Source organism: Lygodium microphyllum, chromosome 3, assembly GCF_053477565.2.
Source record: "Lygodium microphyllum isolate KBCC chromosome 3, Lygodium_microphyllum_v1.1.10, whole genome shotgun sequence".
In the NCBI taxonomy this organism is placed as follows: domain Eukaryota; kingdom Viridiplantae; phylum Streptophyta; class Polypodiopsida; order Schizaeales; family Lygodiaceae; genus Lygodium; species Lygodium microphyllum.
This window is the reverse complement of record NC_141137.1, coordinates 31,852,681-31,996,859: the sequence shown is the minus strand read 5'-3', so window position 1 is coordinate 31,996,859 and position 144,179 is coordinate 31,852,681. Positions and strand designations below refer to the sequence as shown.

Genomic DNA, 144,179 nt, shown 5'->3' with positions numbered 1-144,179 from the left:
AAGAAGAAAAAGAAGAGAGCCACTTTTGGCCACACACAAGAATGAGCTTCCATTCACTTTTTGAACTTTATATATACAAACCCTAAAAACCCCATGGGCACCCATCCGTTTTTACATGACCAGCCATTGTGGCAAGGTCCCTTTTTCTAATTCCATCTTCTTGCTTCATGCCCTAAGCCTATACCCATCTATTCTTTTACAACTGGCATAGGAGGGAGCCTGGTGCTCTTTTACAAGAGTTTTTAGAGTTTTTGAGGCGCCTTTCATTTAAAATTACGCTTTTGGCCCCAACTTAGCTTTAGAGGCCGCCTGCATGTCTTTGCTCTTTTTCCATCTTCTTCCCGCTTTTTCATTCATTCTTCCGACTTCTTGGCTTGAGGTTAACAACATCTAGTCATGATATCTTTCCAAATAACGTATGCATGCTTATGATGACTTATGCATGATGTGGCTTAGCATTTTCCATGTGCAATGCAAGCTAATCTTGTAAGAAGTAAGATAGCATAGAACTTGGGTTTTAGTGTTTTTTTAATATTTTAGTTTTTTTCATTTTTCTAAGGTTTAGCTATTTAAGGTTTTAACCTTAGCTCTTGTTCTCATGCAATGATGGTTAAGAGAAGATAAAAGGATTAGGGAAGTATTTTACCCACATGTTTGGGGGGAATGTCTAATGCACATAATGATACATATTTTAAGATTGTAGGGTGTCCTCATCAATCCAAGTAGCATCTTCTTTAGGATAATCCTTCCTCTAGATAAGATGTTCACCAAGAGTTCTATTTCTTAGAGTCTTTTCTGTTACATCAAGTACCGTATCAAGATGGAGCTCAATGACTCCTTGGCTTGGCATTGTTGATCATCAAGGATATGATCAAGGTTTGCTACATATGTTTTAAGAAAGGATATGTTCAGGGTTTGCTACATATGGCATTGTTGATCATCAAGGATATGATCAGGGTTTGCTACATATGTTTTAAGAAAGCTAACATGGAATACATTATGAACTCTCAAGTATTTAGGGAGTTATAACTTGTATATGCTTGGCCTTAGGCACTTGAGAATCTTGCGTAGTTCACATCCATTTCTTGGAGCATCTTCTTAGAATCTTCTACCTTAAGGTGGCATTTGACAATTGTGCCCATACAATGCTTGGAATGGGGTCATTTGGATACTCTAATGATAGGATCAAGGGTAAGGGCTATTATATCCACCTCTTGGGTTCTCTACAACAATAAGCTCTAAGTATGTCCTCAATGACTTGGTTAACCTTCTCTCTTCAACCATTAGTTTGGAAATGGTAAGCTGTGTTGATGGGTTCCAATAGCCTCAAATAGGCTCCTCCAAAAATGTGATGTGAAAAGAGAATCACAATTGCTGATGATCCTTTTACGCAATCCATGAAGCCTAAAGATATCTTTAGTAAAGAGCCTTGCAATATTTTAAGTCTTGTAATTGGTCTTGATTGGGATAAGATGAGCAACCTTGTTAGCATATCCACTATTACCATGATCGAGTTGTAGCCTTCTTAGAATGTAGGCAACCCAACTATAAAATCCATGCTAATGAATTCCCATTTCATTTGAGGGGGATGTGAGGTGACTAAATCTTGCCTCGCATCTTGACATGCTCAGCTTTCACTCAATGGTAGCTTAAGCATTCAGTGAGATACGTTTGTATATCACCTTTGAGTCTTTCCTAGGGATAACTTTTTCTAATAGCATTGAGAGTTTTGGCATAGCCAAGGTGTCTTGCAAAAGGAAAATCAAGAGCTTCCCAAAGTATATTTCTCTTGAGATCTTGACTTGAAGGAATGCATAGCCTTATCTTGAAGTAGACAAGACCTTCTTCTACTGAGAAATTCACATACTTGATCTTGAACCTAGGTTTAGTCTCCTTGGCTAGGATTTTCCCTTTTATCTTTCCTCAAGTGGTAGTTGGTTCTAAGATACCCTAGTCTTTACACCGCTCCTTCCACCACAAATAGGCTTCTCCTGTTAGTTTCAACCTAATGATCATTGCCTGGTTTGAGAAAGCAATTTAGGGGCAAATCCCCATACCAAGAGGGGATTTTTTTAAATTGTCACGGAAGCATGGACCGCCGGCTCTGATGGCGAGAGGTCTCTCAGTAGGGATCGTATTAAGTAGGAGGTGGATAGGGTGCCAGGGGGGCTCTGGCTAGTAAATCTCTTTTTGCATCTAGGAACTACTTAGTCCCCTGTATGGCCCGAGTTCTACTTGGGACACCTATAAATGCTAGCTATAGGTGGATTTGATCTTGGTGACGTGCAGATGCACCAGATGAGGCAACACGTGAAATTGTAAATTTTCTCATGTATATGGACGAGAGAACACACATTATGGAATATAATCAATGAAATTATTTTATTCTAATTGTATGTCCATGAGTAAATTACATATAAGAACAATTGTGCATAAAAGGATTTTAATTAATGAAGTTGTTTTTATATGTTTCACGCAATGTGGTAGGTAATTAGATAACTAAGAACTTCCATAGAGGGAAGCAGGTGGATGGATTCCCAACAAATCCAATCATGTGGCAAGGTGATCTCGGTTAGCCGAGAGGTTTCCCCAAAAACAAACGCTAGGAAAAAACTCTAGGAAGGGCCGATTAGTTGACTTACCTAGGGTTTGGTCTCAGAACCCGAATTGTAAATTATCTTAGAGGAAGCAAAGTGAATTCAACTTTATTCACTAGAGGCCGGGAGGTTAAACTAAATCGATATATTTACGAGTAAGCAACAAAGGCCATCCCAGCAGACCGAATTATAGTTGTTGGTCACTCTAATCATCACAATTATGTCAAAGATGGACTTCCTAATCTTCCTTTAAAGTACTAATTTTTAGATGTCTGTTCTTCAAAGCTCGATTATTACCCAATGGATGTATCCACATGCCATGCCTAGATTATATTAGGAAAATCTTCTCTCCCAAATAACCAGCCATCCCAAAAATAAACCATGTATTTATCCCCTAGAGCAAAAGAAATTATTTTGTCTATCCATTGAATATGAAATTGGTTACCATTCTAGCAATTAAGAGTTACAAGTTAGTAGATATATCAAAAATCCATGGTTAGATTCCTTAAGTTCATTCAAAAAAACTCTATCATGATGTAACCTTCTTTGAAAAGTTAATATAAAGCATTTCTATCCTTTTGAAATGATTTCTCTTTTTGAAAAGATACGAGCAAATTGTATGTTAACATTCGTAGAGCTAACTAGAGAAAATCTTACGATACCACAGGAAGTTGTTCCTACCCTTAATGCTACTAAGATCCAAGAAAAAAAGTTCTTTCTTAAGCAAATCAAACCACCTGAGTTTGATGGCCAAGGCAAAAACATTGAGGTTGAAGCAGAAATATGGGTTGAGTCCATGGAAGATTATTTCATTGCTACTAGAATTACCCCAGCTAATCAAGCAATGATTGGTAAGTTAAAGCTAGCACGAGGAGCCTGAATTCGATGGAAACAATGGTATAAAGACCAAGGAATCTCCAAAGCGTCTCTTAGTTGGGATGTATTAAAGGATATAGTGCAAGGTTGGTATCTTCCGCCAATATACCACACACAAAAGATGAATGAATTCTTTGGTCTATAGCAACTTGGAATGACACTTGAAGCCTATTACTTAAATTTTGTAACACTTCTCAAGTATGCACCATCTATGGATATTGCACAGCAAGCATCCAAGTTTTTCCACGGATTGGATGATCCCCTAAACACACAACTTGAAGCACTGCGTCCATCCGACCTCCAAGATGCATTGATAAGAGCAAGACCGATTGTACAGGAACTCCAATCCAAACCAAGAAATGATCAGCCTTGGAATAATAAGTTCTAAAATAGAAATATAACCAGGGGCTATGCAAAAAGAGCCCAAGGTCAATTCCAATCTGTTAATAGCAAGAAGGCTAAGATGTGGGCGGTGGAGAACTTTACTAGTGGTAATTAGGACACTTTCAAGTGTTATTATTGTAACAAACTTGGCCACATCCAAAGGCGATGCCCAAAACTCGAATAGAATGAACGCCAAAGCAAGTTCCGTAACAACCAGAGCTATGTGACAACCACAGCTAGAGGAAGAGTTGTCGGCATAACCCTCAAGGAAGTAGAAGATGATGAAGGTTCCACCTTGGAAATCGACATGGAGAGAGTGAGAATTCACACCTCTCTCAACAAGAAGGGATCAAATCGACAATTCTCAGTGATTCAAACACCATCAACCTATAACGGTAAACCCTTTAAAATTTTGATTGATTGTGGAAGTACACATTCATTCATATCACTAAGATGTGCTAGAAAACTAGGCATAGACACAATGCATGCACCTGGGCTGATAGTTGAGTTAGGTGATGGAAAAGAAGTTTCCTCAGCACAACAGACAAGTAAGGTGGAGTTTAATCTGGGTGGTGGCAATCAGACCAACATGAAATTCAAAATGATGAACCTAGGAACCTATGAGTGCATGTTAGGAATAGACTGGTTAATTCCCAATGACTCTCATATTCATTGTGAAAAGGGTCAAGTCACATTCTTGAACCTTGTAGGACAACAAGTGACCACACAAGGAGAAGTAGGAAAACCGAAGATTCAATTAGTGAAAGCTTCTCGAATCGCTAAAGGTTTAAGAAAAGGTTTACTTGTATATCTAATCAAATTAAATAAGACTAAACAAGATAAAGAAGCCAAAGATAAACTATCGTGGCTTAAGGAATATGCTAATGTATTTCCTAAAGAATTAACTAAACTTCCACCACCTACAAAGAGAGGTTGACCACGAAATCAAGCTAGTACCAGGAGCTACACTAGTTGCAAAACGACCATATTGAATGTCCATTTCGAAAGTCATAGAGCTAAAGGAACAACTCAAATGCTCTTAGATCAGGGGTACATTAGACCCAATAACTCACCCTAGGGAGCTTCGGTGTTATTTTAGAAAAAGAAGGATGGGACTCTCTATCTCTACATTGATTATCGAGGGCTAAATCAGGTAACAATAAAAATTAAGTATCTGATTCCGAGGATCAACGAAATACTTGATCAATTACAAGGAGCAAAAATTTTCTCCAAGATTGATCTCAGATCAGGGTATTACCAGATCAGAATCAAGCAAGAAGATATCCCAAAAACCACTTTTAGCACAAGGTACGGTCATTACGAGTTTATTGTAATGTCATTTGGATTAACCAACACCCTTGCTATCTTCAATAGATTAATGCAAGATATATCTAGACCTTATCTTGATGATTTCGTCCTTGTATTCTTTGACAACATCTTAACATATTCCAAGGATGAAGGAAGTCACAAGTCATAATTGCAGACAGTTCTTGAGACAATGGGGACTCATAAGATGTATGCTAAGAAGAAGAAATGTGTGTTCTTCAAGAAGCAAATCGAGTATTTAGGATTCATAGTTTCAACAGAGGGAATTTCAGTAGATGCGGCCAAGGTCAAGGATGTACAAGAATAGCCGCCTCCAACCATTGTAAGTGAAGTTCGCAGCTTTTTGGGTTTAACAGGATGGTATCGGGTCTTTATCAAGAATTATGCCTTGATTGTTGCACCCCCTCACCGACCTACTCAAGAAGCATGTTGCCATTAAATGGACCGAAGTTTAATAGTCTTTCTTTGACAAGCGCAAGCTAAGTTTAGTCACAGCCCTGATCCTCAAACTACCCGATCTTAGCAAAGAATTCAAAGTGATGATCGATGCAAGCTCTCTTGCTTTGGGATGCATACTCATGCAGGAAGGACATCCAATAGAATATTCCTCAAGAAAATTGAAGACTCACGAGAGAAATTATGCTACTCATGACTTGGAATGACTTGCAATTATCCACGCTCTTAAGTTATGGCGACATTATCTACTGGGGAAGAAATTCTCACTAAATAACCGACCACAAAAGTCTTAAATGGATCTTCACTCAACTAGATCTAAATATGAGGCAATGTCGGTGGATCGAAGTCTTCCAAGTGTATTATTTTGAGATCAAATATAGACCGGGCAAAGAGAATGTAATTGCAGATACTTTAAGCCGCAAATCATTTCTCAATGCGCTTATCTCAGAAGAACCTCTTAGAGCTCAAACGCTAACTACAATGATATTAATGCCTAGCAATCCTATCATCAAGCTAGCCAAGGAGAAGGTGAATAATGATTCCAAATATCAACAAATGCTGAAGGAAATTCAAAATAAAGAACAAAATTCTAAGCTTATGATAAAGTATCTTAACTTCTTTGTTGATTTGAAGAAGGGCTTGTCTACTTCAGGACAATATTATGTATTCCTTCAAGTCAAGATCTTTAGAAGAAGATACTATGGTAAGCTTATGATTTCCCATTTTCAGGACACCTTGGCTATGCCAAAACTCTCAATGTAGTCAAGAAAAGCTATCATTAGGAAAAACTCAAAAGTGATGTACTTAAATACGTAATCGAATGCTTGAGTTGCCACAACGAACAAAAGCCGAACGAGTTAAGCTGCCAGGAAAGCTACAACCACTTGATATTCCTCAGTTGAAATGGGAATTCATTAGTATGGGTTTTGTAGTTGGATTACCCTTAGTTCAAGGAGGATACAACTCAATCATGGTAATTGTGGACATGTTGACTAAGGTTACCCACCTTATTCCGGTCAAAACCAGCTACAAAACCTCAGATATTGCCAGGTTATTTGTCAAAGAGATCTTTAGACTTCATGGACTACCAAAGAGTATTATTAGTGATTGTGATTCTCTATTCACTTCACATTTTTGGAAGGGGTTATTTGAAGCTCTCAATACACAACTTTGTTTTGGTACAACTTATCACCCTCAAATTGATGGGCAAACAAAGCGTGTAAATCAAGTCATTGAAGACATACTTAGGGCATATTGTTGCAAAGAACCTAGATAGCGGATACAATATCTACCTTTGGTTGAATTTTCTTACAATGTGTCCTATCATCAGAGCATTCAAATGACCCCATTTCAGGCTCTATATGGGCGAGAATGCCTAATCTCTCTAAACTTCTCCGGCCCTACCTTCTTGAAGGTTGAAGGTTCTAAGAAAATTCTTGAAGAGATGGACAAACAAGTCAAAACCATCAAGCAAGATATACAAGCTGCCAAAGATTGGTAGAAATTATATGCTAACCTAGGGAGAAAAGAGTGAATCTTCCAAGAAGGGGACAAGGCTTTTATCCGTGTACACCCAAAGAGGATTTCTTTATCCTTGGGAAAATTCAAGAAGTTAAGCCCAAGATATCATGGACCTTACAAAGTCATAAAGGCTCTTGGACATAATGCTTATAAGCTGCAACTTCCTGAAACCCTAAAAGTTCATTATGTATTCCATGTCAGTCTCTTGAAGCCCTATGTACCTAATCTTGATCATATTCTGGATGATCAACAAGTTGTAATGTCAAGCCAAGGTTTACCTGAACTTCAACCTGATAGAATCTTGGATGTAAAAGAAAGAATCCTTAGGAATAGGACCTTTAGAGAATATATCATCCAATGGAAGGATTATCCTAAAGAGGATGCCACTTGGATCGATGAAGTAACCCTTATGAAAGAATACCCCTTGTTTCTCTCGAGATGAGGACATCTCGATTTCTCTAAGGATGGAAGAATGTAATGTCCCCATTACTTAGTTTATTTTAAGGTCCATATACATGGCGTTGCACGTTCACACATGGAAAAATTGCAGAATCGCTACAAGATTTATAGGAAGCAGGTCTGGTTCACTAAAATAGTCTAAAATCTCTAATATCATGTTTAGGTAACTTAATTCCGACTTTAGATGGATCCAAATATATACAGTGACTTATTTTGAAGGGAATAAGACATCCAAGACAAAAGAGGGATAACAATAATGTGATTTATGAAAATTATTATTTTCGCTAATTTTTTATTGATTTTTGGAATTCTACCTGCCTTGTCGACCAGATGTGTTCCAATCATTTTGAGTACCCAGATGACTATATTTGGAGTTCATATGACAAAGTTATGATCCAAATGAGTTGCAAGGAAGAAAAAATGAAAAAAAAAAGCATAAGATTTAAAGCTAAGTGCTAAAAGAAAGTATTCTCTCTTTTTCATCGATAATGTCATCAAATTTTGCTAAAAAAGCAAGCTCCTCTCTTCTACCCCCCCCCCCCCCTCCCCTTGCAAAACTATAAATTGAGGGCTTGGGGATGACTAGTAAGAGCGACATGAGCAATCTTGATGAGGACGAGACGCTAATCGAGAAGGAGGAGACTCTATTCCATGAGATGAAGAGACATCATTCCATTCAACCCAAGGAAGGAGATACGCTGAAGGACTCTCATCCTCTTCTACTCTAATCCGAGAAGAGAAGACACTGAAGAAATCTATCCTATTCTATCCTACCTCTACTCTCGTCTCTATTCCATCATGGCACCGAAGAAAAAGAATTCAGAAGTGGAAATCGCAAATGACCCTATTAACGTGGAAGTAACATTTGGAGTTGCAAGCATGGGATTCACTAATGAAATCACGGGCACGGATGACAACCCTTTACCAACCGCGATACCAAAGGTTTTTCAAAAAAAAGTTCTATCCAAATTCAATAGAAATAAGATAAGTTCTTGAGAAATATTGACTTAAGGCCAAGGAACTTGGTTAAAGAACTGGGAAGTTAGAGATCCCAAAATTTAGATACCCCTAGTTAAATTCCAAGGGGAAGATTTCATTATATGAAACTCAAGTATCGATTGCTACTAGAATTAAGTATCACTTGAAAGTTGCATGATTGATTGAAGTCATAACTACTTGCAGACATCAATCTTGTTTGTGATCTTCTAGATTAGATCCTTATTGAATTAAGTATTGGAACAGATAAAAATTGAGGAGCCCTATACCTCCCCCAAGGATAGGTGCCAAATCCCCATACCAAGAGGGGATGTTTTTTTACCGCCGCGGAAGTATGGACCAGCTCTAATAGCGAGAGGTCTCCCAGCAAGGATCATATTAAGTAGGAGGTGGATAGGGTGCCAGGGGGGCTTTGGCTAGTAAATCCCTTTTTGCACCTAGGAACTACTTGGTCCCTTGTATGGCCCGAGTTCTACTTGGGACACCTATAAACACTAGCTATAGGTGGATTTGATCTTGGTGACGTGCAAATGCGCCAAATGAAGCAACACATGAAATTGTAATTTTTCTCTTATATGGGCAGGAGAACACACATTATGGAATATAATCAATGAAATTGTTTTATTCTGATTGTATGTCCGTGACTAAATTACGTAAAAAAATAATTGTGCATAAAAGGATTTTAATTAATGAAGCTATTTTTATATGTTTTATGTAATGTGGTAGGTAATTAGATAACTAAGAACTTCCATAGAGGGAAGCGGGTGGATGGATTCCCAACAAATCTAATCCTATGGCAGGGTGGTCTCGGTTATCTGACAAATGCCAGGAAGAAACTCTAGGAAGGTCTGATTCACTGACTTACCTAGGGTTTGGTGTCAGAACCCGAATTGTAAATTATCTTAAGGGAAAGGTACGACAGCTGTGCCAGAGCACTGCAAGGGATTTTATGAATCCTTAGTCTGCTACGGGAAAAAAGCATTGTACTCCATGGACCAAGGGTAATGTCAGTCGCTCCTTCCGAACAAGAAGCCTCTCGAAGGACACCTCTCCAGATGTGAGCTAGTTGTTGATAAGTGACTGTTAGATCAATTAGAAACCTTCAAGTCAATCCTCCGTGGGTAACGGTAGGACGCTTCCCTTGTGGGGTAGACCTAGGGTTAACCATCTGAATCATTCTGGTTAGAGAGTACAGATAACAACTGTTGGAAGGTAAACTCTGGGCGACTACTAAAATGTTACTCATCACATAATCAAAGGCGGATATATTACACAATCCCATGAGTGGTGAAGTACTCTTCCATGGATTCTATCCATATCTCTACCTCAACCTCAATATCTTTTTCTTTGCCACTATCAAACTTGGGTGGTTTGGCTTACTTGAGAAGGACTTTCTTCTCCTAAGCTTCAATAGGATATTATAACTATAGGGTAAAATCTTAGGGATGATAATCGGCTAGATCCATAGGATAATAGTATGGTGGTCTGTGGTGAATATCGAAAAGCTTTTATTGTGAAGGAGGGTCAGGAAGACCTTCCATATGAAACCAACAGTTACACAAATGAGCTTATATTATTGGCCAAGATTACTCTTGTCACTTTATCATAGATGTAATGGTCCAAGCAAATTGCTCTAGAGAATATAAAAGCAATTATAACCTTCAACTTCTCATCCATTGAATACTCTTTACATTGGTCTAGATGTAGTGGAAACAATCAAAATCTATGTCATAGTAACTCCCATCCCAAACCCATCTTCTTTCTCGATACAACAACAGGGACACATCATACAATCAGTCCAATATGCACATCACTTCTCTTCTCCATTGTCATTAGAGGAATGCACCATCGACACATATATGGCTCAAAATACTAGAAAATGGTCCCAATCTTCCATACTCTACCAAGGTTGCCTCACATTAGTATGAGAAATCCTCTAGAATTCTTAACTTAGGTTAATAAATTTTCCATAAGTCTCTTTATACAACCATAACTAAATTTGTGCTCTAATACGCTGTGCAATTTTTCATCTAGAACTAGCTTTCAAGGGCACAATGTTGTGGCACATTAGGAGAGGATTCTAAGTGACACCACCTAGCACTGCTTGGAATGTCATGGGTTTTGTCATTCAAATTCACCTAAGTTCACATCACAATGCAAGTAATATATTCGAACCCACAAGGATCATCGAAGTTTAAACATATATTTGGCATCACCTAAAGTTTACTAGCATCGGTCTTTAGATGTCCCACTTTGTGCAGGAGCATCTAAGTCGAAGTGAACTTGTGTTGCACTTGGTTCAAAGAGAGTGAGAAATGAGGGGAGTGCATCACATCGACCCTTCTACCTACCATTAAGCATAGTCTCACTCTAGTCCCCTAAAATGACATGGAGTCAAGGTTTCTATCAATTCCTAGGCTTATTCAACATAATTTCCTAACTAAGAACACTATATTATGGAGTTTGGGAATCATGACATAGTTTAGAAATTCCTAATATAGTTAATATTTTGGCCACATGTTAACCTCAACACAAAAAAAAAGCAAAAAAATGAAAAAGTGCAAGTTAAGTCAAAGGTAGAAACGCATTCTTAAACACAAGGCGTCCCTAAAACTTTTTTAAAAGAGCACTAGGCTCCCTCCTATGCAAATTGTAAAGGTAGATGGGCGGTAGAAAGGAAGGCAAATAGAAGACACATAGGAGGAAATTGAAAAAGGACCTTGCCACAACAGCCGGTCATGTAAAAAAGGGGAGAAGGGGATGCCACCCAAAAGGGATTTAGGGTTTTGTATATAAAGTTGAAAAGTGAATAAAGAGCTCATTCTTTGGTGTGTGGCAAAGTGGAATCTTCTTCTTCTCTCCTTCTCTTCTCTTACTTGCTTGCTTGTGAGTGCTTGAGGGAGGGAGTGTAAGTGAGTGAGGGAGTGAGTATGTGAGGGTGAGGGATCTTGGAGGTGAAGCCCTCCACCATCTCCTCTCTTCTTCTTCTTCTTCTCTTCTCTCATCTCACACATGGCTATGGAGGATGGAGCTTAGAGGAAGAGGCTTGAGGATGCTTGATCCTGCATCATGAATCATGGAGCTATCGGAGTGCTCAAGAGAGGAAGCAACTCAATCGGGCATCAAAGTAAGCTCATTACACTCATAGAAAGGGATAGCGTGTCGGCTATGTGAGAGGCAGCCATTAGTGCTCACTTGAAATACTTGAACAATAAGTGGTCCGTGGGTCTTGGCGGTTTTGCCTCTACATTTTGGTTCCATTTCCTGGACCAATGGATTCAATCTTGAGCACTTGCGGCATCAAATCGAGCATCGAAGTAAGGGTTTCACCCCCAAACCAGCGCTTGAGATAGATAGGAGTTTTTGGGTTTTTAATCCGTGCTATAAGTAAGTATTTTCAGTTTTTGATAATCAGTTGAGAAGGAGAAATAATTTCAATACTTTACTTTTGATGTTTGTTGCATTTAGAGTAGGTTAGGATTGAGAAATCGAAGCAAAAATCTTAGGGTTTGCTGTTGTAAAGCAGGCCTGAACAGGGCATAAACAAGAAAAAAATGAAAAAAATGAGTGATTAGATGTGTTGGAATAGCAAGGGGAGTGATCTTGAGATTAAGGTTGTGCCTAGCAAGGGTTTAAGACCCCGGGAGGCAAGGGAAAGCCTCATTTGTGACCTAACATTGAGAGAGAGAGAGAGAGAGAGAGAGAGAGAGAGAGAGAGAGAGAGAGAGAGAGAGAGAGAGAGAGAGAGAGAGAGAGAGAGAGAGAGAGAGAGAGAGAGAGAGAGAGAGAGAGAGAGCTTGGAGGCCCCTACTTGGCAATGGATCCATTGAGGTGGACCGGAGGTTTTCATGACATCCATGTATATGAGACCGTTCCTCTACTTCTCTAGTTGTGTTGTGGAAAATCTAGAGGGTTAGCATTGTTTGCACCAGTGGTATTTGATCGAATTGTGCTAGAGTTGTCGTCTCAGCCACCGAAATTGGACAGTGGTAACAGCGTTCGATTCTCAGAATTGGATGCTCAGACCACCTTTTTCGATTTCCAAAATTGGACACTTAGGATCGAACCTGCCACATCACCATTCGAGCAACTCACCCTTGTTCAATTTTGAGAATCGGACAAGGGTCGAACACACCAGCTCATCCAATTGGATGCTCATCGACCCATCCCATTGTGACAATTGGACTGGACACCCGTCAAATCAGACATCTGATTCCCAAAATCATAAATCCCAAAATTGGACACCCCAAAATTGAATGCTCAAAAATTGAACCAACTGAAATTGAACCATCAACTAGCCCATGCTGTCCAATCGGACATACCCTATCCGATTGTCGTGACAATTGGACCTGACCTTGTTTGATTCCAAGAATCAGACACACCTTAAATTGGACATCGGTAAATCGAATGTTTGATTCTCAGAATTGGACTCTAGTAAATCGGACATAGCTTGAGAGAGAAAATCTAGAAATTTGACAACCCCGACCAATGAAGAGCGTGACCCACACTAGGAGAACTCACCGAACACCTTACAGACAGTTACAGACTTAGGAATCGTAACCAAACAGCCTAGAATCATGTTGACACACATTTCAGCAAACTTGACATTCTTAGTGCTATAGCCTAGTTGTAAGACCCCAAATTGACACTAAACAAGCTGAATGACATAGTGTAGACCCTAACTAGTGGCGAGGAAGGCTAGGAACTGAGCTTAGCATCCCATCAGGCCACAAGCATAAGTGGGAGTGCAGAAGCTAATAAATAGTCATCTTGTCTTCGCACTCGTACTATTTTCAACACTTGAAGTCCACTCTGTGAGAGCTGAAAGCTGATTGTGCACAATGCACGGAAAAGAGCACACCCACATACACTGAGTGACTGTAAGTTGCGAGGTGCTTGTAAATAACAAGGAACTCACCCAGACATAACCCAACAACGAATCCACCAGTAGGAAGAGATATGGAGACATAGTCGAGTGATCGAAACCCCATGCATAGAATCGAGCAGAAGATGCAGCCGGGAATCCAAGAGGAATAGTCACCATTGGAGGAGTGGATCTAGCCAATCTAATCAGCCTCATCGATCGACAACTTGGTGGAGAGAGAGACCATGGATATGGCAAAGACAAGCACTAACCAAAAATAGGATGAGGAGCTCGATCTAGAAGGTCTCCCAATCAAAATCCAGCAATGGTCGCCAATTACGACCTATAGACCAAGACGCACCACCATGATAGGATGTCCGAGGATGTCATGGTGGTGAACCTAGGAGAGGAGAGGAGACTAGCGTGCAAAGCTTTGCAAAGCCTAGTGACCTACAATTGGGAACAACAAGCTAGGAGCTTGCGACAGAACATGAAAGTGCATGAAATTCAGCAGGTGCTAGCACTAGCAAGCAAAAATAGGACGGGTCCGGATGCCAAGAGGGAAAGAGAATGCAGATGTTACTTGTCACCATTATGGAAAAAAGGGCCATATTAGGCCACCATGCCATGAACTGCGCAATGAAAGGCACAAAGATAAGGGGAAAGACAAAGTACAAGATAAGTCTTCTGATCGCATCATAGTGCCTGCAAATTCCAGTGTTAAAATTGAAGAGATCAATGTTATGCAGCCTGAGGATGTTGATGATGATTATATCCTTGCAACTTCTTCTAATGCTTCGCAGATGACAGAGATACACTCTATGTATGCATAGTGTGGCTCTTGGACTCAGATGCGTCCTTTCATGTGACACCTTGTCAAGAGTGGTTTCATTCATACCGTACTGTTTTGGGTTCTTTGCGCTTGGGTAATGACAGCTCTCTTGATATTGTGGGCATTGGTGATGTTATGTTTCCTTCTGGCAGCAGTTTTGTTATGCAGGATGTACGTCATGTACTTGCTTTGACACGCAGTCTCCTATCAGCTGGACAACTTGATGACGTAGGTTATCATGTATCTTTTGGAGACTCTGCATGGAAGATTACTTGTGGCAGACTTGTGATTGCGAGAGATGCCAAGGATGGCAGCCTCTATCCCTTGATTGTATCTGCTTCTTCCCTTGATCATATTTTGTCTGTGGGTTCTATCCCACATGTATCTCTTTGGCATGCCCGTTTGGGCCATATGTCTTTGAAGGGAATGAAAATTCTTTCTGGTTTGCAGTACTTACCGCCCCTTGATTATGCATGTTTTGATTCATGTGAGCATTGCCTTTATGGTAGGCAAACTAGGTCTATGCATGAGAAGTCTGGTAGGCCACACATGAGTGAGCCCTTGGCATTGGTACATTTGGATGTCTGTGGGCCCGTGCCTTGTTAGTCTATGGGTGGTGCAAAGTATTTTGTTACGTTCATAGATGATTTTTCACGAAAAGTTTGGGCTTATCCCATTAAGCTGAAATCTGATGTCTTGGTTGTGTTTCAGAGATGGCTTGTATTGGTTGAGAACCAGTCTGGGTATAGGCTAAAATACCTAAGAACAGATAATGGGGATGAGTATGTCTCATGTGCTTTTGAGCAATTATGTGATGAGAGGGGTATTAAGCGTTAATTGACCGCCCCCTACACCCCCCCAGAATGGTTTGGCTAAGCAGATGAATAGAACCATCCAGAAGCGTATACGCAGTATGCTTACCATGCAGGCCTACCACAGAGCTTTTGGGCTGAGGCAGTTAGTACAACTATGCATGTCATAAATAGATCACCTTCTAGTGGTTTGGATTTCCAGGTTGCAGAGGAGGTATGGACTAGAAAACCTCCCTCTTATGCGCATCTCCGTGTCTTTGGATGTGAGGCATTTTGCCATGTGCCCAGGGACAAGAGAAGTAAGCTAGATCCTAAGAGTGTCAAATGCATTTTCCTTGGTTATGGGGATGCAAGCACGCGAGATGGGTTACCATCTCTAGGATCCGCAGGCGCGAAAAGTCATCTGCAGTCATGATGTAGTTTTCCATGACGACAAAATGTATAGGCAGCCTGAGAGAGTTGTTGACATCCGCAGGGTCATATTTCAGGAGAAGCCGAGAGCTCCCGCATAGCCAGTTGGATAGCCTACAACTGCAGCAGATGCTCATGGTCAGGGTGTTAGACAAGAGCCGGTCTACTAGAGACAGACGTCCACCTGATAGATTTCAGCCCTCGATGCATTATATCTTGGTTACCGATGCAGGAGAGCCTTTCACTTATGATGAGGCTATGCACAAGGGTGACAATCACTCCTGGGAGAGGGCTATGCAGTCTGAGATAGACTCCTTGCATAAGAATGAGACTTGGGATTTAGTTTCCTTGCCTAAGGGCAAAAAGACTTTGCCATGCAAGTGGGTGTACAAGCTGAAAAGTACCCCTGGACACCCCAAGCTGGCATACAAGGCTAGATTGGTAGCAAAGGGTTTTAAGCATGAGCATGATGTGGACTTTGATGAGGTCTTTTCTCTTGTGGTTAAGATGACCACCCTGCGCTTAGTCTTGGCTTTGGTTTCTCAGCTTGACTTGGATTTATACCAGATGGATGTCAAGATAGCTTTCTTACATGGGGACTTGTATGATGAGATTTATATGGAGCAGCCTAAGGGCTTTGCAGAACCTGGCAGGGAGCACCTAGTGTGCAAATTAAAGAAAAGTCTTTATGGCTTGAAGCAGGCACCTAGGGAGTGGTATCATAAGTTTGATGCCTTTATGCAGTCAGAGGGCTACAGCATGAGTGCTATGGATCCGTGTCTTTACACAAAGAAAGCCCATGATGGTTCTTTATTGATTTTGGCACTCTATGTGGATGATATGTTGATAGTAGGGAAGTCTCATGATGAGCTAGATGCTCTTAAGGCTTAGCTCAAGAAGAGCTTTGAGATGAAAGATCTAGGATAGGATGCTCATATACTTGGTATGCGTATTAGACGTGACAGAAATTAGGGACTCCTCTACTTGTCACAGAGGGAGTACATTCATAAAGTCCTTGAGCGCTTTCGCATGCAGGATGTAAAGCCTAATAGGCTGTCCATTGCCTTCTTATGTGAAGGTATCACAAGCTGATTGTCCACAGACATATGAGCAGAGGGCCGAGATGGCCAAGATTCCCTATGCATCTGTAGTGGGCAGTCTTATGTATGCCATAATTGCCACTCATCCAGATATTTCCTTTGCAGTTGGTGTTGTGGCACACTATTATATGGGTACACCTGGCAAGAAGCATTGGGATGCCGTGAAGGGTATCATGAGGTACCTGAAGGGCACTGTAGATATATGCATATGCTATGGTAGCCAGGATACAAGAGTCGTGGAGTACACTGACTCTAATTATGCAAGACATGCAGATAGTAGGAAGTCCACTTCCGGCTATGTATTCACCTATGCTAGAGGTGCTGTTTCTTGGATGTCCAGGGTGCAGAAATGCACAGCCCTTTCTACTATAGAGGCTGAGTATGCTCCACTGAGACTTGCAAAGGAGGCCATTTGGTTGGGTCGTTTGGTTGCTGACCTTGGTATTGATGCTACCCCTACACTGCATTCGGATTCTATGAGTGTTATTCAGTTAGCCAAAAATCCGGTCTTCCATGCGAAGACAAAACACTTTGAGGTGAGGTATCACTTCATACGTAGGATCATTGAGGACAAGTCTGTTGATCTTGTCAAGATCTCGACTGACCAGAATCCTGCAAATCTGCTCAAGAAAAGCCTCTCTACAAAGCGATTTGCCTTCCTCAAGAGGTTGATAGGCGTGGGATGAGATGACATATTTTCTCATCTTGTTGCATGTTGTACTGCCTTTTTTTTCTTTTTCTTTTCACTCCTCACTAGGGCAGATTCGCATTTAAGTGGGAGGTTGTTGGGGGTAAAGGCGCCTCCGCTTAGCCACCCATGTATTACTACACTGACAGTCACCGCCACTACACACTGTAGGTGGCGGGCGCCCATCACCGTCACTTTATTCTTTATTAATTTAGTGACAGTTTGAATAAAGGAAGGCCCGGTCACACATTGTGACTGTTTGAGTTCCCATTTTCTATCTCTCTCTTTCTTGCTCTTGCTCTCCCGCCATAGCTCTCGAGTGCAAGCTTCGATCCTTCTCACCTTTCAGGAATGGCACATGAGCGCTGACTTAAAAACTATCAAATGTATGCTTGGAATATGTAATGGGGCAAATGCAAAATATCCTTGTATTTATTGCATGGAAAGTGTTGGGTCTAAAAATTGGAGCAAGTTGCACCCTGTAAGAAGAGCCCCAACTAGAGACTCTATAGATCTAAGTTTTAAAAAAAACAAGGAAGATATATGGGATCCAATTCTTTCAATTCCTCTTACTAATGTTCATATATGTACTTTGCATGCAGAGATTAGAATTATTGATAAACTTCTCAGGTTGCATCTTGACTATGCATACTCAATTAAGCCTTTGTGTTTATCGAATGAGTGTATTGACAAATGTGAGGCATTACTCTCCAAAATGGGTTTTCATGGAGGTCAAGTTCATTTAAGAAAAGATCCAACACTTGGCTGATGTCTCAATGGGAGGCTCAAAAGCTAGACGTTTTTTAGGTAACCATACAGGAAAACAGGTGAGCATTACTTGGGAGCATTGGAGAGACTATGTGGGATGACAACAAATGTTGCAACCACACCACGACTTGCATTTCTAAGGATGGAGGTTTGGAGACACATTGATGTCTTCCTAAAGCTCCTCAAGCAACAACAAAAACATACACGTAACCAGAAGAGTTCAAATGTTCGATTACAAATCTTATTTAGGCAATAAAGGAGGCATGGGGAGAAAAACATATCACTTTTTATTTGGTAAGAGAAAATATTTAATCCAAGTTTTCTTCGATAAAATTTCCATTGGCAGAAAATGATTGTTACTCTTATGAATTTGCAGCATATCCTTCATATCCATGGGCCTTACTTTTTGTGGAGGAGCAAGGCCCCCTCACAACTTATAGCGGCCAAGGCATGGAAAAATCTCACTATCAAGCACGTACAAGTTTTTTTTTAAGCACAAGACATGGAGGTGGAGTTACAAACAGCAATGCTCTTGAGGAGCTATTCAATTGGTTTTTTCGACGACAGCTTCAAAGAATGAATACTTCAACTTAAGAATTCATAGTATTTTTCGATGACAACTTCAAAGAATGAATACTTCAACTTGAGAATTCAAGAAAGGCAAGTACAAAGCTAGCTCTCATGAGCCTTTACATCATCCTCCCTTTCTGGGATATTTCCTCTATAACGTAGAAATTTTCTTCTCTTGTAGCCAACTATTGATTTTATATTAGTTCGGTTTGCTGCCAAAGCATAAGAGGAGAGGGCCAGAAAGTATCCTGCTCTAGAAGTAGAGAAACCAAGACCATAACCAAAAATCCTAATTGCCGTTGTCTTCTCCAAAAACATCACCTTGTGTGCATTGTATTATAACCTAGAGAAACCAAGTAGCCTTGTAAGTGCCTTGATACATAGTATAGGCCATGTTGCTTCCTCTGAGAAGATGTTATTAAATACTAAGAAAACATGCGGATCAATCCTTGCTAAGTAATGGCCAAGTGCAACATCTTTCAGTAAACTAATACCAACTCTTGTCCCTTTACCCCGTTCCAAGAAGTTATCAAAATCTTCAATCTCCAACTATAAAAAAAAGATAAATGTCAAATGAATGTTGAAATCAAACATATTAATGTATATACATCTTACAAAATTTAAGATAATAGTACCAATTGATTTTCATCATTTTCTAGCTTAGTTGGATTCCATATGTTAATTGATGATTGTGCCTCATTAGTATCTTCCAATTCTTTAACATATTGCGACTCTTCTCTTCCAAAACGGGAAATTCCAAGTCGGCCTTGAAGGCCGTGGAACTCCTCTTCAGTAATCCCATACTCTTCCTCGACATTCTTTGCCTTACGAAAACAAAGAGAAAGGGCACCCCCTGCTTCAATAAACTTGTCGTCCGTAATTTCGATGTCAAGTTTAAGTAACTCTTCTTTCGATTCATTTTCGACGTCAACAATGCCATTTGCAGCATCAGAAGCCTCTGCAATGATGGCTAAACAATAATCCTTCCTAAGATTGAAGAGCCTTTGAATGTCTGCTAGCAGTATGCATTCCTTGTCCTTGATAGGGAAAGTTGGAAGTGAAGCAACAGTATAAAAAGAAGAGTCACATACAATATCTGCATTTGTATGGTTTTCTTCAATAATGGTCTCAGCTTTGAATTGGGCAACATCTAGTTTGCCAGCAATATTTCCTTCTTGCTCATGGTTCAAACATTCCTCTGCATCCTTGTCATTTGCTACCTCGTCCAAAAGGCAAAAGCTGAAACATTTTGGACCTTCTAATTGTTTTTCATCAAATTTCACATGATATTTAACAAGAGAAAACGTAATGAATACAATTGTTTTGGACATAAGCCTGCATTTCCTAGAATGAGCAGAACAAAACAAATCTGAGGTACAAAACTGGTCAATAGAATGAGATGTACACTTTCTTAAAAACAAAGCCTTCTCTGAAGGTGAGCTCCCAATAGGTATGTGAACATATTCCTTTGCATCCTTTTCAACTACCAAAAATGCAAGACTTTCAAACTCAGCAAAATCCTCCAGGAAAAACTTCTTACATGAGTTCAATACATGGTCAATATCCCAGTCAGGGTTGAAAATATCCTTTGCAGTTCCGGCATAAGATAACTCCATGCCATTCTGAAGAAGAAAGTCTAGGAGCCTTTCAAATGGAGAAACCTCTGTGATATGAGACAATCCAGAAACCCTCAATGGTGACTTGCCTTTGATTGGAGACTTCTTAGGCATTCCCACACTTGTTGCTGAACAAGGGGAGAAAGCTGTGGGAATTTCAAGGGAGAAGGCAGCACAACTAGAAGCTCTTGTTGACCCTGATGACAATCTTCTTCTTTTTTTAGAAGGGGTTACCTACTCTTGGGAGCCTGCAACATCCTTAGGTTCAGACATGAGTGAAAGTACGATACAACGTGAAAGTGTGCACCCACTTCACGAGCGATGCCTTTTTGCTTCGTATTTGCTAATCTACAATATGACGCAAAACTGGCCAAGCGGCCTCAAGAACAATATCTCCTCGCTTCGTATCAAGGGGTACACAAAATTGTGCAAATTCACATAAGAAACACTGAAAGTGGACCTCAACTCTAAACAAGCTTGTAAATTTGCAAAAAAAATCATAAATGCCTGACCACAGTGTTTATATAGACCGAAAAATATTTGCCACGTGTGAAGCCACGTGGATGGCCTGCACAAAACCTAGCCAATTAAACACTGCCACGTGTCGCGTACCCCGTAGGTATAAAAGATTGACGGTAGCTTACGTGGCTTACTTTTCAAATCTAGAGCGTGAATACACAGCCACGTCAAGATCAACTTCACCCTATATCGGTCATCGCAATTACGGTGCAAGCAGGTGTCTTTTTAACCTGCACTTCAACAGATTCGTGCCGTATCAGTCACCGCAAATACGGCGCAAGCACATGCTTTTTAAACATGCACTTTATTGTATCCGCGCCATATCGGTCACTGCAAATATAGTGCAGACAAGTGCTTTTTAAATCTACACTTCATTGTTTTACACCGTATCGGTCACCACAAATACGGCGCGAGAAGTTGCTTTTTAAAATTGCGCTTCACTGTATTCGTGTCGTATCAGTCTATGGCTCGAGAAGTTAAACCGTGCTTTAGTCCTATTGCAAATACGACGTGAGGAGTAACATTTTAGACCCATGGTTTTCTCCTATAACACCGTATCGGTCATCCGCAATATGGCACTTTTTTCTCCTATCCCGTCGCATTTGCGGATGACCAATACAGTTTTTAAATATTCTAACTAGTCTCATTTTTTACTCATGGTTTTTAAATGTTCTAACAAGTCTCATTTTTCTGCAAGTTCATGGCTATAGGACAAAGCAGACTACGAGGAAGGTGTTTATAGACAGCAAAGAGAGTTAGGAGGAGACAAGGCTTTCAGCTTCTCAATCTTTCCATCCTGAGATCCCACCTACCCCTGGTTGCCCTCAATCTCCTACCATGGAATCTAAGCAATCTAGTGCAGAGACAGTGTCTTCTCCTGCCCAAAATAAGCTTCATCATGTACAGTCAGTCCCCTACAACAACTGCTAAGTTTCCAACCTCCCTTAGAGCCCCTATTCAATAGACAGAGCAACCTGGACCCTCTTATGCCCATGGACAAAAAGACCCATCCAAGTCGAAGAGAAAGAAAAAGTCTAGATTTTTTTTATGTTTAGAAATGTTTTAGTGAGATAAGGAAGACACAAAGAGCTACACAGCATGTGATTCCAAAGACAACATTTATCAGAGTTGTCAAATATATTTATTTTAGATTATCAAGGGTGTCTACTGAAGTTGGCATGCAAAAAAAATGGCAGCTTGTAGCCATTCTTTGCCTTCAGGAGGGTGCTGAACACTTCATTATTGATTTTATGAACGATGCTTACATTGCTGCTGCCCACGCTCATAGAATGACTTTGATGAACAAAGACTTTAGTATGGTCAGTAGAATCAAGTATAGGTTCGACAAGGTATTGAGGCCCTTGCCCACTACTGATAAAAAAGCATTTGAGATCCTTAATGTTTCTCCAAAATTGTCTAGGAGAGCGAAACGGCCAACGATTGAGGACGTGACACATTTACACCCTACAAAGACCACCTCCGAACAAGTGTCTGCCTATCAAGGACCTGAAGAAGACGCCCATCAACAACAACCACAAGAGACTATAGAGTCAGAGGATGAAGTTTGCAAGAGAAAATTTGATGTCCTTGGTCCTGTCAATCTGAAGATAATGGGGGAGGTATACATGCAAATGGTTGTGAATGTCTCTTGCACTTCTTCAGAAGACTATCTTAGTATTTCCCCTGAGGATGAAGGAATGTTTGTTAAGAAATATATTCAATTGTTAGATTCAGTAGTCTTTCGTTGCATAAGATAAGGCTTTTTTGCTCAATTTTTTTTAATGGACTGATAGTGTTGTTTTGTTCATTGCAATTGACATTCATTTGATTTTACTATCGGTTTTAGGACATTGATTGCTTCTCTTAGCCAAGAAATCTCTAAAACTATATTTATCGTTGATCCACTATTATCAGTGGAATTGTTTTCAAAATCTCGTTCAAACATACAATTATTTTTCAGATCGTTCGATCCAATTACAAACTACCATATTTTTTTTCCTTACCTTGAAAGGTATGCAATTTTGCAAAGGGTTTAATGTATACTTCTTTATAGTATGCTGCATTTCTTACTAACATTTTACTTTGTAGAGGACATTGGAGCTTAATATATATTGATATTCTCACTCGAGAAATTATCCTTATGCACTCTCTTAGGGGTATCCATGGTCAAGCAAAAATGTGTGTTGAATACAAATCCTCGCTTTTTGGTTTATTGTTTATTTTATTTATTGTCCTTTTTTTATAACATGTTTCCATTTACAGTGCTGGGAGGTTGGTGGTAACCTTTTTGGACACTACATATGAGGATATTGCTGATCCTTAAAAACCATATAGCTTTCTCTTACAAGAAGTGCCCTTACAAAATGATGCATATTCTTGTGGATGGAGAGTAATTTCAAATGTTTGTAGGACAATAAATTCAAAGATTCTCAAGATAGATGGGGTTAATGTAAGTATCTTTCACATTCTGTTTTGAGCAACAACATTATTATCAAATTTTATAATCATTCCATTTCTTTGTTTTTACTCCCTACAAGTACGAACTATCACTACCCTAACAACTTATTACAATTTTCCTTACAGTGCCAAGATTACCCCGATTCATACACATGGTGGATAAGAGAGAGATGTATTGAGTTAATTTTGGACAGGGCAATCACGCGAGTCAATCCCGACTCTCCTCCACTTAAATCCTTAACTAAGAGTAAGGCAAAAGGCAAGTCATCTGGAAAGACAAGTAAGGCAAGCTCCAAAAAGACAAAAACACCAACACTTTCTCATCCATCTTCTCATCTACCCCAGAGAAGAGGGCCCCTATCCAAGTTAAATTCTTCAACCAACCAAAAAAAAAGCCACTGCAACTGCAAGATCTATAACTTTAAAAAGTGACAAAGAAGTTACAATTATAGAAGAAGACAAATAGATACAAATGGCAAGATCTTTGTATACCTACACTTCAATTTTGTAACTCTTCAATCAATGAAAAGCTTTTTGTCCAATGTAATGTTTTCAATTTTATGGCTCGAAGCTTACAATTGAAGGAGGCAAGCAACTCATACAAGAGAAAGAGTGTTCAGCTCTTTTCCCTACTATTTTACCGTTTACTTTGAACTTATATTCTAGGGATGTACAGTTTAGCATCTCCAAGGTATCCCTTACATCTTTAAGATTCCAATTGAAAGTGATGTTTACCTCCTTTTCTATAACTTGCACCTTAAGATTGAAGGGTGTGAAATCTGTATCTGAATCCAAGGGAATCCACATTCCTAATTTAAGTTTGTATCTCCTATAATCAAAACCCAAAGCAAGAGTTTGTCGTGCTATATTATAACACAGAGACAAGGATTGGGGGCATACAATACACCTGATGGTGTTGCCCTTATGGTCAACCTCTCTAGATTTCCAAAGCTTCCCTATAATGTTATCTCGTTCTACGCTTGAAAATTTTCTACTTAGCCAAGATACTTTTATTCTCTGTAAGTTTGCTATTTTGAAGCAACCCACAAAGATATGTAAGGGGATAAACCATGACAGGCGTATTCTTCTTGAGATCCTTCCAGTTGTCATGGACTTTTGAATATCTTGACATATTTTGAATTTAAAACTATGCATGGTTGCCTTATCAGGAACCTCCCAAAGAGGAGAGACTTGGCAATGGCAAATCCTCGATATGTCCATATGTACCTTCTTTAGATGGAACCACATATTGTGCGTAATATATAAAAATTCTTCTCTCACTGAAAAAACCAACAGTCTCACCAGCATATATAATGTCTGCAAACGCCTTATGAATCGCATTCAAAGTTCCACTCAAACTCTCCACAGGTTGCCATTCAGTACTTGTTGATGAAAATATATCTACAACAAAAAATTCAATATTAATACTTGCTTAAATTTTTAAAAAATCATATATGTTATCAACTTAAGACTTACAATGTGTTTGTTGGCAAACACGTTCATTAGGAGATAAGTGCATATCCTTGGCCATGTAAACATGTTGCACTTTGACTAACCACCCTTCATGCGTAATTTTGAAAGCAATGATATGCCATTTCCAGTGATGTTTTATATCCTCTCTTTTTCTTCTTTTGACCTTGTGAGAGCCTTTGCAAGAGGGCAACATGGTCACCCAATCGTTTATGGAAAAGGTTTTGGGCTCCCAATTTTTTTCTACTCCTTGGCCATAGACAATGCAGGAGTTTATTAAACAAGACGGGCGCCTTTTGGATGCCATACTTAGATTGAAATCGCAGAGAAAAGCGCTTACTGAGAAAGGAAAATGAGCAAAGAAAGAAGCTCACCGAGGAAGACAAATGAACAAAGAAGAAATATTGAAAAGACTAATGAAAATATAGTGGGGGTGCCAAAAGCTCCCGGCTTTCAAAAACATTATTATTAACTTCACAACATCGTTATCATAACCGATTTTGTCAGATTTTATAAGTAAATAAAGACTGTGGGACCATCAAAACATGTCAGAGTTTGGAGATTTTGGCTAAAAGAGAGAAGAGAACCACAGATTTGACTCTACTATCTCCAAAAAGGAGGAGACAAGAATACCGTATTCTTGCACACGTGGCAAACTCTCTTTGGCCCTTTCCTTAATCTCGTGATTAACAAAAGTGCATTTTTTGAAGTGTTTTTGGCCCTAATGCATGTTGTCATAGTAAATGACAATTGGACCATCTCCTTGCACATCCAAATCATCCAATAGTTTTTATAGCTATACTACCTCACATACTACCATACCAATAGCACCTCTATACTCAATCTCTGTACTTGATAAAGCAACTATTGATTGCTTTTTGCTACTCTGAGTAATTGTTGCACTACCAAGAAAAACATGAATCTACGACTAGATCTTCTATCTGAATTGCTACTAGTCCAATATGCATCTACGTATCCAAAAACTTATATATCCTTACTTGCCTCATAAAGAAGTCCATAATTCAAGGTGGGCTTCACATACCTCAATATATATCTAATTGTATCCAAATGAGGATTCCTAAGTATACACATAAACTAACTCACAAGTCCAATAGCATAGCTAGCCTTGTGATATATAGGTCAAACTCCCTACTATCTTCCTAAATATAGTAGGGTCATCTATCTCATTCCCAATATTAGCACTCAACTTTACATTATGACCAACAGAGGCTTAAATTTTTTCATACCATCCTTGGATAGCATATCCAAGCCATACTACCTTTAGGATAGCCATATATCATCGGCATATCTAATCACCTCAATATCAAGAAAGTACCTTAGGTCACCTAAATCCTTCATCTCAAACTTTTGCTTCAAAAGCCCCTTAACATTCAGAATCCCACTATCATTGTCACTTGTAATAATCAATTCATCCACATAAATAACTATGACAACCAAACCTACATCACCCTTACTCACATAAAGTGAGTGATCTACATTTAAAACATAAAAGCCAATGTTGACAAGATACTCTCCAATCTTGTTAGACCATGCTCTAGGCACTTATTTCAACCTATAAAATGCATTTTTTAACCTACACACATATGTGAGATGCTCTAAATCCTCATAACCTACTGATTCATCCATATACACCTCTTTTTACAAATCATCATGCAAGAAGACGTTCTTCACATCCATTTGTTGTAAAGTCCAACCTTTGGTTGCTACCAAAGAAATTAGACATTTGACAGTTTCCATTCTAGCAATTGGACTGAACCACTTACAACCAATAGCTTTCTTGTCCTTAGGCAATGGTACTATATCCCAAGTTATGTTGGCCTCTAATGCAACCATCTCTCATCCATTGTTGCATCCCAATGAACATGACCAATAGCCTCCTCAAAATAAGTGTGCTCAACATCCTCATCTACCTTTATCATATAAGAATGATGGTAAGCTACATAATCCTCAAAATTGAATCTTTTAGCGGGGTATCTCACCTTGCCAGAGCTCCGTACCACTAGATCACTCAATGGAGTCTTTATATTATTGTGTATACATTTAGTTTCCTGACTAAAAGAATGCCACTATCATCATCCAAACTCTCTGAGCCACTAAAATCACCATCAAGAAGTGCATGGCTTGTAGATACATTATTACAGTCTGACACTTTCTTCTTTTCTTTGTCATTACTTGCAACACTAGATGCACTTCAGGATGTGGGACTACTCCTCAATCTCCCAGACCAAGGATTGGTTGTAGATCTACTACCAAATGATGTCTCTCGTCTAGTAAGAGTCCTAATTTCTACTTTTATATCTACACATGACTATCATGATCCTCAACATCATCCAATGCATCTCTAGTAGATGCATACCAACTGCTCATCTCATCAAAGATACCATCATTACTTAATCAAAACTCACCACTAATAGGGTTGTAACAACAATACTCTTTTTGCTCAATAGAGTATCCAATGAAGATGAATTTTTCAACCTTTGGGTCTAACTTCTTTCTTAACTCATCAAGTACATAAGCATATGCAATAGAACCAAACACTTTCAAGTGTGATAAATCTAGCTTCTTTCTTGTAAAATATTCTTTAAGAGTCATACCATGAATTGCAATAGTAGGAAAACTGGTCATAATGTAGACTGTATGAAAAGCCTCGGACCAAAAATGCTTGGGCATATTCTTTTCAACCACACCATCAATGCCCATGCAACTTCTGTAAAATGTTTTTTTTTTCCTTTCTACAATCCCATTTTATTGTGGAGTATACTTGCATGTAAATTGTTGCTTTATCCCATGAGACCTCAAAAAGTTACTTACTGATTAGAAAGATATTCTCCCCCTCCATCTAACCTCAAGCACTTAACTTTCAAGCTTGTTTCTGTTTCAACAACAACCTTAAAAGTTTTAAAATACTCAAACACTTCATTCTTTTCTTTCATGAAATATACCTAGAGTTTCCTAGAGCAATCATAAATGAAAGGGAAGTGTTAATCTTCTTGTGCATACAACATATGCTATTGGATTAGGAGATGGGTCTAATTCTATGGCAAGCAAGAATTTGCACAAGCAAGCACAGGGTAAGAAACTCTCCTATTCTTCCACTCTTTCTCTTGGATAGTACCTATGGAGGCACTGGAGGCAAGATAGCGCAAAAATCTAAGATTTCTATGATATTTGGTATGAGAATAGAGTACTATATATTTTACAGATAAGCCATTTAAATCTTACATGTTGCTTTTTTTTCCATGTGAGGCCATTTCATGCCCTATTTTAGAGCCATAAGGTTGTTGCCAATTGTTTCAAGGTATACTGCAATTCTGATTATGTTCACTGAAAGTGGGTGCACGGGTTACAAATTTTGAATATGTAAGTCTTGAGGTGTTTTTGCAAGAAGCCAATACAAGTTTTATATGCAAAAAGATTGCAAATTACATGTATTGTTAATCACAATGAAAAAGGCTACTTGGTGTATTGCTATGCACTTATTGTGAAAGGTTGCAAAAGACTTGCTATTTTATACCAAATTTATGATAATGACAGAGAATATTGGAAACCCCATTATTAAAAATTTGGACAAAAAGAATTATCCATCACAAAAGTTTCATGTAACGAACTTCCTTATTGGAAACAGCCTTTACAATTTTGTTTCAGGTGAAGAAAATGACCCAGAGCTGAGTAACCATGCAACTCCAAATGAATTAAAGGTATGGAAAGAATGGAATGCAAACGACAAAAAGTTGATGTATTGGCTATTTGTAGTCATTGATAATACTATGTTGGGGCATATCAAAAATGCATAAACTTTATATGTAACTTGGGCAATTTTTGAGAACATGTTTTCAAGTTACACAAAGGCATGGAAGATTGAACTCAAGCAAGAGTTGAATATCTTGAAGAAAGGAAAAATATATGTCAATGAGTATATTTTGAAGGTGAGGAGTATTGTAGATGCTTTGGCAACTATTGATATAATCCCTAGTGATGATGATTTGGTTTCATCTACTTTGGATGGCCTTAATAATAAGAAGTCTTGAAAATCATTTGTCACTTCTGCATATGTACGGAAGTCATTTCAAGATTTTGATGAGTTGGTCTCTCTCATAATCACTGAAGAGATCAATATGCACATTGAAACATCTGAAAGAAGTGGTGAACACGTCGTCCAAGTACTTTACTCAAGTTCAAAAATGGGATGTGGCAGATCCTCTTTAAGAGGTCATAGTATGGGGCATGCTAGTGATAACCAGCAAAACAAGCTGAATAAAAATTTTGATGAAATGCAAGTTTCGAGACCGTGGAAACTTTAGAAGTAGTAGGGAGCCCAAGAGGAAGAGGTGGATAGCATAATAGAGGTTATTGTAATTCTTGTATTGTTTGTCATTATTGTGGTAAAATAGGTCATATTGCAACTTATTGTTGTGTTAAGAAGGATGATATCCACACTGATAAATTACAACAAGGAAACTATACATCGTCTTCACAACAAAATGAGGACAAAACTGAGCGTATGTTTATTATGCAACATATGATGAATGCTATTACAAGAAAGAGGACACATAATGATGTATATTATGTCAATTCAAGTGCATCTAATCATATGATCAGTCATGCTGAATGATTTGAAAATATGTGAATTTACAAAATTCAAGTTATGTACAGATGGGTGATGACTCGTGTCACCCAATTTTACACATTGGAAAGGTTCCATTGTCTTTGTATGATGTCCAAACAAAGAGTTTCTCAAATGTATTAAATATGCCATCAATCACAAAGAATTCAGTGTCTATTGGCCAAATGGTAGAGCAAGGGTTGTAGGTTTAATTTAATGCAAAAGGTTGTCTTTTAGAAGACTTTAATTATAAGTGTAAGTTGGTCACAAAAGAAAGTAGAGTTGATTACATGTTCACTTTAGATGGTTAAATTCTTGCTCTGAATGCTGTTGTGTATGCTAAGGAAAAATGAGTGGTTGCATATATTAAAATATGGCATAAACTATTGGATGTGCAAATGTGCAAAGACTAAAATTAATGTAGTCCAAAGGCTTGGTTACAAGGTTGCCTACTTTTAGAGTTGCAGAATTTCAAATTGTGTGAAGCATGTCACTTTAGTAAGCAAACAAGACAACCTTTTTTGCATGATAGAGATATAAGCAAAAATATACTTGATGTTATGCATACAGATATTTGGGGGCCTACATAGAACATATCTCTTGGTGGCAACAAATAGTTTGTCACATTTATTGATGATTATTCAAGACAATTATGGATATATTTCATGAAGAAAAAGAGTGATGAATTTGAGCTCTTCAAAACTTTCAAGGCTACTATTGAAACAAAAACATGCTTGAAAGTTAACTGCTTGAGATCAGATGGAGGGGGAAAGTACCTCTCCAATGAGTTAAGTGACTTGTTGAGGTCTCATGGGACAAAGAGACTGTTTACTTGCAAGTATATCCCATAGCAAAATGGGGTTGCAGAAAGGGAAAATAGACATATTGCAAAAGTTGCATGAGCATTGATGGATGAAAAGAATACACCAAAATACTTTTGGTCTAAAGATATTCAAACTACTGTCTATATTATGAATAGAACTCCCACAGCTGCAGTTCATGGGATGACCCCCAAAGAATGATTTACATGCAAAATGCCTGATGTGTCACACTTGAAAGTGTTTGGCTGTAAAGATATTCAAACTACTGTCTATATTATGAACAGAACTCCCACAGCTGCAGTTCATGGGATGATCCCCAAAGAATGATTTACATGCAAAATGCCTTATGTGTCACACTTGAAAGTGTTTGGCTGTATATGTTCATATACTAGATGAGCTATGAAAGAAGCTTGATCCAAAGGTTGAAAAATGTATTTTTATTGGATACTCTTTAGAGCAAAAAGGGTATCATTGTTATGACCTTGGATGATGATCATGATGATTATGTTAGCAACTCTACCTGCCATTAGGGAAAATATGGACTAAGAAAGGGCCCTTTATCTTAGGAGTTAATGACTATCATAATGGCAAGTGATTTGAGGTGGAACAATGGGAGAGGGGGTGGTGTGCACATTTTATCCACCTTCTTTATCACCCTTGGATCACCATGTGTGGTTTCTCTCAAAAATATAGCGGTTTTGAAATTTTAAAATCCAAAAATGTACCTCATGATTTGACACGTTTTGGAGGGACTTGACAATTTGAATTTGAGTTTGAAATAAAGGAACCTTTTTACATTAAAAATATGTGTTTTGGTAGGGACCAAAAAGTGGGATTCAAGGAGCGCCCGCTACACACGGCATGCATCCACTAAAGGGCCCCAACAATCATTTGAAAAGTCACCTTTAGTCAAGCCACACATCTGGGGAATTGAACCACTAAGGCATATACCAATGGTGTTATGCCACTTCAAAAGTAGCCTGATAACCACATTTTAGTGATGCATTTTTTTAACTTTTTAAATAGGACACACTGGTGATTTTATTGAAAACCTCTATTTCCCTCATCATCATATTTTGGCCCACCTTTCTATCTATATTAGAACAAGTAATCCACCACTAATCCATTTCTTACAAGGCCCTTTTTGAGTCCATATTTCCCCTAATGTACTTAACATCTGCCTGTTTGTATGCTAATTATAGCAATTGGACTATAGTTGTGCACATGATTGTTAATAGTTGTCCATGGGTTGTGTGCTAGTTAGCACGTCTCTAGGATGTGTGGTAGTCAGCCCAATTGTATGTTAATATAGCAACTATCTACCTACTAGTTAGCATCTTATTGTGTGTTATCAAAGGTTTATCATATTCCAAAAAGCACAATGTCTCATAGAAGGGTGGTCTAGCTTTATGCCTCGCATCCAAAAGATGTAGATTTATCATAGACTTTAAGCTAGTTTAAGATGGCAAAACACTAATACAAAAGTTTTTGCAAGATACTATGTGTAACAAAAATTAATTGTGCATGTAATAACATCTAGCTTTGCTAAAGATAGTGTATGCTTAAATTGGCTTCTGATAATAGCAACGTTATTAATGTACTTTGCTAAAAAATAAGCTTCATTAGTAATGCTTACTATTCAAAAATAAACACACAATCAATATGCAAGCTAAAAATTTTGATTATGGACTCATTTTAATATTCTTTTTAATTTTATGCATACCTTTTTTATTATAGACTTATATTAATATTATCAACACTCACATGGAGAAAACATGCATGAATAAGATTGATTAATGCAAAAGCACTCCTTATTGCAAAGACATTGAAGGTCATAGTACTTACAATCACAATTACAATAACTTTAGAACCTATGCATAGTGTACACATATTTTGAAATAAACATTGTATATTCTACATCTACAATGTGGTGCACAAGCACTAGCCAAAACACACATAAGGTTAATTTTCCATATAAAAAATTGGATGCACAAGGACCAACCTAAATATATATAAACTACCTCAAGCATACATATAAGTTGGTGCACACACCCCAACAAGAACATGTATAGAGTCATATTGGTGTACAAATATGTACAAGCACCAACCAGAAAATGTATAAAAATATCTTGATGAAAAATATTTTGGTTTGAATATTCACTATTGTACCACCATTTGAAACATGCTTAGACTCTCATCACCTACTAGTAGTATTCCCATCTGGTACTACTGACCATATTCCAAATATTTTTTGCTTCTAACCAATTTGTGAGGCATTGTAGCACATTGTCACAAACATGCCCTTCTAGCTGGACCACAACCAAGTCCTTTCCTTTTGCCGCAATAAAATAGCAACAATGTAGATTTTTGAAGCACTTGTATGCAAAATCATCTATGATTACTTTGTTTGCATGGTTGAATATAGGAAACTGTCCATAAACATGTCAGGTAGTTGAACAAGATGGGCTTGTCTGTAATAGGAACTCTCAACATTTTTCAATATGTCTAATAGTGACTCTAATCAAGCATGATGGTCATGAACCTCAGATCCTGATCCAAGAATGTTGCTATTAATATTTTGTGAACTTTATCTCAACAGTTTGCAACTCCATATGAAGGCTAAATATCATATATATCATATATGGTAGCTATTAAATAGCCAAGATACATACTACAAGCATGTGTGCTAACTATCAATAAGCTAATGTATATGTTAACTATCATAGCTAGCATTTATGCTATCTATTAACAAGCTAACCAATATGTTAAGTAGCATGTATACTAACTTAACTAGCTAACATATATGCTAGCTAGCATATACATTAACAATGTGTGACCTATCTTCCCTTATTTTATTTTTCCACTAAAAGAATAAAGAATAAAGTGATAGTGATGGGTGCCCGCTACCTATAGTGTACAGGTATGTGAGTACTATATACAAGTCAATGTAGGCAACTAGGCATATGTAGCCTTTAACCACCAACAACCTCCCAATTAAAGGCAAAAGTGCCTTAGTGAGGAGTAAAAGAAAAAAAAAAGAGAAAAGTAAAACATGTATATAGAGTACAACAAGATGAGGAAAGATGTCATCTCATTCTACTCCCATCATCTTCCTAAGGAAGGCATATTGTTCCACTAGGAGACGTTTACCAAGCAGATCTGCAAGATTTGTATCCATGGGGATCTTGACAAGCTCAATCGACTTGTCCTCTCCCACCTCGCTAATGAAGTGATAATGCACCTCAATGTGCTTTGTCTTTGCATGGAAGACCATATTAGAAACCAATTGAATGGCACTCATTGAATCTGAATGTAGTATAGGAGTCATGGTCATACTAAGATCTACAACCAGACAATCTAACCATAGACCCTCCTTGAAAGCCTCAGTGGTTGCAATATACTTAGCCTCATTAGTACATAAGGCCATGCATTTTCACACCCTAGACATCCAAGAGATAGCACACCCAAGATAGGTAAAGATACCCAGAGGTGGACTTTCTACTGTCTATATGTCCTACGTAATTTGAGTTTGTGTAATCTACAATTCCTAGATCCTAACTACCATAGCAAACACATATATATACATTACCTTTAAGGTATCTCATAATACCCTTCATGATGTCCTAATGTCGCCTACCATGTGTAGTCATATAATGTACCACGACTTTCAGTACAAATGCTATGTCCGATCAAGTGGCTATCCTTGCATGTATCAAATTGCCCACTAGGGATATATACGAAACCTTGACCATCTCGGCCCTCTCATCATTTGACTTAGGACAATCATCCTAACTAACCTTCATATGAGAAGGTAAAGAGCAGTCAATAGGCTTATCATCTTACATATGGAATCTCTTAAGTACTTTGTGAATGTACTCCTTCTGGGACAAGTAGAGAAGCCCCTTAGAGCAGTTGCGTGCAATGCACATACCAAGTATGTGTGAGGCCTACTCCATATCCTTCATCTCAAAGCTCTTCTTGAGTTGAGTATTTAAGGCATCCAGCTTAGCATAAGAACTCCCAACAATAAGCATATCATCCACATAAATCACAAGATAATAAGGCTACCATCACAAGCCTTTTGCATGTATGGACACAGATCCATATCACTACAGGAATACCTCTATAAATGCATGAAAGCATCAAACTTATGGTAACATTCTCTAAGTGACTGCTTAAGCCCATAAATACTCTTCTTTGATTTGCACACTAGGTGTTCACTACCTTTTTCCACAAAGCCCTTAGGCTACTATTTATAAATGTCCTCATGCAAGTCCCCATGTCTGCTTAAGCCCATAAAGACTCTTCTTCAATTTGCACACTAGGTGTTCCCTATCTTTTTTCAGAAAGCTCTTACACGTAGGTCCTCATGAAGAAAAACCATCTTAACATCCATCTTATAATGAACCAAATGCACTTGAGAAACCAAAAACCTTAGTAGCCAATCTGACCTTATATATTGGCTTAGGGTGACCAAGGATACTCCACTTGTATACCCACTTGTATAGCAATGCACACTTTCAATCAAGAAAGAAAACTAGGTCCCCTATATGATTATTTTGTAGTGAATTCAACAAACTCAGACTGCATAGCCCTCTCCCAAGAATGAGAATCACCTTTGTGAATAGAATCCTCATAGGTAAGCGGGTCAGCAAAGTCTATCACCATGAGATAGTCCATAGAGGGATCGTAGCGATCAGGAGAACGTGAAGCTCTAGCAAAGTGTCTCAAAACTGGTTGTCGAGACTATACGTCCAATCGTCTCTATCCAACATCATGATCCTACACAACATGAAAATCCTAGGCAACTATATCATCAACAATTGCAACAGGCTATCTCATCGGGGCTAGCTATACTATAACAAAAGGCTCCTCTTGAAACATCACCATGCATAACTTAGTCGCCTTTTCAAGTCTCATATGCATCTTCTCCTCATAGAAAATAGCATCGTGATTATGGATGACCTTTCAAGCCTCCAAATCCCAAAGACCATAGCGCATCTCACCTACATCACCATAACCGAAAAAGATGCATTTGATGGACTTCAGATCCAACTTATTGTGCTTGTCTTTGGGAATATGGCAAAAAGCCTCAAATCCAAAGATTTGCAAGTGTTCATCCAAGGGTGGTTTACCAAACCATCCCTTCTCCACAACTCTACCACCAACAAGAGCATTGCATTGAGATATATTAATGAGATGCATGTTAGTAGTAACTCCCTCAGCCCAAAAGTGTTGCAATAAGAATACTTGAATAAGCATACTATGGACTCTTTCCTAAATAGTCATGTTCATGCACTCTACAATACCATTCTAGGGTGGGATGTACGAGGCGGTCAATCCATGCTTAATACTCCTCTCATCAGCCTTATATACATATTTACTCCCATTGTCAAACCATGGGCATTTTAGCCTATATCCAAACTAATTCTCAACCATGGCAAGAAAGCAAATGTAGGTAAAACATTCAAGTTCTACTTAAAAAGATAGGCCCAAATCCTATGCGGATAATCATCTATGAATGTAACAAAATACTTTGCACCAACCAAGACTGATAGGGCATGGGGCCACAAACATCAAAATATGAAAGATCCAAAGGCTCACCCACACACATAGAACTAGGCTTCTTCTTATGCAAATTACAAGTTTGCATGCCATACAAACAATGATCACATGAATCAAAACAAGAATAATCCAAGGGCGGAAGATACTACAAATGGGTCAGTACTTTCATTTATTTCAAAGAGAGGTAGCTAAGGTAACGATACCGTAAAGATACATGTGGAAGATAGGTCATAGCCAAAACATGGTCAATAGACCCAAAAACAAGCTGTGGGTAGAGATTGCCAACCTTGGCACCTCTAGCAAAAACAAGACTGCTACGTGTGATTTTCCATGAAGAAACACCAAAAGATACATAGTACTTGTCATCATCCAGCTATCCATTTAAAATAAGGCTTTTCATCAAAGCCAAGACATGATGTACATCATGAAGCACAAAAGGAACACCAATACTAAACAGCATTGTAACATCACCTATTCCAATTATATCCAATGTAGTGTCATCCCCTAGTCTGACAGAACTCCTACCGATATGGTAGCTATGAAACCAATGGTGATGTGGGGTAACATGGAAGGAAGCCCCTAAATCAAGAAGCCAACACTGAGGGTAAGTAGCAATTGAGTAGCATCGAGTGATGAAGCAGCATGAATGTAATCATCGAAATTATACTCCAAGGCATTTATCTCCTCTATATTCACATTGGACTTAAGTATAATATCAATGGGCTTCGCATTTTCCTACACTCTCTATTGCCTTTCTCGTTGTGCATTTTATGGCACTGTGGCCTAATGTGACCCTATTGTCCACAATAACAATATGTCAAAGAGGACATACAACCACCAAACTTACTACAGGACATGAGATTCAAACTTGCCCCTATTGTGTTGTGAGTTTCATCAATATTCTTCGTGTTTACTTCTTCTATAAGTAAAGCACTCTCTACATCATTACATTTAAAACCATCCTCAAAAGGATTAGTACTCATAGCAGTATGAAATGTATCACATGACTCTAGTAGTGTGACAAGCAAGAACAAAGATTTTACATTATTACATTTAAAATTCTTCGTGTTTACTTCTTCTATAAGTAAAGCACTCTCTACATCATTACATTTAAAACCATCCTCAAAAGGATTAGTACTCATAGCAGTATGAAATGTATCACATGACTCTAGTAGTGTGACAAGCAAGAACAATGATTTTACCTATGCTTAAACTTGATGCCTTGCAAGATAAGCTAGCTGAAAATAGAGTGAAACTCATTCAAATGAATAGACATAGGAGTGACCTCCTTCATATTACAAAGGTCCACAAGCTTCTTCAACTAATACAATTGAGATGTATGACTTTTTATCATTAAGATCACATATATTCTTCAATAAATCATATAGACCACCAACAATAGAGATAGCATTGAAATATACCTGCTTAGACAAAGAGTATAATTGTAGACTTGAATAACTCATCCAATTCATCTCAATTCTCTCTATCCCAATTTTTTGGCTTTATGTCTCTTATTTTCAATGGCTTGATCTACTTCTTCTGCACCAATACCTACCATATTTATGCTTTCCAATATTTGAAGTTATTACCATCGAGCTTTTCAATGTTGAAAATAGGATTATTGGCAGCTGACGCATTGGAAGTACCTACCATAATGATTGTAAATTTCTCCAAACTACAAGAGTAAACAAAAAAGCCCCAAGACTAAGCCAAAAATGCACTCAAAGAAACTACTCATAACAATATTCAGCATTGTTGTCTACAAAACTGCAGTAAATGAAGATACATTAGTAGGCAAATGACCACAAAGTAAGCTCCCGCTATTAGGAATATCTGCGTTGCAATTCGGGATATATAGAATGCAACTAACAGTGTAGCAACCGAGTGCCAAGAATTGTCAAAGCATACAGTGTTAGATACATAGATACATACAACCAATGTGTATCAAGCATCCCCCACCAACAACCCACTAACAATGATACATACAAGGTATCCAAATGCTCAAAAGCAAATCATCCCACTATCTACACTAAAAGTACAGTGTATGCATAGATCAACTAAGCATGTACATGAGCAAGAGACTCTCACTATCTCTAAAGAACCGAGCTCTACAAAGTAAATACAAGTGTATCCCACGAGAAGTGAATCCAAAATGTAAAGTTAGCAAGAAAAGCTCAAGACATAAGTATGATAGCATCCGGGAAGCCCAAGTACATCATCAATACATTTGAGAGTATATACATCCACTATGTCTACAACTCGCAAGTGAAGAATGACTATGCATATAAGCATGTAGGATACCCGAAGTACTTTTAGGCATATAATACGTAGACCTTCAAAGTGTACACTTGTTGTCTAGACATTGCTACAGCAAGAAACCCTTTAGTAACTGGGCTAACCAAGCTCAAATTAGTCCAAGAGGGTTTCCCAAGCATCAAACCATATCTTAGAGTATTAAACTTGTCCTATAAGCACTACATTGACATAGACATTCAAATACATGCTATCCATAGTGTATTGCAGTAAACCTATCTTGAAACATAGTTAATGGTTGAAGGTATTTAGATTCAATGTGTGTCCAAATGCAAGTTCTTAACGTCGAGGAGGTTACCCAAGCAACTAATCACTATTGAAGCAAGCCAAGAGCTATAGATGAATGTTGGAAGCTAAATGGGGTTCAACCCTAGCACATCTGGCATAAATCATGCTAGTTGGGCTTCTACTGATGGTGGATGGAGGCAAAATAGAGCTCTTACCAAAGCTCAAAAACTGCCTTAGAAGAGCTCAAACAAGTCTCAAACAAGATGGAGTAAGTGAAAGATCAATGGGACTGATGCATACCTCATGGTGTGGCTACTATGAAAGCTTAAAGTGAAGCTCTTTTCCCCATGCTAAAGCAAGTGATGAAGAAGCTCATCAAATGCCTACTCTCATACTAGCTGAAAGGTGAAGCAAGAATGGAAGCAAGATCTGTGGAGATTCACGCAAAAGAGAACAAGACCATATGTGGAAACTTCAACTATCGCAATGTGTGACATGCCTTCCCTTATTCTATTGCCACTAGAAGAATAAAGAATAAAGTGATAGTGATGGGCACCCGCCACCTACAGTGTGCACATGTGCGGGTATTGTATACAAGTAAATGTAGATGGCTAGGCACAAGTAGCCTTTAACCTCGGACATAACATATGTGCTAACTATCAAACTATCATAGTTAGCATATATGCTATCTTTTAACTAGCTAACTTACATGCTATCTGGCACATATGATGACTATCAACTAGCTAATGCATATGCTAACTAGCATACTTAACATACTTGCTAGTTAGTAACTACCTGGTATACATACTAGCTTGCATGTGTGCTACCTCCTAACTAGCTGACAAATATGCTAAGCAGCATATACACTATTTGTTAACAAGTTAATGTATATGCTAACTAGCATAGTTAGCACAATCCTAATTGTTAACTACCTAATAGATATGCTAGCTAGCATGTATGCTAACTATTATCAAGCTAATATTATGCTTTCTAACATACAAGCTATATGTTAACTGGCTAAACTATATCCTAAGTAGCATGTACATGCCAAGTGTTAACAAGCTAAGATCTCAATTGTTAACAATGGTTAGCACACGTGCTAGCTAGCACATATGCTAACTATTATCAAGCTAATATCATACTTCTTAACATATAGGCTACTTGTTAACTAGCTAACATATATGCTAAGTAGCATGTACATGTCAAGTGTTAATAATCTAACATGTCAACTCTTAACAAGCCAACATATAAGATAAGCATGCATGCTATTTGTTAGCACACATATTACCAATAATATGATGAAAATTAGTCTTGTTACATACTAAACATACAAATACTTGTAACTATCATATAATATTTTATTATCAAATATCATTAATAATAGTACTAGTAACTAAGTTATCGACATCCAAACCACACTTGTGCACTTGCTAGAATTTGCATTGAACAATAGAGAGACACATAGTGCATCCTGTAATGCAAAGGTGTGCGAGGCACATGGCATGGTATCTGCTCTTGCATGGCATAACTACTAACATTGGGGCTTTGGTAACACAAAATGGCACCCCACATGCACAACATCTTCTTGGTAGAGTTACGATGTCTTTGTTAGTTAGCACGAGAAAAGGTTTTAAAGGGAAGAAGCAAGGTGATTGCCCTCCCTCAACTCTATACAGCATCTCTATCAGGACTATGTGCTACATTTGCAACTCCTAAAGTGCATTCTTTTGCATCTCAATCTCAATCTGCAACACATAAAAGGCATTTAGGCAACCGGTCAACTAGACTACACAAACATGAAATAATAGAAGAAGTAATTCAAAGAAATCATGCAATTCACCTCAATTGAGCAAGGGTCTTCACCTCTATCTATAGACCCTACTCCAAGCATGTCCAGCATTGATCACTATGAAGCTAACTATCCTATCAATGTCTCTCATGTCCAAAATCATTGGGTGGCAGGGATTCCAATCAAGCTTGAGTAGCCTCCATATGGTTCCTCAACAGATCTATGGCTATACAGAAAATCCTTGCTCACTCAAATGAACCACTTTTGTATCCTTCAATTTCTGTTAGCAATTTTCTAAAGCTTACTTTGCCACCTATACTCTCATGCCAACATCGTCTACTATCAACAGCTTTATTTTTGCTACCTCTGCCTGATCTGGCACATTATTCACATGTACTAATTCCATTCTATCAGTACTAGACATAGGACCCCTTTTCATGAGGGGTGGCCACATGCTCATCATGGCTCTATCTTCCGTGGAATCATTGACATTTTCATCATTAATCTTCCACTTAAGAGATGGATATCAAAATCACCAACCTTCCTCATATCATTGATATGGTCCTTCACAGATGTCAACCATGTAAATGTTATGGACTGCCAACCTGAATGGACAATTCGAGCTGAATTACAAGACATAAATCTTTTGCAAAGGAGACATTGAACTCCATGTTAGTGGACCATTTCTAATAAACAGATTTGTAGAACAAATCACATTTCAAAACACCTCCAATAGATTACTGCTACATTTAATCCAGTATACCCCGAGCTCCCTCATGTGCTTGAAGACTGATAATTAATCCACTTCAAGCACACCAGAGTCTTTCAAGGCTCTCGAGTCTACGCCTTTAGGTTGTAAACTCGATTGAATTCCTCTTTGGTGTAGCACTATGTATTCTGTTGTGGGTAGTGCACCTTAGGAGCTCTCCATCTAGTTATCGAGGGGAGGGGGAAGATTTGTTAAATGAGCTGAGCTAGCTTAGCATGCATGAGCATAGGTGCTAGCTAGCAAGAAGTCCAATTTATGAACAGATGAGTCACTCAACCTCTCCTTGTTTTGCATGTTGGCTATTGTAGCACAAGTAGATGATCTCATCGACTCCCTATCCTTGGTCGATGATTGTGGCTCAAGTTTTGGCCTCTTCAAGTGTAGCTCAATTCCACAAGAGGTTGTTGTTACAGGCCTTTTCTCTGCACATGGTGGTGTTCGCCCACCATGCTACACAAAAACGCCTTTTCCTATCAAATGATGGCACCCACAAAGGTCCCCACTCAACTTGAGGATCCCATGCAATCATGTTCTGTACCTATTGAAGACGTCAATCCACTGTTGATGTCTCACTTTGCATGCTTCCGAGTTATCATATATTAGATTCCCATTTTGTAACTGTAACATCAAAAATGGTTTTTTTTCCTAGCAAAATTTAAGTCCAATCTTCCAAAAGATCTGCTAACTTATGTTATTTAAACCATGCTTTTCAAATATGCGAATAAGCAAAAAAAGCATACTAGGTTAACCTGCTCACACATTGAAGCAGTTCTATCTTTCCCATGATTGAGACAAGACGATTCCAATCTTATTTCCTACATATCAAGAGGATCTAGGGAATAGTGCATGGAGTACATGTAAAGTGAAAGGCTGGTTACACACTACCCCTCGAACAGCCAGGTTAGTGTGCAATCCATTTGAAGAGACACTTAGCCACATAGTTGCACCCAAGGTTGACAAAAAGTGCAAGGTGGCCAAGTGCTTTAAAGGATTAGATAAACGATGGTTGCCGAGGGTTTGATACTCATCAAATAAGAAGACTTTTGTTAATATGCAAGCATTGCCATTTAGCATGCTTCTGGGTGCGAACAAATTTTAGGATAAGGGAGATCCCCCGCCACATGTCCACAAAATATGCAACCTATGACATTGTTACGCATGGCTAACCAAAACTTTTTTGCCTACAATTGGTCCATTCACACTAACACTAGTATGTAATCAACCTAAGAGGTGTGGAATCCTGATGATAAACACAACACACAAACATAGTCACTAACAATCAAGAACGTTAGGTTAAAGTAGTTAAGCTATCCAACATTGAACATTTGAGACATAAAAGACTTAACGTATCAATACATTTTATTGATGTTTGGACCAAGTACATCAATACATAGCACTTGGAGCAAGCCTCCCTCCTCTTTGGCTTCTGGGGTTCCTCGCCTCTTTATCATAAACATTGTCTTCACATACATCCTGAGCTTTGCATACATTGTATACAAGGGCATCACATTTTTTCTTAATGTTCCCTACACATGCACATGCGCACATACATGAACCCATCCACCCACATGCACACACATACTCTGCACACATGCACATATATCCACACCATGCATACACTAGCATGTGCATGTGCATATGCACATGCACACAACTAGAGCCTAAGCTATTGATGACAGAATCTACATCTTTTGATGGAATGCATTGTAGACTCACAAGGATGGATTGTACAAACAAAACATCACCACATGTGCATTCCATCTCAACGTTTAACAAAGAGCTATGACTACAAATTAGGAAGGCCCTAAGAATACTTATAGAAATAGAAGGGTTCCTAGAAGACATGGGTGTACCTACAGCAAAGTACGATAGGTGCACCTCTTATTAGTACATGAGCAATCATAACCATTACTGCATTAAACATTCTGTACTAATTTTTACAGTACTATGATTTTCTTGTTAGACGTTTTGCAAACTCACTTATGGCAATAGTAAAGCAATCATAGTCCCTTTAGAAACAAGGTGTTTCTATGCAAACAAAGTTAAAGATGATGTGGGGGCATATTGATTCTCTTGAGCTCTTAAGGCAAGTATGCTACTTCCCCTCCTTGTACCATACTAAGAGGCTTGCCCCAGTATTCTTTTTAGAGACCTTGATTGCCCATCATATATTCAACAACACACCAAATACACGGATGATTGAGACCATGCATTTCACCCTATTTTTCTTAGTTGAATTAGATAAGGTTGCCCATTATTAGCATTGTACATTAAGTGCTTATCCTTGAGGGATTTGTAATCCTTAAAGAGACATACTTTTTTAGGAGAGTGCTATAATACCCCAAGTAGTAATTGTCTCGTTTTGTTACATTTAACAAAGACTTGACAATATCCAAGTTATGTCTCACCTCTAATTTGCTTTATGCAATATTGCACTTTTAAGTTCATATTTTGGAATTTTGTGATAACAATTCAAATATTCTACTGAAGGATTACATCTATATGTTCCGTCTCTTTTGGATCAAGCTTGGTTAATCTACATGATAATGGTATGGTTAATGGAAGTTCACATCTCTATCTCTATCTTATTAACGAAAGATTTCGAGGGGCTACCACATGGTGCCCCTCGAAACCTCTGCGTGTCCTCTACGAGCATGTGCGCTCTCTCTTTGCCTCTGCGCTCCTAATAAGCATACAATTTGACTTGTACTCCCTAAACATACTTCATATTTTGCACCTACAAATGAGTATTTCAAAAGATATGAAGGAATAAGTACTACTAAGTTAATGAATGCACCTATGACAGGGCATAATCTCTAAACTGAAGTCAAAGAGCACGTGATTTATTGCATTCAAGGGGGGAGAAGAGAGAGAGAGAGAGAGGTTTTTTTCCTTCTTTTTTGGAACACTTGAATAACATGATTCGTGAGGTATGGGGAAACAATTAGGGGTGAGATGGAAATAAATAGGCAGCCGTCCCCTCAGAATTTGCCACCCTGCCTGTGGTGGCTTATAGTTGTGTACAAATCATAGCGCAAGAACATGCGCCCTTAATTGGCCTTCTAACGTTTGAACTAGCACGCAGATTCTGACACAGACCAATTTTCTATCTTTTTTCAGGAACCACTTTGCCGCAATGAAGGGAAAACTTTAAAATTCTGAAAACATCAGTTCTAGAAGTATGCAAGGACCTCCCTGCTAGCCAAACGCACCAGAATTGTCTCTAAGAACATCATCCATGCTAGGAATAAGAATTACCCTTTGCCGCACATCACCTAGAAAACAACATTCTTTGGAGGTTGCGTTAATAGCAGTCAACTCTTGAGCAAAGCCACATTGTGAGCCACCAACACCCTGTACGTCTCACAAAAACAGAAAATGAGTTTGCTAAACAGCAGAGCTAACATGTGACCAAGATTTGAAAATTGGGAAGCATCAAGCAGACACCGAGTTATTTTTCCACATCGTCTTAATGTCGTAATGGCATATATATTTAAATTAAACCAGATGTAACGCTATAAGATTGGCAAAGGCAGGCCCTCAAACAAAGATTCATACGAATTGAAGTGTGGCAACGATCAACAGGAGATGGTGCAGCTTGCTCGAGTTGCACCAATTGAAGTGGACTACAAATTATAATTTACTTCTGAGCCCACTTCCCTAGCTAATTTGGCAGAGCTAGGAGGTTTAAAGGTTGATGATGAGATTACACACTTCAAGGTCCAGACACTGCAAGAGGACAACAGTCCCACAAAGCCAGCCAAAAAGAGTCGGAGGAACTAGTGTGAGAGCACATGCATGAAAATGTGCACGTGTATGTGCACCCAAGTGGGACGGGTGCATTTGTGATTGTCAGCAGTCTTAAGACTTGGTTCTGGACTGAAGGTGCAAGAGGGTGTCTACATCAAAAATGATCTGAAATGATTTACCAACATCTGCAGAAGACCAAAATAGATCATGACCTGCAGCCATCTGTAAATGATACAACTGTGTAGGAAAGATACAGTAGTAAAAGCTAGATACTAATGGGAGGGCAGGGGTTGTCAGAGTGCAGTGAATGCAGAAGCATATGGACAAGATTGAAAGACAATGAACACGAGAGAAGAGGGAGAGAGAAAAGAGCCCGAACGCAGAAATTTGCAGTGAATGAATGCTGAAATGAAGAGGGTAGATGCACAAGGCCTGTCGATGTATCTCCTCGAGCTGGATCTCTCTCGCCAACACCTGAGACACAAGTGATGTAGGGCAGGCTGCCAGGTGCCTATAAATAGCACAAAAGAAAGCAACAAAATAGGGAGGTTGGCCTGCAAAACTGGCCAACCAACTGGCAGCCTCATAAATGCGGCTGATTGGCTGCACGCAGCCCGATAAATCAACAATCTGCTGTCAGGCTGCCATGTGGCACTGCCCTTGCCCATAATCAAGTGCCCATACACTGTGATTGCTAAAAATGCCCAAATAACTGACAAGAAATGCCCAAATAATCAACAATCTGCTGTCAGGCTGCCACATGGCTCTGCCCTTGCCCATAATCAAGTGCCCATACACTGTGACTGCTAAAAATGCCCAAATAACTGACAAGAAAGGAGGCATAAGTCCAATTGTATCCTAAGAATGCTAGTCCAAGGGATGACTAATCTCTAAAACCCCCTCTGAAATCTTGGACGCAGCATAAGGCTCAAGGATCTAGAGTGTTGTCGGAGAACAACCTAAGGAAGCGCCTTTGTAAACAAATCTACCATATTACCATTTGTTATCAATAGTCTCATCCAAGATCTTCTCTCGAATGAAATGGTACTCTATCTCAATGTGCTTCGACCTAGCATGAAACACACGGTTCCATGCCGAAGCAATGCAACTCTCATTGTCACAATGAAGGGTCATAGGTCGTGTCTAAGGTTAGTCAAGCTCTTCTAGTGACCTCCAAAGCCACATTAACTCACATGTGGTAGAAGATGCTGCTCTGTACTCTGCCTCTGTGGAAGAAAGAGCAACCATGGGATGCTTCTTGCTACTCCACAAGATAACACCTACACCCAAACGAAAGCAATATCCTATTACTGACCTTCATTGGTCAACATATTTGGCCCAATTTGAATCTGTCCAGCCTATAATAACCAAAGCCGAATCTTCAAAACCTACTGAATAATGAATACCAAGATTGGGGGTCCCCTCAAGAACTGCAAAATCCTCATAGCCGCCTTCCAATGTACCACCTTGGGTTCGCTCGTGAACCCGGCCAACAAACCTACAAGAAAGCACAAATCAACCCGCGTGTTAAGAAGCCAAATCAAGGACCCAATTAACTGCCTATAGCGGGGAGCATCTGCCACTAGGGAATTTGCATGGGCCATAGCCTTCCAATTCGAATCCATAGAAGTAGAAATGACCTTACATCCCTCCATCTCAAATGTGGCCAAAAGCTCATGCACATACTATTGCAAGGAGATGAAAATCCCCCTTGGAGTTTGGTATATCTCATGACCTAAAGAGAAATGGAGAAGGCCCATATCCATCATCTCAAACACCTCATGTAGTGCCTTCGTTGTCTACTTGACCTTCTAGACGTGGTCACCTATCAAGATAAGATCATCCACATAAATCACAAACAACATAAGCCCTCCAACTAATGTGTGGACATACAACTAGGAATTGGAAGAGGAATAACGACATCCCAACTTGCCCTTGGAGAAATGAGTTAAGCTTTTCTTTTCAAGCACATGGAGCCTCTTTGAGGCCATAAAGGGCCTTCTTCGACCTGCATACCTCTCCCATCTACTGAGGAAAAGCTAGGAGGTTGCTCAATATAGATCTACTCCTTCAAACCACCATAAAGGAAGGCAAACTTCACATCAAGCGTTGATAAACCAACCATCTCCTATGGCTAGCTAAGAAAAGAACAGCTCTAATGGTAGCCATCCGAGCAATAGGTACAAAGGTGTCATGGAAATCCACCCCTGGCCACTATGCAAAGCCCTTTGCAGTGAGTCATACCTTGTGCTTATCCAGAGTGCCATCACTCTAGTATTTGGTCTTGAAGACCCATTTCACACCAATCACCTTCCTATGAACATGTCTAGGCACAAGATCCCAAGTGCCATTCCGCCCAATAGCATCCAACTCTTGCTCCATAGCCTTCTTCCAATGCTCAGGACTGTAAAGCCTCCTTCACTCAAGTGGGCTCCATATCCTACATGGCATAGGTCATCAAACAGCAGATAGTACAAACTAGCTCGGTGGAATGCGCCTGGTTCCTCCAAGAACAATGTAGGCCATCCCATGGCATGTCACAGTGCAACAAATGTGGAAGCATATGGACAAGACTGAAAGACAATGAACACAAGAGAAAGGGAGAGAGAAAAGAGACAGAAGAACACTAAAATCTGCAATCAATGAATGCTGAAATGAAGAGGGCAGATGTACAAGGGTTGTCCGTATATCTCCTCAAGCCAGATCTCTCCCAACAACCTAAAATGAACAATTGAGGAAGGGCATGGTACAATGGGCTATAAATATCCAACAAAAGAGGGGAGAAATATGGCAGGTCGGTCAGCCAAATTTGGCCAACTGCTGCCAGATTTGGGCGGCCGACTGAGTAGCTGCAATAAATGCGAAAAATACACCTAATCTATGTGGCACTATCTTGCCCATAAAATGTTGAGAATAGCAAATGATGTATGCCCATAGAGGCTGAATATGTGCCCAAAAGAGGCTTGCCCATAAGTGGCTTTGTATGAGAGAGAGACAATGATGTATGCTCTAGGAAGAGATGTCTGAAATCCCATAAGCACAGAGAGGAAAAGTGGTACTATCCAAAAAGCTATACAGGCATGTACTTGACACTCATTTGAATGAATGGTACTTTCAGTTGAGTCACTCAAGTTTGTGTTTATGAGTCCAAGCTAATCTATCTTGGAACCTAATTCACTTGAGTTACAATCTCTCATTTTGATAATGGATCGTGTATTTGATTTGCGTCCACCATAGCTAACTAGCTCTAGATCCGTGTTTGTTAACATAAAACCTGCCCGAATGCTAGCGACTGCTAGAAATAATGCCCAAACGGACAGGAAAATGCCGAACACCCTCCAAGAGAACTAACTATACCAATCGTAGCTAAGAAATGCTAATCTAGGGGGTGACTAATCTCTAACACCCCCTCACAGATCCCAAACGTGGCATAAGGCTCAAGGATGTGGAGTGCTATCAAAGAACAACCTGAGGAAGCACCTTCGTAAACAAATCCGAGAGATTATCCTCTATCTTGTAGTAAACCACATCAATGGTCTCATCCAATATCTTCTCGCGAATGAAATGATACCGAATCTCAATGTGCTTTGGCCTAGCATGAAACATTGGTTCTGTGTCAAAGCAATGCAACTCTCATTGTCACAATGAAGTGTTGTAAGACTTGTCTTAAGGACAACCAAGCTCTCCTAGCAACCTCCGAAGCCACACTCACTCACATGTGGTAAAGGCGTCGCTCTATACTCCACCTCTGTGGAAGAAAGAGCAACAATGGGCTGCTTCTTGCTACTCCACAAGATAACATCTATACCCAAAGTAAAGCAACATCTTGTCATTGACCTCCAGTGGTCAACATGTCCTGCCCACCAATCTAAATCCATCCAGCCTATGAGAACCAAAGGTGAATCTCCAACCTATTGGATAATGAATACCAAGATTGGAAATCTCCCTCAGGAACCACAAAATCCTCGTAGCAACCTTCCATTGTACCAATTTGGGTTTGCTCATAAACCCGGCCGACAAATCTATAGGAAACAAATCAACACAAGTGTTAAAAAGCCAAATCAAGGACTCAATTAACTACCTATAGTGGATAGCATCTAAAACCAATCTTCCTCCTCAGATAGGGTGGTAAATAACCTGATTTACCACTAATTATAGCAAGCATAAAATTCACATAAAACTGAAAATGCACACTTTACCACTTTAATCTTGGACATTGGACACCCTGTTGGCCTCAAAATTCGCACCCCTTGCAATATTTATTTATCTTATATTGCAAATGGAAGGAGTACAACTGAGATCCTCTAACCTCCTCCGCTAATCCAAGCCCTCAATTCTGAGCACGCATCTCAAGACAACTATCAAAACCTTAATTTCTATTGTAAATTAAGGTCTATAGCACAAATTGACTAAAATCTCTTCCTCTGATGGCTCAAACTACTAGAAAATACTGAGAACTTAAGAGATGGCTGGTTGATGAGAGAGAATTTTCAAAGTTCCATCACAAGAAACACTGAAAAACTATTGCTGCCCTACTCAAACAATCATGGAAGCTGTCATCTACAACTTAGAACCACCAAAAAGACTGTTGCCTCCTCTTGTATGCTGTCCTCTACACCAAAAGGACCTTGGGCTACTACCACCTACTCCTAGAGGACTCCAAATTGCAATCGCATGCTATAGGACTAATCCCTGGTGGCTGAAAATCACAAGAGCAACCTCTCTTTGCTCTCTAACAGCCTTCTCCTCTCTCACAATGGCTGGAATAGACTCCACCAGTCTCTAAAAACGTTTTTCCCACTTGCATGAGCAAGTTTTGTCAATGGCAACCTTCTAATCCCATTTGCCAACATTATCCTTATTAAATTAATTTTCAAAATATTAATTCTAAAAATTAATTTAATAATTATTCTAGTGCTCAAAAATGTAATATCACAAGTCAATAATTAAATTGGCTATGCCAATTTGTCTTTCAAGTATCCTTGAGCAATTATTGACCCTTAGATTGGCATTAATTACTTAATTAATGCCTAGTCTCTAATGTCACCACTGACATTTGTGGCCAATAAATTGGTCTAGGCCAAAATTTAACACCAAGTTGTTGGGTATTTGACTCACGCCTTACTTACGCCTACGCTCATATGGGAGTGTTGGTGATCAATAAGACACTGGGGCACTTTTTACTCTCGGTAGGAGAGGTGTTTTTCCCCAGACTTATGGTCTTATTGTCGTATGTACTTATGTGCTTATGTTACACACATTTGGACACTTGGTGTGTATCGGGTGTGAACACCCCCTACAACCCTAAGGTTTAAGGGTTGTACTTTGTACTTTCAGGTTACACTTATTCAGTCTATTCTCTTGGGTGTCGTGCTTCAACTCTGTCTCTCACTCTCACACTGTCTACTGAATCCCAGTTGTACCTCGATCCTCCCATCTCACATTTGGTATCAGAGCAGTCTGCAGTCTGCAGACTGAAGCTCCCACTGTCTGCAGCCCCCGTCAGTTTCGCCCTGTACTTGCGTGCTTCCACTGCACTTGCAGCAGCCGCCATCTCAACCAAGAGTGTCCTCAGCCCTGCATCTGCTCAACGTGCACAGGGCGCTCGTCAGTCGCCAGCAGGCCTACTCGTCGTTAGCCTCCTGCTTGTCGTCAGTCTCCTGCTCGTCGTCAGCCTCCAACTCGTCGTTTGCCTCCAGTCGCCAGCGTGCAGCTCGTCGTTTGCCTCCAGTCACCAGCTCGTCAGGTCTGGGCGCCGCCTACCACCAGAGCGACCTATCTCCAGGGCCACCCGTTACCTGCGCCACCTGCCTGAAGCCCATTCGTTTGACTCTGGCGCGACGGCAGCTCAAGCGCCGCTTGCAATCTGACCAACGACCAGCGACCTGACATTCGATCGTTAGCCTGCAGTCCACGTCAGGTATTTTTTAACAAAAATTTTATTTTTAGTCCAGAATAAAGTTCTAGAAGAGGAGGTTCATACGCAGCAGGCACAGCATACAGGATACAGGTGTGCAATAAATTTGATGCAAATTTTTGAACTGGTTCATCAGAAATTTTGGGGCTTTTGCGTATTTTGAGGACAGTTGCATATGAACTGCTGTTACAGTCACAGAAAGACTGTTTTGACAGACATTTTGGCAAAAATTTTGGGGATTTTGATATAACAATGTTGCTGAGCACTGTTTGCACCTTGGGAAGAGTGCATTAAAAGACAGTTTTTGACAGAGTACACCCTTGCACATTAATTGCAGAAGTGAGTTTGCTGCAATTTCTGGAAATTTGCAGATTTCCAGTCCATACTGATTTGACATTGCTCATTTGTCTTTGGAAATTTGTCATCATGGCAAATCAGGGAGGTGATGTCTTTACGTATATATCCAAGGAAGACAGATTGGACGGAAACAATTATTCGCTATGGTCATTCATGATGAAGAATGTATTAGTGGCCAAGAATTTATGGGATTATGTCAGTGGAGAGGAAACTCGACCGGGAGTTGTAGCTCCCGTTACTCCTCCTCCCCATGGCGCACGTGGACAACGGGGACCTCAGCCCGCTCCATCTCAGCCACTTCCTCCAAGAACTGCAGCTCAAAAAGCTTGGGATACACGTGATGCACAGGCCTTGTCGCTGATTGCTCTGGCAGTTCAGCGGTCCATCATCCCTCACTTTCGTTCGGCATCTTCTTCACGAGATGCATGGTTGACTTTGGAGCATATATTTGCAGGAAAGAATGAGACTCGAATCTCTTTCTTGAAGAAAGAGTTGGAAACTTTGAAGATGCATGACGGTGATTCTATGCAGGATCACTTAAATAAGATTCAGGACTTGAGGGAGCAGCTCATGAATGTAGATGAGTATTTTTCGGATGCACAGTTGATATCCACCACCTTGAATTCCTTACCTCCTTCGTACTTGTCTTTTCATACTGCATTAAACCTCACCATGAGGATTGCTGAGCACCCACTCACTTTCATTCAGCTGGTTAGTTTGCTTCTAGAGGAGGAGCAAACACGGAAAAATAGTGGTGTGGATGCTATAGTCTCTGAGCAGGCTTTTGTGGCAAGACAGAAAGGCAAGAACAGCAAGGTGAAAAATGCTCCACAGAGTTCTGGCACTTCGGGCACATCGCAGAATCAGTCACAAGGGGGGACGCAAGCAAAGAAAGGAAAATGTCATTATTGTAAGAAGCCCGGCCACTATATCACTGAGTGCAGAAAACGCATTGCCAAAGAGAAGAAGAAGCAATCAGGAATGTCTGTTTCTACTACTCCTTCCACTGCTAGTGAGTCCGCGTCCTTTGTTGTGGACAGGGACTATTGTTTTTACACTTGCAGTTATGACATCTCTTGGGCCGATAGAGCACTTAGCTCTACAGAGGATGCTGACACTTGGTTCTTTGACAGTGGTGCTTCTAGACATATTACATCTCGCAGAGATTTGTTTGCTTCAGTTAGTGCACCTCCCGTTGGGAAATCGGTACAGTGTGCCAATAATGCATCATACCCTGTTCGTGGTATTGGGGAGATTCAGCTCACAGCCATTGATGGCTCTATTCTCCGCCTGCAGGATGCTTTGTTTGTGCCTGGAATAAAGAAGAATTTGCTTTCTATTTCTTCTTTGGCACATTGTGGTATGCAGGTCACCTTTGATGATGACCGTTGCATGGTTCGAGAAAAAGTATGCATGACTTTGGTCTTCACAGGATCTTTGTGTCATGGTTTATATGAGTTGGATGCTCTTTCAGTAGATCAGTCAGCATACTTGACATCCACTCTTACTCCTGCTATGATACAGGCGGAGTTATGGCATGCTCATTTAGGGCATGTAAACTTTGGCAGCTTGGTGCTTTTGCAGCGTACTTAGATGCTGGATGGCTTACCTCTCTTGGAGAGACCTCCTGAGCACTTATGCGAGGGATGCATTTTGGGGAAAATGCATCGGTTCTCATTTCCTCGTGATGTTGCTTTCAGAGCAACAACCACATTGCAGTTGGTGCATTCAGATGTTTGCGGGCCTATGCAGACCATGTCATTGGGTGGTTGTTATTATTTTGTGACATTCATTGATGACTTCACACGTTTTTGCTGGGTCTACTGTTTGAAAAAGAAGTCAGAAGTGTATGATGCATTTTTGGCTTTCAGTGCACTTGTTGAAAACTAATCTGGATGCAAAATTAAGACTCCGTTCAGACCGAGGCGGGAATACATGTCCTCTATGCTGAATTCTTTTTTGCAGCAGAAGGGCATAGTCCATCAGTATACTACAGCCTATACTCCACAGCAGAATGGGGTAGCAGAGAGGAAAAATCGGTCACTCATGGAGATGGCCAGATGTATGCTGAAGGCAAAGAGCTTGCCTCATAGTTTTTGGATGGAAGCAGTCATGTGTGCTTGCCATATTTTGAACAGATGCCCTACCAAAGCCTTGAAGACCATCACACCATTTGAGGCTTGGAACAGCCGTAAACCTTTTGTTGGTCACTTTCGTAACTTTGGGTGTCTTGCCTATGCCCATATTCCACACGTACTTAGAAGAAAATTGGACAACAAGGCTGTTAAGTGCATTTTTATGGGATATAGCAATGAGAGCAAAGGCTACAGACTCTATGATCCCGTTACGAAGAAGGTTTTTGTCAGCAGGGATGTTGTTTTTGATGAAAAATCAGAATTATCCTTGGCTGGTTTGGACACATATCAGGCTGCCCGTGATGTTTTTGAAGGGCTGCTGCCCATTACTTTTGGTGATTCAGCTGGAAGTTCACAAAATGAACCTAATGTTCAGCCAGCTGCTCCTATGGAAAGTGCAGAAATTCAGCCACTGGCTGATCGGAATATTCAGCATCATGCTGAAACTGAAATCCAGCAAGAGCTTGCACACAACCAGGATGCTAGACAACTACCTAGATGGTATTTGCAGACTATGCAAGATAGTCCTTTGGATGCACCCATGGCTGGTCGTACTAGAAGGCAAACTCGTTTGCATGATTCAGCACATACCATGGAGTTTATTATGGCAACAAGTACTTTTGATAATGAAGAGCCTGAATGTTATGAGGATGCACAACACAGTGTGCATTGGATGGCAGCTATGCAAGCTGAATTAGATTCTATTAATAAGAATCAAACTTGGGATTTGGTGTCCTTGCCATTTGGGAAGAAAGCCATTGGAACGAAATGGGTCTACAAATTGAAAAGAAAAGCAGATGGATCCATTGATAAATACAAGGCACGGCTGGTAGCTAAAGGCTACGCACAGAAAAAGGGCATTGATTATGAGGAGACATTTGCTCCTACTTCCCGTATGACGACCATCAGGTCTATGATTGCTTTGGTTGCACATTATGGTTGGACAGTACATCAGCTAGATATCAAGACTGCATTTTTACATGGGGAACTTCAGGAGGAAGTTTATGTACAGCAGCCCATTGGTTTTGCAATTGAAGGCTCAAAACATTTGGTATACAAGCTTAAAAAGGCACTATATGGTTTGTAACAAGCTCCTAGAGCTTGGTATGAAAAAATAGATGCTTTCTTGCTTGGTCAGGGGTTTCTAAACAGCTCATCTGAGTCTACCCTTTACATATGTAAAGAAGGGGAATCTATGCTGATTTTATGTCTTTATGTTGATGACCTTTTGCTCACTGGAACACATGCTGATCAGATTTCAGCATTCAAACAAAATTTGCAGCAAACTTTTGACATGTCTGACTTGGGAGTTTTGCATTACTACTTGGGCATCCAGTTCATACATAATGCTCGAGGTATTGGGTTATCACAGTCAAGGTATATTGGACAACTTCTTGAGAAGTTTGGCTTACAGGATTGCAAGCCAGTTTGTACTCCCATGGAACCTGGACTGAAACTGTCATTACATGATGACAGTGATTTGTTTGATATACATACATATGCTCCTGCAGTTGGATGTCTTATCTATCTATGCAATACTAGGCCGGACATACAATTTGCAATTTCAGCTTTGAGCAGGTATATGCATCAGCCACGTATGTCACATTGGCAAGCTGTCAAGCGTGTTTTTCGCTACTTGCAGGGTACTCGTTCTCTTGGGTTGCTTTATGCCAAAGGGGGACCACTGCAGTTACATGCTTACAGTGATTCTGATTGGGCTGGTGATTATGATACACGTCACTCCACTAGTGGCAATTGTTTCTTTCTTGGCTCTTCTTGCATTTCTTGGCTTAGCAAGAAACAATCCACTGTTGCCACATCGTCATGTGAAGCTGAATACAAGGCAGCTTTCACTACCACAGTTGAATGCGTATGGCTTAGACGCTTGCTAGCTGATTTGGATGTATCTGTTACTGAGCCTACTCCATTGTTCACTGACAGTCAGAGTGCCATTGCAGTGGCACGGAACCCAGTGTTTCATGCTCGCACGAAACACATTGAGATTCACTATCACTTTGTCAGAGAGAGGCTACATGCAGGTGATATCAGCCTTGTCTATTGTCCTACCACCAGTAATGTGGCAGACATCTTCACCAAAGCTCTTCCTCGCCACAAATTTGAAGCATTTCGAGATGCTTTAAATTTGATATCCTTTGGTGGCGGATGATCCTTGTACTCTTGATCACTCTTCACTCCAAGGGGGTTTGTTGGGTATTTGACTCACGCCTTACGCCTACGCTCATATGGGAGTGTCGGTGATCAGTAGGACACTGAGGCACTTTTTACTCTCGGTAGGAGAGGTTTTTTCCCCTAGACTTATGGTCTTATTGTCGTATGTACTTATGTGCTTATGTTACACACATTTGGACACTTAGTGTGTCGGGTGTGAACACCCCCTACAACCCTAAGGTTTAAGGGTTGTACTTTGTACTTTCAGGTTACACTTATTCAGTCTATTCTCTTGGGTGTCGTGCTTCAACTCTATCTCTCACTCTCACAGTCTACTGAATCCCAGCTGTACCTCGATCCTCCCATCTCACACAAGTACCACCTAATATCTATCAAGCATAACTTATTACAACATTTGTCTTTGACACCAGCTACATCCTTGAGGTCCTTAGCTTCATACCATGAGATAACTGTCATATGCATCACATAAAAACAACCTTGCACATTTGATTAATAATTTAGTCAAATGTTATCAGCAAGATTAAAGCATCTTAAAATTTCACGTCCCTATGACACCATTCCCTGCTAAATAATTTACATGGGCCGTAGCCTTCCAATTCGGATCCACAAAAGTAGAAATGGCCTTACATCCCTCCATCTCAAACATGGCTAAAAGCTCCTACACATACAGCTGCTAAGAGATGAAAATCCCCCTCAAAATCTTGTAAATCTCATGGCCTTAAAAAAATGAAGAAGACCCATATCCGTCATCTTGAACACCTCGTGTAGTGCCACCTTAGTCTCCTTGACCTTCTGGGCATGGTCCCCTATCAAAATAAGATCATCCACATAAAGCGCAAACAACACGTTCCCTCTAGCTGAGGCATAGATATACAATTGGCCCAATAGGAATCGATGATATCCCAACTTCCCTTGGAGGAACATGTCTATCTTCTCATTCCAAGCACTAGAGCCACTTTAAGGCCGTCAAGGGCTTTCTTCAACCCGTACACCTATCCATCTGATGAGGAAAAGCTAGGAGACTACTCAAAATAGATCTCCTCCTTCAAACCACCATTGAGGAAGGCAAATTTCACATGAAGCTAATAAACCGGCCATTTCCTATAGCTGGCCAAGGCAAGAACGGGCCTAATAGTAGCCATCCAAGTTGTAGGTGCAAAGGTATCATGGAAATCCACCAATGGCCACTATGGGAAGCCCTTTGCAACGAGCCACACCTTGTGCTTATCCAAAGTACCATCACTATGATATTTGGTCTTGAAGATCCATTTTACTCCAATCATCTTTCTACGAACGTGTTGAGTCACAAGATCCCAAATGTCATTCCGCTCAATAGCATCCAACTCCTCCATAGCCATACCCTTCTTCCAATGCTGTGAACTACAAAACCTCCTTCACAAAGGTGGGCCCCCTATTCTGTATGGCACAAGTCATCGAACAATAGTTAGTATAAACAAGCGTGATGCTATGTGTTTGGTTCCTTGAGATCACCGTGAACCACAATGGTGCTATCACTCCTCAAGGGCTTCCTCAATCCTTGAATCACGAAGTATATCTCAAGCCCAAAGAGGTGGAAGCTGATACTCCCCCCGCTACTTGCCATCTGTCGAAGTCTCTTGAATATCCACCGGGCATAGAAACAAGAAACGGCCGAAATAGCCCCCGACACACCAAATCCCCGTCCCCCGCACAAAGCCATCATGCCACGCGTTCCAAAACTCTAGAATGTTCCTTGTCCGAAACGGGACAAGGAACGCAGTCCCCCCGTTGCTACAACGCCCAGTCCCCGCGTCTCCTCCCGCCTCCAACCTCTCTTCTTCCTTCTCTTCCTTCTCCCTTCACCCTTCTCTTCTTCCTTCTTCCTTCTCTTCCTTCTCCCTTCACCCTTCTCTTCTTCCTTCTTCCTTCTCTTCCTTCTTCTCCTCTTCTCGAATCTTCTTCTTCTCCAAGTTCCAATTTCTCCATTCTTCTCCTCTTCTCTTCTTCCTTCTTCCTTCTCTCCTTATCCCTTCTCTCTTGACTCTTAAGCCTTCTCCCTTCTCTCGAGACTCGAGTTCTCACTTCTGTCGAGCCATTTTTATTTCAATTTTCAGCCTGAAATGGCTTCATCTTCCTGCCCCTCTCGTCAAGCTAGTGGTCGAGGAAGAAGGTCTGATGATTGGTCATGGTGGGAAGAAGTAAATTCTAACCGCCCATTGAGTGGTAGAGGATCTCGACGATGAGCTTGCAAGCTTTTGCCCATACAAGCGAACTAGTGGAGTAAACAATGTAACCCATTGAGCCGAGCATTTCTATTTCGAATTTTTATTGATTTTAATTATTCAAAGTTACTTAAATATTAGAATATGGAATACCAATTGCCACTTGTTTCATTTTATGCATAATCAGGTCCAAGCTCATCTCCTACATGAGCCAAATTCAAAGGTATAGTTTAGTCTGAATGTGATCTTCGAGAAGCAAAGGGCGCTTCGTGACCATATAGCAGGTCAACAAGCTTATCTTGCATCTAGACCACGACGTATTGCAGTTAACCCTGCAACTTTTGTGACACCATCTCCATCAGATGTGTCTAGAGCAAGGTCAATATCAGGAAGTGCTACCTCCACACCTACTGTAGCATTGCATCAACCATGGCATTAACAACGCCACATGTTGCACATAGACGGAGTATACTTGATGCTAGTTGGGATCCCAAGAAGAAGGAAGAGGTGGATACATCAATGGCACGTTTTTTTTATCATTATCACATTCAATTTCGTGCAACCAGGTCAGAGTATTTTAAATATATATGCAAGAAGATTGATGAGTATGGCCCTTCATATGTACCTCCATCATTAGAGACCTTATGCACCACTTTTCTCGATAAGGAAAAGCGCCTTGTTGAGCAAGCAACAGTGACTAGAAAGAGCCTATAGGCTAAAAATGGAGTTTCCTTGATTGCTGATGGTTGAAGTGATACATGCAAGCAATCCATTCATAGTATGGTTGCTTATTCTCGTGGGGAAATATATTTCATATCTTCACATGATGCATCGGGGATAGGAAAGTCAGCATATGTACTTGCAGCAGAGTGGGTTACAGGTATTGAGCTTATTGGCCCAGAGCATGTTATGGGATTTATTGCAGATGGAGAGCCCGTAGATAGGGCAGCACGTGCTATTATCCAAGGATATTATCCGCATATCGCAGTTTCATATTGTATGGCTCATTGCTTGAACAACCTACTAAAGGATATTGGTAACTTGTCATGGATTGCACCTATCATAGAGCAAGGAGCTCAAATGGTTAGCTTTGTTTTGAATCACCAGTTTCTTCGCCATCAGTTCTCTTTGCGGTCCGAGAAGACACTTTTAAAATACTCTAATACCAAATTTGCCTTTACCTTCTTGATGCTAGGTATATTAAGAGAATGCAGTGGTGCCTTGAGGCAGTTATTTCTTAGTGATGAGTTCACCGCATCAACATTGGCAGATACTCCTACAGGTATCTTATGCTTGGAGAAAGAAAATAACTCCACTTTTTGGGATGATGTAAAGCAAATAGATGCTATGGTATCACCTATTGTGCATTTATTGAGGGTTATGGATGCTATGCAACCTTGCATTGGCAAGGTATATGAGCCTATGGATAGGCCGAATGAAAAGCTGTAAGAGTTGGCACCAAATGATGAGACATATGAGGAGACACGCCATTTAGTTGTGACGAGGTGAAACTCTTATAGCTCACCCATGTATGCAACTGCATTTGTTGTGGATCCTGAGTTCCAGGGCAAGGGTCAGGAGAATGACACTGAGGTTATGGATGCATGCAGACTTATATTGTCTCGTCTAGTGCATGATCATGGCACTAGATGAAAGATCAGAGACCAGCTTTCATGTTATAGGACCTTTCGGGGTTCTTTTGGTTGTGGGGATGCACAGGACCCATGTATGCAACTGCATTTGTTGTGGATCTTGAGTTCCAAGGCAAGGGTCAAGAAAATGACACTGAGGTTATGGATGCATGGAGACTTATATTGTCTCGTCTAGTGCATGATCATGGCACTAGATGAAAGATCAGAGACCAGCTTTCATGTTTTAGGACCTTTTGGGGTTCTTTTGGTTGTGGGGATGCACAGGAGGATCGCTGTAAGATTGGGGCAGCTTTGTAGTGGGAGAACTATGGTTCAGATGGTCCTGAGTTGCAGCAACTAGCCATCCATATTTTGAGTCAATCAATTAGCTCCTCTTGTTTGGAGCAATTGTGGAGTACATACACTCACATTGCTTCAAAGAAAAGGAAACATCTTAGTGTGGAGAGGGTAAACGATCTAGTATTCATTAGTGCTAATTTGAGGATGTTATGTAACAGTATGACAACAAAGCCTGATCCATTCACAGAGTGGGAGATGCAGTAAGAAGAGCAGATACATGCTGATGTTGAGGGAGATGTAGCAGTTCATGGTACACATGATGATGAGGCTGGCACTTCAGGAGTAGCTAGAGCCGCCTCAGATCATGATGATGATCTTTGATTTAGTTTACTTATCATGAGTCTCATGATACATGACACATGTACATTGTATGTGATATTATGATCATTGATGACAGTGTGACACTTGGGTTGTTGTGCCATATCAACATTATATTTGTACTTGCCCTTTGGGCTATTTTGGTATGCCGCATTTTACTTCAGTCTAGAGATTAGACTTTATATTTGTAGTCTTTTTCGAAGCAATGAGCATGTTCTTTCAAAGATTAGACTTCATATTTGCAATCTTTTAAGCTTTTTGGCAATGGGACCATGGGCATCTTCTTTCAACTTAGACTTTAAAGTTTAGTTCATTGTTCATTGTTCATTGTTTTATCATCTATGGCATATGTATTATGCATTTTATAATTGAATAGCTTACCTCTTGAGCCTTGTAAGTTGTAATTCAATTTCTAATTAGTTTTAGATTGATGCATGATATCTTAAAGTTATAACTTAAAATGATTTGTCCTTGTGGATTATATACCTTGGTTTTAATACTCCAGAGTTTGCATGGATTATGAGTGAAATATTAAATTTTTTTCATGAATTTTAATTGTTTAAATGCCGTTCCCATTCGCACATCCCCATTACCTAGGTTTGGCATCTGCGTCACCGTCTCCATTCCCCATTCCCATTTCCTGTTTCATGTTTCTATACCACTGGGGCCGATTCAACGGGTGAATCTGGTGGTGAAGCAATCTCCTCCTCCACTGAGGGTGGAGCCTCAATAGGCAAAGGCTCCAAAAGCAATGGAGCAAGTGCCCAACTATCACTTGAATCTCCAAGAACAGGATGCTCAATATCCCCCTCTCCAGCTAGAAACTCCACAAACCAAACATCTCAACTTGTGTACACCTCCCAAGAAACGGGAACATAAAGCCTATATCCTTGGGATTGCAAGCTATATCCCAGGAACATCTATCTCTTGAAAGTCGGGTTACATCTGTCTCTCTTCTTCTTCAAGATGTAAACATACGCATCACACCTGAACATCCTGAAATAAGAGACATATAGCTTTTGCCCAAAATAAGCCTCAAAAGGGGTCATACAAACCACAGCCGAAATAGGGGATCGATTAAGAATGTGGACAGCAATGGCCACCGATTCTCAGCCCAAAGACACTGAGGTATCTGCCAATGCTCCATCATACTCCATCCCATCTTGATCACACTACGATTCTTCTGCTCCAATATGCCTTTTCTCCTAAAAGGTATTCGTGTTAGCAAACTCCTCATGAATGCCACGATCTACACAAAAATAAGTTAGCTCATGGGAGATAAACTCCCCTCCCTTGTTGGAACACAAGGACTTGAGTTTCCTACCAAACCTGTTTTCTTCAAAGATCAGCCAATCCTTAAAATGTGAGAATGCTTCAAAGTTCAAAGCCAAGAAATACGTCCATGTCCTCCTACTAGATTATCAACAATTAGCATGAAATACAAGCTCCCCTTATGGGACTCCATCCTCATGGTCCACATAAGTCCATCGAAACAAGCTCCAAGGGTTCCTTAGCCCATCACGAAGCCTTGCTAGGAATAGCATCCTTATGCTACTTGCCGCAAATACAAGATACACACGGCGGATGGCTCACCCCAATCTCTAGCAATCCACATACCAACTAACCACGAGTTGCCTTCTAAAGGTACTCGTAGTTGAGGTGGCCAAACCAAGTGTGCCAAAGCTAGTATGAGTCTATGAAGAAAGAAGGAGAAGAAAGGGAGAAGAAGACCCCACCTTATAGACTCTATTCTTCTCATGCCCTAAACAAAGAACTTGTCGAGAAACACCATTAAGAACTCAAAAGAAGACCTTATCAAATTCAATTGTCAAACCAAGAGCACAAATCTTGTGCAATGAAAGTAGATGATATCCTAGACCCAGCACATAGAGCACCTCTATTCTGTGGGCACTGCCTTGCCCATTCGAAATCAACTGTCTGTCACCCTTGCCAATGATGGAAACAGAAGAACTATCACCGATAAGGACTTACCCATGCATCAAATGCATACGAGCAATCCCTTCTGAAGGAATAGTCATGTAGCAAGAAGTGCCACTCTTCACAATCCACTCACAAGACTATGAGACCATCATTTCTGCACAAGTGGTGGCCATCGCAGGAACGTCCAGAATGCATTGAATCAGGGCGGTAACTAAGAAAGAAGAGTTATCGCCATGTCCTCCGAGATAATCGTCTTCCCTACGTTCTAAACCCGCATCTACAATTTCCGAAGCTTATTGACAAGATCCCACATAGAAGAAGACTTGTTAGAACTCTAAGTCCTCATTTGAACCTCCAAAGACACTCGCTTCATCACGGTCATCCAATTGTACATTTGATCAAGCTCCAACCATATCTCTCGAGCCACGGTCAAGTGCTCAATATAAGCAATGACACCTAAAGTGCAAGCGAGAAAAAGGAAAGAAACAAATGCGGACATTCAATTTGTCCCGATGTGCTTGTACCTTCATTGACTCCACTTTCTCATCGAAAGAAAGCTTAGAGACATCATGAGTTGTAGAACGGTCTATAGCCTTGGTCACGAGCTCCACCAAATCATAAGACTCCAAGATGGCAAGCATCAATACGCACCATATGTAGTAATTCTCCCCATCGAGCTTTTGATCTAAAAGAAGAGCTAGCAACACAAGGACCTTACTATCCATAATACCATGAAACTATGCATCAATTTGAGTTTACATTGCAAATGGAATGACTTGCACAAAAACAAGGACAGTCCCCCGTCTGACTCTATGCATGGTATTGTGCTTGCTAGGGCTTCCTCTGCTCGTTCTCAAAGAGTTTCACTTGCCAAAGGCGATGAAAACTCAAAATCTGTAATAAAAAGCTGAAAACGCAGCCTTTTCTTCTTCATGAACAACAAGCACCTGCAAAAAACAGCAACTTCGCTCGTTTGCGCACAACCTCTTCACAACAGCCTCCAAAGGCTGAAAACTCAAACTTTTGCTGCGAAGAATCCTCCCAATGAGGTCTTCCCACAATCAATCAGCCCTTCTACTCTACTCTGATAGCGTGTCAGAGTGCAACGAATGCAGAAGCATATGGACAAGACTAAAAGACAATGAACATGAGAAAGGGAGAGAGAAAAGATGTAACGTGTCCGCTTGTCCACTTGTGGGTGTTAGCAGTCATGTTTGTCATGCCTTGTCATCTCCTGCCTGTGAGCCTCAGTCTGAGTCAGATGAGGACTTTAGGAGCTCTGACTTGTCTATCACTTGTTTTGACGGAGGAGGTAGCTCATTCTAGAGCACTCAGTTTATTGCATTTTAGTGCATTTTCTCCTTCAGTCGGGATTTTATGTACATTTCCCGGGGCAGTTTCTGCATTCTTCAGCCTGCCTCACCTGCCGGACATTGTCCACCCTTTCCGGGATTTTTCTGAGCATTCCTGGCATTTTTACCAGCATTAAATGCTGGTCGGATCAGCATTAAATGCTGGTCGCGGACATATTTATGGCCTCAAATTTCAGGTCGGCCAGTTTTTGGGTTTTTTTGGCTATTTATAGCCATTTCCCACTTGGCAGTCAGTTGTATTATCATCTTCCCTCCTTCTTTGGCAGGTGCACACTCCGACTCTGTCATCTTCCTCCGTCTTCGGTGCTGCCGTCATCATCAGCCTGATCTGGTGCCCTCACTAACGCTTTGGGCTGCGTGCAGGGACTGATCAGTCCACAGTTTTGTATTCAGCATTCATTACAGTCAGTGCAGATTTTCTTCCTCATTTTCTGCTGTCTCTCTCTCCTCCTCTGTGTTCGTGTTCTTCTTCCGTTGCGCACTCTCACAGTGGGACATGTCTTAGCAGCCCATCGGGAAGAGAGTCTAGAAAGCGCCGCCTGGCACTCGCAAGGAATGTCACAGGGTTTGCGATCTAGGTCCTCCCGAGTCTGCCTCGAGCGGAAGTGTCTGGCCGTTCCCGCTTAGGATCAACCTGAAGTCACGATTCCTTTCCTATCAGCAAAGTCTCTAGGAAGTATTTAGCGTCGAGCTCCAGATGGACCACTTTGCATAGGAACAACAGAGTCGAAGCGAATTCATGCTACACTTGGTCATGGAGAATGGGAAACGAGAGGGATGCGAAGCTCAACCTCTCTGCCATAAGGCATAGTCCCATTCCTTTCCCCTAAAACAGCATAAATCGAGATTCTAACTCTACTGATGCTAGGTCTTCATAGTCTCGTTATCTCGTCTTTTGAGAAAAGTTCCCAACTAACCAGGACCACCCTTCCGTAGGACGGACCCAAGTCACGTCCACCGCACTTTCCTCGGTTTGCTTAGTTATCTAATTACCTACCACATTATGTTTGACATGCAAAAGCAACTTCCTTAATTAATCAATTTAATCACAAGTTCCTTCACATAACTTAGACACTGACACAAAAACAATGTCAAGCAAGTTCCTTTTTCAAATATCTGATCTTTATTTATCATAGTCCCGGAATACATCAAGTATCATGCACGAAGGCTATCCCAGCAATCTACAGGATTGCTGCTCCAAGTTCCGCCTGTAGACTAGTACACGGGCCTCGAGATCCCATCTCGAGTCACGTCAGCCTCTTGTGCGGGATTCGGAGGCAAGGAATTTACAGCCAGAGCCTCCCCTAGCACCCAAGCATCCTCCCGCTCCAAGCAGCACCCATGGAGAGACCTCTCGCGGCGGGTTTGGTCCACATACCCGACGCGGCTAACAACCCCCTTGGATAGGGCCAGGCAGACAATCGGAGGTAACTGTTCCTGCCTCTCCCTCCAGGCTTTTAACCTAAAGCATTGAGTGTTTTGCATTGAATTAGTTCCTTGAGCAAAGAAGTTCAAACAATGTACCTAAGTGTACAATCACGATCATTTCGGAGGCCGTTTGTACGACCAACTGCTAAGGTGTGATTCCTTTCTCCCGAATGCTCCCAGCATTCGATCCTGAATCGTTCGCGACTTGGCGAGATCCCAAGGGCTTGGCAAGCTAGGTTGCTTATTTCCCCTTTATCTTTGGTTTAGAGTTTGTACCCTACCGACCCTAATTATCCTTACCTTAGGTCTCTTGGAAAAAAATAGGTCAAGACAACCCCGTTGTCCTTGGTTGGTCAACTTGCTGGTTATCTCCTAGATCCCTTGAAGTATTTATGTGATCTTTCCTTCGATCCCTAATTGACCAAGGATACTTTTGGTGATACAAGAATACCTGATCTTAACCCCCTCTTTCAATAGTACTCACATGCACTAATGTTTGCCCCTTTCTAACCCTTTCTTTGAGCTTGTCTAACTACGTTGATTAAGACAAGTATTGACTTTACTCAACAATTTCAAGGCCAATGTACGAAGCATGAATTCAAGCATTCTAATGCACATTAATTTCATGAGTATGGATGCGACAATCATATCACTTGATTTCACTAATCAATTCAAAAGAAAGACCCTTAAGATATGTCTAGCCTTCCATGCACTTATCTTTTCATGATCATGCAATTAAGGTATGAAAGAAACCCATGATAAATACTAGTCACAAGCAATAGTTTTGTACGACACATGCGAAGTTCCTTTCAATGCATGCGACTTAACTTGTTGCTTGTTTATGCAAGAATCTTTCCCCATGCATGTAGAAGTTTTCCTTGCATGTATCTAATATGACTATGATACTTTATGCATTTCACTCTCTCTCAAGAGAGACCCTAGGATATGCCATTTCCAATTCAATACACGATGGAGCATAATTAATATATTTGAGACACGAAGGTAATACTAAGTCGTTTCATTAGTGCAACTCACTTCCATGAAATCACCCCGTGTTTGCAAATATTCATGTAACTCATGCGCTAGACTTTTTTATTAAATTCAAGAGAACCTTCTTAAACAATGCAATGAAACAATTTTTATGAGAGTGTCTAATGCAAAAATTCCCTATGAATTTATTCGATACGTATTTCATGAACTTTGTATATACGAGATTACGTAATCATTCAACATATTGAGTTCATCGACAAGGGGTGCGGGATCATGGACTTGATTCTTAACAACCGAAACCCCGTTAGCAGCCACTCCTCCGCCTTGGGTAGAAACACCTGTAGAGTTGCTAGTTGTGTGCCTCTTGGGTGCCATCTTTTGCAGAAATCTAGTGGCCTTCGTGTGCGGGGATAGCTATTAGATGCGCAGGAATTTCCTGCAAATTGTCCAACAGCTTCCCACCAATCCTCACGGCCTTTGCACTTGAATCAATGTGGTCACGGACTAAGGAAAACTTAAGCCGGGTCTTGCGGGTGAAACATCTCCTAAAGGAGATGCTTTGGAAGCTTCTCGGAAGCTTCCAAACTCCTTTCTCTTCTCTGACAGAAAAATCAGACAACGTCTTCTCTCCTTCTCCTTCTCTCTCTCCCTCTTCTTCTTCTTCTTCTTCTTCTTCTTCTTCTTCTTCTCCTTCTCTCTCTCCCTTCTTCCTCTTCTTCTTCTTCTTCTCTTCTTCTTCTCTCTTCTTCTTCTCTTCTCCTTCTCTCTCTCCCTCTTCTTCTTCTTCTTTTTCTCCCTCTCTTCTTCTCCTTCTCTCTCTCCCCCTCTTCTTCTTCTTCTTCTTCTTCTCTCTCTCTCTCTCACTCTCTCTCACACATAACGGAAAGGGGGGGGGGGGGGGGAGGGGAGCTTGCTGCCGTAGCAGACGAGGAAGGGAAGAGCGGTGTGCTCACCGTCAAGACCACAGGGAGGGGGGACGCTGTGCCTTAGCCCCACAAGGGGCTTTTATAGAGGGGGAGGGAGGAGGTGGCTTATGGGGGTGGGGTGGGGGGGGGGGGGGGGGGGGGGGGGGGGGGGACGGCCGTCTGGTGGCCACCATCCCTCCCACCTGGGGGGCTGCATACCCCCCTCTCCTTCATTACTCACACTCTCTCTCTCTCTCCCCGCCATGCAGTCAGCAAGGGGAGAGAGAGGGAGTAAAAAATAAATAAATAAATATCACAAGCCCAATGAGGAGGAGGCCAATACTCCCCTTAGCGCTCTCCTTCTACTAAACTCTTTGGAAGATATACCGAGCCCGGCTCAACGAGTGAATCCGATGGTGAAGCGATCTCCTCCTCCACTGAGGGTGTAGCCTCAATAGGTAGAAGCTCCGAAGGCACTGGAGCAAGTGCCCAACTTTTCACTGCAGACGACGAGGGGGGGGGGGGGGGAGACGGTCATCTGGCGGTCGCCACCCCTCCCACCTGGGGGGCTGCATGCCCCCCTCTCCTTCATTACTCACACTCTCTCTCTCCCCCCGCCATGCAGTCGGCAGGGGGAGAGAGAGGGAGTTTTTTTTTTTTGGGGCAAGGGGGGGGGGGGGGGGGGGGGGGGGGAGGATATTACAAAAGAGATAGAAGAACGCAGAAATCTGCAGTCAATGAATGCTGAAATGAAGAGGGAAAATGTACAAGGGTTGTCGGTGTATCTCCTCAAGCAGGATCTCCCACAAACCTGAAATGAACAATCGAGGAAGGGCAGGCTGGAATGGGCTATAAATAGCCAGCAAAAGAGGGGAGCAATATGGCGGGTTCGCCAGCCAGCCAAATCTGGCTGACTGCTGCCAGATTTGGCCGACCTGCCAAATCTGGCCAAATGCCACTATAACTGGCCAACTAAGCAGCTGCAATAAATGTGAAAAATACAGCCTGCTTGCATGGGACTGTCCTCCCCATGAAACCTGCCCAAATACTGGCAACTACTAGAAATAATGCCCAAACTGATAGGAACGATGCTTGATGCCCTCCGAGAGTACCTCCGAGAGAATCCCTGAAACAAGGAGAATATCAACAGCCCAATGAGGAGGAGGCCAATACTCCCCTTAGCGCTCTCCTTCTACTAAACTCTCTGGAAGATCTACCGAGCCCGGCTCAATGAGTGAATCCGATGGTGAAGCAATCTCCTCCTCCACTGAGGGTGTAGCCTCAATAGGTAGAGGCTCCGAAGGCACTGGAGCAAGTGCCCAACTTAGTATCCCGAAACACCGCCAACCGTTTTAGACCGGGACGGAAACGAGAGACCGCCGTTTCGCAATCCTGCGGCCCGTTTCGGAGCTAGTTATCCAGTGCCGAATCACGATTCCAATCGTTCTCCTTCCCAACTCGCATACGCGGCACACTTCAGCAGCTCTCGCCTCCTCCTCCTCGGAATTCCAACTCCCGCCTCCTCTTCCTCTTCCTCTTCCTCTTCCTCTTCCTCTTCTTCTAAGCTCTTCTTCTTCCTCCTCTTCTTCTAAGCTCTTCTTCTCCTTCTCCTTCTCCTTCTCCTTCTCCTTCTCCTTCTTCTTTCTTCTTCTCCTTCTTCTTCTTCTTCTTCTCCTCCTCCTTTAATCCATTACCTAGGTCTTAAAGGCTAATCATATCATGGCGCCGAACCCATATTGGAGGCACATCACTCCAATCAAGGGATACGAGGGCTCCGGCGGATCAAAGAAGTGGCAGTGCAAGTATTGTGGATTGGAGAAATCGAGGAGGGTAACGCGCATGAAAGACCACTTGGCATGCGTTCCCAACAAAGACATCGGCCCTTGCGCGAATGTGCCGGCAAAAGTAACAGTAAGTCTCCATTTTTTGGCGCCAAAAGTGTATGGGTATTGAGCTAGAAGAGGATGAATCAACACCACATCAGGCAATTGAAGCACAAGTGAGGCAAAGAGAGGCTAGTGGGCCTAGTGGCACTAGCCAAATTGGAGGTGCCAGTGGCCCATCAAAAAGAAGTGCATCCATATCCGTATCGGGTCTAAGTGCAAAAAGGACCCCGTTGCCATCTTCTAGTGGTGGTGGGCAAAAGGGCTCCTTGCATGGTGCAAGTGTCCATGCAGGACTTCAAAGGCAGGCAATTGTGGAGGCAACTAGGGAACTCGCACGCTTATTTATTCAATGTGCTATCCCTTTCAATGTAGCCACTACACATCAATGGAAGAAGACAATCAGGGCAATAAGCAGCATAGGGTGTGAGTGGGAAGGCCCATCCGCAGATGCATTACACACATGGGAGCTTTGAAAGGAGAAAGCATCCATAGAGGCTCAATTGGAGCCCTTGAAGGAGACATGGGTGAAATATGGATGGACGATATTATGCGATGGATGGTCAGATATGCGTCGAAGAAATGTTTACAATGTTTTGGTGTCTTCATGTAAAGGCACCATGTTCATTAAGGCCATCGATGCCTCTGCCTCAGGTCTTACCATCACAAGAGCTTTCATTTGGAAGTACATGTGACAAGTCATCATGGATGTAGGAGCCCAAAATGTGGTGCAGGTGGTGACAGATAGTGGAAGCAATTGTGTGTCTATGGGACATGTGCTTGAGAAGGAGTTTCCTAGCATAGTATGGACTCCATGTGCATCCCATTGCCTTGACTTGCTTATTGAAGATGTTGGGCAAATATCTTGGATGGATGACATTTTCAAGACGGCAACAAGCATGGTAAGATTTGTGAAGAAGAGGCCATCCGTCACAAGCATGTTTCGAGCCAATAGCACACTTGAGCTATTGAAGCCCTCCACCACTAGATTTTCTTATATGTTTATTGTATTGGAGAGGTTGATATAGACCATTGCATGCCAAGAATGGCTCACATGGAGTGAGAGAGTCTCCAAAGGCTCTTGCTTTTAGACGCAATATTTTAAATGAGAGTTGGTGGGTTGAGGCAAAGGCATTGGTGAAAAGTCTCACTCCTATTTACATTGTATTGCGTATCACTGATATGGAGGGGAGTACTTTGGGGCTTCTATATGAGTATATGGATAAAATTAGCGAGGCCTTGCTTCGTAACAGCTTTTTGCCCCAAGACAAGTAAGTTCTTGTTTAACTTTTACACATGTAATTATTTGGTATTAACGACTCATTGATGATTGATCATTATTCTAACTTCTAAGTTTTTAACTTATTTTATCTATAGGGTTGATAAGATTCGTGCAGTGTGAAATGCACGATGAGATTGGTTCCATAAACCAATCCATGCTGTCGCACATATCTTGCATCCCCTTAGGCGTAGCGAGAAACAGTACACTAGCGAGGAGTCGGAGAAGGGCTTCATGGAGTACATGAGGCGCCTCACAGGGGATGATATAGATATGATAAGAAGAGTAGAGGATGATTTGCTGGCATTCCGCAATCATTCTCTTCATTTTGGCCGACCCACAACTAGGCTTCGAGAGACACAGCTTCAACCTGCTGTCTCTTGGTGGAAGAAATATGGCAATTGTGCTCCTACTTTGGTATGTGACTGGTGACTTTTATATTTTGAATCTTGATTATCTAATGTATTATGCAACCTAGGTAACAAGTTCTATAATCTATTGCCCACTCAAATATTGATTTTGCAGCATGCATATTAGCAATTGCCAATTACTTAACCTCAATCTCTTAAATTTGAATAGAAACGCATTGCCATTTGGATCCTCTCGCAAGATTGTAGTTCAGGGCTTGCTGAGAGGAACTGGAGCATATGGGCTCTCTTCCACACCAAAAAGAGAAACAAGCTCACAACTGCCCAGCTGGAGCGTTTAATGTTTTGCCATTGCAATCTCTAGCTTCTTGGAAGGACCGCTTTGTCCCCTGAGCCTTCACAGGTAAATTAGTAATGATCAGTATTATGTATAATTAACTTTTTAACCTTGAGTCCTTGACACTTGACATTGCTAATTTGCTTGCAAGTTGGATTGTAAATTGTGATATGTATGAACATTGAATATATTGAATCTCCTCTCATATGATATATCTTTGTCTCGTTCACCTTTACAGGTGAATGTTGATAAGATTGATATAGAGAAGGTGTGTGACATTCCGCAGATACCACAGGAGGAGCGGGATATCTACTCCATGCTCTATGAGGAGCTATTGGCACCAGTGCATGAAACTCGTGCACATACGAGGGTTAGAGTGAGAGCCATACGTGGTCGTGCATCACAGGCAGAGTCAGAGCCAAAGTCTAAGAATGAGCCTAAGGCTGCTTCATCAACTTCTCGATCAAGGTCCTCGACGTCGGACGAGGAGATGGTGTACAAATTCTCAGAGTCCGGATGAGTCATGAGTTATGACTCGTGATATATAGGAGTCAATTTAGCAGTGCAGAGTCCAAACTAGAGTTGCCAGTTATTCATTGATGTTGATACTTATAGCCTCACTAGACTTTGGAGTTTTAACAGATTATTCATATGACATAGTTACTATCATTGTATCTTGATCCCACTTATTATGCATCTTAATTCTTGTTCCATTGTTCTTGATGTCAGTCTTCACTGCTCTTTAGATCATAGATTATTCATGAGTCATAAATTCTAATTCATTTTGTTGCCTTAAGTTTTGAAAATTGGGTCTTAATTGTATTAAGTTGTCTGAAGTTTCAACCATTGAGTCTTCAGTCTTGACTCCTTAGTCTTCACTCGTGACTCGTGAAATGTGTAATGAATCATGATTTCAATCATATGACATAAAGACTCAAAGTTTTGAATGAAATTTGAGTACATGTTGTTGTAGGCATTGATATATTTACATACCTACATAATACTGTATTTTTTTTAGTGTACAATCCGAAACGTTGTTTTTCCATTTCCAAAATTTGGCCAAAACTCTGAAACTCCCATTTTTCCCATTTCCGTTTCTCCCGTGTCCGAAACTCCCCCGTACTATGGTGCCCAACTATCACCTGGATCTCCAAAACCAGGATGCTCAACACCCTCTTTTGCAACTAGAAACTCCACAAACCGAACATCTCGACTTGTGAACACCTCTCGGGGATCATAAAGCCTGTAACCTTGGGACTACAAGCTATATCCCATGAACACCTATTTCTAGAAGCTGGTTCAAACTTATCCCTCTTCTTCTTCGAGATGAGAACATAGGCATTACACCCGAACACCCTAAAATGAGAGACATCCGGCTTCTATCCAAAGTCGGCCTCAAAAGGGGTCATACCAACCACAACCGAGGTACGGGATCAATTAAAGATATAGACAGCGGCAGCCACTACTTTGGCCCAATGACACTGAGATGTCTGGGGATGCTCCATCATAGTCTGCACCATCTCAATCACTACGATTCTTCCGCTCCAATATGCCAGTTTCCTGAGGGGTATTCATGTTGGTAAACTCCTAATGAATGCCACGATTTGTACAAAAACGAGTTAGCTCATGGGAGGCAAACTCCCCTTCCTTGTTCAAATGCAAGGTCTTGAGTTTCTTGCCATACCTACTCTTCAAAGATCAACCAATCCTTAAAATGTGAAAATGCTTCGGACTTCAAGGCCAAGAAATACAACCGTTTCATCCTGCTAAAATCATCAATAATTAGCATAAAATACAAACTCCCTTAAGGAACTTCGTTCTCATGGGTCCACATAAGTCCATGTTGAAACAAGCTCCAAGGGCTCCTTAGCCCATCGTGAAGCCTTGCTAAGAATAGCATCCCTATGCCGTTTGCCACGAATGCAAGATACTCGCTCCAATCTCTGGTAGCCCACTTACCAACTAACCACGAGCTACCTTCCAAAGGTACTTGTAGTTGAGGTGGCCAAACTAAGTATACCAAAGCTTAGTCTGAGTCTATGAAGAAAGAAGAAGATAAGAAAAGGCAAAAGAAAACCACATCTGGTAGACTCCATTCTCCTCATCTCCTGCACAAAGAACCTATCGAGATACACCATCAAGAACTTAGAAGGAGTCCTTATCAAACTCAACTATCAAACCAAGAGCACAAATCTTGCTCACTGAAAGGAGATGATACCCTAGACCTAGTACATAGAGCATCTTTGATATGTGGGCACCACCTTGCCCATTCAGAATCAGATGCATATCACCCTTGCCTTTGATGGGGACCCAAGAATTGTCACCTATAGGAATTTGCACATGCATCAAACGCATACAAGCAATCCCATCTAAAAAAGGAGTCATGTGGTAGGAAGCGCCACTGTCCACAATCCACTCACGAGACGATAGGACCATCATCGTTGCATCAATGGCCGTCGGAGGAACATTCTCTATCACCTCCAAATCGAGAAAGGCGGTCGATAAAGGAATAGCCACCGCTCCAGGGTCCTTTGTAGTCTTCTCCTTCTTTGTGTCCTTCTTGTCCTTATCGAGGCAATCTTTCTTCTAATGACATGTCTTGCCTAGATGTGGCAATTAGACTCCTCGGCTTTGTCCTATTTGGACTTCACCTCCTTCTTCTTATTATTATTGTTCTTTCCCTTTTGTTGAAAAGACTAACCAATCGAAGCCTCTCACTTAGAAGCGTTCCGACCTTTGAGTTGTTCCTCTTGGTCCAAGACCATAGCAACCAACTCCTTCCACTTAAGGGTTTCTGTCTATCCTAAAGTAATCAAGGTGGAGTAGAATGCACTAAATCAAGGTAGTAATTGAGAAAGAAGAGTTATCGCCATGTCCTCCGAGGTAATCGCCTTCCATGTGTTCTCGAGCTACATTTGCAATTGTCGAAGCTTGTTGGCATGCTCCCGCATAGAAGAAGACTTGTTAGGAGTCAAAGTCCTCATCTCAACATCCAAAGACACCTACTTCATCACGATCATCCAATTGTACAATTGATCTAGTTCCAACCATCTCTTCCAAGCCACGATCAAGTGCTCAATCTAAGCAGACAGCTAGAGTGCGAGAGAGAGAGAGAGAGAGAGGAGAGAGAGAGAGAGAAGAACAAATGCAAGCATTCAATTTGTCCCAATGTGCATGTATCTTCATGAACTCGGCTTTCTCATCTACATAAAGCTTGGGGGCATTACAAGCTGTAGGACGCTCTATAGCCTCGATCACTAGCTCCGCCAAATCATAAGACTCCAAGATGGCAAGCATCATTATACGCCAAATGCGGCAGTTTTCCAGCAACACAGGGACTGTACGGTCCATAATAGCCTGAAACTCTACGTCAATTTCAGTCGACATTGTAAATGGAATGACTTGCACAAAAACAAGGCCATTCCCCTCTAACTCCACACATGATGCCGATGCTTGCTAGGGCTTCCTTAGCTCATCCCCCCCTAACTCCACACATGATGCCGATGCTTGCTAGGGCTTCCTTAGCTCATCCTCAAGAAATTTCACCTGCCGAAGGCAATGAAAACTCAAAATCTGCTTCAAAAGGCTGAACACGCAGCCTTTTCTCCTTCACCAAAAACAAGAACCTGCAAAAAACAACTTCGCTCCTCCGCGCTTCACCTATTCACCTCATGCTCAATAGGCTAAAAACACCAACTTTTGTCATGAAGAATCCTCCCGATCAGGCCTGCCCACAATCAATTAGCCCTTCCACACTGCTCCGATACCATGTTAGACAAAGTGCAGTGAGTGCAGAAACCTATAGGCAAGACTGAAAGACAATGAACACCGAGAGAAGAGGTAGAGAGAAAAGAGATAGAAGAACGCAGAAATCTGCAGTCAATGAATGCTGAAAAGAAGAGGGCAGAGAGGTGCCTATAAATAGCACAAAAGAAAGCAACAAAATAGGCCGGTCGGCCTGCAAAACTGGCCAAGCAGCTGGCAGCCTCATAAATGCAGCCAACTAGCTGCACACAGCCCAACAAATCAACAATCTGCTGTCAAGCTGCCACGTGGCACTGCCCCTGCCCACAATCAAGTGCCTGTACACTATGACTACTAATGCCCAAATAACTGACATGAAATGCGTAAACCCACCCAAGCAAACTGACAGCACCAACTGTATCCTAAGAATGCTAGTCCAGGGGCTGACTAATCTCTAACAGGGATTTACGGGGTCGTCTTTTTTTTTTTTTTCCAGGGTCAGGAATGGGCTTCATGCTGACAGTGACAGTAACGGCTAGCACGAGGGTGCAGGAAGGATAGTACAAGTTCTGTGCTGGAAGGGTGGGCACAGCAGAACAGTAAGAGCCCACAGGTTCGAGGCACAGCCTTCGTACTACAAGTCAAGCACGTGACTCATTGGGTGAGTAATCCTAAACCCAGAAGCAAACCCTCCACAATCTTCCACAAGAGGTCAGGAATGTGGTTTGTAGGTGCATGGTCCTTGGTACAGCATAAGCCCCATGCAAGTTTCTGCAGGGTACACATGCATTCAGGGCAACATCCAGGGCAGGTCACAGGCACAGAGCAGGTCACACTCGAGTTGTAGACCTGCATCAAGAGAGAGAATAGTTCTGTTCTTTATGCAGCCATAACAGCCTTTATGATCAGCTGCTTCTCATCATGACCAAGCTGCACATAGATTTCATTGATCAGGCAGTGGAGGCCTTGGGGCCCAATTTGGAAGAGGAAGACATTATTCTGAACATCCTGAGCTGCAACTAAGACGTAGGAAGCATGTCATTGATGCTCGGGTTGTGGAGCAACTACACCATCAGCTAAACAGCCTCAGTCAATGTCTTATGCCCAAGCTATTAGCCAATCAGATGCCTCTCAAGACTTGGATTGGAAGCATTTGTTGGATGTCACGAATATGTATAGCACAACTAGAATAATCTTCTAGACTTTGATGAAAATGATGTTTTGGATACTTCAGTGGATACAAAGATGGTGCTGCAATCTTTCTCCTCTTTCCATGAAAGAACTGTGATTTTGTCTTTCATTGCTGAAATCCCCATAATATCCTTGATAAAGCCATGGCTTCTGATATTTTGCAAGAGGATGTGTTGAGGAGATTTTTGCAGGTCCCAAAGGGTTCTATGAGGTTATGCTTAAATCACCTCAACAATGTGATGTGCTTTAGGCGAGCTTCCCATCCTCTTTGATCTAAAGTTAGTGCATGTTGTCCGTTAGCGGCCAATGATCACTTTTGTCTGATGCCATGACTAAGATTGGCAATGTTTTGGTCCCTCCAAGCATACATACAGTAAATAGAAACAGATTGTGCATGCTTTGGGATATCACTCCGAAGTGCCCTGACTGGTTGCTCATTGATTGTCCAGGCATGCATCCTCTTAGGTTTCATTTGAAATGGGGAGCTTTTGTGGGACATTTCCTCTTGTGGAAAATTGGGTCACTTTCCTATTATAGTACAGTACCCCAAAAAGCAGGGAGAAGCTCCTCATTCGAACGATGTATCTACTATGCAACAGGATAGTCCTGTTTTGGACTTAAATATGGATGCTCAGCTCAACACCAATAAAGGGAAAGGTAAACAACCTGCTTTGTCCTTGTATGATGCAGATCATACCTGGCATGATGTAAATAATAAAAAGGACAAAAGGACTGATAATGTTTTGCAGACTGGCTCATTGATTGAAGCGCAAAATGCTTTGCTTACTTATGTGGGGCACAAGGAAGAACTTCCTACTTAGACCCTTGATGATAGAGGGACATCTGGTTGTAAGTCCACCTACAATTTGAGGTCCCCTAGGGAGTCACCCCAAAATCCTCCTAAACTCTTACCTTTAACAAATAGAACAAAGTGGTTACCCCTTGGGATCACAATTATCCCCATCACACCAATGTGCGTGTAGATCAGCCATCAACCTCCAATATGCACAGCAATGGGAGAAATGCTTTTGTTGTTCTAGCAAGACTTTTTGGATGATGATATTCTTGATGCTTTTGGCAAAGGAGGCGAAAGGGAAGCAGCTTGAGCCTTGAGCTTGATCTTGGTACTGATCTTCATGAAGTTAGCTACATGGAATGTTCATGGTGTTTGTTCTCATAGAAAACAGAACACTATGTGGTGAATCTTGCATTCTAATGATTCACATACATCAGCCCAACAAAGCTCAATGTTTGTAAAGTTTCAGAATATATAACCCCAAATACCTATGGTCAAGAAACACCATGATCCAGTACAAGGACCAAAATACCATTAAAAACATGGTGCTAAAGTATATTTAGAGGCAAGTGGAGCAAAGTAGGATATTGCAATGTAGACATCCTTGAGTCTCTTAATCTCAACTTTGGTCTCCACATATTGAGTATCCCCATATAATTTGAGTCCCTATACCACTCCTTGAAGCTGCTCTTTCTATAAAATGGCTACCTCAGTCTTCCCTTGAGGCAAATGTCGTTGCAGCTGTTTGGGTCTATGGGCAATATGAAGGTTCTCATCAATACTCTGATATTGTTGGGCACACATATTTGTCAAGATTTCTGGAAAGAGGTTTCAAATTTACAAAACAAAGTTTTGGCCTGGAGCCAGAACAGCAAATAGAGAGGCCGAAATGTATGTCCACTTAATCCTTACACAAAAGATGCCTGAATTCATCTACACAACACATTTATACAAAGTCAAGTCCAGCACAGAATCTAATACAGGAGTTTAAACTCAAAAGAGTAAGTATATCCAACTATTCAACACAATTTACAAATTAGACCTTTACAAAAAAGATGCTCGAATTCCAAAATAATGCATTAAACAGCGTCTGTACTACCACAAACTAAAGCATAAGAGTTACAACTCCCAACAGTAAGCAATGTTCAACTCCACGCACTATCTTTCACCATGCTTGCAGCTTGCTATAATGGAGAAAACTAGCTTCAGACAATGGAAAAATAGTTAAGAGACACTTGTGGAGCACAAGGGCTGAAGGAGGCTGAAAATTGTGGAACGAGGATCGCAACTATAATTAGGAGGCTGCTCTCCTAGCAAGCCTCTGGCATGGAAACTTCCCTATCTCCTCCCTCGCTATGACTCTATTTTGGATTAGTAACTGCCCAGGCTGCTCAAGTTGCCTCCCTCCTCTAGGCCTCGAACATCTCTCTAGTGAAGAATCACAATGAGAAAGTGGTAGACAGTTGACCACACCAAATGGTCCACTTCACACTTGTCAATACAGTTGAGGGTCAATTGAATAGCTCTTTCTGTCACTTGCAGACACAAATTATTACACCTGATTGATGTCACAGCTGCTGATTTCTCTGAGGTCAATGCTTTTGAAGAAGATCGGTCCAAGTTTGTGGAAAAACTCTCTCTGCAGTGAGCAAGTCCTTGCTCAGTTCAAATAGGGAGCATTGAGCAAGTTAATGAACTTCTTTATGCAAAGCTGAATCTTATATAGTCATTGTGTTCTTCCTTGTTCTAAAAGGACAATTGCAACCTTCAGGAGAAACTTTCTTCCCTGAACCTGCTCACTAGACAAGATGGATCTTGCACATTTCATCATATTCTTGCTTGGTCTGAAAAGATGATCTCAAAAGGATGCATAACTCCATCCCATTGAAAGGGGCGGAGTACTTAGTTGTAAGAGTAGAAAAAAGCCATGAGAACAATTATTGGTCACATAGCTTTCCTGCACACAATTAGGAAGATAACATCAAGAAAACAGCAAGTAGAATACTATGGCTCGGAAAAACTAAGCCAGAGAAGAGGTCAAAGCCAGAAAGTGGAAGGTTGCTAAGGCAGGAAGAAGGAAAACAAGGGTAAAACAAACTAAATACCAGCACAGGTGCACATGAAGTTAACAGCACAAACAGGTTGAAGCACTGGTATAAGTGAGAAATGGATGACAAGTTACTTCATTTTTGTATAAATGTTTCTCAAATTCCAGGCAGTGTATTAATAACAACCTGCTTGTACCTCATTAATACAAAATCACTCATATTTACCTCTAAAACAGTATCTCCTAGCTGCAGTTTTACTGCACCACTGCTGTAAATACGTAATTTTCCCATGTGACCAGCAGGAAGCTTGTCCAAACTTGTAGAAGCCCCACTGCTATCGGTCCTATTTGAGCTGCTGGCTCCAGAACCACGACCTAAACCTTCTAAGGCTTCCTTGGACATGGGCAAGAATGAAGGAAGCTGAAAGAATAGCAGCCTATCTTCATCACTTTCCTTCTGCAAATACCACATGCAAGGCCAAAATCTTTATTACTTCTCAATAATAATCAATCTTTCAGTAACATCGTTTTAGAAAAATCCTCACCATTAATTCAAGCTCATCTGCAGCAGGAATAGCATTCTCATCAAGTTCTTGAGCATTAGCTTCTCTGAACTCCTCTTCTGGCATGAACAAGATAACTTACTGTTTAGTGCATGAACCAGACGCTGCAGAAGCATAACAATAACGTATTGAAAAAGCACAATATCACCACAGACCAATGGTGCCAGGTCTTTGTAGTGGTAAGGTTATTGGATAATACTTGGAAAGGTCCTGTGAAAGGAAAACAGAAAAAAGGTTTGTTTCATGAACCCAAACAGGACCACTCAGAAAAAAATTCACACTAAGTTGAAAATGTACCCAGGTTTCACTCAAATCTTTCTTAAAAGTTTCATTCTTTTCATCCATTCCCATGCCATCATCTGTTTGACCTGTATGGAAAGAGAGAACAATTAAGACTCAACTAGAGAAGTATAAATTGCAAAACTTCATCTGCTTGGAGAAAAGTTCAAAGTTGAAATCTCCTCAAAATATCCGGGTAAAATCAACATTCATATTGGACCTTACAGAGTAAGGGTTTTTGTGTGTAGCATGTGTGTGTCGGGTTTCTAGTTTGAGTTTAAAAAGTTACCCTTGAGCCACTTTCTAAATTGAGGTTATGTTGTGGTCAAAATTTGGGATCCTTGGTCTTCTTTGAGGTTCTAGGTCACCTGTCTAGCTCACTTTGATCAGCTCCTTATGTGTCAAGGTGCTCTATAGTCAAGATATTTCCAATTTTTTATTTTAAGTACAACTTTAGGTTCTCAAGGATTGTGAGGTGGTTTCACCCTTGTTTTAGCTTGCATTCACATCTTGTGAGTTCTTGCCACTATTGGTTTTTCCTCCCGAGAGGCAACCAACCCTCGCCCCTTTGAATGGATGTGTGTGAAGGACTTCTTGTGGACTTGATCATGAAGCCTTGCGTAACGCAAGAACTGACACTCCAACTTGTAGAAGATTGGTAATCTAGGTAGTGAGATAATGTGCTGGATAAAATGGAAGTATTTGTCAAGCACCTTATTCAAGAAGAACATGACCTAATCGTCATCTAACTTTGGGGAGCCAATGGTGGCAAACCTAGTGAGTAACCGCTGATATTCGGCCAATTTGACTTTCAGATCATCCCCTTCCTTAATGGAAAACTCCTGAAGCTCAAAATCAAGATTGGTACATCGAGTACAATCTCGTGCTGCATAGCGGTCAATGAGATGACTCCAACGCTCAAATGAGAGGGGGAAATGCTGTAAATAAGAGTGAAATTTAGGAAGCAACCCGTGCATTAACTCAACATTGGTTATAGCATTGTGGGCTTAGCACTTGTTGCATGAAGTTCGACCAAGTGGTGAAATTCAACCCATTAAAACAAGTCTTATCCATGAAGGCATTCTTGGCCTTGGCCATTGCAACAAGAGCGGTGGTGCTAAGAGATGGAGAAGGTGTGTAATGTGGATAGGGTGAATAGGGAGAATAGGAAGATGGAGTGGAGTACACTTGGGAAGTAATTCCAGAGTGCCACCATGCATACGAGAAGTGTGCATAGCAGATCTAAATGTGGGCAAAGGCGGATTGGATATGGGCATAGTAAAAGGTGGAGGGCTAGAGACACAAGGAGCAGTGGATAGGAATCCCTACGTAGGAGTGACCCAAGGAATGTGTCATGACAATCCATAAGTAGAGGATGGATATCCTTGCATTTGAAAGGTCATGTGGGGGGTTGTGAGTCTCCGAGGGTAGTGAGGGGGATGCCCATCACAGCCATCCAAAAGTGAAAGGATGTGGTAAAGTGGCGATAGGTGTAAGGTGGAAGGTACAATGTTAAAGGGTGCCATTCATCCCACCAAGAGGTGGAGGGAATTGAGGGTAAGCAGATGATGGAATGGAGAAAGAGAAACTGCAAGGAGCGGAGATGGAAGATCCAACCCCTAGTATGTTTTGAGAGGAAGTAGAGTGTAATCCAAGATTTTGAAATAAAGATGTGAGGAGATCTACTTCAAGAGGCTCCTCTATTAAAGCTAACATACTGGAAACCATCCAAATCTTGCATACCAAAAGGAGAAATAGAAGAGGGTTTTGGCTCATACAACTCGAAAGGATTATATGAACCTGACAAAAGGCCTGGTTGAGATAAAGGAGATGGATTGCGAGACGCGCCGAATATCGTAGTCTCTCCAAGATCATAGAGATTGTCAATCCCATCAATCGGTCCAGACGGAGTAATAGCACTCGTTGGAGAAGTGTAAACCGAACCATACGTAATACGCAAGTACTCCTTAAACTCTTCATCTATAAGATGACCAAAACGAGAAGAAGGAGATGGAAAAGGTGAAGGTTTGTCTACCTCCTCCTCGAGACCATAATGCCGGCGTCATAGGATCCAAAGAAGAATATTCCTAAGACATTATGAGTCAAAATTGAGTCACATGTGAGTCTCACATAAAGACTAACCTCCACAATCACCGTACGATACTCTTTAAAATAGCACCAGCTCTGATACCATATGAAGATATGCTAGGGTTTGCACTAAGAAAACACAACATGTACGACCAAGACTGAAATACAAAAACTCACACAGAGACAAGAGAAACTCAAACCCTAAACGCAAAACACAAAATACAAAAACTCAAAACTCAAACACAAAGAGAAAAAACTCTTAAGTGAATGAATGTTGTAAATGAATGTAAGAGTATATAGAATGCCCAAGGACAAAGCAATGCAGTATCAAAGAGTGACATCCATCGGAGATAGATCCCAAGCGTTGTGACCACCAGTCAAAGTGCTAAAGTGCGGGGAACACCAAGCGTTGATCACCAGAGTGTCAGGGAACTGAGGCGACAATAGGAGAGGTATTTGTTGATATAGACGGTCTGTTGAACGGCAAAAACACAATTACTGCAACAATCCCCTAGTGGAACAGATGACATCAGCCTATTGCCTAGCACCAAATGCTGAAAACGCAAGCTGATCAAGTGCTATGATGACACAACAAATGGAGACCTCCAAACAGCAAGGGGCTGAAAACATGCCACCTAGGATTGGATAGTGATGGGCTGCAGTCGGTGATGGTTGGACAGCAAATGGTAGGTGGCTGATGGCTGAAATCTGCACGGTAGAGTGAGAAACCTGCACAAAAGCTGATCAAGTGCTATGATGACACAATAGACAAAGACCTCCAAACAGCAAGGCAATGGCGGAAAACATGCCGCCTAAGGTTGGATAGTGATGGGCTGCAGTCGGTGATGGCTGGACAGCCAATGGTAGGTGCCTGATGGCTGAAATCTGCACAATAGAGAGAGAAACCTGCACAAAAGGATAAGGTTGAATGGTGGGCAGCCTGTCTATTTACAGATGTTGAAGGGTGCCCCAAAAAATTAGGGTTTTGGGGTGAAACTCTCTCAAGCCGTGCACCCAATTTGCGTCTTTCATTAATTAAGCATGTTTTGGGGCTGTCTAAAAATGCTAATCAGCTGTAAAGCATGTTTTAGCTCAACATATCCATGGTGTATCTGATGGCAAGGTTTGTGTACTATGGTGATTAGGATTTTCACACGGTTACTGTGGTATGGGACATGATGGACGTTCTAGGGATCTTCTTTGGTAGCTGATTCCGAATAATAACTTATTGTATACTCCACCATGTTAATTATCAATGACCTGATACTCTAGAGAGTTAGCATTCTGCACATCATGGGTATGAGGCCTTTTTATGGCTTGTACATGAAGGGTTGTTTGTGTGACCACTTTATGCATGGTCTAATGGCACTTTAGTAGCTGATTGGCGACCTTGCATCATCTAGGGGGAACAATGTTTGCCAACCTCTTCTCACTCTAAATATGCATGTCTCTAGGGGCGCAAGGTGCGCTGATAGAGGTCTGCACTGAAATGATAGGATTTGTGGGAAGAAATACAATATGTATATGACAAACACAAAGACAAAGAACTCAGAAACTCAAAGAATGAATGAAATGATGAATCATTTACAATGGCGATACAATGGAGCCTCAAGGTCATGTCTCATAGACCAGTACAAAAGTGAGCAAAGATGAGTCTGATGATAGCAGCAGTATGACCATCTGCCCACCAAAACACGGGCTGGAGTGCAGAAAACAGGTTGCCATATGCCGTAATGGAGTCAGCAGCTGTTAGATGACCTTCAACCTGCAAAATGCAGATGTTGTAGCAGTGAAGGTCATCATGGACTGCAGGGAATCGGGTCACCAGCAGTATAAAATGGGGGAGAGGCTGATGAGAAGTGAGGATAGTCGAACCTCAATGAGGAATGAGTGGGAAGAAGGATGAATGGCCACAAAATACCCTTTTGTAGTGGATTTTAGTGCATTTCTCCTTTTGTGTGAAATAAAAGCCAAAAAATACAAATAAAGCCTTTCAGGGGCTGTTAATGAAGAGGTGCACTACAATCAATTGTTTATGCATGCATGATTTTGGTTGCTCAACAACATCCACCCCTAGAGCCTTGTGCTCCTACTCTAGATATGTTCTACAACTCTGGTTATGATATGGATTATGTTGCCCATCCATGAGGTTGAGCCTATTGCTTCTCTTGCATTCATGTGTCTTTGTGTTCTTGTCCCACGTGTTATTGCTTCCTCTTCTCGTCAATGCATATTTTAACAATATGTGCCATGCCTTCTCATGGTCTCTATATTCTCTCCTCGATGAGCTCTATGATGTTGGGCCTAGATCCAAGCAATCTCTATTTGATATAGCAAGTAGTCTCAATCCCCTGGCACCCTAATGTTCAAGACTCTGTACTAAAAGCCCTTGCTACGAGGTGGATGGTAAGTCTTGGTGTCCAAGTGGCCTTAATGTCTAAGGCTATCTATTCTCTAAGCCCTTCATACGATGCGGATGATAAAGGGAAAGCGAGTATGCCTCATATCTCATCATTGATAAACAAATCACAAGAGTGCCTATTTCTCCTATTATCCTAAAATATCCTAGCACATCTAGGATAGTGCATATCCTCGACCATATCCAAAGATGATGAGAGATGATAACTTGGTTCCTCAAATATCCTATGGTGAATGTCACTTGACATCGATAGGGGATCTACCTAGCTCAATATAGCTCTGCAGCTCTTTTCATAATCACCTTGGATGGTCCTTTGCTAGGTGGATGAAATACAGGCACTATTCGCTCACTTTATGAATAGGTGTTCTTTCAAACAGCTTACAAGAAACACAAAGATGAACTCAATCATTTGAAGGAAAATTGATCTGATAAGATACACTACTTATCTCTATGGAAACTTAAAATATGTTGCAGTACCTTAAAGATAAGTTGTAACACTTGCTGGTGTTTATCATATCAAAATCTTTTGGTACCTTCAGTTACATCCACATGCCTTGGAGAACTCTTAAGGGTATGATTCTACTTTGCGAAATACATAGCAAGATATTGGTTCTTTTGGTTATGCAAGGAGTCAACTACAGACAGCATTTTTACTCCTTTGAGTTCCATGACTATACATGGCTTCAGCTCATATACATCAGCATAAATGGCATAAACCCAACAATCAAATGCTTAGCACTGTTATAAACAAACTCAATCTTTGAATTATAACACTCCCACTCAAATAGAAAACAGGAGAAATATACGTGCAGCATATTCTCCATGGTTTGGTTTGTTTGTTCAGTCTAACCATGAGTCTCAGGGTGCTTTGAGGATAACATGGATAAGCAAGTCTCCGATTTCTGTCAGACCATTTGCCACAACTAGCCAACACCACGGCCACTTGTTCTTTCACGACAAAACTATATTTGTAGAGGTGACACCAAATTCAGCAACTAAAACAATAGATTGACTTTATTTCTTAGGACTTACTTTCATATTTGAAATATGAATAATGGATGGAAAAAGGAGGGTACTTGCAAGAGAGAAACGAGCTGGCTTGAACTCATGAGTTTGTCTTTAAAGATGCATCACAAGATCCTTCCTTGCTGGAGAGACTTTGTTTCAAATTAGAATAGATGTTGCAAGTAGTCCATATTATGTGTGTTCAATAAAGGATGCACAGAATTTGCACTTGCAAAAGAGAAACGAGCTGGCTTGAACTCCTGAGTTTGTCTTTAAGATGCATCACAAGATTATTCCTTGCTGGAGAAATTTTGTTTCAAATTAGGATAGATGTTGGAGTAGTCTATATAATGTGTGTTCCAATAAAGGATACATAGTATTTGCTCTAATATTGTGATGATTGATTTACAGATACATGCATTAATACCTTTTTGTGAAACAGTTGATCTTTTAACACACATCAGAGAAATATGCATATAATCAGCACTACAATGATCATAACAGCTATGTGCAAATATCCTTTTAGACATTTTATGTGGGTTGGTGTGTGTGGATGCACAGGTGCATGTCTATTGTTATGTAGACATATACATAAGTGTGCAATATTTATTGAATTTCAAAAGCTTTGTACAAATATCAGAATAGTCATGACCTTGCAGGTCGTGAGCATTGTTTGCAACACCACACAAGAATGCTTTAAAAATATTAGGATAGAATCTTGATCAATACGTAAGAGCATGTTAATGTGCATCAGTATGAGCATAAACTTACTTTGAAAGGACTTGATTGATGATTTTTTATCTACTCTAGTGCCACCACCTCCCCCTTTATGGAATCCAGCAGCAGCCCTCCCACCTACTGCTGAGCCAAAACCAAATGCAACTCGTACAGGGGCTGCAAAATATCCATATGGCCTCATCAATCACCTGGCATTGCACCAGCCTACTGTAAGAAAAAATTTTCGCTTTTGGTTATCAAATAGCAAAAGGCCTTTCTTACAGAAATATATACTTGGATAGGATATTACCCCTTACATCTGTTCGTCTTGCATTTCGAGCACTAGCATCCTCTTGTGATTGCTGCATACATCGTTAAAAGAACTTGTTAATCCTTGAAGCAGTAGTACAAACTTGCGAATAGCATGAATGAAGAGTCCTCATTTTAATAGTCTACCTTCACTAGCTTCATGATTTCATTTGGAAGTTCTGCTTCGTGCCCTTCTCCGGGCTCACTGCCATCAAGAAGCATGACAGACAAGGTTTGACGAAGGAAATAAAGTCAACATGAAACTAAATTTACATCAATATAATTGTATATTATCAAGACCTTTTGACTGCTTGTTTCTTCTGCCTCCTTGCAGGAATTTTAGGCTCAAATTTTGCCTGTGAATCATCAAAAAACAGATCATCTATTAAATAAAGTACATTCAAGTTCCTGATATGCATTCATTACCAATTTCTAGTAAAAATGATCAAAAGAGAATAGCCAACATTCTTTTGTTAGTCAAGACGATTTAGACCACTTGATGAAAATTGACATACATCTAGACCAACCTCGCCAGAATCATCAACTTGTCAGCAATCAGCCTGAGAATGTGTCTTCTGTTCACTCGTATGAACACAGGATCATTATCAAATGAATAAAACATGATCACTTACAGATGCAAATACCATATATCAAACTCTAGCTCACACAAGTTCTGCCTATATTTACAAGAAAGATCATGCCAACAGTCACTATAATTAAATATATAGTTTGCACCGTCTGCGTGCACATCTTTCTTTTTAATCATACAAATACGAAAGGTCTCTGCACCTCCATACACGTGTGTAGTCTTTCTGTTACTCTCTTTTTTTTTCGTAATGGATGATATATTTATAAAGTACTAAACAACAAAAGAGTTACAAAAGTCATGGCAAAGACGCAGAGGAAATTGCCATATGCCAGGGAAGTAAGTCCTCCCGAGGGAGTAAGTCAAAGTGCTGAATGAGATCTATCTACCAATGCACGAAACCTTTAAGCCTAGCAATATGTCCCTGAACATTAGAGGCTGAATCAAAAAGAAAAGCATTCCGAATGGTCCAATTGTGCCAACAGCCCCAGTATCTAAGAAAGTGAAACAAGATCTTCATATGCGACTGTGCCGGTGTGGGGTATTTGGGCCGCACAAAAACCCAATCAAAAGGGCTTAGCGAGAAACCAACCACTGCTTGCCAAACTGCTGACAAGAGTGACCAGATTTTCTTAGCGAGAGGGCAAGAAATAAATCGATGACGGGCCGATTCCACACTGGTGGTGCAAAAGAAACAATTGCCGTTGGAGATTCGACGCTTGGAAAGGGCTAAAGCAAGAGGAAGACCACCAATCATCACCCTCCAAAGAAAGACCTTGCATTTGAACGATGTCTTGTTCAACCAACCCTCCATCACAGTTACCTTCCACCATGACTGAGATTTACGCAATCCCCATACAGTATTAGCTTTAGTAGCCAGCCATTGATGATCTTTAATCAGAAGATGATACACTTGGTTAGCTGAGGCCTTTTCCAAATTCAGCTGGCCTGCAAGGTCCCAGTCTTGCCAAGGACGATCCAAAGCAAGGGCAAGAAAGGGTTGTCTGCTCTAGAGCACCATCAAAAGCTGTCCCCATAAATCACGGTATCCACAAGGGATCCTGAAAAGCCTCCTGGCAGTACGAAACAATATCAACACATTGCGACTGACAAGGGTGGCATCTGAACTGAAGTCAAGCCCAAGCGTCCCATGCGGTTAAATTTTGGTCTGAGCTCATGTTTGCCTTCCCAAGAAAGTAATCGCAAGACTGCCAATAATTCCAGTTGAAAAGAGTTAGTAGCTAAGCGGCCCTCCGCAGGATGCCACTGAGCCTTCTGGAGAACCAATTTCCACGAACATACCAGATGAGCAAGCAGGGATGATGAAGGACTAGAAAACTGAGAGTTTGCATTAAGAACATGCCACCAGGAGCTCCGAATTTGGGTATTACCATGCACAAGCCCATGATCCTCAAGAAAATAACGGGCTATAAAGACCCACGGGTGATGATCCAAGCACATGGCATGAAAAAGAGACCAACGGAGTGCCAGCATATGAGTTTCGGCATCCAAAATAGCCCCACCACCCATGCGTTTGGGGGTACACGCATGCGACCAAGAAATCCATGAAATGCCTGCATGCAAGGAATCCTTCTTCCATAACATGAAACGAATGTACTGAGTAAGAGCATTCAATGTAGTAGTAGTCCAAGGCAGCAATGGCAAGAAATATGTGAGCATTGGCAACAAAATTGTCTGAGCCACTTTGAGGCGAACATGGAAGGGCCACGCCTGTGACTTCCAATACAGAAACTTAGCTGCCAGTTTCTGTGAAATCCACTCTAATAGTTGCTTTGGCCGAACATCAACACCCAAAGGGTACCCAAGATGCCTAACAATGGAACCACGAGGAACAACCATTCCCTGCCAATCCAATGACTGCAAATTTGACTCCGTGCAACTGAGAATGGCTGATTTCAAAGCATTGATATGAAGACCAGAAGCATGACCAAAGAGAGTCTAAACATCTAATGCTTTGCGAAGATTATCCTTGTCCGCACGCAAAATCATAAAGCTGTCATCAGCCAAGGATTGACTAATGAAGTGCTGTCCAAAAGGAAGAGACAATCCAGGCAACTGATTAGAAGCTGCCATATGGGATAACATTGAAAGAATCGGATGAGTCGCAATGGCAAAAAAGAGAGGACTCAAAGGGCAACCCTGTCTCACAGAGTGTGCAAGGATAAATGGCTTGGTAACACCACCATTCAGCATAACTCGCGAAGAAGCCGCAGCACTAATGGTGTAGATCAAACGAGACATCTGAGTACCAAAGCCCATAGTAGACATAAGTTCTGCAATGAAAGACCAGTCTAAATAATCAAAAGCCTTTTCCAGGTCCAATTGGATCAATACCACCTCCTGATTCGAGTGCCTTGCATAGTCAATAGCCATTTGCACATTTAAGACATTATGCAGAATGTTTCAGCCCTTAATGAAACCATATTGAAGAGAATGCACAATGGCAGGAAGATGCTTATGAAGCCGATTCGCCATCACTTTGGAAAAGATTGTATACATAGAACCCATCAAAGAAATTGGTCGCCAATGTTTCAACATAGACGGCGAAGGAACTTTTGGAAGCAGTTTGATAAGTCCTTCTTTCCATGAAGAAGATATGAACCCCGTTTCCCAAACCTGCTGAAACATAGCCGTCAATGGTTTCACCAGTCAGGTAGCAAAGACCTCAAAGAATTCATTGGTGAGACCATCCCAACAGGGACTTTTATCCTTGGGCAAGTGTAACAAAACATCCATAACCTCTTCCTCACGAATATCTGTCTCCAATGTAGTTTGCATGTCATGCGGAACCTGATTGTGGACCAAATCATAGAAAACTAAGCGGGCATGAGTAATTTGGTCAGAAGGTGAAGGAGTAGAACCAAGAAGGTCTAGAAAATAATTCTTGCACATATTCACAATAGTCTGAGGATCAATGACCATTTGACCGTCTGCATCCTGGAGTCTAGTCATATTCCCTCGAGCAGGGGATGCATAGAAAGCTCAAAAGAACTTATGAGTCTGACAAGCACTATCTTGCAAATTCTCAGTCAAATTTTGCAATTTGGCCCGCTGATAAGATTTCAACTGAAACTCTTTAATAAGATCAGCCAAACGCATAGCCAATGGCAGTAGAAATACATCATCTAGAGTCTCCACTAGTAGAGAACGAACCAAAGCCAGTAATTCCTCCGCTGCTTGTCGACGCCGCCGACAAAGAGAGGCATGATGGATCCCATACTGCCGAACACCCCGCTACACATTAGAGAGTAATCATTCAAAAGAAGCATTGCCCTCAGAGGAGAAGTCCAATAAAAATCTATCAATCAATTTCTGCATATAACCCCGAAAGATTGAATGCTTCAAATAAGACGAGTTGAAACGCAAAGGGAGTCTATCCAGAAATTGCTTAAAAGGTGCAATGGGTTGTGCAAGCATCTCAAGCTGTAGAGGAAAATGGTCTGACAAGGCACATTGCTGCAACACTTTCATTTCCAGCATCTCAGGAAGAAAAGCATCATCCTGCATGATGTACATGTGGTCCAACCGCGACCATGAAGTTGTATACTGCGCAAAATGAAAAGTAAACCCTGTAGAAGAAGGGTGTAGCCATGACCAGAGATCTTGCTTAAGTACGGCAAGAGCAAACGCATTCCACACACGGCTTTCCGAAGCGTCCATCACCGAATGCTCTGATGTGGACTGTGAAGGATCAACACACATATTAAAACCCCCCATCAAAAAACCACGTCTGCCAAGTGACAAGGAGGTCTGCAAAGTATTCCAAAGATCCCGGCGGGATAAAGGGTCATTTGGAGCATAGAGCCCAAGTAACCATAAGATCTCTCCTTCAAATAAAACTTCAATCACCACAAAACAACCATGTACATCATTTTTAATAAGAACAGGCTAATATTTCTCATGTACAATCATAAGCACACCAGAATAATGCATGGCATGTGTCCCTACATAAAACAAGCGAAACCCATGGCAATCCACAACTTTTCCTGCTTCACCATGACTCTTGTACTCAACAGCACACAAGACATCCCACTGATTCTCATGCAATAAACTCCACATGGCATGTTGCTTATTGCAAGAACAAATGCCTCACACATTCCACGTGGCTATCTTCATGTGTATTCAAAAAAAAAAATCACGAACAAGGCAAAGCTTGCCTCGATTTAACCTTTTTTGCTAGAATGTCAAGGACTCCCTCATCCAAAAAATCAGCTAACACGGCAAAAGAGTTCCGACGACCAGATTTAGAGGTAGACGGTGTATCCACTGTCTTGGGGATGGAACGGGGATAACGACGATCCCACGAGCATCAAAAGCCAACTTAGCAGGTGGGCCCTTCGAACCATCCGTATATACTTTCCTAGTGGGCTGATTGCGAGGAACAGAAGAAACCATAGCATGAGTAGTGTGCTCTGAAAACAACATGTCTTTCCTGCGCATATAAGTACGCAAGGAATCTTGTGAAGCATTAGGCACAGTATCCACCATACCAGCATCAAACCTTTTACCTTTTTTAGCACGTACATCTATCCAGTCATTGTCACGGGAATCCAAACCCGAAACATGTTGTTTGTCTTTATCCAAAACTTTAGGTGGCTGGGTCGCATCCTGCGACGGAGCATCAAGCACCAGATCTTCCATGGGAGGCAAAACATGCTCAACATCTGAAGTCGGTTGCTTCGCTGGACATTCGGCCATAAAATGCCCCAATTTTCCACACGAAAAACAATGCCCTGCAAAGCTCCCCCATTTCAAACGAAAGTGCAAAGGATGCATGTCAAAGCAATTAAGACGTAACCAAAGGCCTTTTCCGAGCAGTGTCCCATAACATACACAAACAGTTACGATTCGTGGCCCTTAGGCTCGGGGGAACCAAAACAGTGCCCACAACGGCCATGGCATCCTTTAACAGTGGCCAGTAGACAGCCGGACAGTTTTCCACTTCAACCCACACCGGGCATTCGCGTTGAAGCAAACGCTGAAAATCTGTCATTGGGCGCCATGACACAACATGGACTAAACAGCAATCAAAGAACAATGGCAGTTTAGTCAGTAGATCGGCACGATGCTGCTCGGATTTCAACAGTACCTCATAAAAGCCTCGGGGCCCAACAAAAATCTCTTCAACACACTCCCCTTGTAGCAGACTTTGCAGCCACTGGCAAATATAGAAAATCACTGGGATCCTACCAGTGAAGAAAAGTATAACAACACGTTCATAAAACACTGAGAATGAGCGCAACACATTTTTAGGATCCACAGTGGCTTCCAGAACATCTTCAGTTTCAGAGCCAGAAAACGCTTCATGATTATGTTGAACATAATCACCAAGCAGAGTGTTGGCAAACTCCAACAAATGCTCCCAGTCACAACATCCTGAGAATCCACAGAATCAGAAGCAACCTGAGCATAAGAACGTTCCTGATGATCCATTGTGTCTTCCGAAGTATGCTTGGTGCGTTTGCCCGCAGGCTGGAAGTCAAGACCAGATGGCATCTCCTCTATGCAAGGAACCATATCCTCTGGTTCCTCTGTTTCAGAATCCGGACCAAGGGCTGCCACCGTTTGGTCAATAAAGGCCATGTCCAGACCAGTCATGTTGTATCACCACTTTAACAAGAGATCTGAAGCTATTTACAGGACGCTCTCTCTCTCTCTTTGTGCAAGTCGTTGTACCTTAGGTCCTCTATACAAATCTATACTCTGTGGTACTGTTTGTACAAACGTTAACACAATCTATCTCCTTCAAGGATTAGAGCAGGCCGTCACAAACAGATCCTCGAAGTCAGACACAAGGCAGGGTGCCAGAGGAATGTCAGAATGCAAATCAGGTCGATGATGATACACAGGTGTGCTGGGATAGAGTGCGAGCAGGACAAAAAATGGACCTCAGGAAGGCAAGGGCAAGATTTGAAGTGTCGGACAAGGAAGACGGGACCCTGCGCTAGTCTGCGGCAAGAACCCAGGCGGCACGCAAAGCAGGTGAACAATTGCGCAGGTCAGGGGAAACGCGTCCGCAGACAGGTAGACATATACACAGGCCTTCTCTGCACACTGGATTGCGCAGGCGTTCAGGCCTCGACAAAGTCAACACAAAGGTCAAGTCACCATCGCTCGATCAATTCCATTGCCATTTCTCACGATTCTGTGTGAGACTCTTCGCTCGCTCTCTCTCTCTCTCTCTCTCTCTCTCTCTCTTTCTGTGTGTGTGTGTGTGTGTGTGTGTGTAATAAAACTAAATTCCACAGCAAGCTTTTAAACTAAAAATATAAGAAATAGACATAAAATGCTAAGAAGCCATAGCCAAGGTGGCTTGGCAAAAAATGGTATTACTAATGTTGGTTGAGAATCAAATGATGAGAGGCTGCAGCAAGGTATACACCCCAAGCTATGGTGGCCAAGAGTATTCACCCTCTTAGATGGTGGAAAGTTGAGACCTCAAAACAAGTAATGTTTGTAAAATGATAAAAAGATACCTCACATGTTACATCTCCACCTTTTATACTTAACCCTAGCCTACTCTAGACTAAAGTGACTTATGCTTCATTACAAGCTATCCCGGCCTAAAAGAGCTTTGTCCTCAAAGCTGAAATTACATTGAATACAAGGATGGAAACATGTAAGAAGGTAAAGTGGAGGCTGCATAATCCATGATAAACTCCAAAAGCGGATCTTCAATAAATGGTCTTCATGGGATAGGAGTAACTGTCATGAAACAGAGAGCATTGCTGAAGTAAAAATGCCCATAACTTTTGGCTAAAGTATCCAAATTCAGTGTTTGAGGTGTAGATACAAAATACGTAACCCAAAGCATCAATCTATACCCTCAAACCCATATTTTGATTGCGTCAGGGCAATTTAATTCATCACAGAATTTCTATACAGCAAGCTGTCTCCTATTCCAAGACACATGAAATCATCCCAAAATCAACCCGGATCATAAGGAATCCCCAAAAAATGGTTGTCATCCATCAAAGCACTGCTAATCTCACCCAAATAAAATGATAAACCATCATCAAAGCTTTCATAAGTGAGGTATTCTGCATAAAACTTATTATCACCTCCAGGATCAAAAGGATATGATAAATCCCGTCCATAATCCATAGATACATTCATGTAAATCCCTGGATCATATGGGAATGAAAGATCGTCAGCATTATCGTCAACACCTCCATAATCCAAGGTATCATCCCCATAATCATGAAGAAAACCTGTTGAATCATCATCATAATCAATAGGCTGCTGAAAGTCATCATGTAATGATTCCATATCCTCAATGCTTGTTTGATCAATTGAATCTTCTTCAGCCCTTTCATCTTTAGTATTAGATTCATTGTCATATGCATCATCTTGGTTGACTGCATAGTCCTCTTGATCCTCACTGACATATACATACTCTTGTTCTTCATTTACAGCTGCATCTCTTGGTTCTTCATCTTGGTCACTAAAAACATTTTCTTCTTCTTGTTCTTCTATACATGATTGCTCATCAACTACATGTGTTACATGTATGGCATTTAGAGCAATTTGCCCTTGCTGCCCAGTCACATCTTCAACCTGATTTTCAGCATAGGCATCATCTTCTTGCTGCCCATGACTATTATGTCCTTGCCCAACATATACATCTTCCATTGGGTCTTCCAAGTCAAGGGCTATAGCAAAATGTTTATTCCTGCAATAACCCTCATGATGAGGTAACCAATGCTCATTACACTTGTAGGATATCAGCTGCCTTTGCATTTCCATCAATTCTTGATGAGGAATAAGCTTTCTTCCAATGCCATGAGGAGTATGGAACTCAAGAACAACTGATACATTAAAATGCTTTGCCTTGCATACATTGTCATGCCCAAGAGTGTTCTTCTCCTTGCATTTATAACATAGGCCCTTGGAAGTTATGCTGTCCAAGATACCACTTGACAAGTAGATGCCATGTACACCACTGAAAGAAAATTGACAGACATTTTCCCCATCTATCAAATGATAACCATAACCATGAGCTTGTTATCCATGGTTTGCTGCATAAGGCTGAATTTTGTAGGACCATATGATTGCAGCTACTCATAACCAAAATCATGATCATATATATGTTGCTGCCCATTCATGTATGACTGTCCATTTGAATGCATATCAAAAGAGTTGAAACCTTTCTCAATTCCTTGTGGCCTTCCCACTTGATTCCCATTCATGGAAGTGTGTCCAAAATGACTGCAAGGGTGTTCTCGCTTTTGAAGCTGATCATAAACATAATGATCTACATCTTGTTGCTGTCCAAAAATATTATGACTTTCACTTACATGCTGCAATTCAATGGAGTTCTCATCACTGTCGTATGCATGTTGTTGGTCATACCAATGCTCGTTGTACTCATGATACCTTGCATATTCTTCATAATCTTCAGTGTAGTCCAAACAATGGTATCGATCACCTGGCATTTGCTATTGAATCTGCATTTGTTCATATTGCTGTTGACATTGTTTATGCCAATGATAATACTCTTGATACTGCTGTTGATACCACTGATCAGCTATAGGAACACTTTGCTGTTGTACAGCAAAATGAGGTACCATTTGCTGCTTCTGCTGTTGTACACTAAGCATTGCAACCTGTTGCTGTTGTGTTGAACCTTGATGAAAATATTGTAAAGACTGTTGTGAATAAGCAGGAGGCTGCTGTATATATGGTTGTGCCTGCTTGCTAAACAACTTGTCTGAAGCTTAAGTAACCTTGTTTAGAGCTTCATTAAGCTCTTCAAACTACTTTCAAACACGATTTGCTGCAGTAAAGAAATATGTACATTCAACACCAACATCAAATCTGAATATGAGACCTTTGAAGAAGGCGTTCAGTTGCACACCAAAAGCATGTCATGTCTGACATAGCGATAGTTCGAGCTGATGCTCTTGATCTAGCACATCATGACAATTCTATTACCACTACTGGTGGACTATTCCCACTTGAGTACATCCATCTCTTGCAGGCTGCAGAGCTGTAGGTCATGATATTCTGACTTTCAAGAGGAACCTTCTGTTGAGAGACCAATACTGACTGCAAAGGGACAGCACTTCAGTTTGAGGCAAAGAACTTCTGTCTGATTACTCTCTAATCTCCGCTATCATTGCATTGTCACTATCATTGTTGTAGCTGTCACTGTCATTATCCTTGTAATCACTATCTGAGCTCCACTAGTCTGTTTAGAAGGCAGAAGGTTTTTTTTTTTTTAAAGCTGACTGAAAACTTCTTGGAGATGCCAATGATGGATCAATCATCAAATGCAATGTATGCACCACCATATGATGTGCCAGATGAACACAGTCCTTGACTTCTCCTACTTCATTGCAAATGTGCCATACATCAGGACTAGAACTGGTGGAAGCTTCTTCCCACATTGCAGATTGCACAGACTGGTCTAATAATGTAATAAACCAGTCGTGTTAATCCTGGACATGTCTCCAATCCTTCTGAAGATTCTGGAGTGCACCTCTTGCTTTTGCTGCTGCTGGCATTATTGCCCAGGAGGTTGCTGGTGATGAACATCTGACTGATACACGCCAGGACGAAGCTGAACTTGGCATTACCATTAAATCAACTGGAATTTCTCTGTACTATGAAATGTCAAATGCATCCTTCAAGGACTTCAAGGGAGAAAAGGATGGCAATGAGTATCTTATCAATTTGATTGACTCTCCTGACCATGTTGACTTCTCATCTGAAGTTACAGCTGCTCTGCGTATCACCACCGATGGAGCTTTAGTGGTGGTAGACTGTGTGGAAGGTGTTTGTGTTCAGACTGAGACTGCTGGTTCTCCCCATGTTATATAGATGTCTTCCTAGCAAACCGAAGAGGGAATTGCTTCTGCCGCTGCAGCCCTCAAATACTATGGCTTCAACCAGAAGCGTGATGGATGAAAATGCCGCAGACAAGCCAGTATATGAGAAGTGCAGGGGGCTTCTGACCTCAAATCAAGCCATGTTGTGGATGTGCGTCCGGAGGGCATTTTGCAGACCTGCAGTAACCAGACCCGCCATCAAGCCAGGAGGCTGGAAGACCATGCCTTTCATTATAGGTGTGGACAGTAGGACCCTGGTGAACTTTGAGGTGAGCAAGTGTTTGAGGATCAGCTCCAGGCTTCAGTTAGAGGGACATGAGGAGGAGGCCTCACTTTGAGTTTCATGGAGTCCTATCACAGAATTCATTCATAAAAGTGGTGCACACAAACCAATCAAGCCTCATTTCAGATATTAGAAGATAGACTGTTCTCCATCAAGCTCTAGGAGAGAGGATTAGGCCTGTGCTGACTGTGAATAAGATGGATGCGACCACCCCCAAGTATTGATGCTATCTCATTCTCACTTTCGCTACTCTCCTTCTTCATGCCATGCAAGTTAGCCTTGATGAAATGAGGCTCCGATGTCTCCTTTCAGTCGACTTGAACGTTCAAGAGTCAAGGCGGAAGGGGTTGAAAAGGCTGAGGCCATCATCTGCAAATGAGAAACTGATGATTTCTCAATGTAAAGATGCTCCCTTCCAGTGCTCCTTCAAACGCAAACTCAAGATACTCTCGCTTGTACAAGGGCCTTTCACTGGCGGCAACAGGCGAGCTTGCTTCAGCCTCACTGAATTTGAGCCAGGTCGATAGCAAATGCTATTAGATGTTGCGTCTTAAGCATTGTCGGCACTGCAATAGCAGTTAGGTAGACAGGGAGCCAGACAAGGAGCCCTTCAATTCTTGATTCCCTCTCCCACAACATCATTGATGATGGCTTCGATCAAGTCCAGCTGATGAAGTCTCTCCACTAAAGGATCCACGTTGATATGTGCTTTGATCTTTGCTGTTCACCAAAGATTTGAAAGACTGTTAAGGAGCCCCGCCTCCTGCAACTCTGAAACTTCAAGCTTGATAGAGAGGCTTTGGATGACCATTCAAGGAAGTTAGAAGCCCCGGCCCTCCCCCCTGAATTTTGACTTCTAAAATGGTGCTCCCTTTGCTCATTGAGATACAAGGAATGATGCTTTGTAGGTCATAGAGAGAGATTAGGTCACGAAGAAAAGATCAGGTCAAAGAACCTCCATGGAAGCTTCAGCAATGAGGAGAAAGGAAAGTGAGAAACCCTAGATCTCAGAAAAGAAGCTATTGTAGTTGTCTCGAACTCCAATCCCCTTCTCTTTTTACAAGAAAGGCTCCAAAAATGGCTTTAATTTGACGTTGACTTGTTTAAAATAGCAAGAAGACCACCATTCTTTTGCCAAGAACCTCCATAATGTCTTCAACAACAGCCATGGCTAACTGTGGAAGTCTTGCAATTAGACTTGACACAGCAACCAAGATCAATGTAACCAGAACTTCCATGAAAATGACCTCCCCAGCAATATCATAATCATGAAAATGATGGAATTAAAGCTTACCATGGATCAAAGCAAGGCTCTGATACCAATGCAATAAAGCTAAATTCCACTGTAAGCTTTTAAACAGAAAATACAAGAAATAGACATAAAATGCCAAGAAGCCATAGCCAAGGTGGCTTGGCAAGAAATGGTATTACCAATGTTGGTTGAGAATCAAATGATGAGAGGTTGCAGCAAGGTATGCACCCCAAGCTATGGTGGCCAAGAGTATTCATCCTCTTAGATGGTGGGAGGTTGAGAGCTCAAAACAAGTAATGTTTATAAAATGGCAAAAAGATAACTCACTTTTATACTTAACCCTAGCCTACTCTAGACTAAAGTGACTTATGTTTTATTACACTCTTTCTCCCCATAATGGATTGTTATATTATATGATGTCACAGTACAAAAGTCATGGCAAGGTCACTGAAGAGACCGCCCCACGCCAAGAAACTAGATCATCCTTGACTAGGATATTAGCATGCTGGAGAAGATCAAGCTGCCACTCAAGAAGTCCCTTAAGCTTTGCCACATGAAGCTCGACACCTAAAGTAGCATCGAAAACGAACGCATTGCGAGTGACCCAAATATGCCAACCACCCCAAAATCAGAGAAAGTTAAAAAGAATCAAAGAATCTTCATATGAGGTTGCGCCGAACCATAATATTTAGCTTTGCCAAAGACCCAATCAAAAGAAAGCATCCTAGTCCCCCCCACAGCATGCTAAATGTCAAAAAGAAGAGCCCAAATCTTACAAGAAAAAAGACCAGAAATAAATCTGTAACAAGGAGACTCAACTACAATGGTACAGAAGAAACAATTCCCATTGGAAACACCCCTACAATGCAACACCAATGCCAAGGGAAGGCCACCCACCAACTCTCTCTCTCTCTCTCTCTCTCTCTCTCTAGCCTTTCTTTTTCAAAAGGGTGGAAATGACTCGATTAACACTTAATTACAGCAAGAAGCAAATTCACATAGAATGAAATACACACAATCACTTAATAAAAGAATCCCTAGAATGTTGCGCACTAATGTGGGGCTGCCACGTGGCAACCTACACAGCCTACCAAGCTTTGCCTAATTGCCTAGTAAAGCTGGAAATTGACCTCTAGACTACATCTAGCTGTCCAACCTAATAAATATAAAATGCATAATTGTGCCAAAGAGTGCTAGCTATACAACAATAACCTGCCAATGCCTATCCAAGGGATAAATAAATCTCTAACACCCCCTCTTAGATCTTGGACGGGCCACAAGGCTCAGGGATCTGGAGTATTGCCAAAGAACGGTTTGACATAAACAATTCTACCAAGTTGTCCTCCATCTTGCAATAAACCCCTTCAATGGTCTCATCCAAGATTTTCACTCAAATGAAATGATATTGTATGTCAATGTGCCTTGACCTAGCATGGAATACAAGATTCTGTGCCAAAGCAATGCAACTCTCATTGTCGCAATGCAGTGTAGTAGGACCTAAATGAGCTCTCCTAACTACCACTGAAGCCACATTGTCTCACATGTAGTAGAAGACGCCACTCTATAACATGGTAACCGTGAAATGCATTTCGTTGGCACTCAAATGCAAAAACCCCAAGTGAAACAATTGATTGAAACATGATTTTTAAATTGGAAAAAAATAATTTTTTTGTCTAGCTTTTTTGAGGTTTTTGGACACTATATATAGGATACACATCATATGTATTAATTAACGGTTTCACTTGGCGTTTCGCTTGGGACTTGTTCAAAGGTGAAATGTTTCCAAGTAAAATGCAATGTTTCAAGGGTGAAATGTTTCGGGGGTGAAACGTTTCACAATTACCTCGCTCTATACTCTGTCCCTATAGATGATAGGGCAACAATGGACTGCTTCTTGCCACTCCAAGAGATAGCACCTACACCTAAAGTAAAGTAATATCCTGTTGTTGACCTCCTATGATCAACGTCTCCAACCCAATCTAAATCCATCCAACCCTATAGAACCAAGGCCAAATCTCCTGTACCTGCTCTCTAATAAATACCTAGGTCAAGGATCCCCCTCAAGAGCCTTAAAATCCTCAAAGTAACCTGCCAATGAGCCAACTTGGATCCACTTATGAACCCTAGAAGCAAATCTATAGGAAAACATAAATCAATCCAAGTGTTAAGAAGCCATATCAACGGCCGAATCAACTGCCTGTAGTGGGTAGGTAGCATCTGGCGTAGTGAATCTGCATGGGCCGTAGCCTTTCAATTCGGATCCATAGGAGTAGAAAAATCCTTACACTCCTCCATCTCAAACGTAGTCAAAAGCTCCTACTCCTACTACTATTGGGAGATGAAAATCCCCCTCGAAGTCTGCCAAATCTCATGACCTAGAAAGAAGTGGACAAGGCCCATATCCATTATCTCAAACATCTCGTATAGTGCCTCCTTTGTCTACTTGACCTTCTTGGCATGGTCACCTGTCAAGATGAGATCATTCACATAAAGCACAATTAACGTCTGCCTTCAATGGAGGTGTGGACATACAACTAGAGATCGGAAGAGGAACGCCGATATCTTAACTTCCCTTAGAGGAACGAGTCTATCTTCTCGTCCCAAGCACGTGGAATCTGTTTGAGGCCAAAGAGGGCCTTTTTCAACTAAACACATTGCCATTGGATAAGAAAAAGCCAAGAGGCTAATCAACATAGATCTCCTTCTTCAAATCTCCATTAAGGAACGTAGATGTCAAATCAAGCTAATAAACCAATCATCTTGTATGGCTGGCTAAGGCAAGAACAGCCCTAATGGTAGCCATCTAAGTTATAACTTATAGGTGCAAATGTATCCACTCATGGCCACTGGGCGAATCCTTCAAGGAGTCACGCCTTGTGCTTATCCAGAGTGCCATCACTATGGTACTTGATCTTAAAGAGCCATCATGACTCCAATCGCCTTACTATGAGCGGGCCAAGGCACAAGATCCAAGTGCCATTATATTTAATCACATTTAAATCCTGCTCCATAGCCTTCTTCCAATGTTCCAATTGCAAAGCCTTCTTCACAGAGGTAGGCTCCCTATCCTACACGGCATGAGACATCAAACACTAGTTAGTACAAACAAGCTTGGTGGAGTGTGTCTGGTTCCTCTAAGATCACCACGGGCCATCTTGCAGCTACCACTCCTCAAGAACTCCCTCAATCCCTACATCATAGAGTGTATCATGTGCCCAACAAGGAGGAGGTCGATACTCCCCTCACTGCTCTGCCTCTATCAAAGTCTCTAAAATGTCCACTGACAAGATGCTCAACATGAAACCAGTCTTCCTTCTCAAATAGGGCGGTAATCCTTGATAAAGCACTTAATTATAGCAATCAATAAATAAGCATAAGCTGAAATGTACACTTTACCTTAATAATCTTGGACGGTAGACATCCTGTTGGCCCCAAAACTAACGCCCCTTTTGGTTTTTTTTTTTTGAACTTCAATTGCTAATGGATTGTATACAAGCTGAGCCTTGGCTGATCCAAAAGCCCTTTGATGTACCAAGAAGCAGCAAACAAATTGGACCCATTGCCCCTTGAATTTCACCCAGAACTTGTTATTACAAAACTCCAATTGGCCAAATGCTGCCCCAAATTTACAATGGATGGGCTGGCTTCTGAAATCCCTAACACCTCTATGAATTTGAAGCACTAATTTCAGTGTATGATTACCTTTGACTAATGGCACGAGCCTTGAGGTGGCTACTAAACCCTAATTACTGTTGTTTCACAGCAAATTTTCTCTTGCTGTCCACCAAATCTGATTGTGATCTCCAAATGGCTGAGATTTGCTGAGAGAACCAAAGAATGGGCTGGAGAAGGTGAGAGAATGCCAAAGGAGAGAGAAATTCCTGATTTCCAGAAGGGAAGAGGCTGAATTCTGACTACTACCTATACCAAACTGCATTAAATACAATCGCCTACTACCTAGAGCCCCAAAACCTGTTGTCGCCTGCAATAAATGTTGTTGCCAACAGCTCCTGATGCCACACATGCTCACATTTGCAGCTCCTGGCCTCCTAGCTGTTGTCTCCTGCCTCCAATTGCTAAAAAGTTAAAACAGGGTTGAAATCCTATCGGCGACACCTTCTCTCTCTCTCTCTCTCTCTCTCTCTTTTTTTCGTAAAAGCTCTCTCTCTCTCTCTCTCTCTCTCTCTCTCTCTCTCTCTCTCTCTCTAACTAACTAAAAACTAAACTGAATGGCTAAAACCAAGCCCCAAAAACGTTTTCTTAGTTTGCATGGATATTTGTGTCAAGTGGCAATGTTCTAAACCTGATTTTTAACATTATCCAACCATTAAATTAATTTTTAGAATTAGTTAATTCTGAAAATTAATATGATAATGCTCAAAATTAAATGTGTCTATCCATAAATAAATTGGCTAGGCCATTTGCAACCTGGAGTGGTCCCCAACCTCTGTTTAACCTTAAACTGGTATGAATTAATTAATTAATGCTAGTCTCTACTATCATCATTGATATTTATTGGCCAAACAACTATCCTAGGGTCAAAACTAACACCAACTGACGAACAAAACCCAATTAGCATAACTTGTCACAACTTTTGCCTTCGGCACCCATTGCATCCTCAGGGTCCTTGGCCTATTACCATGAAATAACTGCCATGTGCAACACGCACTTAACAACCTTGCACATTTGATTAGTAGCTTAATCAAATGTTACTAGCAAGATTAAAGCATCTCAAAATTTCATATCCCTGTAATAGACCTCCCTCTTGAAATCCCTGTAATCGTCCTTGATTACACTGCATTGTGCCAAAGCAAAAGCAGAGTGCATTAGAATTTCCATAAGACAGCACAATCATAACATTGGCCATTGTTGTCTAAGCATGCCATATACCCAAAACTTGCTGAAATTTTCTAACTAGCATTAACATGACATAAAACTGAAAAAGAGTCCATAATTGTTGAAAGAAACCCATTAGATGCATCCAAAACTCATTTTTCTCAACTGTTATGCCATAGTAAAGCATAAACTCTGCATAAATCATGACGGAAACTGTCAATGGCATTCACTAACATGCTGTTGTTCATGGAACCATCTATAAACCATTGAAAATTGAGCATAAACTAATCATTTGCTGATTTGAGAACTGATCACAAACTGCTGCAAATGTGATCCCAAGCTAATCACAAACTAAGTGCGAAATCCAATCAATAATTGATGCAAAAACCAATGCATAATTGATCCCAAAAGTGACCATGAATTGTTTTCAAAGTGATCAACCTTGACCTTTCATTGGTTATGTGCCAAAATCTGCTCGGGTACCAAGATCTTATCCAGCTCCTCAACCTCAAGTTGAATTTTAGCAAATACATTCTCTGGCACATCATCAGGAAAAGGCCTTAACAAAGTGACATGAAAGGCATTGTGTACCAGCCGATATGGAGGTAATTTCAGGATATGCCACATCGTTGATCTTCTCCAACACTTGGAAGGGCCTGTAGTATCTCATACTCAACTTTGGATACAACCTCTCTCTTTCTTTCATCTTTTTCAACCTTGCCTTTTCAAAACGCAGCAATATATAATCGCCGTCTGCAAATTGCAAAGCACATCTATGGCAATCAACTCCCCTCTTTTGTTTTTCCATGATCTCCGAAGTACATACTTTATCTTTACATAGGCTGCATCCAATCTTTCTACATAGCAATCAGCCTCAAAGATCTTGTCCTTGTTCTGTAAAATAGGCGGTATCTTCTTGCCACCCGCAACCACCTCAAATGAAGCTTTACTAGTGGAACTATACACCATATTGTTGTATGCAAACTCAACCAATGGCAAAAACTACTTCCACTCTGTCTTATGGTCTAAAATATAGCACCTCAAAAGATCCAACACTGTGGAATTAGCCTCTTCAGACTAACCATCTATCTGCGGATAGAACTTAGAAGGATGATGAGTATTCAGCGTGGTATCCATATTCTCAAACAATCCCTTTCAAAATAAACTAGTAATTCGAGGATCTAGATTACTAACAATCAACTCTGGCATACCATGATACTTAAAGATATGCTATAAAAACAATTGCGCCATATGATCAGCCTTTATGTTCTTTCTCCCCGAAATGAAATGGACTCATTTGCTAAGCCTACAAATGGTAGTTTATATCCCATCATTCCCTCTAGGTATCCTAGGAAGCTCAAAAATAAAATCCATAGCAATGCTTTGCCAAGGCCGGTCTGGAATAGGCAAGGCCTGTAATAAACGCGGCGTCTTTTGCCTATTATGCTTTACCTTCTAACATATGACGCATATCCTAACAAATTGCTCTACATCGTACCTCAGAGCTGGCCAATGAAAGAAACGCTCCACTACCTTGGCTGTGGCATCAATAATTCTATGCCCTGTATACAAAGGAGCATGAGTTTCAATGATCACTCTAGGTCTCAATTGCTTTATGACACAGTCGTCCATACATCACCAGAAATCCATCTCTTAGCACAAAGTGCTCATGCCTCTAGCCATTGCAAAGCTGATCATAAACATTAGCAAAGTCCAAATCAACAACATACTGCTCCTTCATGGCATCTAACTCAGTGTAATAAACCATGCTGACGGCTGAGATTTGTGGCTTACATAACAGTGCATCAACCAAAACATTCATTTTACCATCAATATATACAATCTAAAAATAAAATATAGAGAGAAAATTTGCCCATCTCATATACATCTCTAATAACTTTGTCTATATCAACAAGTACTTCAAAGTTTGATGATTTATCTCATTGTAAAATCAGCCCCTAACAAGTAATGTTTCCACGTACACAGTGCATGAATTACAGCCAAGAGCTCTTTATCATAAACCTGCAAATTTTCCTCTACACTATGGAGAAGACGGCTCTCATAAGCCACAACTCGGCCATCTTACATTAAAACAACCCCAATGTTGTTTCCACATGCATCACACTCAACCTCAAATGACTTCCTTAGATCAAGCAATACAAACACAGGATCTGAAGTCATCTTTTCCTTTAACTTTTCAAATGCTGAAATTTTCACTATTATCCATCTAAATGGCACATCTTTCTTCTGCAAAGCATACAATGGAGATGCAATTTTAGCAAACCACGTACATACTTCTTATAATAAGAGCATAAACCCAAGAAGCTAGAGATCACATGTACATTCTTCAAAGGTAGCCATGATCATATTGCTTTAACCTTTACAGGGTACCATCAACCAATATAATATGCTCTAAAAAGTGGATTTCATACAAAAAAAATTCATTTTTCTTGTCATTAATTACCAACCTATGTTTACACAATTCATTGAATACAATGTCCAACTGATTCCTATGTTTTTCTCATTCCTTAAATAGGCAATCATGTTGTTAAAAAAAGTGCCCACAAATCCCCTATGTGGCCTGAAGATGCAATCCATCATTCAATTAAAAGTGGCAAGAGCATTCGTAAATCCAAAAGCATGACAAGAAACTCATACAACCCAAAAGGTGTCTTGAAAGCTATCTTAGGCACATCCTCTGATCTAACGCATATTTGATGATACCTACTTTTGAAGTCTATACGGCTGAAAATGGCTGCCCCTACAACAATAGATCCATAATATCATCAATCCAAGGGATCGAAAACCAAGTATTTATCATGATTTTGTTCAAAGCACAATAGTCAATGTACATACGCCATAAACCATCCTTTTTTTGCACCAAAGCACTAGAGAACAAAAAGGAAATAAGCTAGGCTAAGTCAGCCCTTTTTCTAACAGCTTGTTCACCTAGTCATAATCTCTTGCTAGGCTGCAATGACTCTATAGGGTGGCTTATTAGGTGGACTACTTCCAAGGATAAGATCTATGCCATGATCTTCAGGCCTTTCAAGTGGATGGCTGCCCTAAACAACATTCTCACTATCATCTTTATCCTTAGTAAAAACCAAGTAGACTAAAATATGATTTTTCATTACTTTAGAAATGGCAGTTGCAAATACAAGAAGGATTGATTCCCCTTTTAACTTTACATCAAGTATAAGAGTCTTTCCCTTATGGTGAATAGTAATCTCTTTTGCATATGAATCAATCACTGCATGCATGTAGTGACACCATGGCATACCAAGCAATACACCACAATCCTCAAGTGGAGCAATGAAAACTCTTTGGTGTCCACATATCCCTATATATGCAACCGAAGCTTTCCAATGAGCAATGTGACAGACTTTGCATGGCCCTTTCATGCCATTCTAACTTTCCCCATAGTCCCATCTCATCCTCTCTGATGCCTAGATAGACTGCCATGTCTACAAAGATAAAGTTGACTCATGCACCATTATCAAAGAATATCAATGCAAGTTGATCTCTAAATTTGCCCTATGCTCTACACAACTCAGTAATATCATCATTGGACTAATCAATAACAACATCAGATACCAATCCCACTAACATTTTGGGCTTCTTTTTCTTAGGATCTCCTTGATTGCAATATGACCCTCCTATTCACAAATGAAGCATTTACTTGCAACCATCGATTTCCAACATTGTGCCAATGATTTCCAACCCTTTCTTTGCTATTTTGGCCTCTTTTCAAGCTGATTTTCAGATCTGTTCCTTTTCTCAGCCTTAAACAACTTTTTATTCAGCTTCTCCCCACTCTCTTAGAAGCCCGAATCCTTCCTATGTAACAAAGCATTTGCTGTAGCAGCAGTCTCTATGAGCTAAGACATGCTTGACACGATAGACTTAATGCAAAAATCCCTAATTCCTTTGGGTAGACCACAACCATATTTTTCCACTTGTTCATGAAGGGGTACGGGGTGAGAAGAAGTGACGGGCAGCACTGCATCCCAAAACTTCTTATCATATTGCTCCAAATTATTGCATTCCTTAGCATCAAGCTTATTCCAAGTTGTCATGATATCCACCTCAAAGATACTTGTCAACCAATTTGATGCAAACATTTGCTTAAATTGTATTCATGTTGACGGTGCTCTACCTTGCATCAAGAGCATGGACCCAATGCATTCCCCTTCAAAAAGGTGGCTGCCTTGCAAATCTTAGAGGCTTCAGTGAAGTTTTCCCATGAATAGGCTGCATCAAACTGTTGAATGGAAGTCAAAAGCTTTCAGCCAATCTTGCGCACCACTGAAGGACCCAAACTTCACTCCTTTTCCAACCTCATCATAATCTTTTGCTACCCCTTTGGGAGTCAAGTTGTCATACACTAGCTGCTCCAAAAAGGGTACATTTGTTGTATTTACATCATGACCAAACCCAAACAAACCATTTGCATGACCAGCAATCGTTCCTTGAGCCCCATAAGCATTCGAAGGTGCAGTTGCATTACCAAACATGCAACTTTGTGCCCCAGGCATCAAACCAATGTTGCCATACATAGGATTATACACATTTCCAGCCATACCCAAATACATTGGGCCTTGCACACCATACATTGCTGCTGCATACCATAGGGATTTATACCATACATTCTCGTATGTGGTTCCTATCCAATCCTTACATGAAAAATCATGCTACCATCAAAGCATCTTGGCTGCCCCATCATTGCATACATACCCAGCTGTCCAAAATCCATTGGATTAGCACTTCCATGATGGCCTTGCATTTGCACACCTTGCCTTGTAAGAACCAATTGGTTTGCTTCATTGGTCTCTTTGGGTGCTTCAAGTGAAGGCATTGGCACTATCTTCAATGCACCTTTGCTGTCTTGAAGGTGTAGAAGATGACGTGTTCTTCTTGCCCCTGCAAGCAAATATCCTAGCGAATTTGATTATGGATGGGCATATTTAATTTTGAGCAAGGTCAAAAAGATTGATATTAATTTTCAAGATTATTTAATTTTGAAAATTAATTAAATGGCTAGATAATGCTGAAAAATGGGTTTAGAAGACTGCCACTTGGCAAAAAATGCCCATCCAAACTGAGAAAACGTTTTTGGGGACTGGGTCTCAACCATTCAATCAGTTTACACCCTAGGGAGAGAGAGGGGGAGCTGCTGGTCCATTTTCTTATCAAAAAACAGCAATTTACTATAGAAGACAGCCATCTGGGGGGCTCAATAGGCAAGGGACCACAGGGAGACACCTTCCAAGGGCTGGCAACAGCATTGCTGATCAGATGACAACATTTTGGAGACACCTGGCGGTAGGCCTAAATCATGAATGCCATGCGCACAAGATTGGTAAGATCGCCAAAGTGTTATGGCCTTTCAGGAACAACACAAACAACAAGAATAGCCCTGAATAGCCATAACTTCAACAACAAGAATCTTCCCTAAACAACCATAACTTTAACTGTCGAGATACTTAAACCGACAAACAACAACAAAAAGCATATTGTTTAAGGGATGTAATGCTAGCTTTCAGGATACATCATAAACAATTAGGAAAACACATTATCTTGAACATTATAAACAACCAATTTTCTAAACAGATTATCAATAGAGAACGACATCTAATCTTCAGGAAACACATACAAACATTCAAGTTGGCTTGAGAACAACCCATAATGGGAATTGTCTCATATGAAGGGATTATTCATAGATTCAATAAAAAAGGGGTGTCTTTTATTTAAAGAAATGTCACAAATAAGGGTATTTTTAAACAGAACTTGAACGCAATACTGTAGAGGATTTACATATAGTGAACCCCCCAAGCCCGAACAGGTTTGCCTCATCGGTTAACCTAGTTATTATTAGCCAAAGTAAGTTGCTATCCCAACATTCATTCCTTTGTCATCCTAGCCAAATTCATCAAATGGAGGACTTTCAAATGTGATCTCTAGCTCAACTGGTGTGAAGTAGGGATAGATGATCACATCACATGTGATCTCTACATCAATGAGATAGATGAGCACATCACATGAGGAGACGGGGTGGACATAGAAGGTGCATTGGTCTCCCTATTATGCTTTTATGCTGATGATATCATCTTGGTCTTTGCTGCAAGAGGGTCTACAATGACATCTCCATGCCCTAATGACTTCTGCACATAGTGTGAATTGATTGTTAATTTTGGGCAAACCAAGATCCTAATCTTGCGCACATCAACCCTAATAATTAAGAGACATGTCGTCACTCTAGGAGCAAAACAGGGTGGAGGTAGTGGATTCATATATCTACCTAGGAGTCACATTTATCACGTCTAATGAGAGATTCACCATGGCATAAGCAGCTAGAAGTCAACTCACAGGAGGGTATGCTACACTAGCCATGCTGGAGAGGCAGTGCCATCAAGTGCACTATCATGAGCCCCACATAGAGATGGCTGCATTAAATGCAGGCTAGAGTAGGCAGCAAGCAGATTTTAGGGTTATCTTGCGAAGAAAATCAGATTTCTCTCTCATCTTGGTTTTCTCTCAACTTCTCCAACCCATTCTCAGGAGATCTCAACATTTTCCAGCCATTGTCAAAAGAAATCAGCCATATTTCGTGGATAGCAGAGGGATTTCTGCTGTAAACCCTAAATTTCTACAAAAATTAGGGTTTACCAGCCACCCCAAGACCTGTGCCATCATCAGAAGACATTGTACACTGAAATCAGTACCTGAAATTTGTGAATTGTCAAGAATTTCATATGCTTAGCTATCCATTGGGAATTTGGAGTAGCATTTGGCCAGTTGGGATCCAATTTAGAGCAAGTCCTGGGTGAAGTTCAAGGGGCATTTGGCCCCATTTCTTTGCTGATTGTTAGAATAGCCAAGGGCTTTTGAATTAGCCAAGGAGATCGTAAAATCTTGGCTTGTAATACATCCATTGGCAATTGAAGTTAACAAAATACCAAAAGGGGCGTCAGTTTTGGGCCCAACAAGATGTCTATTGTCCAATATTATTAAGGTAAATTGTGCATTTCAATTTATGTTTATTTACTGATTGTTGTAATTAAGTGCTTCATCAGGGAATTACCACCCTTTCCAAGAAGGAAGGCTGGTTTCAATCCACCTCCTTCACCCAAATGTAAACAAGCTTCCCATCTCTCTTGCCATCCAACTTTGGAATGGTTAATTTCTTTGTCATCATTGCTTGTTCCTTCTCAATGAGAGAGAGAAGAAAACCTACTAAATGCGTAGGAATAGATGCAAAAGGCAAACAGAAACACTCAAGGTGGTCTGAGGCACCCTGTATCCTCCATGTGAACTCAGCTATGTGGGGACACTTAAATAGTGCTAGCCCTCTTGTTGCTAGCAAGTGGGGAGCTATGACAAGGCCACTATATTAAACTCTTTGCCCATTGAGACTAGGACCACCAACTGCTTTAGTCACTTCAACTTTCACTCCATGTGTGTTATCTGTCTAGTCAGCTCATGTGTGAATCTAGGCTATGTTTGACATTATTGGGTATTTTAGGCATTTTATGGTGATCATATTAGTGATTATTTAGGCATTTATTGCCGACCAACCAGCTGCCATATTCACATATTTTGGGCCTATTTATTCAGTGGCTCCTCCTCCTCTCATTCAATTATCATCATTCTTTAGGTGGTCTTTCTGTTGGAGAGAGGACCCAATGCCAATGCCCACACAAACAATGACTCACTATTGTACGCATCATTCTCGTGTTTGGTATATGGATTCCATTTTCCAAGCACATCTTTGAGTTCTCTTCTTTTGCAGTGTTCTTCTATTCTTTTGATCTTTTGTTCTTCTGTTTTCTCTCTTCTGTCTTATGTTTAGCAGTTTATTTTAGCACTTGTCTATGCTTCCATTGCTACACCACTTCTGACATGGTATCAAATTGCAAGATCTCACTTCTTGCTATGATTTTTCTGCTGATTACATGTCTTTCTTCCCCCTGCTTAATAGGCTTGCATTTTTTAGACCAGCAACCTACATTTTCAGCCTATGCTTGGATTCCAGCCTATAATCATCAATTTGCTGCATTCAATGCTCCACCAGCCTGCATTTTTGGTTTTCTACCCCTAACCATGGTTGAGACTGTTTGTGCAAGCCATTTTTGCTGTTTTTGGCAGTTTTTGACTAGTTTTTCTTCCTTTTGCAACAGTTAGCCTTCATTTTTTATCAATTTTTTTGTTACACTGCATGTGAACTCTCATTTTGTGAAGTCTTTGTTGTTGGTTTGGCTATATTCCCTCTCCATATACCCTCTATCCTCTATTTTCTCTTCTTCTCTGCAGATGGCTCCTTTGTGCACTTCTACAAATGATAAGTTACATTTGACTATCTTACATGGAGTGTTTCCTCTTCCCAAAGATTTTGATGACGACAACCATGAGGAAGTTGTGCTTACATGGGATTCAGATGATGCCCGTGCATATTCTGCATTGCTTCAGTGTATTTCTAAAGAAATTTTCCCGATAGTTACCTCCTGTAGGACATCACTAAAAAAATGATCAAAGCTTCATATGTTGTACAAGGCACCTTTCCCCATGCGTGCTGTGACCCTTTACAAACAACTTTAGCAGACCAAATTTGAGTCCAAGGACACCATTCAGTCATTTTTGCTCCGTATTACACAGGTACATGACCACTTCGACACATGCAGTCTACCCTCCTAGAGGCACATCTAGTGTGTGAAGAAATCTACTAGGGTTTGCACTGAGGACACACAGAGTGTACAACCACAACAGAAACACAAAGAGACAGACACAAACACAGAGGGCAAAACTCAAACCCTAAACGCAAAACTCAAAACTCAAACACAGGAACTCAAACACAAACAGAAGAAGGGAGAGAGAGAACACAACTCTGAAGTGAATGAATGTTGTAAATGAATGTAAGAGTGTACAGTGTGCTCAAGGGTAGAGCAATGTCGGAGTGTGACGTCCACCGGAGATGGATCCCAAGTCTGTGACCACCAGTCGAAGTGTAGGAGTGCTAAATAGTGAATGGCAGCAGGCTGGTCACCAAAACACAGCAGTCTGGAGGCTGGAAACTGGTAAACGCAGCAATGTACCACCAATCGGAGGCTGGAAATTATGCACAGTTTGCTGTAAACACCAAGCTAAAACAGTATCTAATGTGGCTAACGATGACTGGATGATCAGATCGCAGCAGATAATGATGTCGCTAGCAGCTAACATCAACATGGATGAAGGCGCCAGCAGCAGGAGCAAACACGTATGGAGTGGCAACAGTCTCGAGGGCTGGACAGCCACATGGAAGAAGGCTAATGGCTGAAATCTGCACGTGGAGTAAGAAATCTGCACAGACGGAATAAGGCTGAATGGGGACAGCCTATCTATTTATAATGTGGAAGGGCACCCCAAAAATTAGGGTTTCCACTGAACTCTCTCGAACGGCTTCCCGTTTTAGGGTTTCCATTGAACTCTCTCGAACCGCTCCCCGTTTTAGGGTTTTTACTCTAAAAGAGCATTTTTTAGGGTGTTTTGGGGCTGTTTATGAGGCTAATTAGCAAGTAATGCATATTTTAGCTCAACACCCCTCTCAGGCCCAAAACTGAGCCGAAAGGCTAGGCCAACCACTATGGTATTTATTGACCCCAAGGCGTCCCATCCCAAAGCAGCCAGGGCATCAGACAAAGGGTGCACGTCGACTACCTAATGGCCTACCAAGACTACAAAGGCGATAGTTATCTTACCAAGGGAATCCAAGTAGTCACCCCAGAGAGGACAAGGCATCGGACAAAGGGTGCACGTCGACTGCCCAATGGCCAACCAAGCCCTACAAAGGCGGATGGAACTACATGGAACTGTTTTTTTTTTTAATAATAAGTGAGGTAAATTTTATGGGATGCGGCCGATTGAGTAATAGTGATCCAGAAGACCGGAGTAGGAAGGGTACACCCAACACATCACAAAACAAAACAAGCTAACCCAACCACTCAAGGTGTTGATGACGAGGAAAAATAGGGAATGAGCTATCCATGTGATGAAGAAGAATGGTGGTGTGGGAACAACTGCCACCGGTGGAAACAGCTTAGGATCCGCTCAAGTAGTGCTTTGTAGAATGAGATGCAAAGTATGCTACATGCTAAAGAATGCTCATGCAGCAGGTGCCACTTGGACAGTGTCCCTCATGGGAAAATTGTTCACTTGCCCAAGCGCCCTAATACAAAGATGATGAAATCATGCAATGCAAAGGGTAAGGTATAACAGGGAAAAAAAGCCGATGTCGAACACAAAGTGCTGAAGCCTGTGATAAGGTAAAAATCTGATATACTAGGAATTCCTTGTAAATGGATAAGCTGTCCATTGGAGATAAACTCCATATACAACTGTGAGAAATCCATAGTGATCCTGCCTAGTGTCATCAACCAATCACAACTGAGTACAATATCTATAGACCCCATTTCAAGAGTGATTAGGTTTACTTTGGCTTCAAAATTTTCAACCAATTGTAAAGAAACTTGTGTGCATATCTGTGTACTGATTTCCTCTTCACCATTAGCCACTTAAACTCTACATAATGCCGTCTCAGGGCCTCCAATGACGGAGAAGCCTGATAAGACATCATAGGAACTAGACAGGTTTCTGGGACATTGTGATTCGGTTACGACTCGTATTGTGTGCCTCACACAAAGACTAGCTCTCCAAAAAATCCACACAATACTCTTTACAAGAGCACCACCTCTAATACCATGTGAAGAAAATTGCTAGGGTTTGCACTGAGGACGCATAGAGTATACAACCACGACAGAAACACAACGAGACAAACACAGACATAGAGGGCAAAACTCAAACCCTAAACGCAAAACTCAAAACTCAAACACAAAAACTCAAACACAAACAAAAGAAGGGAGAGAGAGAACATAACTCTGAAGTGAATGAATGTTGTAAATGAATGTAAGAGTGTACAGTGTGCTCAAGGGTAGAGCAATGTCGGAGTAATGCGACGTCCACCGAAGACGGATCCCAAATCTGTGACTACCAGTTGGAGTGTAGAAGTCCTGAATAGTGAATGGCAGTAGGCTGGTCACCAAAACGCAGCAGTCTGGAGGCTGGAAACTAGTAAACGCAGCAGTGTACCACCAATCGGAGGCTAGAAACTGTGCACAGTCTGCTGTAAACACTAGGCTAAAACAGTGTCTAATGTGGCTGGCAATGACTAGATGATCAGATCGCAGCAAATGATGATGTCGCCAGTAACTAACGTCAACATATGTAGACGCCAGCAGCAGGATCAAACACGTATGGAGTGGCAGCAGTCTCAAGGGCTCGACAGCCACGTGGGACGAGGCTGATGGCTGAAATTTGCACGTGGAGTGAGAAACCTACACAAACAGAATAAGGTTAAATGGGGGCAGCCTGTCTATTTATAGATGTGGAAGGGCGCCCCAAAAATTAGGGTTTTCACTGAACTCTCTCGAACCGCTCCCCGTTTTAGGGTTTTTACTCTAAAAGAGCATTTTTTAGGGTGTTTTGGGATTGTTTAAGAGGCTAATCAGCAAGTAATGCATATTTTAGCTCAACAGTGAGCACGATACTCTACAAGCTCCCCCCAGAGTTTGATGGAGTGGTGAATGCTTTGCGAGTGCAAACATCCTCTACACCTGTGAGCTTTAGACATATCCTCGATGCTGCTTGACCATGAGACATCTTTGCATTTACAAGGGAAGCTCTCATCTCATTATGGAGGTTCCAATGAGACCTTTACAACTTTAGAGAGGGGTGACCAGAAGGGGGAGGAGAAGAAGAAGCGGGATGCGGACTCCTTCGCCGCGTCATCCTCTTCCTCAAACTTCGACTTCAATCCTCCAACCAAGGAGAAGTCCGCGGTGCGGAAGGGTTCCACTTCTTTAGACCGCGGGAAGGGCTTGATTGCTCCTTCCTCAACTGCTTTCTAGTCTAGATGATATGGTTATTCCTCACAACTCTCCGATGCCAAAGAGGAAGTATGAGAGGGTGGTGAGATGGGGCAATCAAGCCTCATCTATACAGATATACAAGTACACAGGTTCCAGAGAGGGACATTCCTAACGCATCAACCGAAGTCTGGCAGCTTCAAATCCTGGAGTTGGGATTGACATCCAAGTTCATGATGAGTTGTTTCTTTAATAGTGAGCGCGATTGGCTCCTAGTCTTGAGCTCACATGAGGGGATACTTTGGCGGTCTTGGCCAAAGGCAGGGAATCCATGGTCATATATGTTCAAAGGCATTTTTGACAGGATGGTCTTATATGCTACTACAAGACATTGTTGACAGACACTGAGATATGTTATGACTCTTCTCTATTTTCAGGAGTTGGTACGCTAGACATTGACCTTAGATTCTCTCCGAGGCACCTTAATGGTGACTTGATCACCCACTACTTGGACATCCATGGTTCTACTCTAGTGGTTCTTTGTTGTATATAATTATCATTGTATCATTGTATTGTATCAGATCACCCATGAACTGAGAGAGGGTGTTATCTGTCTAATCAACTCATGTGTGAGTCTAGGCTATGTTTGACATTACTAGGTATTTCAAGCATTTTATAATGGTCATATTAGTGATTATTTAGGCATTTATTTACTGGCCAACTAGCTGCCATATTTGGCATATTTTGGGCCTATTTATTCAGTGGCTCCTCCTCCTCTCAATCGGCTATCATCATTCTTTATGTGGTCTTTCTATTGGAGAGAGGAGCCAATGCCGATGTCCACAGCCAATGACTCACTATTGTACACGTCATTCTCGTGTTTGGTATATGGATTCCATTTCCTAGGCACATCTTTCAATTCTTTGCCTTTGCTATGTTCTTTTCTTCTTTTAATCTTTTGTTCTTCTATTTTCTTTCTCTTCTGCCTTGTGTTCAGCAATTTATTTCAGCACTTGTCTATGCTTCCATTGTTGCACCACTTCTGACAATATATTGCCACATGTCGATGATCTCTCCTTGAAGCTAGAAAACCATCAAACAAAAAGAACGTATCTAGTTTTGGAAAATAATGAGTTCTTAGCAACATGAAACCATCTCCAAGTAAATATATGGCATAAGATTCCGCACTAGTAGTACAAACAAAACAATTTCCATTCGAAATATGGCACTTGGAAAGAGCGGAGGCAAGGGATAGGCCATCTATGAGTATTCTCCAAAGAAAAACTTTGCATTTGGGAAAAGTATTATTGAGCCAACCGTCCACAACCCTCTCTCTCTCTCTCTCTCTCTCTCTCTCTCTCCCCCCCCCCCTATATGTGTGTGCGCACACGCATGTGCTTATATGCATGCAAGCACACAAGTCATGCAAACAGCATGTAAAGCTGATAGATACCCAAGAAAAGTAAAACCACTGCTAAATAGGAAATGTAACCTCCTGAGGCCCAGCCTAACATTGACAGCATTCGCATCATCATGTTAAAACAGTGATAGAAGCTGTGCAAACAACCTCAATCCATGGAGCAGCCACCAAAAGGATAACACCCATTGATGTCAGGAAGCCACATAGGCCCCTTATGCAATCAATATGAACATGAATTCCGGATGCCTAATCAAAGGTAAAGGCAATTCTACTGAGGCAAATGAAAATGTTCTGGCTGAATATAATGTCAGCACGGAGCATTCTTCCCAGGATCCATGATCTGTAGTGTCACAGGCATCCAAACGGTCCTTGAAAGTAGAAACTTCGTGTGTAAAAATGAAAAGGAAATCCTTAAGTCTGTGGTCGACAGTGCTATAGGTGATTCTAACAATCTAATATTAGCCCTAACCTCAACAAACAGAAAAGGGCACGCAATGAATATCCAAAGTTTGTTAAACAACCATTTGAGAGAAACAACTAACGAAGAGTACTTCATTGTAAATATTATAAATAGTGGTCTGGCCGAAAGATACCTTCCTCACACCTCCATGGGTGAATGTTTCAGCTGCGAGAATGGTTGGACCTTTTGCCGTGCTTGGAGCAGCTTCCGTGGCTTCTTCTACAGGCTCCGACTTAACTTTGATGGCGTCCACTTTCCCTGCTAACGAGTCGACTGCAGGCTGGGAGGTTTGTGCGATCTTCTTAGATGTTTTCCTGGGTCTCTCCATGGCCACCGTCTTAAGGGACTGAAGACAAACTTCACTGCATGAATATATCCTTGCTTTAGAGAGCTTTTGCAGGTGACAGGAACATTGATCTAAAAGTAATTAAGGTTAGTAAACGTTAATATTTAATCACTTTAGGGTGCTTACACATGGAATGACGGACGCACCCAAGTTGTATACGAGTAATGTCATTTAGCACCAACGGAAAAGCATAGTAATTTATGTATACGAGTAAAACTGCAAACATCAACACTAGGGATTAAGGGTAGAACTCCAAAACTTACCCTAGCAAAAGATATTTGCCAACATGGATAACAAAAATGCCACCAACTACTAAGGTAGCAAATCCATTGCAAGAATGTTGTAAATTATAACCTTTCATGTTACCTATCATGCCCAAATAAACTCATTTTGAAGCCATTACATCATATTTTGTTGGTGTGCATCTCCACAACTGGCATAAATGTTTACATTTGCCTTGGAGATTTGTATGCGCATATTGAGGAGTATATGTATTTGTAGGCTTTGCTCCTAATGAGATAAGCAAGGCCTCCCTTCCCTCCATAACATTCCAATTGTCACTTACCTTATCTACCATAAACCCCCAAAAATTAGCTTTGGTGTGCTCATACTCCTCCATCACTTCACTAAGCTTCAACCAAAACAAGGCATGCTCATCTAGGGTAAAGGGGCCAATAGAGTGTCATCTAATAATCCTCCATTATAACTTTTTTTTTCCATGTGAGATCTTTAAATATTTTTGAAGGGTCAAAATATTTATCATATGGAACTCAAAGGAAAAATATTGGGATATTTTGATATTATTATCAAGTAGCCCTAGTTATAAACAAAAAGCCCATAAAAGAGTGATATTGAGGGCCCAATAGAGTGACACTCAAGGATGCATTGTTTTAACATTTTACAAAATCCAAAATATAGAAAATTTTATATGGCTCAATTGTTTGATTCACATTAAGCTTATATGTAATATTTAAAAAAATTATATCATACTATTAAATAGCTAAAAAGGCTACATATTTTTAGCAAAAATGTCACTCCATTAGGGTGTTGTGTATTTTCCTTTTGGAGAACATCACTTTATTGGCCCATTTACCCTATATCTTCTTCCTTCATCTCACATATTTGCCATGGTCATCAAATCTTGTACACTACAAAAGGTAAATAGTAATGTTAGCTCAAGTACTAATGTAACCTTTAATTTATAATGTGATATGACTTAATTACCTTGAAAGTAACCACTACCACCATCAATAGCTTGACCATGAAAGAGGCAACCATGGAATAAATATGTATACACAACCTTGACAATGTTGCTTCAATCCCTCATTAAGTAGTTGAGGTTATACATGGCCACAACAAAGTGAAGCTAGTGCCGAAGGGGGTAGTGGATACATAGAGAAAAGCAAGCAATTTGCTAGTAGTACAAGATAGTGGCGAAAACAAACTAGAGCACATGCTACCTCACTCATATGCTTGGATTCTCTAGTTCCAAAAGGTTTTTACAAAATTGCTAATGCTATTAACATAGCATGATTAGTTACATTTGTTAAGCTAAATGCTTTTAACATAGCATGATTAGTTAGATTTGTTAAGCATTGGTCTTATGAATGAATGCATAGGACCAACAAAACTACCATAGTACTCCTGTGAGAGTAGGCATTTGGATCTCTTCCTTCTAATCTTAAGAAGATAAGAACCTTCTTAAGATCTGTGGTTGTCTCAATGTCAGATTGCAACTTATATCCTGGTTGCTTACCCTTCCTTTTGCCCTCTTGTTTGCTCTCCTGTTTTTGCTCCTGACTGACCTCTTCCATAACATGCTTGGAAGGTGGCTGATTTGTAGCTTTAGGCTGATCCACACCTCTTCTTGTCACTCTTTTAGATGTCCTTGCATTATCTTCATCTCTCTTTTGTTTCTCTTCCACAAGTACATCCATGTTTTGTATCTTTGCTAAATATGCATACACTGAATATGCATCTACCGGTGATTCCCAACTAGTTATGTCACGAACGTTTTGCCCTACATGAGACATTTCACTATCAGTAACCTTTCTCTTTTCAGCTGCATGTAAAGCATGTGTCCATATTTCAGTCTTTGGACCAACCATTACTTGGCCATACATTCTATCTAACTGTAGACCAAAAGTAAAAGCATGTACCGTCGCATAAGCATTTCAGACAGCCACATCTTCCAACAACTTCTCCATACCTCCCTTTCCAAAATTCAAAGCAAGAGGCAATCCCGTTTCTTGTGCATGGATCTTGCCATCTTTCCAAAATATGAGTTGTCGTGCCAAGGCCTCCTGATAGGCAGCACAATCCTTTCTCTCATGCTGTAAACTATCACACCACGTACATCTTTTTCTTGGCTTAGGGGCTGCTGCCCGCCATCACCTTTCCTCTTATCCTTTTTCATCCAGTTTTGCAACCTTCAATTGAAGATCCCACATGCCTTTGACTAATTCATCCAAGGCATCTTCCCTAATAGAGGGAACAATAGCAGGTACAGCCATAGGATTAGCCACACAAGTGGATGGCTTATTGAATACATCAGCTATCTTGCCCGCAACAGTGGGCAGACTAGAGACATGCAATCTTTCTCTCCTTCTATGCTTTTTCACAAGCACAGTAACAACTTCCTTGACATGTCTCCACTCTGTTTTCAAACTTGTCTCTATAGTCTGATCCTCCAACAAATCATCAAGCTTCTCTTGAAGCTCAAGATTAGCTGCCTGTAGAAATAATTCAATTTTCTAACTTGCAAGAGCTTGTTATTATGCAAGATCCAATTGCTCAAATCGACTTTCAAATTCTCTTAACAATTTTGTAGCCACAAGACCCTTATTGGGTTGTAAAACCCATTCCTGAAAAGTATTGCGCATAATCAAATACATGTAAAAAATACCGGCTCCATGCAAGTTGAGCCACCCCAAAGAATTCCATCTTCTAAGCATAGGTATGTACATATGCAAATACATTCTTGCCATTGAATAACTTTATCTCATGCTCAACTGCTTGTAGAGCATTCATCACAACACTTTTTGTTTGAGCAGAAGCATGCATCACCTGTTGATGTTGTTGTACCTGCATAAGCATATTCATATTTTGCACCAATTGTTGCAAAATATCATTGGAGATTGTGTTCGAAGGTTCTCCCATCTTTTCTTTCCTTCTTCTGACAACCTTTCACGTCGGGTTCACCAATGTCGGAGGGGTTTTTGTTGAAAGGTCGAATCCACCGAAGATCAGAGATAGAAGGAAGTAGAGATAGGAGATGGAAGAGAAGAAAAATAATAGACAAGAGGTAAACATGATAAAGACAAAGCACAATGAATTGAATGAAGCAATACGTATTGATAGAACCTGAAATCCTTTATCTGGCACTACTCAGAAGCAATCTCCAGGCATAAGATCTCTTGGAGCTCCTTCGTAAAACAAAAACATGCATCAAAATAACAGCTCCTTCTTTGCTGATCAGAACCCAAATCTGATGGCTCCATTGGCTTCGCGAGGGGGTAAAAATCTAGGACACAGCTGATCTAGAATCTCCCAGTTCACTCCTTCTTCTTCTTCCAGCTCAAAGTGCACTTTTCAACTTGTCAACAGCGATTGCGACGCCCGTGATTTTGCCAATCTATCTTTTTTAATGACAAATTCCATAACTGACTGAAAAAACAACTTGCTTTTTACATGCCATCCTAATCTAGAAGCTTTTCTAACTTTTTCACATTTTTACAATAATATCAAAAATAGACTAAAATTGTCTAAAAATCTAGTATTTTTGGACAATTCATGCCACTCACACTAGTACTAATGACTCAGATCACATTGACTTTCTTGATCAACAAGAAAGTTGGATGACGATGCATTCCATGCTTTTTCACACTGTGTCCGCATAGCATCACGACATTGTCTGATTGGGCATGTGGCCCATCCAATTCGAACAATTGGGTACTTGAACAATCAGACCCATGCAAATCGGACCCCTCGAAATCAGGCCACCTGGACCTAAAAAATTATATCATTGACCACTCGGACCACCTACACATTCGGACGCAAAAATCGGACGAGGTAGAATCAAGCCATTCTCACTCGGATGTCTGACTCTAAGGATCGAACACTGTCAAATCAAACCAAAATTTTGATAGGAGAAACTGACAAATCTAGCGCATCTTGAGCGAGGTAGAACACCTCCCGCAACAATCGGGGAAGGCTTCGAAACCCTTACAGATGCAATTGACCTTAGAAATCGCAGTGGATGGCTAGACACAACCGTTGATAGTCACGTCAGCTTTTAGTCCCTTTTAGAGCTGTTCACCACCATATCCCCATTTGACCTTGATATAGTTGAGTAGAGTAGCATGGATCCTAGAGACCAGAGAGAGCGGCTAGTGAGACTGAGAATAAGCCCTATTTGACTGAGAACTTAGATCGGAATGCGGAAGATGCATTCGTTATCTTGTGTTCGTACCCACATTATTTTCAACACTTGACATGCACTTGTTAAAATTGAAAGCTTGATTTTGTACAATGCATGGAAAAGAGCACCACACATGCACAGAGTGAATGTAAATTGAGGATTGTCTATAAATAAAAAGAAACACACTCAAACTTAATGAACGGAACAAACCCACCAATAGGAGATAACCTGCAAACCTAGAAGAGTGATCAAGCAACCCCAATTGGTAGGACCGAGTGACAAACACAACATGAAAGGCTAGATGAATTGAAGGAGCAACATCATTGGGAGCGCGACACTGCTTGACTTGATCAACCTCATCGACAATTTAGTGGAGCAAGAGACCACAAATATGACAGAACCCAGTATAAACCATGGAAACGAAGAGCTTGACCTAGGAGATTTCTTAATCAAAAGCCAGCAAATGGTGAATGAATATGATGCACAAACAAGGCTGGATCACCATGGTAAACCATTTAGAAGATGTAATGTCCCCATTACTTAGTTTTTTTAAATGTGCGTGTACATTCTAAAGAAAAATTGATCTAATTATGAAACTGACTCTCACTATGAAGATAATAATTATTATTAATGAGGTATTGTATGCTAGTTCATGGAAGAAAGACTTGGGAGACCCTCCCAAGACTAGCTTATTAAAACTATGTTTATAGTATAGAACAACAAAAAGAACTATCCTAGTGGATAGTCACTTGACAGTTAAGTGCACTTGCATGACGACACTGTCGGGATATGTGAGCTCTAGGGAAGATTTTCCTACAAGCTAGTGGGAGCTTCTTGCGTCCAGCCAACGGTGCCAACGAAGCCTTCGTAGCCCGTTGCCAAGTATGCCAAGGCCAAGATGCCAAGGTTTATGCCTTGGTCACCGCCTTGGTTGTAAGTCTTGGAGTGACGGCCGCCCGACAACGCGCCATGTGGTGCTTGCCCATAGATTCTTAAATTTTTATCTTCGCCCTACAAAAATAAAGCTCCCTCTTTGACATCATCAATGATGTCATCGGAAGTGCTAAAAGAAAGTACTCTCTCTTTGTCATCGATAATGTCATCAAAAAACGCTGAAAAAGCAAGCATTCTCTCTTTTACCTCCCTTGCAAAACTATAAATTAAGGGCTTGGGGATGACCAGGAAGGGGGAGAAGAGCAATCTTGACGAGGACGAGACGTTGATTGAGAAGGAGGAGACTCTATTCCATGAGACAAAGAGACATCATTCCATTCAACCCAAGGAAGGGGATATGTAGAATGTCTCTCATCCTCTTCTACTTTAATTCGAGAAGAGAAGACACTAAAGAACTTTATCCTATTCTATCAATCCGGTTAGAAGTCATACCTCTACTCTCGTCCCTATTCTGTCTACTAGAGAAAGAGAAGTATTGCTCTCCACGAGGCAAGAAGAACCATCCACGAGGCCTACATCATTGAATCCAATAACCATCATCATCATCGAGATTCTTACACCTTTACCAATTGGTATTACTGTCATGTTCTTCTTCTTCTTCTTCTACGAATCATATTTCCGTCATAGCCCCGAGAGAAAAAAATTCAAAAGTAGAAATCGCGAATGACCCGATTAACATGGAATCAACAGTTGGAGTTGCAAGCACAGGAGTCACTAACGTAGTCACAGACGTGGATAACAATCATTTATCAATCCCGATACCACAGGTTTTCTTTAAAAATTCTATCCAAATTCAATAGAAATAAGATAAGTCTCTTGAGAAATATTGTGATCTTAGAGTATTCACTTGGTAAATTATTTGAACATCTTATAGGCTAGAAGCTGTTAGGGGAACTATGAAAACCTAGAACTCAAGAGAAATCATGAGGAATTTTAATGTTAATCCCATATAAAATAAAACTAGTGAATTCAAGTCGAATTTACTAAGAACGAAACCCTGAAGAAACTAGCCAAGGATATAGTTTTAATCTAGAAGCTCTGATAGAAGATTAGAAAAAAAAAAACGGGAAATAACTCTAAGTTAAAGAAATTGACTTAAGGCCAAGAAACTTGGTTACAAGAATAAACCTTAAACTGGAAAGTTAGAGACCCCAAAATCTAGATACCCTTAGTTAAATTCCAAGGAAAAGAGTTCATTATGTGAAATTCAAGTGTCGATTACTACTAGATTAATCATCACTTGAAAGCTGCATGATTGATTGAAGCCATAATTGCTTGAAGATATCAATCTTATTTGTGATTTTCTAGAATGGATCCTGATTGAATTAAGTATTGGAACATATAAAAATTGAGGAGCCCTATACCTCCCCTAAGGATAGGTGCTGAATCCCCATACCAAGAGGGGATGTTTTTACTGCCGTGGAAGCATGGACAGGCTTTGATGGCAAGAGGTTTCCTAGGAGGGATTGTATTAAGTAGGAGGTGGATAGGGTGCCAGGGGAGCTCTGGCTAGTAAATCCTTTGCGTACCTAGGAACTACTTGGTCCCCAGTATGGTCAAAGTTCTACTTGGGACACCTAAAAACGCTAGCTATAGGTGGATTTGATCTTGGCAACATGTAGATACGCCGAATGGATAGCACGTGAAATTGTAATTTTTCTCTTGTATGGGTGGGATAATACACATTATGGAACATAATCAATGAAATTTTTTAATTCTGATTATATGACTATGAGTAAATTATGCAAACGAACAACTGTGCATAAAAGGATTAATTTTAAGTAATAAAATAAAGCTATTTTTATATGTTTCACGTAATGTGGTAGGTAATTAGATAACTAAGAACTTCCGTAGAGGGAAGCGGGTGGATGGATTCCTGACAAATCTAGTCCTATGGGGTAGGCAGTTAGTTGAGAGGTTTCCCTAGAAACAAAGGCTAGGAAGAAACTCTAGGAATGGCCAATTCGCTGACTTACCTAGGGTTTGGTTTCAGAACCCCAACTGTAAATTATCTTAGGGGAAAGGTACGACGGCTGTGCCAAAGCATTGTGAGGGATTTCATAAATCCTTAGTTTGATAATGGAAAAAAGCATTGTTCTCCATGAACCAAGGGTAATGGCAATCGCTCCTTTCGAACAAAAAACCTCTTGAAGGACATCTCCGGATGTGAGCTAGTTGTTGATAGGTTACTGTTAGGTCAATTAGGAACATTTAGGTCGGGTCCTCCATGGGTAACGGCAAGACACTTCCCCTACAGTGTAGACCTAGGGTTATAGAGCCAGATAAAATCCGAACATTCTAGTTAGAGTACGGATGGCGACGACTAGAAGGTAAACTCTGGGCGACTACTAAAACGATACTCATCACGTAATTAAGGCGGATACATTACAAATGATATCAAGGCCAAAAGAAATTAAAAAAACTTGGTAATTATAGCCTGAGATATGAGATGTTTTTCCCTTTCTCTTGATGATATGTGTGTTTTTTTTTTTAAATCTTATCCAGAGAGACGAAGATTGGGAGCAATTCCTAGTCTTCCGAGCAATGTTTACATCGGCAATGCATTCTACAGAGTATGGATGGAGAATGCAAGTAATGAGGATTTTGGATCACATCTATGATCCTTCTCCACTATATTGGGAAAGATACCAAATGATAAGTGATGGATATTGTTATATCGACACAAACCATCTTGCCTTCCTTCATACCGATTTTAAGAGGATAAGATGGATGGAAAACCTTAAAGTGGTGAAGGTTTATTTATTCCATGAAGCCAGAGTGAATTCAACTTTATTCACTAGCGGCCAGGAGGTTAAACTAAATCGAAATATTTATCAGGAAGTGACAAAGGTCATCCTAGCGGATTGAATTATAGTTGTTGGTCACTCTAAACACTACAATTACATAAAAGATGGACTTCCTGATCTTCCTTTAAAGTACCAATTTTTAGATGTCCATTCTTCAAAGCCCGATTGTTACCCAATGGATGTATCCAAATGTCATGCTTAGATTGTATTAAGGAAATTTTATCTCCCAAATAACTAGCCATCCCAAAATAAACCATGTATTTTTCCCCTATAGCAAAATAAATGATTTTGTCTATCCATTGAATATGAAATTGGTTACCATTCTAGCAATTAAGAATTACGAGTCAATAGATATATTTGAAACCTATGGTTAGATTCCTTAATTCGAAAAACTCTATCATGATGTAACCTTCTTTGAAAATTTAATATAAAGTATTTCTATCCTTCTGAAATGATTTCTCTTTTTGAAAAGATATGAGCAAATTGTATGATAACATTCATAGAGTTGACTAGAGAAAATATTATGATACCATAGGAAGCTATTCCTACCCTAAATGCTGCTGAGATCCAAGAAAAGAAGTTCCTACTTAAGCAAATCAAATCACTTGAGTTTGATGGCCAAGGCAAAAACGTCGAGGTTGAAGCAAAAATATGGGTCGAGTCGGACAACACTCTCAGCTTGCTTAGAGCTTGACCTATCTCCCAAACTAATCAAACTACATCTTGTGCATGATAAGAAGACTAGCACTACCCCAAGGGGAGACCACATATGCGAGGTTTTCAAACACAGGTGCTAAAGACTCCATTAAATGCATTGCTAGCTCTTCATCATCACTCAATTTTGACCTCTTGACCATTCCTATCATGCAAGCCCACCAAACAATCGGCCTGTGTAGAATCCCCACAAAGCACCACCTGTGCCAGCCCCCAACGCAATTCCCAACAAGGAACAACCCTACCCCCAACTCCAACCACCCTCCCACCAGTCACCCATGCCAACAATGTGGCCCTAACAACCTTCATCTACCCACCACTAGAAATCCTCCAAGGCAACCACAAAAGTCCTTGCCACCCACGTCTTTGGTGCATGCTAAAGCCTGCTACCTACGACAGTGAGTGCAATGGGACTGGCACTCGTCTAGGAGGGGGGTAATGTTAACCCTCAAACAAACAAGGTGAAAAAGCTAGAAAATCTAAAGCAAAAAACAAGGGCAAGGCAAAAGGGAAATAGAAGACGAAGGTGCGCTAAGAAGAATTTGGAAACACAAGAAGTGCAGAAAAGTCCTAAATCAAGTAAAAAGGCGCATGAGAAAAAGTGTGAGTCTATACTATTGTAAAAAAGCACAAGGTGCACCATGATTTATTTTAAGAGTGTTGGGCTCTCACCTGTGCAATTTGTAAATGTAGACAGGCAGTGGAAAGGAAGCCAGGAAGATAGAAGGACAATGGAAAAAGAGCCTAGGCCGGCCATGTGAAAAATGGGATAAGGGGATGACTGCCCAAAAGGGATTTAGGGTTTTGTATATAAAGTTGAAAAGTGAATGAGAAGCTCATTCTTGTGTGTGGCCAAATGTGGCTCTCCTCTTCTTCTTCTTCTTCTTGTTCTTGCTTGCTTGAGCTTGTGCTTGAGAGAGGGAGCGTGAGAGTGTGAGGGAGTGAGTGTGTGAGGGTGAGGGACTGGGGAGGAGAAGCTCTCCATCTTCTCCTCTCTTCTTCTCTTCTCTTCTCTTGTCTTGTCTTGCTCGCGGAAATGGAGCTTGGAGAGGGGAGCTTGAGGATGGAGCTTGCTTGAAGCTTGCACTTGGATCGTGGAGCTACTGGAGTGCTCGGGAGAGGAGGTAACTCAATCGGGCATGGAGGTAAGCTCACTACACCCGTAGAGATGGATGGCGCATTAGCTATGTGAGAGGTAGCCATTAGTGCTCAGCTTGGAACGCTTGAAGCAATAAGCAGTCCCTGGGTCTTGGCGGTTGAGCAAGAGCTCCCACACCATGCAAGAATGTAGTCTTGACATCCATCTGATACATGTCCAAGTCAAGCTGCACAACTAAGGCCAAAACCAAGTGTAGGGTGGTCATCTTGACCATAGGAGAAAAGACTTCATCAAAGTCAACTCCATGCTCCTGTTTAAAACTCTTAGCAACAAGTCTTGCCTTATAAGCCAGCTTGGGTTTCCAGGGGTACTTTTCACCTTGTATACCCATTTGCACGACAGAGTCTTCTTACCCTTAGGCAACGCAACCAAATCCCAAGTCATATTCTTGTGTAGTGAGTCCATCTCAGATTGCATAGCCCTCTCCTAGAAGTGACTGCCATCCCTGTGCATAGCCTCATCATAGGTGAGAGGCTCTCCTGCATTTGTAGCCAAGACATAATGCATTGAGGGCTCAAATCTATCAGGCAAAGGTCTATCTCTAGTAGACTGTCTCACTGTAGGCTCTGTTGCCTGTCCAACACCCTGGACATGTGTACCAACTGCTATTGCAAGCTATCCTATTGATTGTGTAGGAGTACGTGGCTCCTCCTAGAATATAACCCTGCGTATCCCTACCACCTTCTTAGGTTGCTTATGCATCTTGTCTTCATGGAAGACTACATCGTGGTTGTGGATGACTTTCTACGCCTGCGAATCCCATAGACGATAACCCATCTCTTCACCATCTCCATAGCCAATGAAAATGCATTTGACACTCTTAGAATCCAGCTTGCTACTCTTGTCCTTGGGCACATGGCAGAATGCCTCACATCCAAAGACATGTAGATGCACATAAGATGGAGGTTTCCTAGTCCATACCTCCTCTATAACTTCGAAATCCAAACCATTGGAAGGTGATCTATTTATGATATGCACAGCTATACTGACTGCCTCAGCCCAAAAGCTCTGTGGTATGCTTGCATGGCTAAGCATATTGCGTACACGCTCCTGGATGGTTCTATTCATCTGCTCAGCCAAACCATTCTAGGGTGGGGTATAGGGGGCAGTCAACTAGCGCTTAATACCCCTCTTGTCAAATAGCTGCTCAAAGGCATGTGACATATATTCTTCCCCCATTGTCAGTCCTAAGGCATTTCTACCCAGTCTGGTTCTCAACCAATGCAAGCCATCTCTGAAACATAGCTAAGACATCTGATTTAAGCTTAATGGGGTAAGCCCAGACTTTACGTGAAAAATTGTCAATGAACGTCACAAAATACTTTACAACACCCATAGAGTGACAGGGCATGGGCCCATAGACATTCGAATGTACCAATGCCAAGGGCTCACTCATGCGTGTCCTACGAGACTTCTTATGCGTATTTCTAGTCTGTCTGCCATAAAGACAATGTTCACATGAATCAAAACATGCATAGTCAAGGGGCGATAAGTACTGCAAACCAGAAAGCATTTTCATTTCCTTCAAGGACATGTGGCACAAACATGCATGCCAAAGAGATACATGTGGGATGGAGCCCATTGACAAAACATGATCAACAGAGGATCCATCAACTACAAGAGGATAGAGGCTACCAGCCTTGGCACCTCCAGCAAGCCCAAGTTTTCCACGGGTGATCTTCTAGGTAGAATTCCCAAAAGATACATGAAACCCAGCATCATCAAGCTTCCCTATAGACATAATATTGCGTGTAAGCATAGGTACATGACGTACATCCTGTAATAGAAAAGTACTGCGAGTAGAGAATTGTAGCCATACATCACTAATGCCAACAATAGCAAGTGACCTATCATTACCCAAGTGAACTAAACCAGAGACAGTGCGGTAGGAGTGAAACCACTCACGGCATGGTGTAACATGAAATGAAGCACCAGAATCCAAAAGCCAGCACTATGCATACATAGAGTGAACCTCGGTCAATGGTGTAGCATCACAAGAACTAGTTGCGAGCATGTACTCCCCATCGGAGTCATTAGTCTGCATGACATTTATCTCCTCTATTTTTACACTGGATTTTGCAAGTACCATGCTGTGATTAGAGGACTTTTCCTATACTTTGTCTTTCCCCTTATCTTTGTGCTTCTCATTGCGTAACTCATGACATTGTGGGAATATATGACCCTTCTTGCCGCAATGATGACATGTCACATTAGCATTTCTCCCACGAGATTTGCTGCATGACTTACCACCACGTGACTTAGACCTAGACTTTTGTGAGTCTCTGCCATGTCCATACCTACGGTCATTCTTACCATCTCTGCCTCTAACAGTCAAAGCATGTGACACACAAGAGGCATCCAAGTTCTTACGGTTGATCTCTTCTTGCAAAAGAGCACTCTCTACATCATGCAAGTTCAAAATAGTAGTAGGAGCACATAAGGTAGTGCAGAATACATCCCATGACTCACTCAAAGTCTCAAGAAAAAACAATGGAGTAACCTCATCATTGAAGGTAATGCCCTTTGAAGTCAAGTTCTTGAGAATAGCATGGAATTGGCTCAAATGAGCAGACATCGTCATATTCTCCTTCAAACACAGGTCCATAAGTTGCTTCAGCCAATACATCTGACTTGCTGACTTTTCTTGTCATAGATATTCTTGATTTTATCCCAAAGTTTCCAAGAACTTTGTGCTTTCTCAACCACATTGTAATGCACCTGTTCAGTGAGAGACACGATGAGGGTCTTGCATAACTCATCAAGCTCATCCCATTCGTCATCAGTCATAGTTTCACGCTGCTCGCCATACATCCTTAGTTGCTTTATTTGCAATTTTTGCACCAATACATGCCAAAACTTGTCCAATAGGCATAATTTGTACCATCAAGCTTAATGATGTTGATGATAGCACTGTTAGTGAAAGAAGATGCCATACTGCAAGCTGAAACAGTGTAGAAAATTCAAAATTGCTTGTTGTAAATGGTAGAAAATGACCAAAAAACCACCAAAACCAAGGCAAAATGGTGAGAAACGAGTATTATGATTCAGCATGAAAAATACATCACAGTCCGGAGATATATGCTTGCTGTAATTTATGACAGCAGTGTACAATGAGAGCTGCTCACAGTAGGCAAAACCCAATATTCAAAGTCAATCACTAATTGTCAATGCAAAACTAGCATCAAGCAAGTGTCAGCAAGCATGTAATAGTCAAATTGACATGGTCCAACACCCAAGCATGTCTGCTCACAGTAGGCAAAACCCAATATTCAAAGTCAATCACTAATTGTCAATGCAAAACTAGCATCAAGCAAGTGTTAGCAAGCATGTAATAGTCAAATTGACATGGTCCAACACCCAAGCATGTCAGACAAAGTCCGTCAGTGAAGTCAGTACACCCCCCAATCAATAGGGAAAAATGTACATACGGCTGCTTATGGATTGTGTAAAATAGTCAATGATTGAGAAAATTCAGCCCCAAAATCATCTCACATCATAGGCATACATTCCCCTAGCATTCGGGACCAATCGGGCATCAAATGTCAATGCCAGAGTGATCCATACATAAAATGCTAATGTAGCACTGCTATGGGCTACTTGTAAATTGTGCATAATAGTCCCAAATCTAAATTAAATCCATCAATTCTCAATGCCAAGGTTCTGGATCAAATGGCAAGCATAAACCAAGTGCATAGTGCTCAAATGAGGTTGCCAATGAGTGCCAAGGGAGAGTTGAAGTAAAAAACGATTTTTTTTGCAGTGCCTTCTTGTTGTACCCTACAAATTGAAATAAACACTCAAAATAATGCTTCAATACCTCTAAAGGAATGCCTGAGGATGCCCAAATGGGCCAGGTAGGTGCTCGAGAAGCCGGGGAGTGACGGCAGCTCGAGAGAGTCGGCTATGGTTGCTGGGAAGGAGACCCAACGAGTGTAGGTAATCAATAGGAAGCTGAAGGAGTCACACACCAAGCTCAAATGCTCAAGAAACCACACCTTGATACCAGTTGAAAGGTGAGAAGGATCGAAGAAGAGCTATGGTGGGAGAGCAAGAGCAAGAAAGAGAGAGACACAAAATGGGAACTCCAACAGTCACAATGTGTGCGGGCCTTCCTTTATTCAAACTGCCACTAAAAGAATAAAGAATAAAGTGACGATGACGGATGCTTGCCACCTGCAGTGTGCAGTGGCAGGTATTATCAGTGTAGTAATACACAGGCAGCTAGACAAAGGTGCCTTTACCCCCAACAACAATCTCCCTCTCTGTGCCTATGGGATTTAGTCTGCCTACATGTCCTAAGCCCATGACTGCCTCATACAAAGAGGCTGAGTTAGATGTGATTGCAAACATCTCAACATATATTTTTTGGGATATTGTGAGTGCTGAAAGCCCAAAGTTTGGACTGACTTGTTGCTGGTTATATTGGGTTATTGACTGGTTATTGTCTACAGGAAGGATACCTATAATCTTCACTTGACATACATGCAATCTATTGTGACCGGTCATGTATCAACTCTTGCATAGAGTGGCAAACTGAATGAGATGTTTTGGGGCTGTTTTGAGGTTTGAATACTCTTGTTTTAGCAAAGAAAATACTGCAGGTTATAGTAGTGGATTGGTTGTAAACAACTTGTGGGAAGAGTATTTGGCACTGCTACTTGCATACAATACAAACATTGATGCTTGTTTGGTCACATATTGAATCCCCAATGTACTGGAACATGTCTATGGTGGTTTAAGGATATTCTTGGAGGTAATAATACCTTGATTATTGTAGAGTTTATGCTGCTAGTCATAACAGGCTGGTTGCCTGTCATAAACTGTGGAAAAGTCTAGTGACAATCAGCATAAGTTCTATGCATCTATTGATACTTGTATGGATATAGTTATTACTGGGATGTTTTGCCACTACCATAGAATGTTTTGAATTGATTTGAGCTTGATTTATGCTCAATTGACTATGTTTTTTTCATTGCTGGAATACAATTAATAGCAATTATGTTATCTGGAAACTCTACTTGAAGAACTGTAGGAAGCTGGTCTTAAACTGTAGGAAACTATTTGTGAACTATAGAAAACTATTATTAAATTGTAGGAAGACCGTTCCTAAAGTGCTGGAAGACTGTTTCTGAACTACAGAAAGTCTATTCCTGAACTGTAGGAAAACTGTTCCTGAACTGCAGAAAGTCTATTCCTGAATTGCAGGGAGTTAAGCACTTACAGATTGCATATAACATTGAAGACCTTAGTTGCAAATATGGCAAATGTTCAAGGCACTAACAATATCACTCAAATTGTGGGAGAGAATCTTGACAACAAAAACTTTGCTTTATGGATGTTTAGGATGCAAAACTTTTTGATTGGCAGAGGTTATTAGGATTTATGTATGGGGATTGAAGCTGAACCTGAATTGCCTGAACGGAATCCAACACAAAAACAACAGAGAGCTCACCGATAGTGGTCGAAAAGAGCTAGTAAAGTATTGCATTGGTTTTCCTTGTGAATTTTTGATGTGATGGCTATGTAGATTACCAGTTGCTATTCCTCAAAGGATGCTTGGGATGCACTCATGAAGAATTATGGTAATGTCACACATGCAAGGAAGATACAATTGAAGCAACAGTTTAACAACATGTCTAGGAATGCCCAGAGCATTCAAGCATACACAACTGAAATAAAGACCATAGCTAACGAGCTAGCTACTATTGGATCTCGTGTTTCTTAGAGGATGATATGATTGCAATGACATTGAATGGGTTAGGCAAGGAGTATAAGGCATTTGATACATCCATTTCTGTGAGAGAAGAACCCCTTGATTGGGATGAGTTACTTGCACAATTGCTACATGAACAAGTAAAACTTGGCTTAAATACAAGTTTAAGCATATCTTAGGGCGGCACAGACACTATCTTTTACTCTAGTCAGCGGGCTAGAGGTGGTAGAGCTCATGGAGCTTTTCGGGGTTGAGGAGATACTCAAAATACACATGGACAGCAGCAGCAAAATGCTTGGCATAGTTCAAATATGCAAGGACAGTGAGGATTTGGAGCCTTTAGAGGCAGGGGAGATCAGCTAGAGGCAGAGGTGGCTTCTGGTAGTTGCATGAGTAGCCTAATAGGGATAAAGAATGTCATTATTGCGAAAGATATGAGCATATCACGAAAGATTGCCATAAAAAGCAAGTTGATATGAAGGAAAAAGGCAGGCAACATGGACATTATGCATCTTCTAGTGGTACTCAGGATGACCAAGGAGATAGACTATTTGTCACGTAGCATGTATCAAAGAATATGCCTAAGCAAGGCAAATATGAGAAATGGTACATAGACTCACGAGCATCCAATCCCTCATGGGGCCAATGGCTTGATGAGTTAGTAGTAAGGTCTCATTGATTTGTATATATTGGTGATGACACACAACATGATATTTAACATACATGTGTGGTTCCATTACTCGTGCTTGATGGCAGAAAGAAGAGCCTACATGATGTACTACATGTACCTTCTATTACCAAGAATTTATTGTCGATTGGACAGATGGCAGGAATAGAATCTGTAAGTCAAATTCAATAGGGATGGTTGTTTTATTGAAGAATATGACAATGGCTGTAAATTGATTGCTAAAGGCAAGAGAGATGGCAGAATGTTTACCTTGGATGCATCTATCCCGAAATTGAAGGTAGCCATGTTTGCCCATGATAATGGAGTAGTTCCAGATGTAGAAATTTGGCACAAACACATCGGTCATGTTAATGTATAGAAGCTAAAAAATATGCAGTAGAAAGAGGTTGTACTTTGCTTGTTGAAGTTCAAGTACACTGATCTTGGACATGTATGCTATGCTTGTCAGTTTGGAAAACAAGCGAGATTACCGTTCATGAGACATGTCAGAAATAGTTATCGACCTTTGCAGTTGATACATTTCGATGTATGGGGTCCTTCCCATAATGCGTCTTTTGGTGGTGCCATGCATTATGTATCCTTCATTGATGATTTCAACCGATACACATGGCTATACATTCTCTAAAGCACAAGGATGAGGTGCTAGATGTCTTTAAGGACTTTAAGAAGCATGCTAAAAATGAACTTGGGCTATTATATCTCATGTTTGAGATTTGATGGAGGTGGAGAATATGTATCCAGAGAGTTTGACAGGTACCTTGCTAAATATGGCATAAAAAGGTAGCTCACATGCATTACACACCTTAGGAGAACAATGTGGCAAAGAGAAAAAACCAGGTGCTAATGGAAGCTACCAGGAAAATGCTTAATGAAAAGAATTTTCCAAATGCTTATTGGGCTAAAGTAGTGGTTACTCCAGTTTATTTGTTGAACACCAAACACCTATAGCTGGGGTTCATGATTTGACTCCGTATGAGAAACTGTATGGGACATTATTCACTTAAAAGTATGGGACATTAGTCACTTAAAAGTATTTGGCTGCATTGCCTACATACATGTGCTTGATGAAAAGAGGAAGAAGTTAGATCCAAAAGCTATCAAAAGTGTTTTTCTTGGCTATGCATAGAAGAGAAAGGCTTACAAATGTTATGATCCATCCACTGGGAAACCTTGATCAGCACCAGGATGTAGTTTTTGATGAGTTGGCCTCATGGTATGGTAATCTAAATGTAGTGGTGTTTGATGGACCAGCCAGCCCTACCTATGCTGAAAATTATCCTTCAGCTAGTATGTCGATGAGTGGACCGACACGTGGTGGTTCATCTATTGTTAGTCCTTGGGCATGATGACTCCATAGTCGCGCTACTGCATCCACTGACATGGATATGCCAGTGAGGGGGAGATTGGATAAAGGCAAAGAAAAGATGTTTGATGATGTGGCTGGCCCACTCACATCTGGATATGAGTCACCTAGTAGTGACAGTCTTGACAGTGAATTGGGCATACCATCAGTTAATGACACCTGGTGCAAGGCAAAGCAAGTATGTGCCGCCTCATGAGAGGCAAGCCCAAAGTGCACTGTAGTTGAGGGGGTTTGAAAGGATTAGAAAACCAATTTTGATAGGTTGACATATAGTGGGTATTCAGCTAGACATTATGCATATATGACTAAAGTATCAGGCTATAGAGAACCTACAAAGTTCAATGAGGCAGTTATAGATGAGAATTGGTGTGTTGCCATGGATGAGGAATACATATCATCGGTTGAAAACGAGACATGGGAGTTGGTCCATTTGCCTAAAAAGGAAAAGCACCCATTGACTGCAAATGGGTTTATAAAGTGAAATGCAAGTCAGATGATATGTTGTGGAAAGGTATAAAGCCTAGCTGGTTGCGAAGGGATATGCATAGCAGTACGACCTAGATTATGAGAAGATTTTTAGCCCGATTGCCAAGATGGAAACAATGAGAACAATTATTGCATTAATAGTTTCTAAGGGCTAGAAACTATAGTAGATGGATGTCAAAAATGCATTCTTGAATGGCGACTTGCTTGAAGAGGTGTATATGGAGTAGCTTGAGGGTTATCCACACCCTGACTATTCAACATATGTGTGTAAGTTGAAAAAGGCCTTGTATGGGCTGAAACATACACTGAGAGCATGGAATGCTTGCATAAGCACTTACTTGCAGCAGCTTGGTTTTCAGATAGGTCATGCAGATCACAACCTATTTACAAAGAAGACAAAGCATGGTTATGTTTTTCTGGTGGTTTATGTTGATGATTTGATTATCACTGAAGATGATGATCAAATCACTAGAGATGATGATCATGGGATTGCTGAAATTAAAGCAATGTTAGAGAGATTGAATTCAAAGTCAAGGATCTTGGTGAGCTAAAGTAGTTTCTCGGGATTGAGGTTGTGTCTACACCTCAAGGTATATGGCTATTACAATAATAGTATGCTCATGATATGTTGCTGAAATATGGCATGATGGAGTGTAAAGCCATGAAAACACCATTGGATTAGAATGTAAAAACTTGCAATTGATGTTGGGACTGAGATCGAGAATGTCAATATGTACAGATAGATAGTGAGTAGCCTGATTTACCTTACTACTATTACTTGTCCTGACTTGAGTTATGCAGTGGGGCTGATTAGCCAATTTATGCAGAACCCTTGTAAGCCGCACTTAGATGCAATCAAGAGGATTATGGGGTATGTGAAGGGTATCACTAATTATGGGTTGTTTTATGAGCATGGAAAATCATTCGACTTCATAGGTTATACGGATGCTGATTGGGTCAACTCTATGACAGGAGGTCAAACAGTGGTTATGCTTTCGGTTTGGGCAACAATATGATCAGTTGGAGTAGTAAGAAGTAGCCGGCCGTTGCTTTATCTAGTACAGAGGTAGAATACAAGGGTGCAGCCTTAGCAGCATGTGAAGCAATTTGGCTTGTGAAACTACTACATGACTTGGGTATAGAGTTAGACAGGAAGGTCACCTTGCATTGTGACAATCTCAGTAGTGTGATGCTGGCTAGCAACCTCATCTATCATGCTAGATCCAAACACATAGAAGTTCAATACCATTTTATCAAGGAGATGGTACTTACTGGAAAGATTGATCTGCTTCATGTGAAGATAGAAGATTAGGTAGCAGATATCTTTACCAAATCACTTGGTAAAGAGAAGTTTGTGCATTTCAGGGAGCTACTTGGAGTACATCATTTAGCTTGAGCTTGAGGGGGAGTGTTGAGAATCAAGCTCATGATTAGTATCACCCACATGACTGACCTTATCTAGATAGCTGTCATCTTAGCTATCGCTCTACATGTGTGTTGTAATAACTGAGTCAGTCAGACTCAACTAGAGCTAGTGGTAAGGTCAGTTAGTGACCTAGTGTGTTTATCGGTTATGTGTGATTAGACTTTAGTAAGCATTATGGAGTAATTGAGAAGAAGAGAACAATGAGAGTTCACTACTCTCTATTACAGCTCCATGTCTTTGCCTTTCTCTCTCTCTCTGAATCTTGAACACTGAAGTATTAAGATAACAAGAGATGTTCTTGCCATCGTGCTTGCTAGGGGCCAAAAAGCTTTCCCTAAATTAACCCAAAATAGACATCTCTCTGATATAATACAGATTCAGATTATTGCGACTATTATTGGCCTTTCTGTCTTTGTCAGAACACACACCATTGAACATTACTTCAACATACAGACCAACTTTCCATTTCATAATTCAGATAATTGATTATACAAAACAGATAACAATTTTGAATATAGAGAGAAACACAGGTAGAGGAATCTGTTATGTTCCTTCATAATCACAACATTGTTTACATGCTCATCTGTTTTCCTGACGTGAATAGACATACAGAAATCTCATGACTCCTCCTTCTAACTTCCCCAAAAAGACTCATAATCTAATCATGACTTTTCACATCTGAACCATTACAACGGCTCAAAACTACACTTAAATACTACTTAATAGACCCCTAGTTATGCCCTTACCATGCCTTTAACACTGGCACACCCACGGTGGTTGCTATTGTTCCAAAATAGTGGACTTGAACCCACAAAATCCCTTGTTTTCATTTTAGTCCTGAGAATTTCAATCCTGCATTCCTGATTGTCAATTCTGCTTTGCCTGAATATAAGTTAAAACTGATTGAATTGATTTCTCAATCTCTGCAACATTTTTGGTTTCCTCCTCACCTCTTGGAACAACTTCATCAATTTTCTGAAAATCTTTTGCACTGACATCTATCTGAGTATCAATCACACTCACTTTTTCAGATTGAACATTTGCAATGAAATTCTCCATTTGCATAGAAGTTTGCACTTCCCCAACAGGTACAATTGCCCAATTTTCAGTCAATACACCACCCTCTGACTTTTCAGAACATGTGGAGATTTGATATTTCACACATGTGGAGATTTGACATTTCGCATCATCAATGTTCCTTTTTATAATTGCATACTGGACGTGGTTGATATCCACAACATCATGAAAGGATATGTGTGAAAATGAATTTGTGTCCACTCCCACCAAATTCAAATCAGCATCTTGGAACTTATTGAGCAAAAATAACTTTAATCTAAAACCATTCGTAGGTTTAGCCAACAATTTACCCTCCAAATCAGCCAACTGAAATGTTCCTTGCCCTAAATCCTTAAAAATTCTGCATGGTCCCACATACCTGAGTTTTAATTTGCCAAGATGCTTGTCCAATTTAGAGTTATACATTAAGACCAAATTTCCCTGTTTGAATTTCTTCTTCTTCAAGTATTGATTCAGCCATGTAGATCTTCTATTTTGAATCACAGTAGCCACATAAGCACTATGACATCTGTCTTCATCCAAAGACATCAACTGCTCCAATCTCTGTTTAAGTGAATCCTCTTGTGTTAGTCTATTTGAAATTGCCACCCTCAAAGATGGTACTATGATCTCCATTATCACCATAGCTTCCATGCCATAGATCAATCTGAATGGTGTGAGGCTTGCACTGACCTTAAAGGCTGTTCTCAATTCCCAGAGTGCTGAATTCAATTTCAAATCCCAATCCTTCTTGTTTTCTGAAACAGTCCTTTTAAGAATTTTAACCAAAATCTTGTTATCTCTCAGCTAATCCATTGGCCTGTGGATGATATACCGAGGACATTTTATGGCTAATCATATGAGTTTCAGTCAAAACTTTAATCACCTTGTTAAGAAAATGGACTCCCTGATTTGATACAAGTTCCATTGGGCAGCCAAATCTGGTCATTATGTTATTGTACAAGAAATAGGCCACACTCCTTGCCTTATTATCCTTTAATGCAACATCTTCTACCCATTTGGTACAATAATCTGTAGCAACCAAAATATATCTTTCCTGAAAGTTCTATTGCTAGTTTAAATGGACCCATAAAATCCATTCCCCACTTCTCAAAAGGACCCAATGGCAAAACTGAATGCTGTTGGGGGTAAAGGCGCCTCCGCCGTGCCACCCCGTGTATTACTACACTGACAGTACCCACCACTGCACACTGCAGGTGGCGGGCGCCCGTCATGTCACTTTATTCTTTATTCTTTTAGTGACAGTTTGAATAAAGGAAGGCCCGGTCACACATTGTGACGGTTGGAGTTCCCATTTCTTGTCTCTCTCTTTGTTGCTCTTGCTCTCCCGCCATAGCTCGCGTGCAAGCTTCGATCCTTCTCACCTTTCAAATGCTGCCTCATTCTGTTTTGATTCCTTGGATATCCATCCCTTTGACATCTATCACATGCCTTTGCATATTGATGTGAATCTCTGATTACTATTGGCCACCATAAACCACTCTGAAACATTTTTCTACTGGTTATGTCACCCAAAAAGTGACCTCTAGAACTTCATGTATGAGCTTCAGTTAACACTGCTGCCTACTGTTGACTGTTAGGAACACGTGTCGTGAAAATCAGATCCACTCCTCTCTTGTACATATATCCTCCAACTACTGAATAGGTTGCAATTCTTAATACCAGCTTTGTCTTGTGGTCTTTTGTCATTCCCTCAAGGAATACCCCTTTAGTAAGGTAATTAAGAATTTATTCATACCAATCATCTGACTTGGTTGCCTGAATCTGAAATAAGTCTGCATTAGGTAAATCATCTGGTATCCCTTCAAAAGGTTCTCCTGACTCCAATTTTCTTAGATAATCAACAATCAAATGTTCTCTTCCAGGTCTATGCACAATTGAATAATCAAAATCCTATAATAAGAGAATCCATCTAGCCAATCTTCCTGTTGGTTGTGGTTTGTTCACCAAATAGATCAATGCATGATGATCAACATGAATTATTATTGAATTGCCCAAAAAATAATGTCTGAACTTTTTCAGTGCAAAGATAACTCCCAAGCACTCCCTTTCAGTAACATAATAATTTATTTTTTCTCTTGTCATGACCTTGCTTGCATAATAAACTCGTCTAAACCAGCCTTTCTATTTTTCCTACATTAACACAACTCCCATTGCAATATCAGAGGCATCTCCAAACACATGGAATGACAAACTCCAATCAGGAGGCTACATTATTGGTGCTACTTGTAACATCTTCTTCAATAATTTGAATGCTTTTTCCTATTCTTCTGTCCAGACATACTTCACATATTTCTTGGTCAACTTGGTCAATGGAACATAGACATGAGACAAATATTTCAAAAATTTGTTATGCCACTTGATCTGTCCAACAAATCTACTCAATTCCTTCAAGTTTGCTGTTGCCTTGGCCTTTTGAATAGTTGCCACTTTCCTGGGATCAACCTGCATTCCTTCTTCTGAAATGATATGCCCTAGATCCTTCTTTTAACATCAAAATCACATTTGGTTGGATTAAGACTCAACCTAGCCATTCTGCATCTTTCAAAGCATAATTTGAGTTGATTAAGGTGATCCACAGCCTTCCCAAACACACTAAAATCATCTAGAAAGACTCTCATGAATGTTATTAAGTATGGAGCAAAGACTTCATGTACCCATTTCTGAAATGTAGGTGGAGAATTTTTTAACCCAAATACCATTACATTTTTGGCATAAACTCCCCACTCTGTAACAAAAGCAGTCTTCTCTCTATCTTCTTCTACCATCAATATTTGATTGTAACCACTGAAACCATCCAAGAAACTGTACATTTGATGACCTACAACTGCATCCAACAGAGTATCCTGAAATGATAATGGGAAAGGATCAGCTATAGTGGTTGCATTTAGTTTCCTGTAGTCAACACAGATTCTAAGTTTGCCATTCTTCTTTGGCACCACCACTTTAGGTGATAACCATTTCACCTTCTCCAAAGGATAAATAAATCTCACTTTTAGAAGTTTATCCAACTCCTCCTTGTGATAGTCTTTGCATAGTTTGGGTTCATCCTGTATCTCTGTGAAATAACAGGGACTGCATCTTTTTTGAGGTTAATCATGTGCATACAAAATCTAGGATCCACTCCTTTCATATCAGTGTAAGTGTCAAGATTGTGGGAGAGAAGGAAGGAGTCTCACTTGTAGCTTTCTTGCTTGCACAATGGGGGAAGACACACAAGGGTGGAGGCTGAAAACTATTTTTCTCTTCTTAGTTGTGTAAGCCAAAAGAACTCTAGTACAAAGAAATAGAAGAACCCTCTATATGGGTCTCAAAACCAAACTCAACTAACTAAGGTGGCATACTAACTGAGCCACGAACTAGAGTAGATAAGGATAGCTATCATGTAGCTATTATTCATGGGCGGTGTACCAACCACGTCTGCAACTGACAAGTCGGTGACATAAATACACAACGGTCACCCTGGCGTATCACGAGTGGAGCTCGATATCTCAACACTCCCCCTCGAGCTCAATCCCAATTCCTGCACACCAAGCAGGTCTCTGAACTTGCGCAGCTTCTCTGCGCCCAATGCCTTCGTGAATATGTCAGCTACCTGATCCTCTGTGCTGACATAAACTAGATCAATAAGACCTAGTAAAACCCTCTCTCGCACATAGTGATAATGCACCTCAATGTGCTTTGTTCTAGCATGATAGACTGGGTTATTTGCCAAGTGTATACTACTCATGTTGTCACAATAAATGACAACTGGCCCATCTGTAGACTGATGCATATCATAAAGTAGCTTATGCAACCAAGCTACCTCACATGCAGCCATTGCTGCACCCCTGTACTCAGCCTCTGTGCTCGACAAGGCAACTGTAGGCTGTTTCTTGCTGCTCCAAGTGACTGCAGCACTCCCAAAAGAGAACACATATCCACTGGTAGACCGTCTATCAGAAATACTACCAGCCCAATCAGCATCAGTGTATCCATGCAACTGTATCTGAACCCCAGTCTCATAAAATAGTCCATACTGCAATGTGGACTTCACATACCTGAGTATGCGTCTAGCCGCATCCAAATGTGGTTTCCTTGGAGCCTGCATAAACTGACTTACCAATCCAACAGCATAGCTCAAATCTGGCCTGGTAATAGTCATATAAATCAAACTTCCTACTATGCGTCTGTACATAGTAGGGTCTTCTAGAAGCTCACCTGCATCTGTGCTCAGCTTCACATTTTGCTCCAAAGGAACTGAAATAGGCTTACATCCTGTCATCCCATATTTGGACAGCATGTCCAATCCATACTGCCTCTGCAAGAGATGTATCCCACTTGGTGATCTAATCACCTCAATGCCCAAGAAATAACGCAGCTCTCCCAAATCCTTCATCTCAAACTTCTGCTTCAATAGCATTTTCACATGAAGGATATCTTCATCACTGTCACCTGTCATAATCAAATCATCAACATAAATGACAAGTAGCATAATACCTTTCTCTGTTTTTCTCACATAAAGTGAGAAATCTGCCTTGGAAATCTGAAAGCCAATAGTGACAAGATACTGCCCTATCTTGTCAGACCATGCTCTAGGTGCTTGCTTCAAGCCATACAAGGCTTTCTTCAACCTGCAAACAAACTCAGGATGAACAGCATGCACATAACCTGGTGGCTGCTCCATATAGACCTCTTCTTGCAAATCACCATGCAAGAAGGCATTCTTTACATCCATCTGATGTAAAGACCATCCCTTTGATGCAGCCATAGCAATGACTGCTCTTACAGTTGCCATCCTTGCAACCGGACTGAATGTTTCTTCATAGTCAATGCCATATGTTTGTGCATACCCCTTGACTACTAATCTTGCCTTGTATCTGTTCACAGAACCATCTGCATTGTGCTTCACCTTATAAACCCACTTACAGCCAATTGCATTTTTACCTTTAGGCAAAGGTATCAATTCCCATGTAGCATTTGCTTCTAGGGCATCCATTTCTTCATCCATGGCTTTCTCCCATTTTTCTTTTCCCATGGCTTCCTCAAAAGAAGTGGGTTATGGTTCCTGTATCACTTTAACCATATATGCATAGTGAATGGCTGTAAATCCATCATATTTCAGCCTATCCACAGGATACCTAGCTCTCGTAGACCTGCGCAAAGTAGGTTCACTCCCAGGTGCTCTCAAAACATCCCTGGTCTTCCTTACTCCAGGTGTAACAATAGAAGGAATACCCAACTCATCATCAATGCTCTGTTCTGAGCCACTGGATTCACCATCCACATAAGAGTGACCTGCATTCACATCAAACATGGGCTGATCAACCTTCTCTTTTCCTTTTCGTGATACCTGCATACCACTATCTGCATTGCTTTGAGAAGATTCTCCTGATCTCAATCTACCTGTCCATGGCGAAGAATGTGAACCACTGCTAGAGGATGCTCCAGGTCCACTAATATTTTGTGACTGCTGCTGTGAATTCTGTGCAGCATTACCATTTTGTGCACCTACATCATCAATCACATTTACTGGTTTATACCAGCTACTCATCTCATCAAAAACAACATCTCTGCTCACTGTAAACTTACGAGTAGAGGGGTTATAGCATCTATACCCTTTTTGCTGCAGAGAGTAACCAATAAAGATGCACTTCTCAGCTTTTGGATCCAACTTGGATCTCAACTCATCTGGCACATGTACATAGGCAATGCAACCAAAAATTTTCAAATGAGAAATATCTGGTTTCCTACCAGTATACCTCTCCTCTGGAGTCATTCCATGTATTGCTGCAGTGGGAGTCCTGTTCATTATGTAGACGGCTGTAGCAACTGCTTCAGCCCAATAAAAATCTGGCAAGTCTTTTTCATTGAGCATGGCACGAGACACCTCTCCAATATGCCTGTTTTTCCTTTCTGCAATTCCATTTTGTTGTGGGGTATGACTGCATGAATATTGCTGCTTTATGCCATGCTCCTGCAGGAACCTTGCAAACTCATTTGAGAGGTACTCTCCCCCTCCATCTGACCTTAGGCATTTTATTTGCAGGCCTGTTTCTTTTTCAACCATCGCTTTAAGAGTTTTGAAATGCCCAAAAACTTCACTTTTCTTTTTCATAAAATACACCCAAACTTTTCTGCTATAGTCATCAATAAAACTGACAAAATAATGACAGCCTCCAAGAGATGCAGCTTTAGTTGTCCACACATCAGAGTGGATTAATTCCAATGGCTTCTTACTCTCTTGAACATGTCTAGGAAATGGTTTCCTTGCCTGTTTTCCAAACTGACAGGCTTCACATACCTTATGCATTTCTGCAACCTTGAATTTAGGCAATCCTGCAACAATGTTTTGGGCCTGCATTGATTTAAGTCGCTGTACATTAACATGACCAATGCGTTTATGCCAGATATCAATATCTGCAACTACACCGGTCCCATGTGCAAACATTGCTGCACTCAATTCAGGCATGTCTGCATCCAATGTAAACATTCTGCCCTTCTTCTTTCCTTTTGCTATCAAGCGACCTTTATTTTTTATATCCTCAACAAAGCATCCATGAGGATTAAATCTGACCTGCAAGCCCTGTTCAACCATTTGACCAACAGAAACCAGATTCTTGGTGATATTGGGGACATGAAATACATCGGACAGGTATTTCTTTTTCCCATCCTGCATAGACAAAGGAATTTTTCCAATCTGCACAATCGGATGTGCAGTATCATCACCAGTCTCCACAAATCCTGGTTTTTCCATTTTCCTTGCATCCTCCATCCATTCTGCATGACCTGTCATGTGGTTTGATGCACCTGAGTCAACATACCATACATCATTGCTTTCTTCTGCACTTGTGACAGAATTGTTCATGTGCTGCACCATGAACAAATGCTCATTTCTGTCATCACCCTGTCTGCTAGAAGATGCATAATTCCCTTGTTGCAGTTTTCCATTCATGATGTCATTCTGCTTTTTATAGCAGTCTTTAGCCATATGACCCATTTTACCACAGTAGTAGCATTCAACATTACTGTTTGCATTTTGACCTCTTTGCCATCCACCACGACCTCTTTGGCTCCCCCTGCCTCTAGAGTTACCACGTCCTCCTC

The 144,179-nt window shown here is 40.9% G+C and overlaps 1 protein-coding gene and 1 pseudogene across 1 annotated transcript; one reads left to right on the top strand and one right to left on the bottom strand.

The window, feature by feature from the left end:
- Window positions 1–43,653: 43,653 nt before the first annotated feature.
- Window positions 43,654–116,328, bottom strand: LOC148038197 (uncharacterized). The gene is made up of 10 exons (XM_087675380.1): window positions 116,074–116,328; window positions 85,653–85,708; window positions 85,500–85,557; window positions 85,354–85,405; window positions 85,098–85,220; window positions 78,833–78,903; window positions 78,691–78,745; window positions 78,518–78,594; window positions 78,199–78,429; window positions 43,654–44,185 (listed from the first exon to the last, which is right to left on the bottom strand). The coding sequence occupies exons 1-10, from the start codon at window positions 116,266–116,268 to the stop codon at window positions 44,030–44,032; spliced, it is 1,074 nt and encodes a 357-aa protein (XP_087531506.1). The 5' UTR covers window positions 116,269–116,328; the 3' UTR covers window positions 43,654–44,029.
- On the top strand, window positions 68,831–70,714 carry LOC148038198 (uncharacterized; annotated as a pseudogene).
- Window positions 116,329–144,179: the final 27,851 nt, after the last annotated feature.

Bases quoted from the DNA above. Each gene is read 5' to 3' on its own strand.
- LOC148038197 (XM_087675380.1), bottom strand. From the start codon at position 116,268: ATGGAGAGACCCAGGAAAACATCTAAGAAGATCGCACAAACCTCCCAG. The intron at 85,709-116,073 runs GTATCTTTCGGC...GATGATTCACAG, and splicing joins CCCATGGAGGTGTGAGGAAG to GCAAAATTTGAGCCTAAAAT. The intron at 85,558-85,652 runs GTCTTGATAATA...TCTTGATGGCAG, and splicing joins AAGAAACAAGCAGTCAAAAG to TGAGCCCGGAGAAGGGCACG.